This window comes from Mytilus trossulus, chromosome 7 (assembly GCF_036588685.1).
Source record: "Mytilus trossulus isolate FHL-02 chromosome 7, PNRI_Mtr1.1.1.hap1, whole genome shotgun sequence".
Taxonomy (NCBI): Eukaryota; Metazoa; Mollusca; class Bivalvia; order Mytilida; family Mytilidae; genus Mytilus; species Mytilus trossulus.
Genome location: NC_086379.1, coordinates 12659055 through 12803233, shown reverse-complemented (window position 1 = coordinate 12803233; position 144179 = coordinate 12659055).

Sequence of the window (144179 nt, the reverse complement as noted above, 5' to 3'; positions counted from 1 at the left end):
AACGTGTCTGTGTCTCTATACATCTCGCCTCAAAAGATAATATAATTTAGTTATGTTTTAATTTGCTAATGACAAAATCAATATTAGTGCCAATGTGAACTATATTCAGAGATCTAATTACAATATTGGTACGATAACTCTTACTTATAAGTTTGTTTAAAGGTTCGATGAGTTTACAAGGATCATATAGTGATTTCCTCGCTTTAAGTACAATATTACCATAAAATTTAGGATGTGAAATACCATTTTTAATAAGCTTTCTACAGGTTTAGTCAAATTTAATAATCAAATCTTTGTATCTATGAAAGAATTTAGTAAAAGTTGTAAGTAATTTATGGTATCAAAATCCCTGACACAACAATTTACCAGTGATGCATTGATTACGTTCGTTAAAATCTATGACATCAAAACACACACGGGCAAACCGAACGAGTTGCGATATATAAACACCGTATGATGGAGCCAAAGGCACATCGCCGTCTAAAAAAGGAAAATTAACAATAGGAAATGAAAAATCGTCTCTTTTGTCGTAAATTTGTGTGAAGTTTCCCGTTTGAAATTGAAATGTCTAAATCTAGAAAAGGACAACTGCTGCTGTTTATGTTAGATTTAGTTAAAGTAAGTTCGTTTGGGTAAATTTCTGAAGTATATCTAGAGAACTCTGGATTATTCAACGAAAAAATATCATCCAGATAACGGTAGGTATTTTTGAATGTATCAACCAGATGTAACAATGATGGGTCTTTACTGAGTTTTGTCATAAACTGAGATTCATAGCAATATAGAAATAAATCTGCTATTAAAGGGGCACAGTTGGTGCCCATAGGAATACCTTTTAACTGAAGATGCACTGTATCGCCGAAACGTACATAAATGTTATCAAGCAGAAAGTTTATAGCTTCAATCATATCCTCACATTTCCAGTAAGTGTATCTAGCATACTTTCCTTTTTCGTTACAGAAAAAGGCCCTAAACGAGTTACAGCAAATAAAATTACAATGAGATTTTTCGAAAGACCATTTTATCAAATACAAAAACTTTTTCTTTATAAGATTGTGTGGAAGTGTAGTGTACAGAGTAGAAAAATCATAACTGTCAACAGAATTGTAAGGACCATTGCAAGCATGTATTTTATCTAAACCTCTAAACAAATTTTAACACTCCAAAAATAATTAATACCATTATTTTCATAAGCTTTATGACAAAAGTTAATAACCAGTTCTTTGATAGTAGTAAGGGAGGTGGTTAGAAGCACTGATAGATTAGTAGTAGAACACTTACTCGAAGCGGAGATGAAACGGAATTTAAATGTTTTTTTGTGTAATTTCGGTAACCAGTACATGGTAGGGACTTTCAAATGTTCGGAAGATGCTTTAAGCTGGGCAATGGCAATGGTATGCTTGTTAACGATTTGACTCTATGTGGTGCGCACTGACCTGAATGTAGAGGAATTGATAATTTCATTTTGAATAACTTTCGTGTAGTATATGCGTCACACCACCACTACATTATTTGCTGCCTTGTCTGCCGGTACGAACACAAACCGCTCTGCGAGTACCTTGAGTTTGTGTTTTATTCTAGAAATGGGTATATCATGGTTCCTATTATTAATTTCAGAATTGTTTTCTAAATGAGATGTTCGAATATCAACAGTATTCATAATTTTATTCAAATAACTGTCTAAAGATTTTTTATCGGATTTTTCACGTTTGCACCAATTTTTACAATAGGCAGACAGAGCGTCTTTAATGACCTGACGACACTGTTTCCAATCTATTGTTGATGGAGGACGGTATTTCGGTCCTTTCTTTAGAAAAGTTATGACTTCACGGTCATCGACTATGTTGAGGTCTCCTGTGATAACATGACCATAGGGAACATATTTAAAACTAGACGTTTCGCAATCTCAAGTGGAAGGAACATTATTTTCAATATTGACGCCTGTTGTAATTGACGTACATTTATAATCGAAAATCAAATTTCTGCTCGTTTTTTCTTTATAAGAATACGAAATAATGGGTTGTTCTATATTATCAAAATATGGAGGTATTAAGCTATAGACAGAAGAGTCATTGCATATGTTAGACAAATTAATAAAATCAATACCTCTATTTATATATTTTAATTTGAGAAAATGTAGTTTATGATTTTCAGGTATATCAATAATAGGAAAAAGCCTGTGATGACAGAAGGCTGTAATAATACGGGTGTATTCATAAAATGTGCTAAAAAAAGAAATTTTATCACACTCCAGAAAAATAGCATATAATTTACTTATAGGTATCTGACCCAGTTTGCATAATATTTGATGTCTGCCATTATTCTTTAATATAGATAACAGATCAGCAAGTGTATAATTTATACGATGGTTAATACGTTGATTACGATTCTTGCGTTTACCATGAGACCTATTATTTCTAAGTCATATATCAACAATATTTATGACATCGATATGAGTTTTAGATATGTTCCCCTGCCCTAATATTGTATCATTTAGACCGAGAGGATAAGCTGATTGAAGTCCTTTTATCCAAAACAATTCACGAACTTCGCGTGATTTTTCAAATTGCTTGTGCGATTCTCCTGGTTGTTTTTGCACGGTTTCGAGCGGTTGGAATTTTATATATTTCAGATTATGATTATTCTTATCTAAATGCTGATATACTGAACTTTTGAATTTTTGGGGTCTACGAAAGCGGTTCAGATGTTCTTGATTTCTTCTGAAATACTCTCGTCCCGTCTGTCCCACATATTGAATACCACACTTAGGTTGGGTTCATGTTACCACATATATTAGGTTTTGAGTTTTTCAGGTAATATCACAAGAAAAGGAGAGCGAAAAGGTTCTCCCGTTCACTGTTGACCTTATAGTATTTTGAGAAGTTAATCTAAAACAGGTTAGTCATTTTTTGGCATTGCACGGGAAAATTTGTGGATATCCACGTTTATTTATGCACGTAGATAACCTAGAAGTTGTGTTGTTGATATTATTTTTTCCATTCCGTAAAATCATGATTATTTAATATGGGTATAGGATCAATACAAAAGACCGGAGGTTGTAACATTGAATGAGGATCACAGTTACGGAATATGGAGTAATTAGGAGTGCAGTAAAGAACTCTTACAAAAACTGTAATAAAAGGCCGAAGTATGGACTTAAATATAACAAAACTGACATGTATAACAAACACAGGGCAAAAACAGTGGTTGTAAGAAATCTAATAAAAACCATAGCAGGGGGCAATAATAAAAAATAGCAGGCGTGAATGAGTATCAATACATCCCAACATCGTAAACAATAAAGATATAAACATGTGAAAGCTCTCTTACAGGCAAACAACCAATAACTGAAATATATAAGGGCATACACTACAAGCACGGGGACACATTCTACTGCATCCACATAGCACGAGTAACAAACCCTGCAATAAATGGATATAGGAAGATGTGGTGTGAGTGCCAATGAGACAACTCTCCATCCAAATAACAATTTAAAAAGTAAACCATTATAGGTTAAAGTACGGCCTTCAACACAGAGCCTTGGCTCACACCGAACAACAAGCTATAAAGGGTCCCAAAATTACTAGTGTAAAACCATTCAAACGGGAAAACCAACGGTCTAATCTATATAAACAAAACGAGAAACGAGAAACACGTATATATTACATAAACAAACGACAACTACTGTACATCAGATTCCTGACTTAGGACATTGTCTTTTTGAATGAAGTATCAATACTAAAATCTAATCAATATAAATTATTTGTAAAAATTCAACATTGAATTAATTAATCATTTACAAATACAATATCTGGTAACAAAAAGGGAAGATAACTACACATTTAAGTTAAATTGAACTTATATTAAGTTAAATATAAATGTGAACCGTGTGGATCTAGTTAGATCCAGCTAATATACAATAAAAAAGACAAAATACGGAATTATTTTCATGAAATTCAGTTGATTTATTGGCAGATTATGAAACAGATACTCGTTTTACTAGGAATGGGTTAAGCTAGAGAATTGATAAGAAGTAGTGGATTCGAAAACGATAATGAACTCGCGACTAAAGTCGCTAGTTGATTATCGTTTACGAATCCACTACTTCTGATCAATTCTCTTATACAGATAGATGTATGATCCTTGGATACAGCGATCAACTAACTTACAGGTGGGTGCAGACTTAGTATTAGATGTAGACGGGCCGAACTATACTATACTAATATTGGAACAAAATGATTAAACAAATTTATTCGCATTAATTAAGAGTGCCAGCATGTCCTTTTTCTATTCAAAATATTGAATCGTAAACAAATTTCTGTAGTTTACTTACCTCAGACTGACTTGAATAATAAAACTAGTTGTCATCAACAACCAAAACTGACCATATCAAACACTTAATTATGTGAATCTTAATAGCAGCATAGTAAATGAGTTTTATTTTCTTGTAAGAATGGATTGTTTATTGCAAATAAAAGGAATATTGGAACATAATGACTAAAATTTTTATTCAAATATAGATGCCAGCATGGTCCGTGTATATCTGCGTTCATTCGTTTTTCCTTTTGAAATATCAAGTGTTTTTCTTTTTCTATTTTGATTTCTTAATAACTAAAATGAAAAACAAAAGTGTTTTCATTTTTCGTTTTTGATTTCTTAAAAACCAAAATGAAAAACAAAAGTGTTTTCGTTTTTCATTTTTGATTTCACAAAACAAAAAACGAAATACAAAATTATTTTCATGTCTTCTTTATTCAAAATATTGAATCCTAAACAAAATTCAGTAGTTTTCATACTTCAGACTGACTCGCATAACAAAATCATTTGTCAGCATCAACCAAAAAACTGACCATATTTGCACTTTATTATGTAAATCTTATATTCATTATAAATTTAGTTCTTGATAGTTTGTATTTTAACGGCCTCATTCAACACTCACATGACCACTGATAGAATTGAGAATGGGAATGGTAATGTTTAATGAGTAAAAGAGACAACAACCCGACCATAGAACAAACAACAGCAGAATGTCACCAACCGGTCTTCAATGCAGAGAGAAGTTCCTGCACTTAGAGGCGTCCTTTATCTGGCCCCTAAACAAATAAATATATATATTAGTTCAGTGATAATGAACGCCATACTAAACTCAAAATTATACACAAGAAACTAAAATTAAAGATATTTCAGGACTTATAAACTCCAGAAGCTCATGACTTGGAACAGGCGCAACATGCGGCTGGGTTAAACATGTTTATGATATCTCAATCCTCCCCTTTACCTCTAGCCAATGCAGAAAAGTAAACGCATAACAATACGCACAATAAAATTAAGTTCAAAAGAAGTATGAGTCTGTTGTTGGACATGTTGGAAGATGTAACAAAAGAAAATAAACAAAATGACACTAATACATAAATAACAATAGACTACTAGCAGTTAACTGACATGCCAGCTCTAGACTCAAAATGGAACATGTTGAACTGATTGAAAGATGTTGTCTTCATCATATGAATGTCAGGCACACTCCTTTCCATTAGGGGTTTAGTATCATATCATCATAATATATATGAGAATAATATAACCCGTGTCATGCCAACATCTGGTTTTTAAATAAATGTGTTTAGTTCCGATGCAAAGACCCTATAAATGAATCATTATAAACGCCCAAAAAAAAATGCAATCTTTAATGATCTGAAAACAGTATCGTAACTTTATCCCTTCTTAATAAGTCTATTTAAAGGTTTTGTTTGCTTCTGAGGTGAATACTAACTTTTTGTGCTTTAAAAAGAATATTTCCATAAAAAAAAATTGATGTTAAATATCTGAACGTATAAGGAATCTGCATATTGAGCTATATTTACGAATGATGTCCTTATACCGATGATAAAATTTAGTAAATATTTTGACTAGTTTATTTGTGATATCGAAAACCCTGGTGTTATAGTTTTTTAGTAATACATAAAATTCATTTGTTAAAATCTAAAACGTTGTTACATATACGAGCGAATCGTACATGTTGAGCTATATAAACACCGTAAGATGCGACAAGGGAACCATTAAAATTGATAATTAACGATAGGGAATGAAAAATCACCTCTTTTATTATAAATTTTAGTATTAAGCTTTCCGTTAATGATATAAAGATATCAAGATCGAGGAAAGGGTATTGATCACTTTATTTAAAGTTAGTTTAACAGGATAAATTTCTTTAGTATACATACTGAAGTCGTCATTATTGTGAGACAAAATATCATCCAAATATTTCAAAACAGGTCCGCAATAAGTGTGCATAGTTAATCCCCATTGAAATTCCGGTAACCTGGCGATATACGAAATCTCCAAGGCGAACAAAAATGTTATCTAGTAAAAAATCAAGGGCAGATATAATATCAATGAATGTCCAATTGACAAACCTTTTTTGTTTATTGCTACTAAAAAATAACCGAAAAGTGTTTGAACATATATAATCATATTCTGACTTTTTAAATGCCCATTTAATTAGGTGTGTGATTTTTTTCTTAATGAGAATGTGAAGCAATGTGGTATATAGGGTAGAAAAATCAAAATCCCTTATATAAGCATGCAATTTATCAAGTACTTCCAACGAGTTCTTGACACTTCAAAAGTAATTATTCTCACTATTTTCAAGTGACTTATTTGAAAAAATAAATATCAGGTTTATCATGATTGTTTCAAGTGAATTGGTAAGAAGAATAGTAGTGGATCAATGGCTTGAAGACGAAATAAATGTATATTGGAAGATGTTTTGTGTAGCTTAGGAAGCCAATACATAGTTGGGGATTTCATTGTGTTTGGTTCTGCTTGTAAAGCAGTAGCTAAAAATTTATGTTTGTAACAGATGTCTGAAAATGGAGTCAGTTGGAACGTTGGTGAATTGGTGATCTTTTTTTGTAGAACCCTAACGTAAAGTATACCTCAAACAATAATAATATTATTAGCAGCTTTTTCGACTGGGATGACTATTTCATGCACTTTATAATGAAAAGTATGAGAAGTTCTCTTCTTGGAAAAGTGTTATGTTGATTGACTGATTTTGTTTGTAGCATAACGTCTAGTGGCAATATTTAATTCATGTTCAGATGAAGTATATGTTTCGGACGACCAATAATCGTTATGGTTCATCATGACAAACGGACAAATATGGCTGTATTTACATGTCAAAAACTCCTCTAGTACAAACTTGTTGTAAAAGTTTTAATGCCTTGTATCCACTAGATATATAAAAGTTAAATGCATATTGTTTTCAAAAAGACAAAATCTCTTTTAGAATTTGATGGGCATTTTTCTTTCCTTCATCCATAAGGTAAGAAAATGAACTAAGTTTTGGAACAACATTGAGATGCTTCCTTAGTTTGTATTGCATTGATTGAACTTAATTGACATGGACAATAGGCATCATCACATATATAGGTGAGTTAAAGAGTTTATCTGAGTGAACAGTTACAAAGTAATTCAGGTGTTTGTTTTTTTACACCTTCTACTGAAAGAAAAAGAAAAAGTTCATCAAAAACCAAAAAAGATTTTATCTTTCTTTGTCACAAAATACATTTAACCGTTATGTATCAAGTGGATGCTAGGACTTAAAACTTTCCTAACAGCACAGGTAAGTCTGTAAACAGAGTAGTTTTTTTGAGGTGAAAATACGGCGATATTTGTCCATTTGTTATGATCAAGCTTAAGGATAACTCTGCCTAAATTGACGACATGGTACAAATGTACATACTTATACAACACTTTATTAATATCCCTTTCAATATACTGTACAATTTTCGTTTGAACATTTGGCAAAACAGAAGCTTTTGCAAGCAAGGTGAATAAAGATTAAAAATAATGTATTAAATGCATCGAGTTATAGTAAGGAATTCGAACAGACAGTTAAAAATGGGGAACGAAGCAACGTAAACCATGATGTTTATATCCCATCATGTAAAAATATTTTCCCGTTGTGTTGGATAACCTTTCTTTCAGCCTCGGTATTTGTACATGTAAGTTTAGAAAAGAAAATATAGTAAATCTTCTAATCACAGGAATCAGTAAAGTTATTGGAACTAATTTTGTGAAATTTATTAAAATTAATATTTCGAATTAAAATAATTTTGAATTGTTCTCGTTTGAAACACAGTATGCGTAAACTATTAAGATAAAAGTCTTTACCTACCGTCGGTGATTAACGGACAATACAGAGCTCTAATTTATCGTCTATAAACAGCATTTGTCTAAACCTACCGTATATGGTTAATCTGAAATTAAGAATGGAAATGGGTCAAAAAGAAACCAACCCGACCATAGAGCAGACAACAGCTGAAGTCTTCAATGCAATGCAAAAATACCGCACCCGGATGTTTCCTTCAGCTGGCCCCTAAACGAATATGTATAGTAGTTCAGTGATAATAGACGTCATACTAAACTCCGGAAAATACGCAATAAACTAAAATTTAGAATGATATACCGTAGGTGGCTAACGTACGATATGGTACTCCTATACAAAGTCAAACAGCATGTGTCTATACCTACCGTCGGTGGTTAACTATCTTGCTTCTATATACCGTTAATCAACAGTATTTCATTTTTGTCTGTATTTTCCGTCAGTGGTTAACGTACAATAATCCATTACGCAGCATATCGATAGTACCAATCTATACCTACCGTCGGTTGTTACCATACAGTATAGTGCTCCGATAAACCGTATATCAACAGTATTTATCTATACCTACCGTCGGTGGTTAACATACAATATAGTGATCCTATATACCGTATATAAACAGGTGATGTCTATACCTACCATCAGTAGTAAATACCATCAGTAGTAAACGTACAATATAGTGCTCCTATACAAAGTCTACACACAGTATTTGTCTAGACCTTCCATTGGTGGTTTACGTACACTATAGTGCTCTTATATATAGTCCTTTAACAGTATTTGTCTATACCTACCGTCGTTGGTTAACCTGAAATTGAGAATGGAAATGAGGGATGTGTCAAAGAGACAAAAACCCGACTATAGAGCAGACAACAGTTGAAGTCTTCAATGCAGCGGGAAAATCCCGCACACAGAGACGTCATACTAAACTCCAAATTATACACAAGAAACTAAAATTAAAAATAATATACCATCGGTGGCTAACGTACGATATTGTACTCCTATACACAGTCTACACACAATAAACTTATCATAGATACCAGGACTAAATTTTGTATATTAACCAGATATGTATTACAAAAGACTCATTAGTGACCCTCAAATCCGAAAAAAGTTAAAAAGGCCAGATAATGTACGAAGTTGAAGAGCATTGAGGACCAAAGTTCATAAAAGTTTTGTCAAATACAGCTTAGGTAATATATGCCTGAGGTAGAAAAACTTTAGTTTTTTTAAAATTTCAAAATTTTGTAACCACGTAATTTATCAATATAACCATATCAATGATAATTCATGTCAGTATTTACATATTCTTACCGTCGGTGGTTATCATACAATATAGTGTTCCTTTACAAATTCTTCACACAGTATTTGTCTATATCTACCGTCGGTGGTTTACGTACATAATAGGGCTCATATATATCGCCAATTAACACTATTTGTCCATACCTACCGTCGGTGGTTAACATTCAATATAGTACTCCCATACAGTCTCTACCTGTATTGTGCTCCTATATACCGTCTACCAACAGTATGTTTATATATTGGCCTACTGCCGGTGGTCGACATAAAATATAGTGGTCCTACAGTATATACCGTTCGTCAGCTGTATTTTCTATACTTACCGTCGATGGTTCATGTATTGCACTACTTTCTGTCAGAGTAGGGCTACTTTTATTTCTTAGCCATGGCGTTGACAGTTTTTTTTTATCTATGAGTTTGAATGTCTTTGGTATCTCTCGCACCTCTTATACATACGTCTAAATGGTAGGGAGTAAATTGGTGGCAACTGTCTATAGTGGAGTGACAAATCGGAAAATGTCGCTTAGTTAAGGAGTTTAATGGACCGAAATACCTCACGGCTGAAAATTCACATGAAGATAGAGTAAACATTATACTTTCATTTTAGGCCTGTCGTAGAGTTTTTCCACGGTGTAGTTTTATGTAAAATCATGTTAAAGTGAGATTTTCTGATGTTTTTCTTTTTCATTTTCAAACACGAGAACGCTTATAATAAATTCCCGAATGAAGATATCATTAAATAATTTGGTATCATATGAAAGAGTGATGTATCAGTTTTTATTTGACATCAAACTTTAATATCATCTGAACATACATGTATAAATTGAGTGAAATGGACGATTTTCAAATGTATGTAACATTTTTATTATTCTTACCGTCTATCAAAGTCTATTACATTTCTTATATATATCACCAATAGTAAATTTTCACAAAATATAGTGGAACAACCAATACTCATGAATTTTTGATATATAAAAGTTTGATAGAACAAAAAATCTACTTTTACGAGCATTTTTATAAAACTCATCACATAGCAGTATTACTTCTCAATTTTCACCTCAATGATTCATTTAACGTTCCCCTTTTCTATTTACCCCTATCATATGAAATGCAAAAATTGAATATGCATTTTCGTAAGTTTTATAAAAAAAAATATGTATCTGTCAATAATTGGGTGGATGTGCTTGAATAAGTACAGATGCTAAGGTTAAATAACTTTTGAAATGCTTTTATTCTTGTTTTTCGCAAATATTATTTTAAACCATATTGGAACACATCCGAAAAATTCCGGAAAATTATTTTCGGTGCTAATTTCAATCAATAGTGGGTCTCATTGGGGTCTAAGCGTGACGCGAGATTGCCGATTTTGAATAAGGGTGAAACGTGAAAGTCAATTATTGTGCCGTGAAAACGGGAAAGTCTGGCGGGACACGGGAATTTACCAAAAAAAAAAAGAGAATTGCTTAGAATACTTATATTAAGCGGGATACAGGAATCTGACAAAACAGTAAGCGGGATCCGAGATCAGAACCCCGCAATGAGACCCCCTTAATAAGAACGAGTAGAGTAGCTTAGATCATGTTATTAAGCCTTTACATTTCCAAGAAGAAAGCATTATCATGCATTTGAATTAGTGAGAGAGAAAAACATGCGTGTAACGATGAATCAATTTTCGTTAAAACACGCTTCATGGCATTGCAATGACTGGTATAAAATGTCTATTCTGGAGACAAAAGCCATACAACAAGCTAAGCAATTGAGGTATGTTGAGTCATTTGAGCATGCCAATGATTGTTTTAAATCAGTGACGCAGGTTTCCAGGTAGGCCATCTAGTGGTGAGTTTACTCGTAATAAATAACTTCAAGGACAAGCTGCTTCAACACTCAGCGTGCATTGTTAACTTTTTAATGAAATTAAAAATTATTTGCCTCTGATTTTTTAAATTAATCGGGACATGATGTTACTTTTCAAATACTACAGTGCAGCATGTCTTCATTCATTAAGTCTACAGGATGATCTGTTAGCGAAAGAAAGAAAAAACACATGTTTGTTGTCTTATAGTGTGTGCCATTTACATTTATTTACAGATATTACATTATGTGAAAAAATATGTAAAAAGCTATTTATGATCGTTTGAGATTTCAAATCATTTCTATCTTTACAATGAATTAGTAGATGACCATTTTTTTCAAATGGATAATGATTACAATTCACTCTCATTTGATACTGAACGGAAATGTATACTTGGGCTGAGTGTGTGATATTCCTTTATGAAGAACCCCTGATAAAAAATATGGTATTTGTATTGTCCAAAGTCTTTATATAAAATGGTACAACAGTTATTGAAATTTCGCCAATGATTGCTTTAAAACCACAAAAAAGTAATTGTGGTATGATTGCCAATTCGAAAAATCGCCACAAAAGACAAGAAATTACACATACATTTACAACTATAAGTCACCGTACGGCCTTAAACAATACGCAAAGCCCTTACCGCATAGTAAAATAAAGGAAATAAAGGGCCCGAATTGACAAATTTTAAACAATTCAAACGAGAATGTGGCGAGGTTAAACATGTCAGCGGGAGCCCACCCCTCCCCTTACATCGGACATTGGTGTATATGAAGATAATATGTGGTATGATTGCCAATGGAATAACTCTTCACGAGAGACAAAATGACACAAATATTTACAACTATAAGTTACCGTAAGACCTCCAACAATGCGCAAATCCCATACCAAACAGTCAGCTATTAAAGGCGTCAAAGAGTCAATAAGGTTTATTTCAAATGGTGGTAGATCCAAATTGTTCTTCAAGTCATTAAATGCAAATCAAAAAGGGATTGTAAGAAATTTCTTTGTGCACCTGCAAATAAACATGGGTTGATAAGATTTGTAGGTACAATGTACACTGTAACTATTCACTTGGCACTACAATGATTTTGATTTGGAAGAACATGACGTAATATTTCCAGCGGGACATTTTCAAAATCTACAGACTGTGAATTATTCTTCCGCCTCTATTTGCCAATGAACATATATTAAAAAGTAATTCCAGGGGTTGCATCATGTTTAAATCATGACAGTTATGTTTTATTTCTAATAAGGTATTATCCTTTGATGTCACATAAGATGAATTGTGATTTTAGACTTGAGACGTTTCTTCAACCGAAGCCACAAGACTGTTTTTACCTACTCACGACATATGCAACTTTTTAAAAGGATGTCTGGCAAACCAACAGAAACTAGCGGCGCTCTTACAGGATGCGATACGTCTTCTACAATCGAAATTGGCAAAAGAAGACAATAACACAGTGTCGGGAAAAACATGCATGTATCAAAATTTGTCATTCTAGCTGGTTCTTATATTGACACATATTTTGCAGTGAAAATCACCTCACCGCGGATCAAATGATCCCAGAAGCAATGGTCAATCAGTACATGGTGGTCTGAATAAACACATCAGTTTTGTCGGCGCCAAACAATGACATCCTCTTTTTTTTCTCTAGTATCCCGTTACCTTTTCAAATTGATGTGCATATTGATGTCTAGTGATAGTGTTATAATTATACATTGACGCAACTCTTGAAGCGTAATATCCATGTGAATCTTTATTTACATATATATCAGGCTTTCAAGTCTGCTATATATTCCATTGTTTATAGATATAAGAAGATATGGTATGAGTTCCAATGAGACATCAAGGTCATTTAATCATTAAAGGTCAAAGTACGGTCTTGAAAACGTAGCCTCGGCTCGCACCGAACAATGTTATACTGGTATACTGTTATAATCTATATAAAAATTAGAAACGAGAAACATTTATGAACCACATAAAAAAACGACAACCATGTCTGTTGTTGTTTTATATAAAATAAAAAGGGGGACACATCTTCTCAATGTGCAATTGGTCTAGTACCGATTTATTTATTAAAATAAAAACAAACTTCATGTACTATAATTTCATGAACATAAGGACTAATTTTATAGTTCGTAATCAGAAAAAAATGTAATAATCATTTTTTTCCATTACACCGTGGACAGAGTGTAAACTTTACAGTTCTTATTTCGCCTCTGTTCTCTATGGCATTTTAACAAAATGTTCCTAAACAAAATCTTTATATGTGGCCATAAATTATTGCATAGCTGAATCTTCATTATGAATATTTTTTGTCGATAATTTCCGTAAATAAAGATATTTGTTTCATTTTCGTACATGTTGCAAGGGAGGGTACGTATCACTAATATCTGGTCATCAGACAAAAATATGACTAGCTATATTTGTGGAGCATTCTTAGTGCATGCTTCCATCGAAAAACAATCTCAGTTAACATGAGAGACTACCGAGTAATTGTCCAAAATGTCTAAAATTTGCAATTTTTTAAAATCCCCCCTTTTGACCTTTGAACGCTGTTTTCAAAAATCTGCATCTACAAAATAAGACCAAAACTAGCCATGAGGTATTTCGGTCCATTAAATTTTCAAATTTGCCTTATTTGTCACCGTACTACTATGATAACCGTCGAATATGATACAATATAATTTACAATACTCCAGTATACAGTCTAAAAAGAGTACCTAGCAATAACTTCCTCTTGTTTATTCGAAATGTGAGTCATGTAATAGCACAACGAAATTAATGCCGTATGGACTAATTTTATTGTAAACTCACCAATACTTATTTCTTTTGCATCGGAAATACAAATATGATTTTTCGATATTCATAAACAGTTTCATTTGTTTAAATATCTTGATTCATTTCAAATCCGTAAGATATATGATTTTAAGTTGATGTTACCTTACGTTGAAATGCAGGTTTCCATCTGTAAACGGTAAAGTCCAAATTAAAGTTAGAATACCCTTAATTTGCTGGTAAAAATATTTTCAAGTGAATGTCCTTTTTACTGAATGGGATGTGTTCTTATTTGTCCAAAGTTCAAGGACACTGCTCGGCCATTTAAAAAATGAAAATCGAATAAGGAAATGAAAACAGAATAAGGAAATGAAAATCGAATGAGGCAATACAAAGCAAATAAGGAAAAAGAACTAAGTAAGAAAATGAAAATCAAATAAGGAAAGAAAAACCGATAAGGGAAATTAAAATTAAATAAGGAAATAGAAACAGAATAAGGAAATGAAAATCGAATAGGGAAATAGAAACCGAATAAGGAAATAGAAACCGAATAAGGAAATAGAAACCGAATAAGGAAATAGAAACCGAATAAGGAAATGAAAAAAAGAATAAGGGAATAGAAACCGAATAAGGAAATGAAAAACGAATAAGGGAATAGAAACGTTTAACCGAATAAGGAAATGGAAAAACAAATTGCGAAAAATAAATGTAAGGAAAACATTTTGAGGAAAAAAAATCTTTTAGGAAAGAAAAATCTTACAGGAAAGAAAAATTCTGTGGAAAAAAGTTCAGTTGGGATTTTTTGGAATATTTCTTTAAAGTATGAATATCGAAAAAGGAAAATGGAAAAAAGGAAACAACTTGCTTTCTTTTCAAACGGGATGTATATAAGCTCAACAACGCACATTTTTATCTATAAAGATGTTAACTATCCCACTTCCTGTCGATATGTTTTTTGTTTTGCATTGCACATGTCACATATTCTTTGACTGTCCATGATACTAGATCTCTGGTTGATTTAAGTCTCTGAAGCGTATCATTTTGTTATTCATTGTGTTTGGCTTTAACTAGCTACCAGTAACCGCAAGTACTCTCAAATAGTACCTGCTTGTTAATTGGACCTATATCTATATACCTATATGGAGTTATTTTCTTTCAGATCGACAGGTCATTATTTTTTAAATCAACCCGGACGATACCATGTACCAATGAAATATGACCAAAGGCATAAAATAATGACCTGTGTGAGATCATTATTTTCCTTGATAAAAATGCAATCTATAATTTTACTCCAAATTTTATTCGTCTGATAGTTTTTTGTTGCCGATTTGGAAATTGGATATTTTAAAATTCAATCGATGATAGATGTAAAAGAAACCTTCATTGCCCGCATTTTAATTTTAGAAACAAATAAATAAGTTTTGTTAATTTATCGCTACAAAAAAGAAAAACCTTAAAATATGCATTATCTACATGTATAACGTAATGCTTTTTTCGTTATTTAATAATAACTTATTTAGGGTTATATCTAGAATATACCATCTTTGATAAGTTTATCATATTAATATAAATTTTACTTCGTCGTTCTATGAACATCAACATTATTTTTTTTTCTCTATTTAACTGTATACCTTACAACACAATTATTTCCATGTATCAGTATATAAAGAAATTGTAAATGGCGGAATTTTGTGTCAGGTTCTGTTGTTTTGTTAAAATTGTTGAACATTACACAGCGGTATAATACTGTTACTTTAATTATCCGTTTTTTATTTTGTTGATTTTGTGTTTACATTGTTTCAAAGATCAAATTATTTGTTCAGTGTATGTTCAGTTGTGTTAATATGTCTTTTAGTTGAGTTGAGCCATGTCGATTGATATTTTATAAAATTGAGAATGGAAATGGGGAATGTTTCAAAGAGAAAATAACCCGACCGTAGAAAAAATCAACCAACAGCAGAAGGTCACCAACAGGTTTTCAATGTAGCGAGAAATTCCCGCACCCGGAGACGTCCTTCAGCTGGCCCCTCAACAAATATATACTAGTTCAGTGCTAATGAACGCAATACTAATTTTCAAATTGTACACAAGAAACTAAAATTAAAATACTACAAGACTAACAAATGCCGGTGGCTCCTGACAGGCGCAAAAATGCGGCGGGGTTAAACAGGTTTGTGAGATCGCAACCCTCCCCTATACCTCTAGCCAATGTAGAAAAGTAAACAAATAACAATACGCACATTAAAATTCAGTTCAAGAGAAGTCCAAGTCTGATGTCAAAAGATGTAACTTTCTATATTGAGTGTGATGTTACACTTTTGTTTCAGAGGGTGACGATTGGTACCATTAAAACGCTAAACCCGCTGCAATATGTTGCACATGTACAAAGTCAGAAATCTGATGTTCAGTAATTGTCGTTTGTTGATTTGGTTAATCAGAGTATTATATTAGACCGTTAGTTTTCCCGTTTGAATGGTTTTACACTAGTTGTTTTTAGGCCATTCATAGCTTGCTGTTTGGTTTTAGCCAAAGCTCCGTATTCAGGACCGTACTTTGAACTATTGGGGTTTACTTTTATAAATTGTAATTTGGATAGAGAATATTCTAATATATATTAATCATAGAACTACACATGCACACACCAGACTGTAAAAGGTGTTTGTAATGAAATGTAGTGATTTATATGTCACCTAGTCTCATAATTTTATTAGTTTTGTTATTAAGACAGTTTTTTTTTAGACCACATATATAATATATAATATATATAACCTGGTATACTGTTTTTAATTTTTGACTTTAAAAAAAAAATATATACATGAAGCATGCACTGATAACTATGTATGTACGTTCACACTTTAAGACAGATTTAAGACCGATAAAGTGTTATTTTAAGTCAAATTATCTTCATCATATTGTATTTTCCTCTTCTTTTTTTCTTGTCTTTTCCCGTTTCTCAGAAGAAAGGTACCGCAAAGGTTTCAGTTGGATACGACCTGTCTTTAGCTGAGCATTTTTACATATCGTTGGCAGTGGTCGTGGTCCGTTACTTTGCTGGCGAATAGTGGTTGGTCGTATCTTGTCATTGGCATTCGTAGTCGAAATCCCTGTATCTGTAGTATTGTCTGTATCTGAATGTCGAGCATTCGGTTGTCTTGATCTGGATTTGAAAGTTGTAACTGTAATATTTGTGTTCTGAGTACATATTGTAACTGAGACTTAATAAAAAAGGAAATGTAAAATGGAACTCATTTGAATACAAAAGTCAGATTGTTACCCCGAGAAAACATGTTTAACTTTAGCGAAGCCATAGTTGACAATAATTTTCAAGGGGTACCAATTTGCTCTATCAACCTCTCAACTATGTGTTATCTGATTGATTATACTGAATGTCCGGTCATGATTGTTATTTACAGAAGAATTGTATTTAAAAGTATTTTCTATGACGTCATGTACATAAAAACGATACGGGTTTTAGAAAAGTCAACCAAAGTGAAGCAAAATGTGTTTTTTATTTTGACAGTTAAATAATAAAATCTGAGCCAAAAAGTTAAACTGAAGCATTGCCTTTAATAACGTGATGTGAATTCAATTCAATGTTGTTTGAATTGTCGATTTTTGTTTGCTCTGGACAAGAAAGCGGCATTAACGAAAATTGTCACCCGCCCAGCCATGTGATAGAGTTAACTAACACTCTCGAATTAGTCAATCAAAATATAAAGTGAAGTATAATAAAAAGTATTTTGTGTCCGTCCGCCTGTTCTTCCATCGGTTTGCCCGTTCAGTATAGGACTATTCATTGTATAAGTTTACCATTAATTTGAAGACAGTCTAACTTTAAAGTTATAAAAGGTGTTCTTTGGACAAACGATTGAGGAAAACTTCAAATTATATGCCTAATAAAGGTTAATAGAACAAACAATAAAGTGTACACATGTATCTAGTTAATATGTGTGGCTATGTCGTTTTGGTCACGCAGTTTCAATATGTGTGAAATTTAACATTATACATGAACGTGAAAAGGTTTTAAATCCTATTGTGAGTGTTCATGAACCTAAAATAATAATGCGCGCGGTAAATGGTATCAAGTGGCTCCAGGCTATTTGATTTTCTATAATACAGAGTTTTTCGACTGAAGAAAAAAAAAAAAACCAACACCAAATGTTCAGAGAACAGTTGAAGGTAATTCCACCTAAAACCATGTATTTTGAAATGAAAGAAGTAAAATTTGGTATAAAGTGTAATTTCCAGTGTCAAATGGTATCTTATTGTACGTTGATTGTCAAAAAAAAGGGAGTCTATACAATATTTTTTTAAATAAGGGAAATAATTCGTTACTTCCGGTTTAAAAAATGTTACTTCCGTTATCATTTGAATGTTTACTTAACACTGATTCCAAAAATATCTGGTTCCATTTACTTTTATATTATTAAAGTACAAAAACTCTACTTCTTGATGACACAATGTCACTTCCGGCTTTTAAAAAAAAGATTAAATGGCCTAAAACCAAATGAAAAACAAATCCCAAGGCTTTATCATGTATACATATAAAGTTAAATGAAAGGTCAAAATCTAGAAAGCCAAATTTATCTATCACCTTAAGCTTTATTTCTAGGTCATCAACCAAGCACCTCAAATCAAAGTCCCTCAGTCTTAATCATATTTGGTTGATGAGTTATAAATAAATAAAAGATGGAAACAACTAAAATTCAATGTAAGCATATCCTTTCAACCAATATATATGTGTTACGACATGTTGCAACATAGAATTAAGTAAAAATATGTTTTTGATATATTATATCGTGTTTAAAAGTGGTATAGTCAAAATTTAGAATAGACTTTGAGCTTTGACCTAAACCCTTCTTTCTTTTTCTTTTTGGACAAAAAGCCTTACATTAAAAGACCTTAGGTCTCTATCAAATATGGTTAACCAATAACAATTACATTTTACTTATTTATAATATAGAAGGGGAAATAACTCTCATACGAAGATTCCAAACCGCTTTGGTCAACATTATTTTTAAGATCTTAAGGATTTAACGAGCGAATAGGTGAAACAAATTTGTCATAATCTTTCACGGTTGCGTAGGGGTGCGTTCACAAGAAAAATAGGGCTTGGGGAAATATCTCTTACAGTAAAAGTGTTCGGTTAAACAGGGTCTTTTCAATGTCGCAATAACTGTTCGATATCAAATGCAAGAAATTTAAGTGACACCTTATGAAACGAAAAAGCAGTCAGAAAAAAGTGGCGTAAGATTAAAAAAATAATAATCAAAAGAAAACCAAAAGAGAAGAAGAAATACCTAAATATCGGAATTATCAATCGTCACAAATATGTTAAAACTAGATCGTTTCAAGTATAAGTACATCCATCAAGACAAACAATTTCAATGAAGACTTAAGATGAGGCTTTATGTGCAGCATCCGCAAAATATAGTTCGATCTTGGTAAGTTAATTTGCATTTATTTAAAACGATCTAACTAAAATTAAAGACCGAATAGAGATTGGCGTACTGTTTGTCTTTCTCTTTCTTTCGTTTATATCCCCAACAATGCTAACCTATCTCTAGATCTTCCATCACAACAAGCAGCACGACAAACGGCTTCCTTTGAGTTGCTTATTTGAACAAAAATGTCTAGTAAAACCATTAAAATATACAGCTTTCAATTTAACGTACTTTTCATTTATATGCTTATTATATATAAAAAAGAAGATGTGGTATGATTGCCAATGAGACAACTATCCAATATCCACAAAAGACAAAAATGACACAAACAGTAACAATTATAGGTCACCGTACGGCCTTCAACAATGAGCAAAGCCCATACCGCATATTGTCAGCTATAAAAGGCCCCGATAAGACAATATACACAATCAACATCATTCTTCTAACTTTTACCTGTTATGTAAATATCGAAATGCAATTATTACACCAACTAAAAGAATCGTACATACAGCTACACCAACTATAGGTAAACCTACAAAAAAAAAATAATAAAACAAATCAGTTCTTCATGATATTTACCTAAACACAACAATATAATGATAAATAAAAAAGAGATACAAGTAGCTAAGAAGAAGTTATAAGTAATGATAATATCCTTGATATTGGAAAATTGTATCAAAACCTAGAAAGGCGGTAAGCAATTATGTTCATGAAAAAATGATGAAAAAGAAAAATGGTGTATCAATTTACTACAATTCCCACATACACCTTTATAAAACCAAAACATTGAGATCTATTCAACATGTCAGAGTTATGAAAAAAGGACCTTAATTATATTTTAAACAAAGGATTGGCGAACAAAAGTTCAATAATTTTCTTATAAACTTAGACATTTAAAACGAGAAAGTCATACCTAGTCGAAACCAAAAAGGTTTTCTGGAGTTTTGGTCAGTTACAGGAGAACTGCCTGTTGAATACGCAGGTAGGGTTGATGTTTCAGCTATGAAAAATGAAATCAGCAATAATAACAGAAAAAAACCACATTGTTACGTCTACACACTATAATGAATGAATTGGATTGATCCTATCTTGTTGGTGTAATAGAAATCTGTAGAAACAAGAATCTGTCTATAGTACACGAATGCCCTACTCACACTATCAACTTCTAAAAAACTCTAATTTGGCACTGAAAACAGAAAAATCATATAGGGAAATGTGTACAAAATTCTCATTTGATTGATTCCAACTTCTTCAAATATTATCTTAACCAAACATCTTTACCTGAAGCGGGACGGACGGACGGACGAACGGGCAAAAAGACACAGAGATAGAACAGCACAATCATGAACCATGATGGGGCATACTAATATCAACTTCATGATCGGTGTGTCGACTTGTTAGTATTAAAATTAAATACTGTAAACCAACTTATTTTCGCGGATACTTTATTTCGCGTTTAGCCCTATCTAGTCCATTTCGCGGTTATTAAATTTCGCGATTTTCTAAATTACTAGAGTTATTTAAATAAGGTTCGATCCAAGGTTTGCAGATTCGCGACGATTTAAATTCTTGTCATTTTTCTATTCGCGAAAGTCGCAAAAATAAATCGCTCGCGAAATTAAGTTGGTTTACAGTATACATTTTTAATACAATTGTTGTTGAATTCTATATCCATATTAAAATAATCCGACACATAAAAGCTGGAACCTTAGTTTTTAAAATTGAGAATAAAAGTGAGGAACGTGTCAAAGAGACAACAACCCGACCATAGAGAAGGCAACAACAGATGGTCACCAACATCTTCATTGCAGCGAGAAATTCCCGCTCCCGGATGCGTCCTTCAGCTGGCCCCTCAACAAATATATAGAATCGAATTCATAACAGTGTGGCTGTGGACATAGATTGACGCAATATAATATCCCATTGACTGCCTGGGACAGATAAGGTGAACGTTCGACTATAACGCCCATTGCTCACGACGTCCTTAGTACATAAACATTTAAACTGTGTGGTCACCAAAGGTTCTCAATGCCTAAATAAAATAATTCGAAATACTAATTAGGAATTTGAGTTTTGAAAAAAGAATGACTTACTGGCTTTAAAAATTGCAGTGCATGTATTGATTGACTATCTATTTCGGACGTCAAAGCTATTTAACAATTGCGATTGTCGAATAATGTCATCTTTTAACTTTTTTATCTGGTCTAAAAATTTATTTTAGAACGAATGCATAATCCACTTTCACAAGTTGTGCAAATATATAACATATAGACAAAATATACTTCTGTCCTGTCTTTTTCGTACTTGAAAGTTATTGGATAGTAAGAAAGCTATTTGGATTAAACCTTGTGCCGGAAATTTGCATGCATTTACGGTATTGTTTTAGTAAAACTGTTCTGCTATATTGCCTCTACTTTGTGAAAAACACTTGGCAACAGAAACGCATTAATCTTATTTATATTCAAATCGACCCCATGTTCATAGAAATGGACGACTTCGTGCTTTTTGTGATCGCAAATAAAATATGTTCTTGACCATACGCGTATGGTCCAAATACTCATACGGCCCGAACACATACATATATATTCTGTGCGTTATAGGTCGTCTATTCATTTTTTTTCTTTCTTTAGTTGATGTATTTGACGTCTTTCTGTGAGTGGTTATTTGTTTTAATACTTTAAACTTACTTGCCAATACTTTAAAACCAAGACTTAAATTAAATGTCTAAACAGACCCATGATTTTTTTTAAACATACATCACATCCATTGAAAAAGGCTAAAATTCGCCTGGTCTTTAATTTCAGCTTAGTGAGTTGACTAAAGTAATATTGCGGAACATTTTCCAATTTTCATGCGGTATCCTTATTGTTTTTCTCTCGCTCAACTTTCGTGTTTGTTTTTACATGCCAAGACCTCTTGGAGCTTTCCTTTTATAAAGTGTGTATTTTGCTAATGGTTGAAGGCCATTCGAGGGCCTTTAGTTTGCTAACGCCTGTTGGTCCCTGGAAAGAATTTGTATGATTTTCTTTCACACCATACATTCTTTTTTTACATGCAGTTATATCTATGATAAGAATGAGAATTGAATTGTCATAGAGACAAAAACCAACCAAAGAGCAAAACAAGCCCAATACAACATGTATTCGTATCAAGGGAATTGCTATAATTATATTTATTTCAGGTCATACTCAAGTTGTAAATAGATCGTATCGTCAACTTTTGCAACCAGCTTCTATGTTTCTATAATGCACCTTTCATCTTTTTTTGGCCTCGACATTTCCATTGGACAGACAATTTTGTTTTCGACTTTTTTTAAAAGATGCATTTATTTACAAAATCATACAGGACTCATTTATTCCTCCTGTCTCAAATATAAGGAGTCTCTGGCCTTTGGAAGTCTTGTATGTTTATTCATTTTTGTTCATTTATTTGTTTAGGAGTTAAGTACGGCGTACATTTTCACTGAACTAGTACACTTTTTATAATAGTTTTTCGATATCGCTCGATAATCATGATTATAATGCTAACCATGTTAAAACTACAATAAAGTATAGTTTGTATCAATTATTTCTTAAACCTACCATTTGTTTGTCTGTGTTGGATTTGTGTGGCATAAAAAAATACAAGAGTATAAACTATACAGTGCAACTTCCAACAAGAATACTGTGGATTATTTTATTTTCGTGGGTACCAATTTTCGTGGATTAAGAAAAACTTGCATATTCGTGGATATTTAATGTCGTGGTTTTGCTGAAGTCTGCATACAAACCTATAGAAAACTTATCATTCGTTGAATATTTAATTTCGTGGTTTTACTGTGCCCACGAAATCCACGAAAATTGGTATCCAACGAATATAATGAATCCACAGTACAAGATTAATATTGAATTTCAAATACGACCAAAAGTTAAAAAAATTGTTCGCAGCGGAAAAATCGAACAGTTTGATTTTCAATTTGAAATAAAATAATTGTTATAATTTACACACCGTTACTTTTCCAATATAAATTTATGTGACTTCGATCTTTATAAGACTATAAAGGAGGTGTTCATTATCTCTCTTCTGCTGCAAGTTTAATTTTAAATTAGTTATTTTGTCATGAATGCCATCTCGTATGTTTTTGAATAAAGGGGTGTCAGTTTGTCTAATACGTCAATGATACACACACCCAAAAAAACGACAAAAAATAAAATAAGGTGCAACATTCATTATCCATCAAAAGAATACACTACATGAATTTAATATTTGTAAGAAAAATGCCAAGTTGTGTGTTGGACTTAAGAGCCAAAGCAAATTGACATATATCTGAATGAACGGATCGATTTTTGGTTCATAACAACAACAAAAAAATTGATTTTTTTTTGTCATCTGGAACTCTTCACAAACAAAGCCCACATGGTTAGCATTGAATAAATAGAAGGTCACTCTTAAATGATTTTGTTCTCCTTGATATTTTGTGAAAAAACTCGGGTCCCTATTACTTAAAAGTTTGATGTTTTTTTACAATGAATAAACTTTTTTTTATATCATTATTTATTGATATCAGCTCTGAACATTATCATTCTCAAAAGTGAAATTGTAGTAAGTGATGGTAAACACAATTATTTAAAATAAATTCCGTAAATGATTTGTGAAAAGAAAGTTTCATTTTATGTATCAAAATGTGTTAGCAAGTTATTATTTAAATCCCCACTTGAAGGCCTCTGATAGACTGGGTGAGCATAAAATCGTCGCCAACGACAAACAAGTTATAGGTGAATTTTGAAGTATAATTACTAACAAACATTTTACCGTCGACCACACTGTTATGAATTTAAGTCTATACTAATTTAGTTATAATGAACGCCATCCTAAACTCCAAACTGTACACAAGAAACTAAAATAAAAAATAATACAAGACTAACAAAGGCTACTGACTTGTAACTGGCGCAAAACTGCGACAGGGTTAAACATGTTTATGAGATCCCAACCCGCCCCCTATACCTAGCCAATGCAGAAAAGTAAACACATAACAATACGCACATTAACATTCAGTTCAAGAGAAGTCTGAGTATCAACTACAGACTTCAATTAAACTGATTGAAATATTATGGCTTCATCATATGAATATCAGGCACAACCCTTCCCGTAAAGGGTTTAGTATCATACCATCATAACATATACGAGAAGAACATAACCCGTGTCATGCCAACAACTGATTTTTAAATACATGTGTTTAGTTCCGATGCAAAGACCCTATAAGGGATGCAATATTAACTCCAAAATATGCAATCTTTAATGACCTGGCAACAGTATCGTAACTATATCTTTTCTTAATAAGTCTATTTAAAGGTTTTGTTAGCTTCTGAGGTGAATACTGATATGTTTGTGCTTGATAAAGAATATTTTCATGAAATATCGGATGTGAAATACCTGTACATATAATAAGGTCACAAGATTATATGCAGTGGTCACAAGATTACATGCAGTGGTCACATCATGATATTCAGTGATCACACCAGTATATTCAGTGGTCACACCATTATATGCAATGATCACACCTTTATATGAAGTGGTCACACCATTTTATGCAGTGGTCACACCATTATATGCAGTGTTCACACCATTATATGCAGTGGTCACACCATTATTTGCAGTGGTCACACACTATATGCAGTGGTCGCACCATTATATGAAGTGGTCAAAACATTATATGTAGTTGTCACACCATTATATGCAGTGCTCACTACATTATATACAGTGTCCACAACATTATACGCAGTTGTCGGGACATTATACGCAGTAGTCAAAACGTTATATGCATTGGTCACAACATGGTACGTTTTTTGTTGATAAAGGTGATGGTCATTGATATTGATGATGATGATTGATGTATGTGATGGTGGTGGTTCAGATTCGGTAAACTTGCCGAAAAAAGTAATAATTGGTAATGTCTAGCAAACAAATTGAAGCAGTTATTAAAGTCGATTTATAATTAAGGCAATAAACAATATTTAAAACTCAATTTACCACAAAATTATCCACAACCGGGCATTTTTAACTTATTTTAATCTTATTGTGATGATCAGTTTCATCAATTTTATAACTTTATTTGTTTATACTTTAAGTATTCAAAACATGTATATTTATAAACATATATAATTGGACATCACTGATCAGTTAACTCTAAATAAATATATTATGTATGCGGGACTGCAAATTAGATATATCATGACCCAGTATTTTTCAAGGAGAACCAAATATCTGTCAGAAGTAAACAGTTGATTGCACATGAATTTTGTTTTATTTATGTTGGTCAGCGATGTTATTCGAAATAGAATTTTCAATCTTACTTTTAAAAGGCATGGCACAGCAATTTTTAATGAAAAATAACTCTTCTGTGATTTGTAATCCTTTATGAATAAAATTCGGTCAATGCTATACATACAAGTCCAATAAGTTTCGACAATTTTCCAATTTTGACCCCGTGAGTGATCCATACAATACAAAAGTCAAAAAGTCTGAAAAGACCATTTTTTGTCTGAATTTGCATGAATTTCTACTCAACATTTTAATTTGTCTGATTATTTTATAAAAAAAATCATGAAATAGTGTGGATTTGTCTAATAAGAATCTTGAATTTTCTTGAAAAGTTTCTGGACAGTATTGACATTGTCTTAAAATTTCTCGACACTTCCTGTATCATCTGATAAGAGTCTGGATAAGTCTCGACTAATTCTTGACGGTCTTAAATTTGTCTCGATCTGTCTTGACATATTCTTGACATTCTTATTATGTCTGAATATGTCTCGACACATTCTTGACAGTCTTAAATAATTATGTCTTGACAATATCTCAACACTATAAATTTCGCCTGAAATGTGAATAGAAGACTTATGCACTGTTTATTAATTTATATTGCTGTTATTTACTCCTTTTATTATGGCTAAACGAAACTTTGAAAAAATCAAGGATTAATTTGGTATAGTAAGATATCCTTTTGGTGCAACTAAGTTGGAAACATGAAAAATCCCCCATGTAGTTAGATTTTTATTTTTTATTATTAAACATTTAACAAATTGTTTTCATTTGGAATATAAGTCAAAGTTAATGACAGACATCATTTAGATTTCTGCCGTTAGCAAAACTGCCTATCGAATCCGCATTACTAAAATATGTGTCTTATTTGCAGTTTTAAAATCTGACCATTTGTTTGTTTTGGATCCCACAATTCATCTTTCATTTAGGTCAAAAAATTTGTTTCCATTTTGATTCCAACCTTTATTTATTTTTTTAAAACAACACAAAACATATAATAATTGTTTGAGTGTTGAATTTTATAATTTTTTAACAAAAATAAATATTTGTATTAACTCCTTCCTGAAAAGAGTTTTTTTTTAGATTTATATTGTATATGTCTGTTTGAAATCCAGTTCAGTTGAAGACCAATAATTTCTATAGAAATCTTTGATGGGACCCATTGAAAATATATTTTATTCATTATTCCTGGAGAAGATAATAATTTTCTTTTAATCTTTTTAATTATTCAATTTGTTTTTATGTTAAAATAATTAACTTTATATGACGAAAATCCATTTCAATTCATTTGTTTCTCTATGAAATGATGATTTTCATTTTCATCTATCAACAAACTTTATAACTTGTACTGGCACGAATGGCCAACTCATAAGTTGTATGGCTGATTACAGGTTAAACAGTAGTTTCTATTTGACAGTTGCGTGTCATCTGAAGTGTGAAATACCTTACTTGTATGGGGAACATCCTGTCCATGTGTAAAACTTAATATATATTTCAATAAATGACATAACACAATTGTTTCTTCTGTTAAATAAATGATTTGTATGTCATCATAATTTACTGTTCATAATGATAAAATAACTCTTCACAAAACTTTGAATTTTTGAAATACTAAGGCTTTTCTATCCAAGGAATAGAAGACTGTACATTCCTTAGCTGTATTTGGCAAAACTTTTAGGATTTTTTGGTCTTCAATGCTCTTCAACTTTGCACTTTATTTGGCTTTTTGATCATTTTTTTATTCAAGCGTCACTGATAAGTGTTATGTAGACAAAACGCGCGTCTGGCCTTAATATAAAATTTTAATCCCGTTATCTACATGTGTGATATATTTATTTATTGCTATTTATACAAACCACATTTCGGTATAATAATTATTTACCATATCAACATGATCAACATTGAATATTATTAACAATGATTAATGTAGAATGAAATATGTCTACATTATGATTGGTTTCAATTATTTAATTTATAAGATGTAGGAACCACATTTGTAATTATTCAAACATCCATGTTCAATTTGTTGTATATCAACACACCCACATTTGATTTATTTTATAAATTAGATTCCATAGCCATATTAGTATTGTTAAAATATCTATATACCCAAATTTTCAATTATTTTACATGCCCAACTTTTGGATTTGTTGTCAGAAGTGTAACTTGAAACAACAGTATATCATATAAAGTAAAATAAAGATTTAAGTTATATCATGAATATTGATCATGATTTGTAAAACTCAGAACTGTCAAGTTAATTTAAGACACAATTCCAAATGTTCACAATATGCCAAGCCATACTGAGAAAAAATAAGAATGTCGAGAAATTTCAAGACAATATTCAAATGTCAAGAATTTGTCAATAAAGTTTAAGATCATATTTTCAAATTAGCATAAATGAGAATTTGTCAAGAAATTTTAGGATCCTAATCAAGAAAAATTAAGACAAAGGTCATACTTTTGGAGAATGTCTATTTTAAAAATAGTTACCAAAGGCACCAGGATTACAATCCAGTATGCCAAACGGGTGCCGGCCCACACAAGACCCACCAGTGACGCTCAAACCAAATTATCCATAAAGCCAAACAAGTACAAAAGTTCATGCAAATTAAGACAAAAACTGGTCTTTTCAGACTTCAAGACTTTTGTATTGATATACAGAAGAAAGAATCCCCAGAGACAATCATGATTCACCGTCTAACGTAACGATTCCATATAACGAAAAACATTGAGATATGTTTACAACCTCTGACATTGATCCTTACATTGGGTATGAAAACACAAGTTTAAGCAAAAATAGAAGAAATCCTTAAACAATAGCCAAGCTTGTATTTCAGATTAGAACGCAAAAAACAACGACGAGAAGAATTCACATTAAAACAATAGTTCTCCATTAATATAATTATATTACAATTATATATTGAAATTGTCGTTTTTTGTGCTTCTGTTATGGTGACAAAATTTGTGTGCCGACCTTTAAAAAAATCATAGAAGTGCTCAGTAACCAAAAAGCTTTCTTCTTTTATGTGTTGTTGCTATCATCTTAACCTTATTACAAACCAAATTATCCATAAAGCCAAAAAAGTACAAAAGTTCATGCAAATTAAGACAAAAACTGGTCTTTTCAGACTTCAAGACTTTTGTATTGATATACAGAAGAAAGAATCCCCAGAGGCAATCATGATTCACCGTCTAACGTAACGATTCCATATAACGAAAAACATTGAGATATGTTTACAACCTCTGACATTGATCCTTACATTGGGTATGAAAACACAAGTTTAAGCAAAAATAAAAGAAATCCTTAAACAATAGCCAAGCTTGTATTTCAGATTAGAACGCAAAAAACAACGACGAGAAGAATTCACATTAAAACAAAAGTTCTCCATTAATATAATTATATTACAATTATATATTGAAATTGTCGTTTTTTGTGCTTCTGTTATGGTGACAAAATTTGTGTGCCGACCTTTAAAAAAATCATAGAAGTGCTCAGTAACCAAATAGCTTTCTTCTTTTATGTGTTGTTGCTATCATCTTAACCTTATTACACATTTTAATCAGAATCATTCGTGCGTGATATTTTAAGCAGGATCATTCGTACGTAAAATATAGACCGATGTATTTATAGTTGTATCCATCTGATGAAATGAGCCTTTTTCAACTGATTTTTATAGTTCGTTAGGTTAAAGGGAGGAATAAGATCCAGCTAACTTGTCTATACCCCTCTTCATTCTATATGTATGTGTCTGTCACTTGAGTCAGGAGCCTGTATTTTGTGTGGTTGTCGTTTGTTGATATGTTAAATGTTTCTTTTTCGTTCATGTGGTTGTACGTGAATTATGCCGTTAGTTTTCTCGTTTGAAATATTTTTTTCGTTTGTCATTACGGGGCCTTCTACAGCTGACTATGCGATATGGACGTTGCTCATTATTGAAGGTCGGATTGTGACCTATAGTTGTTAATTTCTGTGTCTGTTGGTCTATTGTGGAGATTTGTTTCATTCACAAGCAACCCACTTATATATATATATTAACCTAGTATTTAAACGATGTTAATGTTTTATCCACTCCCACAAACTCCGTTTTACGAAGAGATGATAACTATAAATAAAAATGTTAAACTGGTTCTAGAAACGGTAAATTTTTCTTCCTAACATTTAAATCTTGATATAAAGCTGCTGGTCATATTTAAAAGACAAATTGCTTGAAGTGCTAAAAAGCTTGTAAAACATTTGGAATAATTGCTTTTAAGTTGTGTTAAACACCGACAATAAAATGCTGTAAAGTACATTTTTTTATATCTGTTAGATACTTAATCATGTAAAAATGCAAATTCTTAAAAATCGATGCAAAATAATGACTCTATCATGACATATATAAGTAAGCGAAGTATGGGATTAAGGTCTTATAGAAAGCTGACTATTTTATTGAAAATGTATTTAAGCTTGTTAAAACTGAGTACTGACTTTAAAGTGGCACCTTGTTAAAGTTCTTCAGTAGGAATGAACTCGAGGTATATATCATACAAAATTTCCTTCGATATTTAATGAACTTTTTTTCATTATTTAACTTACATCATTCTATCCGTATTTCTAACGAAGAACAGCACTATTTCATTAATTTGACGCTTATCTTCATCATTCCTCAGATTGAACTTTCCATAAATTAATAAAATTACGTCTGTCCAATTTGCAGACGATCAGCGACATTTTTTTCTGATAAACGTTTCAATCGTGTTGCCTTGATAACACGACTTCAACGACTGTTTCAAGTTATTTGCGAGCGGTATTACCAATTATGATTGAGTTCGATAATTTCCGCTGAAAATATCCGAAGTTTACTGAATCTTAACCACCAACATCTTAAACGTCAATCATCATCATCATCATCACCATCACTGAACAATACCTTTATCAACAAAAATCGTATAATGTTGTAACCACTGCATATAATGTTTAGACCACTGCATATAATGTTGTGAGCACTGCATATAATTTTGTGAGCACTGCAAATAATGTTGTGAGCACTGCATATAACATGTATAATGCTTAACATAAGGCAGTCATGGTGTTCCATAGTTTGGATCAGAAGTAAACTTAATGTGGAGGTTACAGACAAACAATTAATTATTTAAGAGCAGTAACTGTTTTATTGGAGCTGAACAGGTCAAAGTTAACATTTGTAAAGGACTGATACCGACGCTAAATGCAATAGGTGTCTGTCGATTTACACTTTAGAGAGTTTATACTTTTAGATACTTCAATAGTCAAAAAAAAGAGATCCAGGACCATGTCTGCTTTTTATGTAAATGTAACCTTTGTATAAGGACCGATCGAAACAGTAATAATCATCTTCTACAAATTATAAAAATGAAAATTTGTCAAATGTCTCTGAGTATTCATTTCTTGGAATTCTTGTGAAATCTAATTGAAACTTAATGCATAGCTCTGAAGAGCTTTTAAATAAAGTAAGGAAAGTGATGTTTGCCATTAAAACTTATACTACTGGTTCCTTAAATAATCTGTTAAAGCAGTCTTTTTGATACTATAGTTAAACCAATAGCCACTTATAATTCCGAAATTACTGATATGGATACTTATGTTCCAATATTTAGAGCAGAAAAACGTGCAAATATCTCCAAAACAAATATAGACCCCTTTCATTTTACTGATAAATCAAGTTTAAAAAAAAAAACATTTGTCTTTCTGTAAATATATCATCGGAACAAGCAAATCTTCATCAAACATAGCTGGGGAGATACCCACTAGAGATGCATATGAAAACTGGAAGTATATTTTACTAATCAAGATTACTAAATTATAAAATTAATACATTATTATAAGAATTCTTTTTTGCTTTCTAAACGTTTTGATATTTTAGGTTGCTATACCTGGTTTACATAAGTTGAAAATATTTTGAAAGAGGTAAACATGGACGTATCTATTCTTGATGGAAACAAACAAAAGTTGAAAATATTTTGAAAGAGGTAAACATGGACGTATCTATTCTTGATGGAAACAAAACAAAAACTCAAAGTTGGTTAAAAAACCCTGTAAACATCAATTTTGAAACTTTTACACAAATATATTTGAACAAAAATTTGAAACAATCTATTAAAAAAGTAAATTGTATTTATATAAAAGTTAAAAGCAAAATTTGGAAATGGAAAACTACTTTTAAAACTGTAAATCCTTTGAAAAGAGAAGTCACATAACAAAAATGAATATTCGCTATCATAATTTAATGATAGAAAAAGGAAAACATTTAAAAATACCTAGAGAAAAAAGACTATGCTCATCCTGCAATGCATTTAAGGATGAAGCCCATTTATATTTTATACTATGCTAAACTAAGAGATAACTTTTTAGTAAATGTAATTAAACATATGCCAGATTTTATTTGCTGGCAAGAAAATAAAAAAAAAAATTTACTTTGTCCATCAAAATTTAAAAGAAGTAGAAAGCTCAGGGTCCTATTTTATCTTGAAATATTTATTAACAGTATCTATGTATCATATAGATAGATTGTTCTGATTTTATGCTTTTGTTTGTTTACATGGTTTTGTTTGTTAAATGTATTTTGTGTATGTTTATAATAATAGTCACAAACTTATTGTTCATAGTTTATATGACAATACATATTTGAATTGAATTGAATTGAAATAAAACAAGTCGTAAGTTTTTTTTGATTTGTCGAAATGTAATGTTATCAATTCATATTGCGTCAAAATCTCATCCGTTGCAGCGTTTCTATGTTTTCTTACAAATTAACGGATATTTTAAGAAGCAAAGAATTAAAAACAAAAATTGGTACATGTTCGTTTATCAATCGTTGCCTTTGAAAGATAAACAACATATACAAATGATAAAATCTTATATATATCCTATATAAGGTACAGACCTTCTAAAATTCAAACTGACCATTATTCCGTGCGTTCATCGTGTATCGTGCGTGTTGCGTGCGTGCATCGTGCGTGTATCGTGCGTGTGCCAATCGTGCGTTCATCATTCATCGTTCCGTGTATTTTCCGTGTAACGTGCGTGCATCGTGTATTCTTAATCGTGTATCGTGCGTGTATCGTGCGTGTATCGTGCGCTCATCAATCATTCATTCTAATCGTTATCGTGTGTGTATCGTGCGTTCATCAATCATTTATTCTTAACCGTGTATCGTGCGTTCGGTAATCGTGTATACTTGTGTATATCAATTAACGTGCATTTGTCAAACGTTCATCTCTAATTTTGTAACGTTCATACATTGCGTTTTTTATATGATAGTCGGTAATAGAGCTCACCAAAGCTTATCTTTTTTCTCACGGTTAAAGTATATATATTTGTTCCGACTTAAAATAAAACTTACAGTCATACTTACTTTCTTGTGAACACTTAATTAACATCATCGTACATAACGTTCATACTACGGGGCGCCGAATGGGACTCTTGTGGTTTTGTACAAAATTCAATTCTGTCATAACAAAATCATTTTTGTCTTACAAAACTATGTGCTACAGACTTGTTTTGTGAGAACTTCAATTTTGTGATGACAAAATTCATTTGTGTAGACAAAATTCATTTTTGTCATGACAAAATTCATTTTTGTAGACAAAATTTATATTTGTCATGAAAAAAGTCAATTTTGTCTTAAAGGTATGCAAATATTAACCAAAATTGACTTTTGTTACCTGATATGGAAATTAAATCACAAAAGTCAATTGTGTACGGTAAGATTCAATTTTGTGAGACAAAATTGACTTTTGTGAAACAAAATTAACTTTTGTGAGACAAAATTGACTTTTGTGAGACAAAATTGACTTTTGTGAGACAACATTGACTTTTGTGAGACAAAATTGACTTTTGTGAGACAAAATTGACTTTTGTCATTTTTGTTGAGACAAAATTCAATTTTGTCATTTTTGTTGAGACAAAATTCAATTTTGTCATTTTTGTTGAGACAAAATTCAATTTTGTCGTTTTTGTTGAGACAAAAGTCAATTTTGTTAATTTTGTTGAGACAAAAGTCAATTTTGTTAATTTTGTTGAGACAAAAGTCAATTTTGTAAATTTTGTTGAGACAAAAGTCAATTTTGTTAATTTTGTTGAGACAAAAGTCAATTTTGTCAATTTTGTGACGACAAAATTCATTTTTGTGATGACAAAATTCAATTTTGTAACAACAAAATTGACTTTCATGAGACAAAATTGACTTTCGTGAGACAAAATTGACTTCCGTGAGACAAAATTGACTTTCGTGAGACAAAAATCAATTTTGTTCAGACAAAATTCAAATTTTGTTAATTTTGTTGAGACAAAATTCAATTTTGTCAATTTTGTTGAGACAAAATTCAATTTTGTTGAGACAAAATTCAATTTTGTCAATTTTGTTGAGATAAAATTCAATTTTGTTAATTTTGTTGAGACAAAATTCAATTTTGTCAATTTTGTTGAGACAAAATTCAATTTTGTCAATTTTGTTGAGACAAAAGTCAATTTTGTCAATTTTGTCTCATAAAAGTCAATTTTGTCTCACAAAAGTCAATTTTGTGTAACAAAAGTCAATTTTGTGTAACAAAAGTCAATTTTGTGTAACAAAAGTCAATTTTGTGTAACAAAAGTCAATTTTGTGTAACAAAAGTCAATTTTGTGTAACAAAAGTCAATTTTTGTGTAACAAAAGTCAATTTTGTGTAACAAAAGTCAATTTTGCGTAACAAAAGTCAATTTTGTGTAACAAAAGTCAATTTTGTGTAACAAAAGTCGATTTTGTGTAACAAAAGTCGATTTTGTATGCAAATTAGTTCACAAAAACCAAACTAAACTAATTTAAATACAAAATTGACTTTTGTCGCTCAATTTTCAAAATAGGTAACAAAAGTCAAGTCTGTGTAACAAAAAAGAATTTTGTCATGACAAAAGTGACTTTTGTCCGCTGATAGATAATTTTGTATGACAAAATTTCAAATTTGTAGTATGATACAAATTTTGTTAAACTGAACTCATTTTTGTTGAACAAAAGTCACTTTTGTCCGTACAAAATTGAATTTTGAGTACAAAACCACAAGAGTCCCATTCGGCGCCCCGTAGGGACTACACTTAGAGTTAAAATTGTAATTTCTATTCCACTGAGCGAAATGGACTTAAGAATATACTGTTGGCCAACTGTTATTTGTTAAAAATATTCTGGCAATCAAAAACAAAAGTGCTTTTGCAAAATTTAGATGTGGGGTAGCTCCACTAAAAAAATGACACTGGAAAGTATGAAAGAAAAGAAGTCCACGAAATGACATGTGTTGTCGCTCTACTATTGAAGATGAACTTCATGTCATTCTAAAATGCCCATTATATGTAGTTTTGAGACAAATATTATACATTTTAATGAACATTTTAACCTATCATTATCAGATGGCGAAAGTATTATATTTTTGTTTAATAACGGCAATGTTGCTGGTTTAGTCGCCAAAACACCAACAATATTTTATTTAAAAGAAACTATACAAATCCTTGGTTGAACTATGCTAGATTATAATTCTTCGCTTATTTGGCCAATTCATATGCTACTTAGATATTTTCAAATATTTAAGTTTTGATAAATACCATTATAAATATTTTGTCTTAGTTTCTGATGGTCACATGTACGTAATGTTATTTCATTGAGAAAATACAATATACAAGATTGTCGGGTAAATGTGGATTGCGGATTAAAATGTTAAATGTCAAACTTGAATTAACAAATTAAACTGAGGTGAATTAACACGAATGTTCTTCAACAGTGTTTGAAATCTCTATTCTGAATTTCATTTAAGCTAAGCTAAATATGTTTTGTGGAAAATTGAATATAAATAAACATTATATGAAGACATTATTTAATTTTTAATTAAACAAATATAAGATCAGGCAAATATATCATGTATCATCATAATTTTAAATTTGAGGAACTTTCAAAACTTGAAATTGAATTTACAAGTTAAGATATATAATCTTGTTTTTATTATTATTATTTTTTATATAAAATAGTTTAAAATATGGTAATATCATAAGAAGACTTTATTCAAATGGAATAAACATGGAACACTTTCACGGATTCATTTTTCATTGTGTTCATGGTTGCCTATCAACAGAGACATATATATACATGTATATATGTCTCTGCTATCAATGACACCGTTTTTAATGTATGTCTAAAAGATTATTATCCGAAAAAATAATTCACAATAGTATGTTGTTAACTAGGTTGGTCCCCTCCGTACAACATTCAGTATGCCTTCGGAATATAAAAAAATTAGAATGTAGGAAAAAAAGTCACAGGAAAAAAAGTCACGGAAAAAAAGTCACGGAAAAAAGTCACAGGTTAAAAGTCACAGGAAAAAAAGTCACAGGAAAAGAAGTCACAATTAATATTTTGTATGAAAACTGTCATATGATCTACACTTAAGGTATTGTCAAGAATTTCAATAACGACCGGGAAACAGACTAGTTGTTAACCTTCTATGATTATTAAAGAATGACGGATGGTTTTTTTCTCAGTACGTCTAAACACTGCTAAGGAGTCCTTAGTGCACAAAGGCCTTGACTATGCTACTAAGGACTAGAAGGAGTGTTGTTATATGTATTATTTTGATTATGTCATGTTAGAGAATGATATTTAATGCATAAATTTCAAATTTTACAAAAAAATAATCGTAAATAAACGAAATATTCAACATTATTTAGACACGTGCCGGTTTTTCTTAAATATGCCGAAAATCAATGAACTGATTGACACGTGCCAAATAAAACAATCACGATCTTTTTATTTTAAGTAATTTAAAACAATTGTATCGAAAATATTTATAATTAAATGTGTTGTTCTTATTTAAAATGATATAAAGGACAAATAATTTTGCTGTTCTTTTATTTCTTTCCCAACAAAATTGTTTGTCATATAAGTACGACTTTGATGTGCGCTAACTTATAAGTAAGAGTGTGGTCAGCTTGTTAAAATGTTTATGTAAGATATACGAAGACAAAAGGAATATATATATATATTTATAAGTGTTTTGTTTTTATTTTAATTCCGAGAAAGATGCGTGCATATACAAATGGTTTCAATAAAAACCGTAAATTCCGAAACAGCTATATATGTTAAGTTTCATGAAATGGATAAGCGGTTCTCAAGTTACAGTGCGACATGTGGACGCCCGGCGGACGGACGTACGCCGTACATTTGCATACTATAATACTTCCCGTCAAAATGTTGACGGGCGTATAAAAAAAAACGCAGTGCGCCCGTATGTCAGAAGGAAATCTGATTTGTATAATTTTTGTCGAGTCTTCAACTTTAGTTGAAAAAAGCGTTATTGAATACCAAGAAAGAAAATAAATCCCGTGAAGACGAATGTCTTCCTTTGTTCGAGAACAATCTTATTGAAATAAAAATCTGTGATTTTAATATGTCCATAACTTCGATGAACCAAAGCAATTTAAATATCGACCTGTATTTAATTCAAAATGGTTCTCTTTTTCTTCTTTTGGTTTACAATAGTCCATCGATATCCCATGATAACATACTGTTGTCATGCGAGGACTAGTCTATTTACAAAACTTTTAACCCAAATTAAACATTATGTATGTTTCATTCTTATATGTTCAATGTAAAAATGCCGGTATATTATTTTAAATTGCAACTATCTATAGTTCCGTAACTTTCTATCCAGGCGTATAAAGAATGGTCGACAAGTGCGTATATTTTTGTTTAATCAATATTTCTTGTGTGTTTCAAACTGTCCTTCACTTTTAACAACGATACTAGTACTTAAATTTTCCCATATTTACCCTTGGAAAAAAATGTGTAAACAGATTTTTATTTTATCAAATCTTTTTTTTTTTTTTTTTTAATTATTTAGATTTTCATTTAGTAATATTGATTTGTATATTACTATCGGACACGCAAGACAGAGATGTATATTATACACCCGACAGGAAATCGCTGGAATACCTGGACGTGTCACCTCACAATACCTTTGGGAGTAATACCTTTAGCCAGGCAGGTGATCTGACAAGGGAAGGTCCGACTTTATTGAAATAAGTTTATTACATAAAAGAATTATGAACAAATTAGATTTTTGAAAACAATTTTCATGGAACACTTAATTATGATCATTTGTGACTTTAAACTATGACTTTTTAACCAATTCCCATATAAACAGTTAAAAACGACATTCAGATGTTGGTTACTTAAAAAACATTTTCCGTATCAAATTAGTAAGTCGGATAATACAACCGTTCGATTGACAAGATATCCACTCGCAATTACGACTACATAATGTTACTGTTTTGGTCTTTAGTTGTTCATAGACATATCGTGGCTAAAAACGGAAAAGATAGTCAAAGATGGTCAAATTGGCGGCACGCAGAGAATTGATACTCTAATTTCAAAATTGATGGTGATCTCTTGTCTAGCAGAATAAAATTTAATATCAATGAATTTGAGCATTTTTATACAGAAGGAACATATTAGTATCAATTATTTTTTTTGCGGAGTTTCCCTTTAAGCTAATGGTTAAATCTCGAAAAAATGCATCTTTTCCCGATATTTCACAGTTTGACGTCGCGCAAAATAACATGTACGGCAGCAATTTTAAATGTGTCAAAAAGAACGAATTCTTCAATTATTAAGTAAGAAAATTTCTGTCAAAAATCATTATATAGGAAATTTTTATTAAGGTCATATAATATGTGATAAGACTGATATTAAAATACTAATTCAATGTCATGTAATTAGGTTTTTAGAAGAAAGAGTTTAATGTCTGCTTTTTTTATTTTAATTCTGCGAATTGTTTTTGTCTGTTTAAACACCAAACAGAGAGATAAAGAAAAACACAACTAATTGAATAAAATGGAGGATTGAAATGGAGAATGTGTCAAAGAGACAACAATCCGACCAAAGAGCAGAACATGGTGCGTCTAAACACGACTAAGGACTCCTAAGTGCACTAATGAGTTATAATATGGTACTGAGGACCAAAAGGGGTGCTGTACAATGTAAACACATTTCTTATCTGGATAGATATTGTTATTTAATGCATATATATTCAAATTTAATCAATAAAAGATCACAAAGGATAATAGAACAATGACTGAGCCGGTTTTCGTTAATTTTTCCGAAAATCACTGAACTATAAGACACATGTCAAATTACATATAACTGATAACACTATTACCTTAAAATATGAAAAAAATAATTATTTGGATAAGAAAATTACCCTGACATTTAGACATATTTACCATAAAATATATTTTAAATTTTTAAAATATCATTTAATATGCATCGGTTTATGATTAAATGAAAAAATATAGAAAATTGTTAAGCTGTTTTTTATTTCAGGAAGGAAAATTAGGTTTGCATCGAAATAATTAGCCCCTCCCCTATAAATGATCATTAACCCCAAGTGGGGGCTTAAATTTGGACACCGATCGCGAGGCCTGACTGCCACAAACAACAGATTACGAACAGCAAACAGTGGATACACCAATTGATATGTATGAAATACAACGACGGACACAAAATATTGCACTGAAAAATTTCAACTGCCATTAAGATCGATTTTTCAAATCTCCTTATCAAATTAGTCCTGCATTTAAAAAAAAACATGGGATATCTATTACCGTTTGGTTTCAAATTTGAATTGAAAATTGCATTTTCCCAAAGAGTTTTAGGTAAAACCCTGAGAATCTCACCTCCTAGAAATTGAATTTTCTTACATACTTGAAATTGTATATGGAATAAATACAAATTCAATAAGTTTACTGTACAAACAAACAACAGACACCAATTGTGTCAGTTATATTGTTTAATTCATTTAACTGAGAGAAACATTTGATTATTCAGTGGTTGTTTAAACGTCCAGTGGCAAACGTTTCATGCATATTCAGGACGAAAAGTCGTTACAGAAGTATATAATGTAGTAATTGGTATAACAAATGTTTAAATTTTCTATTTATTTGGTAAATGTCATTTTCTTAGCTAGTTCTAATTAATTTGTACGAATAAAATTTTCGGACAAAAAAATATCTTTTGCTCTAAATTAACATATACGATTCTGAAAACAATGGATAATATAAGGAACATTGTAACTTACATACCAAAAAAGAGATTATGATTGTTTAATCAGTTGTTTCGTCAACTTCGCTCGTGCCATTCGGATCACTGATTTTCGGCAATATCAAGGAAAAACCGACACGTTTTAAATAATCTTCAACTACTCATTTATTGGTGAAATTAACCTGATACATGGCCTGTTGATAAGCATATATGTACAGAACTACAAAAACTTGCAGTGCATGTTAACATAAAAGAATCAAATAAGTTCTGCTATGCTTGTAGTGAATACGAAAACAGCTTACTATTTTTTTTTTAGATATATACGTATAAACCGTCAAAGTGAAAAATTATATATAAAAAAAATAAAAATACATAGATCATTCATTTATTGACATCAATTATATCAAACATGTAGTTGAAATAATTTCTAGAACCAGTCAATGTCTATAGAAATAATTCGTCGGACATTGTATGAATAAAAATAAAATTTAGATTTTTAACTGTATGAAATAAAATTAGTTTAGGGTTTCGCGGAACACAATGTCTCGCCTTCGTTTGCCGTAAACTTGAACTCTATGGCTGAACTTTAATCAAGACACTATATTTTGATTGTTAGGAGCTTCTGTCAAAGTTCAGAAATATTTCTGGTGCCTATAAAATAGCCGACTTTAATTTAGTTATTTGAATCTGAGCTGGCAAAATAGAATATTATCTATTATCCTGGTATCGGCAAAACAGCCACAAGTATTGCCTTTAATTATAATGCATATCAATTTTAGATACGATTCTAAATATCATAGCTTTGAGAATCGTGTAAAAAGCGTTCGTTGTTCATTCCTCAATGAATCATTCAAAGTGCGTGTATCGTGCGTGTATCGTGCGTGTATCGTGCGTGTATCGTGTATTTATCATTCATCGTGCATCGTGCGTGTATCGTGCGTTCAACATTCATCATTCATTTTGCGTTAATTCTTCGTGTAACGCTCATCGCTCATCGTGCGTGTATCGTGTATCGTGCGTGTACCGTGCGTGTATCGTGCATTCACCATGCGTGTATCGTGCGTGCGTGTATCGTGCGTGTGGTCAGTTTGAATTTCAGAAGGTCTGTAGCACAGATATACTGAGACAGTATGAAAGCAATAAAGGACAAACCTTTGAAAAAAATATATGTATTGAAAGAAAACCTCAATGCAGGAAAATCAGTCTCTGGATAATTCAGTGATGCTGAAACCATAATACAGACTTTGTCTACAAATCTGGCCATTTCTTTAACTTTTAGCGAACTTGTGTATTTACGTTGTGGTGATAAACATTCCAAACTTGGATATGGTTGAACTACAGGATTTCTTTCAACATGTATTTCTCTTTCACTATCATTGCATTTCTAAAAGATCAATAAAAAATTTAAAAGAAAGTACATAGAAAATGAATATATTTGAACTTCAAATAATTGATTAATATAGACAAACATCTAATACAACATTGTACAAGTAGTAAATGCAAACTTAAAAAGCAATGAAACTTCAAAGTACGTATATTAAAGAATGAGCTACCTTATTTGTGATTATGGAAGATAAAAACCGACTCAATAGTTTTAGTTGTTTGGTATTTAAAAGTTGTAATTCCTAACTATTATAAGAACCGTAGAAGAAGTCCAATTTATATAAATCCTTTAAGCTATGAAACAAGCGTGTTATTGTACACTTGGGTTATACAAAATAGGCGAAGTATTTTTTTAGGGAAAACAAATGACATATGAGTTGTTAAACTAAGCGGTTGTAAAAAGAAGACGGAAATGTCGACAATTTTAAAAATGTAGTTTCATAATTTAATGACTTTCTGATTTTCTCTCATAAAATATCGTGACGAGTATTTATCGGTTAATAGTTATTTTATGTGAAATCAATTAAAAGTTAAAAAAGGAGATTAAACGGAAAATAAGAAGTAAATCTGAGTTTCATACTGAAAATAGTGTACACAAAATTAGGACTAAAATGACAATGCAGTTATTGTTCCCTTTTTATGTTAAAAAAAGTCCTTTTATATAATCTTGCAAGGAAGTCATGAACTTTGTGAAACGACATTTCTTAAATTTGAACCAAAAGTAGTCTACCAAGGCTTAAATTTCTTTAAAACATAAAGACATTAATTTATAGATAAAATTAAGAATGGAAATGGAAAACTGTTTTGTTTTAAGTTTGTCTGATCCTGTCAAAATATTATTTCAAAAAGGATATCATAACTGAAAAGTTATTGTAATGATGTTTATAAAGCCTTAATTAGAAACGATACATGAACACTATGTGTTATGAATCCTATAAAACAAGCCTTTGAATATCGTTTTAATAACTACAAATGTACGTGAGTGTATAGTGATTTTGTAATAAATTGATCAAAGCATTATTTTACGTGTATTGCCAGACAGTTATGAACACTTACGTTGGTGCACTTTGTCGTTCCTTATACATTGATATTGTACATTACCTTGCTTTTTAACTCTAACACTAAATTTGTGTTTATATACACTGATTGCTATTTCTATCAAGGAAACATGATTTAGTCAATAGTTGTAATTACTTGTTAACTTATCTGCTTGTACTCTAAAATCCTTAGTGTGTGGTTTTTGTTAGTTTTTGTTTAACCCATTTCAAATAATTTTTATATATTTTATTTTTATATAAAACACTTTTGTCTCCTTTGTCAGAATAAGTGGTAGGGTTGTTTTTCATAAACATGTTGAACCCAACACATTCTGTATAAAATAGATCCTAGTCAGATGGGTACCTCTAATTCAGTAACTGTTCGGTGTTGGTTGTCGTATTTAAGTTATTTTATCTCTTGGTTTTAACATTTATCAGTTGTTTGGTTCCTCAATAGAATGGGCGTTCATATGTTTGCCAGAACATTTTATAGTTTTACCTATGATAAGTGTTGATAGCCGAACGATGAATTTCCGCTACAAACATCTACGTAGTTTTGGTATATGTTAAGCATTGATTGATCTTCATACCACATCGTATTTCTATTTTTTCAAATCTTAATCTAGCAATGCCTGTATTTTGATGATTTGTATCGTGATTTGAAATTTATTCAAATGATAATTGTGAATGAACATGATAGCTCCCGAAAACTACCGAGTGTTTAACATGTTTAATATGTCGAACAACAAATATGCGATTTTTTTTATTCTAATAAAAAATAAAGAAGTACATGAAGTAAGAATGATAGAACAACAATTCACACGAAAGAAACAAAATCGCGGAAAGTGTTTAGTTTTTAGATATAAACATTAAACATGAAGGTCAGCCTGACATGCTTGTTGGACGCAGTAAGATCAGTAAAGTTTTATGCACATTTTGAAAATTTCTATCTGAAATTTTTGAGCTGAAATCAGAAAGTGGAACTACGTCTGGAGTGATTTGTGAAACTCTGCATTTTGAAAAAAAGTATGTTCTTATTATTGTGAATGCTGACTCAGATCCGTTTTTGCAACTCTGCAAGTGATACAGCCTCATGAATATAGATTTGTTTCGGCTTCAAGTCATTGTTCCATTACTAAACTGTCTATTCTATTAACTGGTACACTTGGTATTTTTAAAAACCTGGTAGAAATTTGTTCTTTGAAAATAGTGGAAATACTTACTTCTTAAGTGTAAAAAGTCATTGGATGTACATGATAAATTTCATGTGATTTTGAATCTGTTTAAAGTTTTGATTTGCCTACCCTATATACTACTTTGCCGCTTCTTATAAAGAAAATCAAATACCTAATTAAGACAGCATTTGTAAATTCAGAATCCAAAGAAATATGTTCAAACTCTTTTAGGTCATTTGCTTGTAACAAAAACAAAAGAACTATGTCAATTGACCTGATTTGATATTATAAACGCCCTTGAAGTTTTACTAGTTAAATTGTTTGATCGCTTTGGAGATTCCGTTCATCGTGTGAAGTCATTTGAATTCCAATGGGGACTAACTGTGCACTACCTATTGTGAACCTGTCTATATTGTTATGAGTAACAAATTATGACTAAAATATTTAACGGGAAGCTTAGTGTAATTACAAAAAGTTATGATATATGAGATGATTTTATTACTATTGTTAATTATCCCTTTTTAGATGGTGATGTTCCTTTGTCATAATCTTATGATGTTTATATACCTCAATTTGTTTGATTCGCTCATGTATGTAACATCGTATTTAGTACGAAATAAAAAACTCTGTTAAACTGAAAAAAATATTACACCAGAGTTTTAGATATCACAAGCTAGTCAAAACATTGACTAAATATTATCATCCTTACAAGGACAGTATTCGTAAATGTAATTCAACATGCAGACATTTCATACGTTCAGATATTTCACATCCATTGTTTTTAATGGCAACATTCTTTACACTGCATAAAAATGTCGGCATTCATCTTAAAAGCTAAACTAAACCTTTAAACAGACTTATGCAGAAGGGATATAGTTACGATACTCATTAAAGATCGCGGGTAGGTTAACGCGTTTTCAAATTGACTTTTGTTGATTGCATCGAAATCTCATCTATTACGTCCTTTTCGAAACTATGCACATTCTGATTGGCTAAATCGGACGTTGGGAGAATTTGTTATGGAGTGGTGATATTTGGCTACACTGTTTTTCGACAACGGCATTGCGACGTTAAAAACATCTTCAACCCTTGAACACTTACAGTTTTAGGTAAGCAAATCGCCAAAAACTAAGATTCATCAACGTCAATTTTTAGCTTGTCACGTCACACTCATAATCATCAGCTGTTGAGCACCTTGTCACAAAAGTCGGAAAATGGAAATCACAATGGCAAGATGGACTTTGCACACATTTTGAGGTGAAAACATGGCAAATTGTAACTCTTTTCTACCGTAAACCATTGCTTCTTATTGAATTTGTTGAAAACGAATCAAAACATTTATATTTCTTCATTTTTTTTTTCGATAAACGACAACGAAAACCGTTGATCTTAAGAATCATTCAATAAATTTAGTTAAATTAAAACAATGCTAGGAGAAAGAATGTTATAATAATAGCCTTAATATTTTCCAAGCTAACTGTTAGAAAATAAGACCCCCCTTAATTCCCCCTTGGTGTAGTGTATGCAATAAACTTAAACTCAGACTTGGGGTCAATTACATTGGAATGTAATTAATTAAATCACACATTACATTGCAAAAATGATCAATTACACTCATTACACATTAAACATTTTGATACTAAAGTAATTAATTAAATTACACATAACCATGATAACATTTCATCATAATACTTTTTTACCAATGTTATACATGTATGTATAATGCATGTGTAAAATATTCATGTAAACATAGTTCAAGCGTTGCATTTGATAATCATGAGTAATTTTAATGTTTTATCATTTAGTCTGCATCTCTCTGGTCTGAACTCTTTGACAGCAATTCTCAGAAGTTATTTCTATAGGAGCTAATGTGGCATATATTGATTGATCAGAAGATGGAGGTAGTTATACTTCCATAATCAGAAGATTTGTTGATAGAAGAGGAAATGTGTTCCTATTTGTTCCTATAAACTTGCCAATACATTAAGGGGTATTTTGACATCTCAGAAAGGAAGTTATTTAAATAAAACATAACAGAAATAAAAAAAAAAAATTAAAAAAAAAATCACTTAATAATTATAAAAAGGTATAAGTTTAGTACAAACAATGTATATCTTGTCTAAATCTGAGCAATATTTTGCTAATTAGATAAAATACATACAGTGGCATTGCCCCTGGACATTTTAATCTGATTATTTGCTGTTTGTTTTTACAACTGTTAATTTTTATCTCTATAATCCTTTTGTGTATACTAATTTGACAAACTGATTGTGAGCAGTAAATTTAAATTCTTAAAGTCATAAGAAACCTCAAATCAAAAAATATAATGCATATGATTTTTATAACTCAATGGATAGTTTTCATTATAAAACTTATGTACATATACTTTTTTCTGAAGAAAATTCTTTAATTTATTCATATTTAGAAGAAGTTTACTTTATTTAAATAGCTTCCTTCCAGCAAGCAATTCCCCCGACATATTTTCCGTATGCAAGGTGACCTCAGTGTGACCAATCTCGTAAAAATCCGGTGACCACAATACGCATGAAGGTCCTTAAAATAAACTATTATCTGAATTTACATGTTAAACGCGTGCTCAATTTCCATGCTTTTTTGTTTACTTTTCGTCAATTGTTGACAAACAGGTAACAATCGTTAAACTTCGGCACCAAAACACGAACTTTAATTACCTGCCATATTTTCACAACAACACTGACCGATTGAAAAAAAAATGACAATTATACGAAATTTACACGAAAAAAATGATAAATTCGAGCACAGAAGACTAAGTTTATGATGTTTGTATGCATTGGTTTAAGAATTGGAAGAACATTATTTTTCACCGGTCACTCGTTTCTTATGACTTTAATAAACTTTCATAAAGATTTTTCACACATTTTTTTGTTATTGTTTTAACAAGGTGATTAACTACTTTTCAATCTATTTAGTTAAATATCTTTATTAAAAACAAATTTATTTTTTCAAGTTATAGGACTATTAAAAAAAAATCTGTTGGTCAAATAAGTAATATAAAAACTTCAGAATAAAATATCAGAAAGAATTTAAAAGATAAATATAATTTTACAATTTATATTATTTGGATACTTATTAATACCATAAAAGTGCATGTAGTTGAAATGTAATTTAAAAGTAATTAAGCATTACATGCTTTTTTCATTGTAATAAATCAAATTACCATTACATGTAATTAAAAAAAATGCTCAATTACACATAACATTCAATTACATGAAAAATTGTAATGCATTACACTTAATTACCATTACATTTTCAATTATCCCATCCCTGCTTAAACTATCCATTAATGTATTGCTCCATAACTTGGGTAGTAGGGGGTGTTCTCCTAATATCCATTCTAGTCTGCCTCTCCTTAGGCTTAGTCAGTTTTCACTACCCACACAAATGAACCGTGTTGGTGTTTTTTAAACAGAAAAAAGACATGGTTTCAACTCAGAATTTTTTTTATTTTTATTTTGTTTTGAGCATGATTTTAATGAATATAAAACTTGGATTTGTTACACACATTGTATTATATTTCCATAGTTATTTTCTAAGTTTATGAGAAAATACCAGTCACTCAAAGACAATGAAATTTATAAATTCATTTTCAAACAAATTAAATATACTAAGTCATATGTCAATTAACAGGCTACTAAGATTTTAAATGAATGAGAGAATTTTCTCATCTAATAAGTTAATATACTATCTATTTTAGATTTGAACATTTTAAATTGATCACCATGTTCATTCAAATGACATAAAGACTATTGATTATTTTTAGGATTTGCTTGATACCTATTAAAATGTTAAATCCAAATATCTAATTATTCAATTTACAGAAAAAATTGTAAATCTACATTGATGTAAATATTTCAATATCATACAGATTAAATACCTAATAGTCTTTGTTTTGTTTTTAAACAGTATTTTCTTCATTGCCTATTTCATTGTATTTCATGTATTTCTTATATGCTTTAAAAACTATTGATGTGTTTAAAATTTTTATTATGCATTTATATTTGTCTTTTGCATAATTTTTATTCACTGGATTTTTCTGCTGCTTCCCAGTGACTGACTTGACATGTAGAAAGTCTGCATAATGTAAGCATTCAAAAATTGTAATATTGTTGAACACTTACTTTACATTCACAATGACATGTAGTGATATTATGCTAATTAAAGGTTAGTTGCTACTGTCTTTAGATGACACTATTTTTAAAAGTAAACAAACATGACGTTAAAATACTAAATCCCTGGGATGTGTTTTAGTTGATTTTAGTCTCTGATGCATGATTTTTTATTATTAATTGTTTTTGGCTTTTAACTAGCTGTCAGTAACTGCAAGTACTCTCAAATCGTATGTTCTTGTTAATTCGACCTGTTAATACTGTTTTCAATGCTTTTTTTGTAATTTTATATTTATATGGAACTTGTATATATACCAGCTTTGATTATTTGGAATATCTTCTAATTTTCACTTACTATATTTGTATAAACTTCAAGATATACCTGTATTATTAAAACCGTTTTTTTTTTCAAATTTGATAATTCTCGTAGATTTAAATATTTCGCAGTGGTGTCTTGTCATGGCTTTCTTTGGACTTGTTTGTTTGTTTTTCTTTGTTGTGATGTTATGCTATTGTTTTAGAAAAAGGGAGAAGGTTTGGTACCATTCAAATGTTTAAGAAGGCTCCTGGGTATAATTTTTTTTTTCTAGTATAGGGTTTCGCTATATTTTTTTATAAATGAACTTTATCATATTCTTTAAAGAAAAATGAAATAAAAAAAATGGGGTCACCGTTCATTTAAGCTCACAATCTGTCTCTGGAAGAAGCATACATGTTTGTTGATGTCCTTTTTTTCTGTTGAACTAATCATTGCTTATAGAAAAAAAAGCGGTAATATCGAAATAAAAAAAAACATAATTACAAAAATCGCTTAAATTTTACAATTATTTAGTTTATGTACAGTTTATTTGATAACAATGATAAAAATATAGGTCACCGATGAGTTCAAAAAGATAATTCAAATTTAATGCCAAAAATTGCCTTTTTGCACTAAAGGGAGATAATTTGAAGCTTTATCAATGATTTAAACATTTTAAAAGTCATCTGGGGCCAAACCGAATCAAGAAATTTGTTGGGTTGATTTTCGTACCATATCATAAATTAATAATTAATAGTGCAACAAATAAAATTTGTAATAAAAAAAGGTTTAATTTTATCACATCTTCTTATATCTATGGCAATTATTTTCATACAAACATGTAAGTTTACTATTGGTTATACTAATCCCTGCTAACAGCCTAGGCTATTAAGCTTGCTCAAGTCTGATTATATTGCAGTTCTTTTTTTGTATCAGGAAATAATAAGAATATTTTATTTTACAAATATTAATAACAGGGCCCATAATAGAGCATATAGTTCAAGTACAATGATTGAAGTGATAGATATTATGCAAATATAAAGCAATGGAGCTTATAACTATAATGTATACCATAATATTATTTTTTGGCAGGATTATAAGATGAATGAGAAACAATGGCTACTTCAAATACAATCGCACATTTAATTAAATGAATAAGACAGAAGGACTGCACTTATCTTTCTTAAGAAGATCAACAAAGGAAACCCACACTATTAGAAAATTGTCATATCAGATTCCTGTACATGAGATATAAAAGAAAAGTAATATTCCTGAAAAGACAACTGTTTAGGAATTTTGGATCTCAATGCTCTTCAACTTCGTACTTTATTTGGCCTTTTTAACTTGTTTGGATTCGAGCGTCACTGATGAGTCTTTTGTAGACGAAACGCGCGTCTGCTGTATATACTAAATTTAGTCCTAGTTTCTATGATGAGTTTATTTAATTATACATATGTGTGACAATGAATGGAATCAAGACTGTTTTAACTGTGCTAAATGGAATACAAATTAGAAGCTAATTAAAAATAGTAAGAAACCAAATTTACTGTACGAACAATTAGATTCAACAAAGACATGTTTTTGTGATAGTTCATGATCAAACAAAGGATTTGTGTTAAGAAATTGGAATATATATATATATATATATGATATGTAATATTTTTTCCTAATTGTGATCACTGAAAAGAAGATGTTTCACTGGCCGTTTACATGTTTTACTTCATAAATGTGGGTACAACTTGTGATTTTATCAACCTGATAAAGTGTAGTCACTATAAAGCTGTGCTCCATGGAATATAAAATCAAAATTATTTATATTGTTTATAAATATAATGTGAAACAAAAGCAAAAGTGTCAAGAAAGATGAAATGTTTTCACATGAAAATTAGAAAATAGATTCACCCTTTCTTTAATTTCAATGATTGTGAAACATGTTTTTGTAACAAAAACAAACATTATTAAAAAATATGTTATTTGGTTATGATTGACAGTTGTGACTCGTTGGAAATCATACCACACGAAGGAAAGGAATTCAGTTTTGATGCATTCAATACACAATTTTAAATCAATCAATCAGTGAATGTATACTTTTAATTACTTGATTTTCAGGTAGTTTATCTGTCAGACAATGATCATAACTTCCCTTAAAAACATTCACTCCCCCCTTTTCATAAAGTACCAAGTAATGCTCATTGAAATGCAATTATTAATAGTTTTATTATCAAATTCTATGAAGCTTACAAAGATGAGAAATATTTTCACTTTTCTTATTCATTTCAATATGTGGTTAAACTGATGTCTGCTAATGTTATGTTAATCCTTAAAAATAAATAATTCATTGGGGTTTATTAAATTGAAATTATAAAAGATAATATATCATTGATATAAATAAAATATAGATAATCAAAACAGTGGCCCAATTCATGATTTTTCTAATTTATATAAATTTGGGCTACAGATAATTGAGGGTCTGAACTAGGGAGGGGTCAATTAATTGTTAAGAGAATTTTTCTCTATTCTTTTTATTTTAGTTAATTCTTTACCCTTTAATCTGCAAAATTATTATAATATATATTCGTTAAAAAAACTACTCCACACCCTATATATGCATGTCTCCTGTACCTTAAAAAGCTTGAAGAAGACACAGATTAAAACCAATAGTCTGGACTTTAAGTGTCAGGGTGCTTTAAGGTGAAACAGAATGTTCATTGAATGTTTACTGGGTGTAAGGGTATGTGTGTAAAAATATTAAGGTTGCAGGATTTGAAATATTATTTTCATTTTCATTTGCTCTTGGACTATCTGTCTATCATATTTGGTATAAATAAAGGCAACAGTAGTATACCGCTGTTCAAAACTCATAAATCCATGGACAAAAAACAAAATCGAGGTAACAAACTAAAACCGAGGGAAACGCAATGAATATAAGAGGAGAACAACGACACAACACTGAAATGTAACACACACAGAAACAGACCAAGCATCAGACAAAATCCCACGAGAATAACAAATATAACATCAAAACCAAATACATGAATTTGAGATAGACAAGTACCGTGACACGGTTTATCGCAATGTGAATTTACACACAATAATAAGAGAAAACAAACGACGCAACATTAAAATGTAACACACACATAAACGAACAATAATATAACAATGGCCATCTGTCTGACTTGGTACAGGACATTTTTAAAGGAAAGGATAGTGGGTTGAACCTGGTTTTGTGGCATGCCAAACCTCGCACTTTGAATTGATTTAATAGAATTTAATTAAATGAAAATTAAATTCATTTATTGAATTAACATATATACATGTATTGAGAATCGACAAATCAAGTCGTCCTTTACTCTTAGTTTGCTAATTTGAGCATGTGACAGCCGAGTAGTAAAAGTCCGTGCAATTTAACGGTCTATTTTACCTTGAAAACCGAACGGAGAGGACGTTACAAAATTAAAAGAAAGATTTTACATAAACTATCAAGATAAGTATTGTTTTAATAAGTTTATTTAAGAATTCATATTTTAAATCTAAATCGGATTTAAAGATTTTATTTTGGTGGTGTTTTTTTTGTAATATTTAAATTAACTTATTACTTCGTCGAATTAAATATGCGGTTGAGCTTCGTGGCATGGAAATTTTAAATGAATATTTTTTATTAGTATATGCATTGCCTAGACATGTTTAATTTCACAGTTTATTCATCCTTGATGCAGAATGTTAAAGTACACCTGTTATAATGCATAGAGACAAGTAGGTGGGTAGGTGCTTGTTTACAGGTTAAGTTAATCATGAATAATTTATATATTTTACATATCACAATTCGTGATATACATGTAACGGTAAAAAAAAAATAAAAAAAAAAATATATGTTTAGCATGTTTAGATAAGAGACAATCTAAGGAATTAATTTATTAAGCTCAAATGATAGAGTTGATATATACGAATAAAATGAATATTGAAGTCGATGCATTGAAACTGAAACAAAAATAAATCAAATTAAAAGACAGAATACTAGCTATGTGATGTTAGTTAGTACTTCAATTTTTAACCTATTTTGTTTATACAAATGCCTAGAATTGGTCGACGAAGAAATGAGAAAGGGCGCGCACGAGTTAACTTTATGACAGGACTGGTTCCGAAGTTAACTTATGTCAATAGCGGACCTGTTTCCAAGTTAACTTTTTGGCAAACATAAAAACAGTTCTAGGACCAAGTCCGCTTTTCAAGTTAACTAAATTTTGGTCCTAGGACTGGTCAGAGCAGTCCTAGGTTCGGTCACAGGTTAACTTTGACCAGTCCAAATGACTGGTAATCAAGTTAACTTGCTGTACAGGTTAGGACTGCACCCATCTGTACCCAAATCAACATGATGCAATGATATCATGCAAGGGGTTTTCTGAAGGTTTTAGGTTAAATTATGTTGGACCCCGATGTAGGATTGAATCAAAATATTTACATTCAGTAATCCAAAATCCTGGGGTGGCATGGGAAAAAGTCATGAGTGAAGTAAAAAAATGGTCGCATAGCTGGTCCTTTTTTGACTAGACCTATATCTAATCTAAGGTGTTCGCCTATAGGTGTAATTCCTAAAAAAACGGGTGGATTTAGATTGATTACGCACTTATCTTTTCCGCCAAATTTGAGTGAAAACGACTTTATTGATGAAAAATTTACTACAGTAAAGTATTCGTCTTTTGACAATACTATTGATATGATTAAAAGATTGGGTTCAAATGTTGAAATTGGAAAAAAAGGACATTAAATCCGCCTTCAGATTGTTAAAAATTTATCCAGGGGACTTTGATCTATTAGGGTTTAAACTTAATGAATATTATTTCATAGATAAATCATTGGCTATGGGGTATTCAGAATCAAATTGCTTATTCGAAAAAATTTCAACTTTTATTCAATGGGCTGTCATGACTGAGTCCAATTCAGATAATTTTGATCATTATTTGGATGATTTTTTATTTGCGGGTAAAAGCAATACTGGGGATTGTAAAAAAATGATGAATAGTTTTGATAGAGTATGTTGTCGTCTTGGAGTTCCAATTGCTCATGAAGAAACAGAAGGCCCAACAACCAAACTTAGTTGTTTAGGTTTCTTTATAGACACAGAAAAAATGCTAATACAAATTCCGGAGGACAAAGTATTGGAGTTAAAGTCAAAAATTAAATGGGTATTAGGTATGAAAAAGATAACTTTAAGGGACCTACAAACTTTGTATGGGTCATTAGCTTTTTGTGCAAAAGCTCTACCTGCAGGCAGATCATTTAGCAGCCGAATTTATTTGGCAAGTAGTCATGCAAAGAAAGCACATCATTATGTCAGAATCACAGAAGGCATGTATCAAGACTTATTGGTATGGGAATTGTTTTTAGACAAATTTAACGGTATTAGTTACATGCTCGACATTGATTGGACTTCAAATTCAGTTTTACAACTATTTACTAACAGCGCTGGTGGTTAAACAAAATGATGTGGCTGCTATTTCGAAGGTAAATGGGCTTTTCTAAAATGGCCTGTAGAGTGGTCTGGTATTGAAGTTGTCAGAGATATATCATATTTAGAAATGATACCTATTGTACTATCTGTTTAAATTTTATTTAATTCGGATAATAATGCCGTGGTTGAAATTTTAAATAAGAAGACGTCAAAATCTATACGAATTATGTACCGTGTTATATTGGTCATTATTAGGCAATTTTCACATTAAGGCACAGTTCATTCCTGGTTATACAAATATAATTGCAGATTGTATTTCTCGTAAAAAATTTCAGAAATTCAAAAGTCTGGCTCTAACAGCAGATACACGTCCAGCTACAATTCCGGAGGAATTTTGGAACATTTTAGACCAGAAATAGCAAAGTTATTGGACGCCTAGAATTCTCAGAAAACATGGAAAACGTATAATAATGGACTGACTTCATTTGTTTCATTTACATTAAAAGAAGGTTTAGGAAATACACGGCCGCCCAGTATTTCGCATTTAGTTAATTATGTTGCTTATTTATCAAAATAAGGATATGCCCCCGCAACGGTTAAGGTTTAAGCTATTATTTACGAATAGATGAGCTGACTGATTTGACTTCATCGTTCATTATACAAAAAATGTTGAATGGAATGGAGAAATTATATGGCGTAGTGGAAAGTCGCAAACCTATAACTTTAGAAATGTTAGCTCGATTAATAAATTCGTTGCAATTTGTGTGTTCTTCAGTATATGAATGTACGTTATTTAGATCCATGTTTTCATTAGCATTTTTTGCATATTTGAGAATCGGTGAAATTCCAATTAATAGAAATACGCAACATGTCATTAACAATGATGATGTCAATGCTTCACATCATGCACAATCTGCATATATCACAATTCTATTTTCGAAAACAGACCAAAAAGGTTTATCTACAACATTTGATAGTTGAAACAGTTGAAAGGTTTAATCAAGTAGATATTTGCCCGGTGAGATTGTTATTAAACTTTATTTCATTCAGACACCAAAACAATGGACCACTTTTTTTGTCATTTTAACAAAACCGGTGTAACACGATATCAATTTTCTAGTGTACTATGCAAGACCATGAAATTTATTGATTGTAATCCAAATGAGTACAACACGCATTCATTTCGAATAGGAGCAGTTTCACATTTTGCTATGAACGGTCATACTGATGAAGAAATTATGACTTTAGGTCGTCGGAAATCTGCATCCTTTAAACATTATATAAGAATTGAGCTAACCAAATAACTTATAATTTCAGCTTGTCTTAGTAATGAAATATGGATTATTGGTTCTTCAATAATTTGCAGTGCTCGTGAACACTCGGAGAACAGACCTTCAGGTAGTAATTTAGGTCTTTTTAAAATAATAATTGTCTTTTGCGATGGTCAGGCAAATCTGGTTTGAAATGGGACGATGTTGTTGGCACAGTTAACAGCATCATTAATTTATGCAACAAAATTCCACATGCGTTGATTTTGCATTGTGGTGGGAATGACATAGGAAATGTACCACGTGGTGCTCTGCTATATCATGTTAAATTCACAATAGCAATTCTGTCTCGCATGCTCCCAAATTGTTCTCTTATATGGTCATGCATTCTTCCCAGGCGATCATAGCGTTACTCAAGTGATGACCATGCCATGGAAGTTACAAGAAAGATGATAAATAGGAGAGTGAGATCTTATATACTCAAACATGGAGGATACGTTATCAAATATCCAGATTTTGACGATCGTCATCCAGCGCTATATTCTGACGATCGAGTACATCTTTCGTTTATTGGAAATGATATTTTCTTGAATCAAATTCAGTCAGCACTAGAAACATTCAAAAAGTATCCACACTGTGTTGTATTTCCCCACGATCATGTTTAATTTAGAATAAACAGTTCATAATGTAATGGATGAAAATACATGTATTCTATGAAATTTGGTTGTTATATAAATGTTGAATTCGTAATATCTTTTATTATTTTGATTGTTTAAATGTTGTTGATAAGTTGATCGTAGAATAAGAGATAACTGAATTGTCACGGGTAAATTTTGTGGCGGATTATCATTCTGTACTAAAGTCCGAATGAGAATTTTGGCGAAATTTACTTCATTTTATGCAGACTATGGATAGCCCAGCTGCTAATTCTGAAATATTGCTCAATGGACCGCCCTTCAGTACACCAGCTTTGGATCGCCCAGCTGTGATACAAGGATTAGTGCAATCGTCATCAACATTTTATTGATTTACAAATATTCTGGTTGTGTACTGTTGTTGTAACAGTTGTTGTTGTTTTATGAATGCATTTTGATTAAATGTTGCCATGACAATTCAACATCTAAACAAAATCAGTGTTTGTGATTTGTTGTACTGAAATACAAATCAAGGCATCAATGGCGTCTGTTCGTCAATTCTGTTAATTGGTAATTTACACCAAGTGGTATGTTTGATCAAATGATATATTCAATAATAGTCCCATACTTACTGTCCATCATACGTTCCATTTATGCGATCAGCATCTATTTTTCTTATACATGTTAAAAACATGGTGGTTTTTTTTATTTTTATTTTTATCACAATGTGGTAAATCTAAGACTGTTATAGTAGTCTCAGGGTAAATGTATTGAGAAAAAGATAAGCAGGGAATTGAATATTCCAAACTGGCATTATATATGGTATGATTGCCACTGTGACCCCCGACCGAATGATGTAGAATTGTTGGCTCTGTATGATTAAACAATGAGCAAGACCTAAACATGAGTGACCCGCCATCTGACAAAATAGAAAACACTATTCAAAGAATTGATTGATTGATTGGTGTTTAATTCCGCTTTCGGCACTGGTGTGCGATTACATGGTGGTCATGTTTTATTGGTGGATAAAGCAACAGTGTCTGTAGTCGTAGACAAAATAAATTATGTTATTGTAAAAAAATCAACACCAAGCAGAAAGTAAAGGGGGCTTCACTCGCCAAGCCGATGTGTAATAATCATTCTGATCAATTCTTCGAGTAAAATATTTAAACAGTTTGTTTCTTTAAATGAATCAATTGGTTATGGAGGAGATGCAAAAAAAAAGAACATTTAAATAAAGATCAGCAACAATTTCCCGATGTGTGAAATTGATATTTTTATTCACAGAATTACTTCCCTATGAAAGTCGCTTGTGCGTTTGTAGACAATGTCAGACCCGAAAATTTGTGAAACATGTCAAAAGTGCTTGAGTGTAGAAATGATGAATTTTCGAGTCGAATAATCGTACAGAAAGCTAATATTTAAGTATCAGACGTTATAATATGTGAAGGTCATAGTATTGTTGGCGCAGTTCAGTCAAAAATCCCAGTTTATTTATTTAATCTTTTCATTCAAAGAGGCGAGCATCACTTTTCTATTACTTTGATACATAAGCTATCCATCCACAGATAACAAAACTGAGAAGAACAACACGGTCTATACGCTAGCACTTTTGAGTTTTTGTTTTCACGGTTATACATAGATTTTGAGTGTCACGTGATAACTACATAGTTATTTCAGAATGTTAGTTTTGAAAACGAAAATTCATATTGTTAGCATACTAGCAAAACTAAAAAATATAGCAAATTGTACTATAAATGAGGTTTTTTTTATAAAAAGTTGAAATTTTAGAATAATTTTTTCATTTGTTTGAAAATACAGCATTAACCTACCCGCAATTGCATATTTTGGTATTACTATTGATTCACTCAAAGGGTCTTCGGATCGGAAATTTATTCTATAATCAGTTTTATGATTGATGTTATGATACTAAAGTCCTAACTGGATGGATTGTGCTTATTTTCATATGATAATGACATAACTTTTAAATCGGTTTAATTGAGATTAAGAGCTGCCATGTCAGTAACTGCTATACTTAGTAGTCGGTTGTATTTTTATGTATACAATAGTAGTGTATTTGATTTACTTGACATATGAACGATATCAGGATGAGGCTCCGAAACGGGTAAATGCGAGGCTCTGTCGAGCTTTTCCCCCGTTTCGGGCCGCATCCTTATATCGTTGATATGTCAAGTGAATACACTATATAAAAAAGAAGATGTGGTATGATTGCCAATGAGACAACTATCCACAAAAGACCAAAAAACATTAACAACTATAGGTCACAGTACGGTCTTCAACAATGAGCAAAGCCCATACCGCATAGTCAGCTATAAAAGGTCCCATAAGACAATGTAAAACAATTTAAACGAGAGAACTACGATTGTCTTATTCTGTAATTTAGAAAGAAACTTTTTCACGTGTTGTTTATTGTGCTATTATAATTTATTTTATTTAAATATTGGGGAAAATCCCACTTCAAAAAGGCTTCACATATTGCGGAGAAATATACAACGCAATGAAATGTATATTAGCTGTTGAAACCAATCGATTGCGAACGAATTCATTTGAGTTTGGACTAAGATATCAACAATAAACATAATACATTGCCAGCTAATTAAAGTTTGTCCCCTTTTGAGAGATTTTCATACCGTGTTGAATGTCATTGGTGGCCTTTGGCTGTTTTATATGCTCTTTGGTCGAGTTGCTGTCTCTTTTACACATTCCCATCTTTAAAGAAAACAGACTTGTATAATATGATTGTTTTACAATTGAAGTCTCAATGTATTTACATTTCCAAAAAAATTTATGTTTATAAAAGGAATATTTACAATATACTCTTATTCATGAACATTCAGACTTTAACAGCTTAAGCAAGTCTTCCGGGAATGCTGTTTTCAAAATAGTTATTTCTACTATCCAATTATTCCTTCTTTCTAAACTGTTGAGATATCTCATCTGTGACATCTATTATTTCATTGACAAATATCAAGTTACTCTTTATCAAATTTTCAAACCTCATGGCCCTCATGGTTTCATTTTCTAAATTAATAAGTTTGTTCACAAAATTACATGTTTTCGTTTTTCTGTGAAATTGGTATTGTGTTTGTCTGTCCACCATTCGATTTTACCTATCATTTAAATACTTATCTATAACATTCAGGGATGTGTTTGATATTATCTAGAATTGTCTTCTCTAAAAAAAAAAATCCTCTTAAAAAAGGAGCCATTTTATACCAACCACACTGAGATATTTAAAAAAACTAAATTTCTAGTTTGAAATACCGTTACTTATGAGTTAACTTACCTAAGATGCTTATAGAGACATACAATAACTTTGCATATCAATCATTTGTAACCCTGATTCTCCGCACGACTGAATCAAGATATTTTTTTTACCCTAATCTATTTAACCTTCCCAGATGTACTCATGGCATATACTTTCTATATCGTTTAAATATTTCTGTGGAATTGTACAGGCATTTTCCAAAAATGTAAAATGTGGTAAAACTTATGTTTTCGCGATTAAAGTTAAAGTCATATGAAATGAGTGACTGGTGAAAAGTAATGGTTATCAAATAATTGAATCAATGCATGTATATATTAATAATTAAGTCATCTGTACTCGGTTTTTCTTTTCATTTTTCAAAAACAATTGACGATTGTACGATATTTTTGCGTGAGAAATGATAAAATCGTGCACAAAAGACCAAGTTTATGATATATACATGCATGAGTTTGATAATTGGATAAACATTATCTTTCCTCAGTCAGTCGTTTCATTTGACTTTAAGCCATGATCTCCAAAGATTACAAGGGATACCCTTGCATTATTCCTCTTACATGTATGTTTTGAAATCCATATTAATAACACAAGTTTGTAACTCGGTAAAGTATTCTTTTCCAAATTCTTACCTTGTCCATGATTTACTTATGCGTGCACGTTATAATTTTTTTTGTATACTTTTGATTTATTTATAATATTTCAGATTTTGACTCAGACAATGCTGACCATAGGTGTTTTTTTTTGTCGCAACTATTTAGAATATTATATACTTATACTTCATAATTCATTTGCTAAATTTGAAAAAATAAATAAACAGAAATTGTTACTCCACTTACCCAGTCTATGGAAGAAGCGTATCGATAAAAACTTTTCTTATATCACAAAGCGATATTGTCTAATATCAATTGTATATATGCAGACATTCCATGCGAAAAACGTTGTTTTCGGCAACGAAAAATTAAGAAAATACTAACTTTAAAACTTATTGTTCAAATATAAACAACAATTGAGTCTAAATATACATTCAGAAGTTAGTTAGAAGCTATATTTTATGTACGTGTAAAATTTGAACTGCTGTGTTATTTATACATAAATGAACAATGCGATACTTTTAAAATATCATAGCGGTGTTTTTGTTATATCAATATTAGTACTTATTATTATTGATATTTGATTGCTGTACCCATATTTTGACAATTTTACCAATTATGTCTGTTTTGTTTACGCATCGTTGTAAATATGACAGAATTGGATGAGACTGTCATACACTTGAGAGGTTTAGCGCTATAAAACCAGATTCAATCCATCCTTTTCAAAATTAAAAATGCCAGTACCGATAGGGGTTAAATAAACAATGTCGTAATCAAATAGCTTAGTATATATCAAAATCATTGTTCAAATCATTGTTCACATATATAACATTAATTTTTAGCACATTTTACAATGAACGCACCGAAATGATATATATCTGATATGCTCGCAATGCATGCATGGAAGATTTTCTTTATCATGATAACAATGAAACTATTTAAACTTGTGACAAAGATAAATCATACTGCCCTCGTTCAGATTGATACGACAAAATCTGATCTGTACTTTTGAATCTCCCTTTTTCAATCAAATTGGACCGTTGGTTTTCCTGTTTGAATGGTTTAACACTAGTATTTTTTTTCCTATATAGCATGGTGTTCGCTGTGAGCCAAGGCGACGTGTTTAAGGCCCTACTTTGATCTATAATGGTTTACTTGAAACAAATTATTATACTAAGTTGGAAAGTTGTCTCATTCGAACTCATGCACCTTCTTCTTATATCTATAAATCTTTAAAATTTCCCCTTATACATAACTGCTTTCCAGTCCAAAAACGTCATTTGGGTGCTGAATCTGTTGTACAGTGCAAAATGAACTAGCACACTTCTAAAGCTTTAACGATAACGACAGTTAAGATGGTACAAGAACGATTACGTCAATAAAAATATCAAATAAACAACACTGAAAGATCTAAATTTATAATTCTAGAATGACGTGCTTCTTTCGCTTTGTAAACAACAATTTGACAAAATTCTCTATATATCTATAATTAGCGCATGTTACAATATACTTCCCACATAAATCTACATGTATTGGAACCTATTTGCAGACCCTTTGCCGATTTTATTGTTTTAAAAAGTGCCATTAAAAAAAGACAAAATATTATTATTCGAAGAAGTAATGCAAAGGAGCTCGGAGAAATCAACAGGATAAAATTCGAATATCACGGCCTAATCCATGTGTAAATTTCCAACAATCTATGGCTTCACTGAATTATTTCTTAAATATAGAAAAGATGTATACACATTTGGATTCGAGCGTCAGTGATGAGTCTTTTGTAGACGAAACGGCGCGTTTGGCGTGTATACAAAATTTTGTTCGTATTTACAAGCTGGTAATACTCTCGGGAACTAACAGTCCACCAGCAGAGGCATCGACCCAGTGGAATTAATAACATTAACGGTATAAATTTTCCTGCACCAGATGCACATTTCAACAATACATGTCTCTTTAGTGATAAAGCCAAAATATTTGAAATCCAAAGCTTATTTAAGATGGAGAGCTATAATCCAAAAGGTCCAAAAAGTATAGCTAAATCCGTAAAAGAGCGTCCACGCGTAGAGCTGATTATGTTCATAGAGATATCGACTCGCCAACGGGGAATGTCTTTGATATACAAAAAGAACTGGTTTTTTTTCTCAATATGTTTTTCTATGTTGATAATAAATACATTTTCTGTTTCACAAGATTTTTGATTTTCGTTCTATCTGAAGTTGTTCAATTTATAGTCTGAGGCTACTCAGTTGGTATCTTCAAAGTTCGGGACATCAGCATTTGCACATTTTAATGTGTTTGAAATATTTATTTTACCATTTGAATGTTCATTGTTTTTTGGAGCTGTATTGGATTGTATTGTTTAAATGAATGTTTTTTTTTCTTTTAAGTAATGACATTTTTTGCTTATTTCGACATTACCCATGTGGATAGGCTATAGCAGTGTGACCTCAAGGGCGAATCCAGCCATTTTTTAAAGGGGGTTCCAAACCCAGGATAAACATGAGAAAGTTGGTTCAACCATGTGTCCCAATTCACATGCATTAATCGGCAAAAAGGAATGTTCAACCCCCCCCCCCCCCCCCCCCCCCCCGGATCCGCCACTGGACCCTTATTAGAATCTAATAGGTCGGTAGACTATTTACAACCGCATTAAAATTCCGCCATTGCACCATCACATCAAATAGAATTAGCCGGTTTAAGTATCTGATTGCAAAACAATAGACTGAGCAGGTTGTTTTCACTTTCAACTATTAATGATTTCAAGTCGTAGGCGTTAATTTTGTTACAGATATGAAATTTTAGTGATATTGATCTAATATTGATTTAATTTGATATTTGATACCGGATTGATTATGTTTTTCATATGGAAGATTACCGGACAATTTACGCTTTGTTTTAGATGATCAAGAAATAGAAATCGTTCAAGAGTTTAGTTATTTGGGTATATTGTTGACAAAAACGGGAAATTATAAAAAGGTGATTAAATCACAAGTTGAAAAAGGGACAAAAGCGATGTATGAGATACTAAAAAGGGGGAAATTTCATAGCCTATCAGTTTCTTGTCAGTTAGATCTTTTTGATAGAGTTGTAAAACCTGTTCTTTTATATGGATCAGAAATATGGGGATTTAGCAACTGTGATATTGTCGAAAAGGTTTATCTAAAATTTTGTAAGTTGCTCCTAAATCTGAAATCTTCCACTCCAAACTGTATGATATACGGTGAGCTAGGACGTGTTCCACTCTCTATTGATGTCAAATTAAGGATGATATCCTACTGGTCTAGATTAATTATGGGAAAGCAGTCAAAGTATTCATGTATTATTTATAAGCTACTGTATCACATAGATTTTAAATGGTTAATATGTGTTAAAAATATATTCGATGAATGTGGATTTTCTTATATCTGGAACACACAGCTCTTTTTAAATGATGTATGGTTGAAATATAATATCAAAGTAAGATTGTGTGATCAGTTCAAACAAACATGGAACGAGACTCTTCAAAAATGTTCCAAAGCCTTGAATTATCGTATTTATAAGAATTTATTGTGTTTTGAAGAATATTTTAATATTTTAGACGAAAAAGATTTTTTGACATTATGTAAATTTAGAATATGTAACCATAAACTTCCAGTAGAACTTGGAAGATGGTACAATATAGAAAGGGAAAATAGAAAGTGTAATTTATGTAAGCTAGATATTGGAGATGAATTTCATTACATTATTAATTGTTCACATTTTAGAGAAGAGAGAAATAAATTTATAAATCGAAATTTTAGTATAAGGCCAAACATTATAGTATTTACTGAAATTTTGTCGTCTACAAATAGGACAGATCTCATTAATTTATGTAAGTTTATACGAATTATAAACAAGCGAGTGTGTCCTCCTGAATAAGTTCTTTTTGTCTTTGCTGTTTTTGTATATAATGTATATTTATGTTTATGTAGTTAATATAGTGTATTATACATGCATGTCTTCTCTGTACCTATGTATTTGGTGATGAGAATAAAGATATATAGGTTATAGATTCTAAAACATTAAGCCGGTCATGAACTAAGACTGTGAATTATGTTTGCGTTTTACTTGACGTGCATTGTGACGTTTCATCGTATTCATTTTATATTAGAAAACTATAGCAGTTATATTATAAAAGTATCGCATTCATAAATTTTTGATATTAAAAAAGTACCGCTATGATATATGACAAACATCGCATTGATATAAGACAATATAGCAGTATCTTTGACTTATAGGTGATTTTGGCTTAGTAAACAATTGAATTCATCTCAATTGCATTCCACTGAATTTGCTACATGATATTTATTGAATGTGTATACCTACAAATGATAAATCGTGCATTTATTTTACATTTATTCAAGAATTCAATTTTCTCGTTTAAATACACCTTGGTTGTTATGACATAAAATAATTCATGGACATTATACAGCAGACGTATGTCGTATTAAATGTCATCCTGTTTTAAGAAAAGAGTAATTACCTAATACCGAGAAATCGCCTTTCTTCGTACAATTGCTAACATTCGTCTGAAATTTCTCACAATGCAACTCGTTGATATAAGACAATATCGCTTGTTGATATAAGAAAAGTTTTTATCGAATCGCTTCTTCCATAGACTGTTACCCTTCATACCCTTCATACCGCCTTGATTTAACGATTGGGATTTACAATTATTATAATTAAACTGTTATTGTTTAGAAATCAACAAAAGTGTGTGAAGATGTTTTTATGTTCTTTTTACCGTTAAGTTTCATATATTTGAAATCATTGATTCAAACATTGGATGGACTTGTAATTCAAGAGAGTGATTCTGGATATAAGTTATACTTACCCTTAAAAACCAGTTAATATTAGGTTCTGGATTTACACATTCAAATACGTTGACACGAAACTCTGTGTCACCTGCATCTAAGGAATCAATCGACTCATTGATGTTTTGTTGATTACTTGATAAAGTTGTGGGAAACACTATTAAAAAAACAGTCCATAAAACTATTTCAGAAATATGCATAAAATAATTTAAAAAAAAACCCAATTTTTTATAACACGCAAAGTGATGCCGGAAACCTATTAACGGCAATCATTATCAGTACCCTTATTCATTGTATCTTTTTATTGTTGTTCTCATATGAATTATGTTTTATAATCTGCTCTTTAATTGATTTCTGTTTATTTCTTTCAAAATTGGTTTTTCAATCGATGAAAAGGAAAATAACAAAAATATCGAAATCGGAGAAAATACGAAAAGGAAAGTCACTAATCAAATGGCAAAACAAAAAGCTCAAATACATCAATCGAATGGATAATAACTGTCATATCCCTGACATGGTACATGCAGGAAATGGTTAATTAATCATGGTTTTATAATGAGACAGAGGTAAAATATCTATGAATATCCAGAGCGACCATTAATTCACACATGTCACAATTATCGCGTATTTATAAAAAAAAATGAGATAAACATGATAAGCTGCTCTCATGATCGTGTTTTTAAACTGTTATAGTTCAAAATCTTCCGGTCTAACTACTCTGAAGAACTTTTAGACGTATGTTCAACAACAGCGTATTAAATACAATGTAAAATGCAAGCACGTTTCAAATATATTATTCGTTGCCCAAAAGTTGCTGATTTGTGGATTGTGTTGATCACACAAAGATATTCTGATTACTGTTTTATCTACTGTTGATTGTCTTCTTGTGGTGTGTTTGATGAAATCCTTCCTTTTAAAAAAATTTATTGTATGTGACTTTGAATATATTTAGTGATTTGAATCTAATAATAACTAAAAGCGTCGAATATTCAACCTGCGCAAAAACAGCGCTTTCAAAATGATTAATGTGATCACATACTGAAATGTAATCGGGAGAATTGTTTTTGTAGTAAGATATATGAATTTTAGTTACCATATATTGTTATAAACTTTTCTGTCTCTTGTAAAACATGACTACATTTCCATACCCCGTGATGTGCAACTGGATTTGCTGATTCGATTGTAAAAATGGTGTCATTAGATACAATACTTTGTTTGAGATTATTTGGAAAACATTCTCCGTTGATTATTCCTGGAATCGGTGGTGAACATGATCCTATCACTATCCCGTCTTTAGATATATTCACAATACCTGCTAATAACGGTATATTGCAACGAACTTCAAATGAGGTCGATAATTCTAACTGAGATGGAACTACTGTTATTGAAATTCCAACTGAAATTAAAGTAAAGTAAATATGCGTAAGTATTTCTCAATTTTAGAGTTTTTTTTATAATTGATCGAATTTATTAAGTATTTACCATGGGAAACCACAACAACTTCACTTATAAAGGCCGAAGTCCATATTTCACCATAATGGATATTAAAATAAGCATGAATGGAGTTCACAAATTGTTAAAAAATCTTAATTATAATCAATCGTACAGATGTAATACCTTTTGTTTTTTCTGAAAGTAGTAGATCTTTAACTTGTTCCCCTTGTTACCTAATAGTATCATACATCACTGAACACTAGCGACGTCCCGCAAGATTAATGAGATGCACGTGTGGTTCCACTTTTCAAAAAAAACAAAGACTCTTATCATTTGAGGAGGCTCGAGGGTTCAAAATATTTCAGAAATTGTTTTTTTTCATTACAAATTTTATTTATTACACTATATAATAATTGTTTGTTATATATGGAAAAAAAAACTTGTTTAGTTGAAAGGCCATTCCTTGAATCCCTAATCCAGACTCAAAGCATCATCATTGCCAAACACATAATTCATTCCAGTATCTTCCCGAATTGATTGACGTACACTGAAATAATTGCCACTGGTCAATCAACGATTCACTCATAAATGTATTACTTAAACACCCTAAACATTTCAATCCTTTTTCTTCGTTTGTAGCCTACGTGATGAATTGCGTAATTAGTGGCGGATTTATAAGGGGGGGGGGGGTCCGATGGCTGGAACACTTCGTTTTTGGCTAATCATCAACATTGCTTTCATCACTGCTAGAAAAGTTGTTCAAAATTTTTTAATTCGATTCTATGTAATGAACATGTAAATGACATAAAGTTTATAAGTGTGAACAAAACTTATTCAAAGGTAATTAAACCAGGTGTATAGGTGTGAACAAATTTAATGTGAAACCAGTGTACATTACATTAAACTAATCATAAACATGTTTTCTGTACATGGCGTTTGGTGTGAACACGACCAGAGTCTGTAGTTTTATGTTTACATCGTTGTTTCTGTTGGCATATGATGAGGTTCTCAAACAAAATTCATAACCAATCCAATTAAAACCATTAAAGCCACTACCACCATTCAGAATGGTTGTAGACAAAACAATGTAGACAAACGGTATTAAGGTGAAATTAATCCATATGAACCATACATAGATAAGCAATTAAAAAAATCAGCAGAGAAGCTTGTGAACAGACATTATAATGCATTGCAAATATGAATATTCAACCAAAAAAATATGTCACATGGAAAACCATATTTTTTTCTGTCTGATATGTTTAATTGGGATCGACTGGATGAAACATAACACAATATAGGTTTATGTTCCCTTGCTCAACTTATGTTAATGACAATACTATCAATTGTGTTTAATGAAAAGGTTTAGATTAAAGATAATTTCGTTTAATATGTAGTACGTATGCAATACTTATGAATTTGATTGTGTTCATTTGCTATACATACATGTATGTAACTTTGCGTGCATAAAATAAGCACCTACTTAAATATTAGTATACCTGATCTGGATATCATAGTTGTTCCCTTAACTTCTACTGGGCTGGTAGTAATTTGGAAAGATGTACTTCCTGGTATATATGCCCCTTTGCAAATGGAAAACAAATATAAATAAATTATTAACAGACTTCCAACATTACAAATTTCTTATCTATTTTATTTATGGAAACAAATTTATATGCAGTACTATATTGTGATATGCTTTTCGGAAGGAACGCATCTTTTAGTTTTAATGCATGTTCATATTTAAAAGTTTTTTTCAGAGCATTGTATTAAATAGGCTAATGCTCTTGAAACAAATTTTCGTTGATAGCATTGACATCTTAACTTGACGTAATTTCCAAATTAAAAAGAGTACGATTGGCTCTATTGTTTCAGATTTAGCTTGTCATATACTTCGTGATTCACGGCGGATAAGTCTCTTTTACATAATGTTCCGTATGAATAATCAAAAACACTATGAAAACAGATCAATATTGCCTGTATTTGGAAGTAAGTAAATGTAAAGAAATAGTCTGAAATGGAGGTGGTCCATCTATTTTTAATATCATAAAAGATAATAAGTATTTACCTAAAATGAAGGAATTATTTGTTACTCCTCTTACTGGCTAGCTTAAACAACACGGACTACATTTAGTGAAAGCATTTTAGACAGGTCAACTTTCTCCCTCATTCTAAATTTATTTCTCGTTCAGCATTACGTTTTATGAAGAAAAAAAAGTGTCTGACTGACTTGCCATTATAATTTCATACTGGAGAAAAACGCCATGATACTTGTTTTAGCTAGCATATATACGTGAACATAAAATTTGTCAAATAGTATTAATATATATACTTTGATGTTTTAATGCCCCACCTACGATAGTAGAGGAGCATAATGTTTTCTGGTCTGTGCGTCCGTCCGTCCGTTCGTTCGTCAGTTCGATCGCCCGTGCGTCCTTCCTTGTGTCTGTTCGTCCGCCTGTCCCACTTCATGTTACTGGTTTTGGTCGTAGTTTTTGATGAAGCTGAATTTAATTCAACTTGAAACTTAGTACACTTGTTGCGCACGATACGATCTTTCTAGTTTTAAAGCAAAATTATACTTTTGACACCAATTTCACAGTCCACTGAACATAGCAAATGAAAGTGGGAGTTTCAGGTTTAAGTTTTTGGTCAAGGTAGTTTTTGATTATGTCGAAGTCCAATCAACTTGAAACTTAGTACACATGTGTCTCGTGTCAAATTATTTTTTTTCCCAATTTCACCGTGCATTGAACATGGAAAATGATAGGGCGAGTGGGACATCCGTATTCTTTGGACACATTCTGGTTTCATTTACTTTGACGTGTGCTAATGTTGCATTTATGTTTGCATAATTCAATATGGATGATTCAAACCAAGCATTAGAATGACATCCCAAGTGCAGATTGAGTCAAAAAGTTCCCAAAAAAGGCCAATAAAATGGTCAACACAAATCTTTAATAATTGATACTTTGGTTGTACTTTGACATGTTGGAGAACATAAATTTTTTAACTCACTGTGTTTGGAGAGAACCGTATTGTATTTTAGGCTCCAACAATTGGTGATTTGATGGTTGCAAATTAAGTTTACTGTAAGCGAACCTTTATCGGAGCCAGTAAACGAGTATTTGTGACAATCAAATCACAAATTGGTATCGTTGGAGCTTAACATACAATAGTGTTATCTCTATTCTAATGAAACGGACAGAAAACGACGGTAACACATTTATTTGAAATCTGTTATATATCATCTGCACTTGCGCACACGTTCCATAGCATCGATTGTCAATTGATGCCATAAAATTAGTGATGTTATCCAATTAAAATGAACATTACAAACGTTGTTGTAGTAAAATTTAACATATATCTGTTGTTAATCACGATAAGAAAAGTATCATTTAGTTTATACTGTAGTGTTCTTTTACCAAAAAATACCCCAAACTATCGAATTCAAAAGTTAATCACAATTTACAATAATACCATTTGAGAAGACAATATCGAATCGGTATCAAAACAAGAAATACAAAAACTTAAGAAAATGAAATGTAATTGATTATTAATTGTTTTAACATTGTTTGGTGCATTAAAATGACTAGGAGTCAGTGGTACGTTTTACACACAAATCAAAACAAATACTGCGCACTTGTATTTTTTAATAGAAACATACCATTCTAACAGGATAATATATCAGGTTTGAACGTAGTTTTCAATTTAGACTCGTTTATATATATATATATATATATATATATAATTTAAAAGTAAAAAACACAAAAAATCACATCATAAATCGAACATTGTTTCTGTTAGCGCTTTCACCGCATCTCCAGCGGTTCATCAGACAGAATTGTTATCGTTAATAGTAACGACTTGTGACGTTACGTTATAGTAACGAATTGTGACGTTACGTTATAGTAACGTCATGCGGTAATTGTATATATCTTACGGAATTTTATTAACGGACCGAATTTCACTTCCTATTTAGTGTGGGCTTATAAAGTTCAATAAAATATTGTTCCTTGGCTTCACGCGGAATTGTATCTTCGGTCCACATCTTAAAAAAGGGATATATTTTAAATTTTCCCTTTCCACATCGGTCAAAGTGTTCAGAACAGGGAGAATTTCGAATTGACGGGTCTTTTATCTGCTGTTTATGAACTCTCACTCTATCAATTAGTCTATTTGTTTGACCTATGTAGTTTTTATTACAAGTGGGACAGGTTGCACAATAAATGACATTTTCCGATTTGCAGTTCATGCTTTTATTCGGTGAAAGCGCTAACAGAAACAATGTTCGATTTATGATGTGATTTTTTGTGTTTTTTACTTTTAAATTATATTTTCTGTACCAAGGACTTTTTATTTATCAAAATATATATATATATATATATATAAAATGACTGAATAAATAGTCAACGATCAATTTAACAGGGCGATGGATCATGTTATATGATTCTGTACACTTCAAAATATAATATATAAGTCAAAAAGGGTACAACATCACCATTAAATAACTATAAAATATACAAATATTAGATATTTCGGATAACAGATATCCTTCTTCAATAATAGCACATCTTATTTTTTCAATCATTATTAGACTGCTTTTCGTTTGGGAGGCTTAAATATTGTAGTTTCTGTTGTAATTGCCCTACCGTTGTCTAATTTATACCATCCTGGATCGGTTGGGACATTTTTGATCTTTTTGTTTGAGGACTTTCACAACCTTTGGGAATCTAGAGTTGTGCCAGTTCACAACGAAAATAACTATTTTCATTTGGCATATCTTTGTAATCTTTTCGCCGTGTTTAGAAATTTTAAAATTGTATCAGCGTCTGTGGTGTTCGCTTAAATTGTATAAATTAAAGATTTAGAAAAAGTGTCTCAGTTTGAATATATTGACATGATTCATTTGACATCATGCTATTATTGAAGAAGGATATATGTTATCCGAAATATCTAATATTTGTATATTTTATAGTTATTTAATGGTGATGTTGTACCCTTTTTCACTTGTTTTATATATATATACAACTCGTCTAAACATCAACCCAACAATGTTAGATCTGTAAATTTGCTTTCGCAAATTTTTGGTTCTTCCCTCGCCGGGATTCAAACCCATGCTTTTTAAGAAATTTTAAGAAAAAAAAATCAGTTTGGACTTGTAATATTTTTCAAAATTTGAATATCGAAAAAGGAAATGGAAACCGAATAAGGAAATGAAAATCGAAAAAGGAAATAGAAACCAAAAATGGAAATGAATATTGGAAAAGGAAAAAGAAACCGAATAAGGAAATGAAAATCCAATAAGGAAATAGAAACTGAATAAGGAAATAGAAACAGAATAAGGAAATGGAAACCGAAAGAGGAAATGAATATTGAAAAAGGAAAAAGAAACCGAATTAGGAAATGGAAATCGAATAAGGAAATGGAAATCGAATAAGGAAACGAAATTACAATTAGGAAATACAAACCGAATAAGGAAATATAAACTGAAAAGGAAATGAATATTGACAAAGGAAAAAGAAACCGAATAAGGAAAAGGAAATTGAATAAGGAAATGGAAATTGAATAAGGAAATAGAAATTGAATAAGGAAATGAAAATCGAATAAGGAAAAAAAACGAATAAGGAAAGAGAAACCCCAAAAAAGTAATGAAAATTGAAAAAGGAAAAAGAAACTGAAAAAGGAAAAGAAAATCGAATAAGGAAATGGAAATCGAATAAGGAAATCAAAATCCAATAAGGAAATAGAAACTGAATAAGGAAAAAGAAACCGAATAAGGAAATGAAAATCGAATAAGGAAAAAGAAACCGAATAAGGAATGATAATCGAAAAGGAAAAAGAAAACGGATAAGGAAACGATAAAAAATTTCGAAGAAAAACTTTTTGAGAAAAAAAAAAATGAGGAAAAAAAATTTGAGGAAAAAAAAATTTGAGGAAAAAAATAAATTTGAGGAAAAAAAAATTTTGAGGAAAAAAAAATTTTGAGGAAAAAAATTTTGCGGAAAAAAAATTTGAGGGAAAACAATTTTGAAGGAAAAAAAAAAATCAGTTTGGACTTGCAAAATTTGAATATCGAATAAGGAAATGGAAACCGAATAATTTAAGGAAATGAAAATCAGAAGAAATAGAAACCGAAAAAGGAAATGAATATTGGAAAAGGAAAAAGAAACTGAATAAGGAAATGAAAATCCAATAAGGAAATAGAAACTGAATAAGAAATAGAAACCGAATAAGGAAATGGAAACCGAAAAAGGAAATCTATATTGAAAAAGGAAAACGAAACTGAATTAGGAAGGGAAATCGAATAAGGAAAGGAAAATCCAATAAGGAAATGGAAAACGAATAAGGAAATAGAAACCGAATAAGGAAATGGAAACCGAATAAGAAAATAGAAACCGATAAAGGAAATTAATATTGAAAAAGGAAAAAGAAAGCAAATTAGAAAATGGAAATCGAAATAATGAAATGGAAATCGAATAAGGAAACGAAAACTGAATAAGGAAATAGAAACCGAAAAAGGAAATGAATATTGAAAAAGGAAAAAGAAATCGAATAAGGAAATGGAGATTGAATAAGGAAATGAAAATCCAATAAAGAAATAGAAACCGAATAAGGAAATAGAAACCGAAGAAGGAAATGAATATTGAAAAAGGAAAAAGAAAGCAAATTAGGAAATAAAAATCGAATAAGGAAATAGAAATCGAATAAGGAAACGAAAATCCAATTAGAAAAAAGAAATGATAAGAAAATAGAAACCGGAAAAGGAAATGAATATTGAAAAAGGAAAAAGAAACCGAATAAGGAAATGGAAATCGAATAAGGAAATGGAAATCGAATAAGATAATGAAAATCCAATAAGGAAGTAGAAACTAAATAAGGAAATAGAAACCGAATAAGGAAATGAATATTGAAAAAGGAAAAAGAAACCGAATTAGGAAATGAAAATTGAAAAAGGAAATGGAAACCGAATAAGAAAACAAAAATCCAATTAGGAAATAGAAACCGAATAAGGAAATAGAAACCGAATAAGGAAATAGAAACCGAAAAAGGAAATGAATATTGACAAAGGAAAAAAAAACCGAATAAGGAAATGAAAATTGAATAAGGAAATGGAAATCGAATAAGGAAATAGAAACCGAATAAGGAAATAGAAACCAAAAAAAGAAATGAATATTGAAAAAGGAAGAAGAAACCGAATAATGAAATGGAAATCCAATAAGGAAATGGAAATCGAATAAGGAAATGAAAATCCAATAAGGAAATAGAAACTGAATAAGGAAAAAGAAACCGAATAAGGAAATGAATATTGAAAAAGGAAAAAGAAACCGAATTAGGAAATGAAAATTGAATAAGGAAATGGAAACCGAATAAGAAAACGAAAATCCAATTAGGAAATAGAAACCGAATAAGGAAATAGAAACCGAATAAGGAAATAGAAACCGAAAAAGGAAATGAATATTGAAAAAGGAAAAAAAGAAACCGAATTAGGAAATGAAAATTGAATAAGGAAATGGAAACCGAATAAGAAAACGAAAATCCAATTAGGAAATAGAAACCGAATAAGGAAATAGAAACCGAATAAGGAAATAGAAACCGAATAAGGAAATAGAAACCGAAAAAGGAAATGAATATTGAAAAAGGAAAAAGAAACCGAATAAGGAAATGAAAATCGAATAAGGAAATGGAAATCGAGTAAGGAATGAAAATCCAATAAGGAAATAGAAACCGAATAAGGAAATAGAAACCGAAAAAGGAAATGGATATTGAAAAAGGAAATGGATATTGAAAAAGGAAATGGATATTGAAAAAGGAAGAAGAAACCGAATAAGGAAATGAAAATCGAATAAGGAAATGGAAATCGAATAAGGATTATAATCGTTAAAGGAAAAAGAAAACGAATAAGGAAATGAAAAAAAAAATATAAAGAAAAACTTTTTGAGGAAAAATATTTTGAGGAAAAAAAATTTTAGGAAAAAAAATCTGTTTGGACTTGTTATATTTTTCAAAATTTGAATATCGAAAAAGGAAAAAGGAAAAAGGAACCAACTTGTGTGTGGTCGTTAAAATTTTAATACAAATTGAGAGCGATACGACGAAAATTTGAAGAAACTTGAATGTGTCCCTAGTACACGGATGCCTCTTCTACGCTATCATTTTCTATGTTTAGTGGACCGTGAAAATGGGATAAAACTGTAATTTTGCATTAGAAATAGAAAGATCATACCATAGGAAAAATGTGTACTATGTTTCAAGTTGATTAAACCTTGAGCTGGACAAATGGACAAACGAACAGACAAACGAACGAACGCACGCACAGACCGGAAATAATGTTGATAATTGGAGCATAAAAAAACATTAATAATACATATGAATATTCGGTAATCGAGCCCATGTGTATAGTTCTAGAGGAAGCAGATTAAAATCTTAATTTGTCTTGATATATGCAGGCGGAAACCCAGTTGAAATAGCACAAAAGAATCGTAGCTCTTTGTTAGAGAAGGCGGTAAATGTTTACTGTAATGTTTACCATAGTAACACAATTTTAAAAGTTATTAGAAACAAATAAAACGACAATTTTCTTCTCAATTACGAAATGTTTAATTTTAGAAACACCATTTGCATAAGTTTTCAATTTATATATTACATAGTAATGCAGAACAATTAGATATCAAGTCGACAACATGGGTACTTACAGTAATGCAGAACAATAAGATATCAAGTCGACGACATGGGTACTATAAGTTGAATGTAGAAAATGCATAACCTCCGATTTTATTTTTTTACCACGGACGGAGAACATATCAACCTATTAGCTCAGAAATGTTCGTGTCTGCCCTTTCATTATGTGAATCAAGAAAAAATTCCCCAAATTAGGTAACGATTGTACCGAAAAGAGAAAATTATGTAAGTGTGTGTTTGAGGTGTATATTTTGTCTTTAAAACGTAGAGAGCAAGAGTATTTGATATAGCATCTCGCTTCAGATTCTATATTTCTATATTACCAAAGGTACTGGTTGACTTTATAACGTAAAAAAATGACAGTACGAGAGGATGAAATATATGGGTAAAGTGAAATACCTATCTAATGATTCAGAAAAACAGAGAAGATGACTTGTATTCGAATAGCTATTTTTTTTCTAAAAGTACTCGACGACAGTCTTTTAATTTGGATGATGAAAATGCATATCTTCGAAAAAACATTTTTGTGTGTGCGATAACTAGGATTCATAATCTTCATCCACTGACAATTTTAAGTCTGCCCTTCCACGAAATTATTTAATCAAATTTTTTTTAAGTGTTTAAGAATTTTCGAAAATTTCACCTGCCATCCGATTAGACAATAGTTTTAAGTTGAATCAATGCAGACAAGATCATTAACTGATGCTCATTAGCTAGTAGATACATTTTGTCTTTTAAAATGCAACTGACATATAAGGATCGTAATAGTGCTATGTGGATAAATTTATCGGTTTTCAAGAGCAAAATTGGCAGCGCGTCATCCCTACAATGGCTTCCATTTCTACGATTGTGAAAATGAACTGCCTGGCGTAATATAATGGGGAAATAATTTTGACAAAGTAGAATCCTGACTGTATAAATAACATTTCTGTATATATACAAATTGACAACGTTCCCACTTGTGATACGCTATTCGTACAAGACGATTTTAAGGATCTACTTTGCTGGAGCTCACCATCACTAGTTTAGTCGTATGATATTTTCAAAATATTTTCTGTTATTTTATTTGCACGACAAAATGGAACACGATATTACATCAATGGGTGTACATGCCTTGGCATTTTTAAAATTGATTATATACGTCATTAAAAAGAATCCCAGAAATAAAAAAAAAAATCTTTAGTCTTGTAGTTGGAGGCTGTGCACCGCATTTTTTCCATTATACTTGTAAGGTGTCATTTTATCGAGCTTGTGTTGCATGGTTTCCCCACTTGTTCATGTGCATGTCTTGTTGCAAATTCATTTTAAAAATTCAACCCTCTACTGTAAACAAACATATGGTGAACTATTCATTTGAAGCACGCCTTATTTTCTTCTACTTATAGGATAAATTATACTCTCATATCAATGTGCTTAAACGGCCGTGGGTAACTTAAGTTACCTAAAGCCTAAGATGGAGCCGCCTGATTTCGGTTAGGAAGTTTGCTCCTATATAATTACAATACCATGCATACAAAAGAAATGTTCAGTAATTAAAAAGTTATATAAATCTTTTAGGGAAACTTTGCAATGTAAAACGTGGTTTGTTACTACAAAATAAACGATTACAGCACGATTTTCCAAAACACTTATGATGTCCGTAACTTCAAAACAACTTGTCCGTAACTTTTTTCCTTGTACCAATAGGGATGTCCGTAACTTTAGCATGATGTCGGTAACTTTCAAAGAATCTTTATTCGTAGATGAAATTATAAAAAAAGATCGAACTCCTAGGAATATTCAAACGGGAAGTCCTTTATAGAATGGCAAAGCCAAAAGCTCAAGTTAACACATCAAACGAATGGAAAACAACGGTCATTTTTCTTCCTTGGTACAGGCATTAAAATGTAAAATGTAAAATTACAAAAATACTGAACTCTGAAGAAAATTCAAAATGGAAAGTCCCTTATAAAATGGAAAAATCCAAAGCTCAACCGAATGAATAACAACTGCCATTTTCCTGACTTGGTACAGGCATTTTCTTATGTAGAAAATTGTACCACAAAATTAATGCACCTTACATTCTACTGGCTTTATAGATTGTTAACTGCTTAAGTTTTAGATGATAAATCATGACATGCAGGTTATAAATCTCACCATTTCCAATTGCAGAAATTACATTAATAGTGAACATATGAAAATGACCTTAGGAGAACAAGTTCGGAGGTCAATCCTTAGCAGAAATACATAGATGAATCAGTCCAAACCTCTCAAGAAGATGTGTACGATTTGATACCTGATCTTATTAAATCCCTGAGGTCAATGAATCTTTTAGAATATTTTAAATCTACTTGTATTGCTATAATAAACTGAATCCTGTTCAACAATATAGCTTTCCATCTATTCCTAGCTGTAGATATTAGCACTTTTTTTCCTCACAATCAACAACACATCACACTAGATATATCAGTTAAGAGACCATACTTGTTTGGCTAACAATTCAGAAATTATTTATAAAGGAAAGGATATCAATTTTTCCGCGGCTATACCGACCAAGGACTCATCAGTGAACAATCTATAAAGCTAGAAGAATGTTAGATAAATTTCGCCGTACCGTAAGATCCCGTTTTATCCCGGGAATAATTTTTTAAAAGTTTAACGGAAAATTCGTGACACTCTGGTTTGCTTTTTCTCTTGTTTAGTTTGAAGCATGTTGTTATTGTATAAATCTATGTAATAATATAAGGGGTTTGATAGTGTTTATTGTCCTTTAAGTGTTGAAATTGTTAATTTTTATAATTTTGAAAAAAAGTTACCCACATCCGAAAATAAAGTTACGGACAGTCTGATTATTTTTGACTTATAAGTTACGGACATCTTATGCATTTTTCAAAAGTTGGCCTTGCGCTAAAATGAAGTCAAAATTAACAAATTTGAAGTGATGGTAAGTGATTTCTGTATTCAAAAGTCTTATCAATATTTACATAGATCATGAAAAACGTTGCAAAAAGTAGATTTCGTATCAACTATCATCTCAACAAGTTTAGAGTCCGCCATCTTGGGCTGTGGGTAACTGAAGTTACCCACATCCGTTTAAGCACAGTGCATAAAAAATACGTTAATACCAACACTATTAACTTCATTGGATACAAAAAGGTAGTTATATAAATACGGATATTTCTTAGAAATGACGGTCATCCTTTATAAGTTACGGTCGTTATTTACAAATTACGGTCATCTGAAAACCAATTACGGTCACCCTTGTTATGAATGGCTGATTCTGTTACGGTCATCTCGATTGTAATTTACGGTCATCTTAGCGATTTTTTCAAATCGAAATTCTTGTTTCATGCACATTTCTCGGTAGTAATTAATGATTTCCGTGTGAATATTTTATAAATTTACATCGTATCATTGTATGTTTTGTAAAGAAATCATATAGAAACACTTTAACAGACAATACAAATACTGACTAGTTATTCATCCGACATCTTGGGATTACCGTGAATGCAGTTACGGTCATCAGCTTAACCCTAGTGAACATAAGGTTCATTTGATAAATTGAAGGACAACATATATTATTAACCAGTTTTTTTTAGCATTCACGTTACCATAATAATGAGGTCAAGGATAATGTTTATATGACAGTTAAAGTACAAATATCAATCTCGGACCATATTCGGCAACATAAATATCAAATTAGTCCTAATTAACGAAACTATAGTTACTGTGATAATCCTCTAAATTATCTGAATTTATTTTGCCATCAACGCAATTATGTAGTAAAAATAGTACGGTCGTGCATGTATATTAATCAGTCGATACCTATAGTTTGGCATTGTACAAGGTTGTGTTTTTCCAATACTGTTTCTTACTCTTTTTCATTTATTCCATTATACGTGAACCGATTAGTACTTTGTCCTACATTTACCTACATGAATGTGTGATTAGCTGTTGGCTTAGAACGTACATCTTTTCAATATTTTCGATTACTCTCTGATATGTACTTTGTTTTCTTAATATATTGATTAGTTGTTTTTATGTTCCTTTTACCTATCGAATGAGTGAAGCAATTTCAGCTGATTTTAGACGTGTATTTTCATGTTGTGATGTTACACTACTGTCCATGATTTGGGAGGATTTGCTTTTTGCATAAAAAACGTCTTGGTTTTTATCTCATTTGAATTCGAACTGTTTATAACATGGTGTCAATATTAGAAAATTTAAAGCTTGCACTGGAAAATTAATTTTGCTCGTTGTTGATGGGCTATCCATTAGAAAAAAGAGAGAATACGAATGTAAGATGGAGGCGTACAAATTTTCGCTCCTCAGATAAGTCAATTATTTGCTATATATGATGTGTAATTATGGATAATTCATAGATGCTTCAATTTATGCTTAGTTGTGGGACCTTTCGCCCGGATAATTTATCTGATTTAATAATAGAAAATGACATTTTCAGATTTACTTTTTTAAACTTGTGTGATATATTCTTTCATTCATAACATACGTAAAATCCAGAGACCATAAGAATATTCCTGTAACCCGGGGGTATTGAACATTAAACTGAACTGTAGTCTAGTGTCGTACAGCAATTTGAGGCTCTATACGAGTGGGTAAAAACGGACGATGAAAATGTCAATACCCCCCAAATGTTAAATACCAGCAGAGATGTTCTATATTGGCAACCCGAACAAAGTGTTACTTTAGATAATGTCTATCAATTAATGCTAGGTATGAATGAGAGACTTACAACTATCGAAAAGGGAATGTCACAAGTTAATCAAATGAACAGAACTTTGACAAATTCGGTAACAAAATTCACAGAGACGAACTCAAAAGTTGCAGAAGCTGAAGGCCAAATTAAAAATTTAAAAAGTAGATGTGATAGCAACGATGGAAAAATGTCCCAGTAAAACATGATCACACTGAACTAAATAAAGAAGTTAAAAATATGAAAAAAAATCAAACTGATGCTAATAATAACTTACAGGGAATTAGCGACTTTATGGACGATTTCAAGGTAAACCACGAAAACAACGAAAAAGATGTAAAATCGGCTAAATCATCAATTAGTAAAGTAGCAAATGACCTGGCAGATAACACGTTGGAGCTGAGAAATGAAATTAAAGCAGTCGTCAATAACGCAAAACAAGAAAATGAAATTCTACAGAGTACTGTTATTGACCTTCAATGCAGATCAATGAAGAATAATTTGGTGTTTACTGGTTTAACGGAAACTGAAGGAAAAAAACACTGAAGACGTTATCAGAACATTTATACAACAGTTCCTACATATAACACACAGAATAGAATTCGGCATTGTTAACAGATTTGGATATGGTGCCAAACCAGGTAGACGCGGACGCCCTAGACCGATTCTGGCCCGATTTTTATATTACAAAGATTTGGCACGATCGCTCTCAAATACATACAGGCTTAAAGGGAAACCGTTTGGGGTAAATCAACAGTTCCCTGACATAATTGAACAAGCACACAAAAGCCTATACACAGTTATGAAACAGAAACGCGAAGAAGGACACAGAGTTAAGCTAGTTAGAGACATTTTGTATGTGGATGGTGAAATGTATAACGAACAAATTTCGGACATTTAACCTACTGACAGTCTCGCATCTCAAATGCGCACACCGGACCACCATCAAAACCGGAAACGACGTCGACGCATATCTTCGACTCCTAACCCAGACAGCTAGGATTCCAATGGAGATTTTAATATGTTGAAGAAACAAGGATATGCAAATAACAGAAAAACAAGTTATGACAACAATATCTGTAAAAATGTCAACAGTTCATTAGACTTAAATATATTGTCGCTCAATTGTTGTGGGATAATGACCAGAATTCAATATCCTGAATTTATAGAACTCATTAAATGTTATGACTTTATCTGCTTGACAGAAACAAAAACTGATGATTTTGATAATGTTGATACACCAGGTTATACTTTTAAATTGAAAAATAGAAAATCTAAAACAAAAGTCAAATCAGGTGGTATTGCATTTGGATATAAAAGATAATTAGAAAATTATATGCAAACAGTAGAAACAGAGAGCAATTTAGTATTTTGGGTTAAAATTTCAGCCAACTAATTAAAAATAGAACAAGATGTTATGATTGGTACAGTGTACATACCACCCGTAATTTCTACCTATAAGGTACCAGATTCAATAAATATACTTGAACAAGAATTTCTAAAATTTTCAGCTAACCATGAGTCTATTTAGCTTACTGGTGATTTTAACAGCAGAACTGCTGCCAATCTAGACTTCTATGAAATAACAAATACCAATCATGATACATCAGATAATTTTAATATTGATTTTCCAAACAATTTACACAGGTTTCATATGTCACGTTTTAGAAATAGTCGCGACAAGACAAACTAGAGGCTCTAAAGAGCCTGTGTCGCTCACCTTGGTCTATGTGAATATTAAACAAAGGACACAGATGGATTCATGACAAAATTGTGTTTTGGAGATAGTGATGTGTTTGTAGATCTTACTTTACTAAACATTCTTGTTGCTTACAATTATCTGTATCTATAATGAACTACGTCCAGTTAGTTTCAGTGGAAAATGAAAGTGGAAGTTTTCAAATTTCATGAAAACTGTTAAAAATTGACTATAAAGGGCAATAACTCCTTAGAAGGTCAATTGACCATTTTGGTCATATTGACTTATTTGTAAATCTTACTCAGCTGAACAATATTGCTATTTACAGTTTATCTCTATCTATAATAAAATTCAAGATATTAACCAAAAACAGCAAAATTGCCTTAAAATTACCAATTCAAGGGCAGCAACCTAACAACGGGTTGGCCGATTCATCAGAAAAATTGAAACCAGATGAATCTTGACCTGAATAACAATTTCAACCCGTCAGATTTGCTCTAAATGCTTTGATTTTTGAGTTATAGGCCAAAAACTGTATTTTACCCCTATGTTCTATTTTAAGCATGGATGGTTGGCTGGGTCATCAGACACATCTTTTGAACTAAATACCCCAATGATGATTGTGGCCAAGTTTGGTTAAATTTGGCCCAGTAGTTTCAGAGGATAAGAATTTTCTAGAAGATTACTAAGATCTACGAAAAATGGTTAAAAATGGACTATAAAGGGCAATAACTCCTTAGAAGGTCAATTGACCATTTTGGTCATATTGACTTATTTGTAAATCTTACTCAGCTGAACAATATTGCTGTTTACAATTTATCTCTATCTATAATAATATTCAAGATATTAACCAAAAACAGCAAAATTTCCTTAAAATAACCAATTCAAGGGCAGCAACCTAACAACGGGTTGTCTGATTCATCTGACAAATTTAGAGCAGATAGATCTTGACCTGAATAACAATTTTACCCCGTCAGATTTGGGTTTTGAGTTATAAGCCAAAAACTGTATTTTGGCCCTATGTTCTATTTTTAGCCATGGCGGCCATCTTGGATGGTTGGCCGGGTCGTCGGACACATTTTTTAAACTAGATACCCCAATGATGATTGTGGCCAAGTTTGGTTCAATTTAGCCCAGTAGTTTCAGAGAAGAAGATTTTTGTAAAAGTTAACGACGACAGACGACGGACGACGGACGACGGACGACGGACGACGGACGCCAAGTGATGAGAAAAGCTCACTTGGCCCTTCGGGCCAGATGAGCTAAAAACCACTTTGGGAGTCTACTTCTAGAAATGTGTAGAAATAACAATCTGTTTATTTTAAACGGTAGGGTTGGTGGTGACAAAGAAGGCTTATTTACTTGTCGCCAGTCTAGTGTGGTTGACTATTTTATTTGTACATATAATTTGTTATCATGTGTTGTAAATATGCCTGTACTTGATTTTGCTGCTCTTTTTTCCGATGTTCATTCGCCTCTGAACTGTAAGTTAGTCTTTAACTCGATTGATAACATCGTCGAATGCGATGACATTTTAATAAACGATTTGACATGCCATGAAAGAAAGGGCTTCAAAAAATGGGATTGTGAAAAAGAAGCCGATTTTTTTATAAATATCGATAGAAATAAAATCGATCAATTAAATAATGATTTAACTATGTTGAATACCAGTATACTGGCTCAAGAAAATATTAATAAAATAGTTGAATCTGTAAATGGTTTAATGCTGGATTCAGCCGAAAAGGTGTTTGGATCTTTTACATATAAAAGAGGGACGAAAGATACCAAAGGGACAGTCAAACTCATAAATCTAAAACAAACTGACAACGCCAAGGCTAAAAATGAAAAAGAAAAACAGAAAAACAATAGCACACACGACACAACATAGAAACTAAAGAATAAACAACACAAATCCCATCAAAAACTAGGGGTGATCTCAGGTGTTCCGGAAGGGTAAGCAGATCCTGCTCCACATGTGGCACCCGTCGTGTTGCTTATGTGATTACAAATCCGGTAAATAGTCTAATTCGGTAGGTCACATTCATGAAAGGGAAGGGGATTGTAGTTACGACGTAACGAACATATCCGATATCATTTGTGAAACGGTTATTCCATAACGGTCAACCAACTCGTGATGGCGTCCGTAAAATTTACGAAGGGATGATTTCAACTTCACCATTTGGAACTCTTGGTTTAATAGCTTCCTTGTGAGCAGTAACCCTCTATCAAGAAAATCATGATAGGAAATGCAAGCACGGGAATATCGTATCAATTGGGAGATATATACCCCGTATGCAGGTGCTGCTGGAATGTTGCTACTTAGAAATGGAAAGTTCACAATTGGAAAGCTGAAATCATCTCTTTTGTCGTAAAGTTTTGTTTTCAACTGACCCTCATTGTCAATTTCTAGATGTAACTCGAGATATGAAGCCGACTTAACTGTATCTGTATTATCCTTTATCTCCAATTCGATGGGATAGATGCGTTCCACATAGTCACCAAATTTTGAATTGTTTAGTAAAAGAACGTCATCTAAATAGCGGAAAGTAGAGTTAAAGGATATTGCTAACTTCTTATCTTTCTTCCTAAGAAGTTCCTGCATGAATTCAGCCTCATAATAATAAAGAAACAAGTCAGCAAGTAGAGGGGCACAGTTTGTTCCCATTGGGATGCCGACAGTCTGTTGAAAAACATGTCCTCCGAACGTAACAAATATGTTGTCAATCAAGAAATCTAGCATCTTGATAATATCGGTTTCAGAGAATTTTTTGTTTGAATCAGAGTGATTCTTTACAAAGTAGGATTTATCCCTCCCTAAGACAAGATACTTGTATCTACGTTGGCCATTCTTTTTTATGAAGCAAAGTAATACCAACTCTTTCAATTTGTCTTTTAGTTTGGAATGTGGAATACTTTTGTAAAGAGTAGAAAAGTCAAATGTTTTAATACTGTTACAAGATGAAAGAGAGTTAGATTGTATGTACTGAAAGATCTTTGGAATTTTTAAGTATCCACATCTGATTCACGCCGCCTCTAGAATAGGCAGTTTCACAATAATTTTGAAGCCCGTCTTACATATAAACGACATGAAAAGAAATGTCGAAAACAAGTTATTAAACCTTGGTTTGACCAAACATGTTGGGGGAAAAGGCGGTGCTTTCGAATATCAAAAAGAAGATATAAATACAATAAAACATGTTTTAAAAGAGAGGAGATGAAGAATACAGAACGTGAATATAAGAGGCAAATGAACATTTATATTAATAAGCATAAAAAAGCCATGAGAAAAAAGATGAAGAATTTAAAAAATAGTAATTCTAAAGAATTTTGGAAGATATTGAACTCGTATAAAGAGAAAAAAAGGAATAAGATTCCTGTTGATATACTTTTTGAATTTTTCAAAAATTTAAATTCGCCAGATTCTGACGCTGATGAAGAAACTATTATAGATGAAAATAACGAACTTAAATCGTAATTAAACAGTCCTATAACGGAAAATGAAATTTTTAAATGCATCAAAAATCTTTAAAATGGCAAAGCTTGTGACGATGACTTCATCATAAATGAATATATTAAGAGCACCTCTCAGATTTTCATGCCAATCTATGTTAAACTGTTCAATATTGTATTTGATACTGGAAAAGTGCCTGAACTTTGGCTTGTTAGTAATGTTATACCTTTTTATAAAAACAAAGGTAACCAGTCAGATCCCCAAAACTACAGACCAATAACTATATTAAGCTGTATGGGTAAACTTTTTACATCAATTTTGAATTAAAGACTGAGTAACTTTTTGGAAGAATATTTGTTGTTGAATGAAAACCAGTGAATGGGAAGATGTATAACACTATATTTAATATGTATAAAAATGTGAAATCACGAATTTTCAGTGATGGAGAATATTCAGACTACTTTAAATGTAATGTAGGTGTAAGACAAGGAGAAACATTATCTCCCATACTTTTTTCTATTTATCTAAATGATTTAGAAAGCTTTTTTCAGAGCAAAAATATAAACGGTTTGAAATCTTTATCAGATCAGATAGAGAATGAGCTAAATGTGTATTTGAAACTGTTTGTTGTATTGTACGCAGACGACACTGTTCTTATGTCAGAAACACAACCAGATCTACAAAAACAATTAGACGCTTTGCAGGAATATTGTGATACATGGAAATTAAAAGTCAATATCCCTAAAAGCAAAATAGTATTTTTTTTCTAAAGGGTGACCACTACAAAATGTTAGTTTTAAATATGCTGATATTGAGTTCGATATTGTTGAAGAATTCACATATCTTGATGTATTATTTTCTAGAACAGGAAGTTTCACAAAAGCAAAAAAGGCACAAGCTGATAAAGCAACAAGGGCTATGTACGATATTCTAAAAAAGGGGAGATTACATAATTTAGATCAAAAGTCAGCTAGAATTATTTGATAAAGTAGTTAAGTCTATATCATTATACGGGTGTGAAGTCTTGGGAATGGGTAACACCTCTGTTATAGAACGTGTTCATCTAAAATTTTGTAAATTACTGCTTAATCTTAAAAAGTCCACGCCTGATTTTATGATATATGGGGAACTTGGCCGATTCCCATTGGATATTTTTATTAATTTACGTACTATTAATTATTGGAAAAAGCTTGTAACTGGAGAAGGTAAGAAACTTCCTGTTATTCTATACAATCTTGTTACTGGTAGTTATAATGGAAATTTTGCTTGGTTCAATAAAGTAAAATCTGTGCTTGATAATTGTGGACTATCAAATATATGGAACACTAAATATTTTATAAGTAAAAACTGGTTGCATGATACTGTTAAATTAAGATTAACTGACCAGTTCAGACAGACATGGTATGCTACTGTACAGAATTCTCCAAAAGCTCTAAATTATAAGTCATTCAAAAATAGTTTAAATTTCGAAACTTACTTTGATATTTTAGATGACAAAAACATTGCTTCTTTTTGTAGATTTAGAACTTTGAACACAATAATTCCTATCGAAATTGGTAGATGGCAAAACATTCAGAGAGAAAATCGTATTTGTACTTTCTGCAATAACGGTGATCCATTACATTTTAAAATGCTCGTCTATTGACGATAGTAGACAATTGCTACTAAAGAATCATTTTATAAACAGTCAGACCAAATATTTTCAAATTTCAAGATCTCATGAATAGTAGCAACCCGTCTGAACTAAACAATTTGTGCAAGTTTATAAGAATTATTATAAAATACCTAGAATCTCCTGGGTAATTACTTTATGTCTCTATTTTTACATTTGTATTTAAAATTTATACTGTGTTAATTTATTTGTATATGTCTCTGTTCCATTGTACTTTGCTTTACGAGAATAAAGATATATATATATTACCTTTTAAAAATATACGTCATTTAGTCTCTCCGTTTCTGATTTATATACGTACAATAGCCAGAAATATTCAATTGCACAGTATTGTCCCGTTTTCAAATTGGTCTACATTAAGATCCAAAGGGTCAAAAATTGAACTTTGTTTCATTTCAACAAAAATTGAATTCTTAGGGTTCAAACGCATTGATCTCAGCAATTTCTTCACTGTCGTTCCCTCAATAACTGCATTAAACAGTTTCTTTGACATGCTTTGATACTATATATGCCCTTGATTTTTTACTAGATAACATTTTTGTTCGCTTTGGGGATTCCGTATATCGTCAGATTATCGGAATTCCAATGGGGACTAACTGTGCACCACTTATCGCGGACCTCTTTTTGTATTGTTATGAGTTACAATTTATGACAAAAATAAGCAAAGACCCATCAAAACAACATCTGATAAACAAATTTAATAATACTTTTAGATATTTGGATGATATTTTGGCTCTCAATAATGACGACTTCAGTATGTATATTAATGAAATTTATCCTGGTGAACTTACTTTAAATAAAGCTAATACTAACATGACCACTGCCCTCTTTCCTCGATCTTGATATCTATATCACTAACGGAAAGCTGAATACTAAAATTTATGATAAAAGGGATGATTTTTCATTTCCTATCGTTAATTATCCGTTTTTAGATGGTGACGTTCCCTTGTCACCATCTTACGGTGTTTATATATCTCAACTTGTACGATTCGCTCGTGTATGTAATAATGTTTTAGATTTTAACGAGAGAAATTTATGTATTACTGAAAAATTATTACACCAGGGTTTTCGATCTCACAAACTAGTCAAAACATTTACTAAATTTTATCATCGGTATAAAGACATCATTCGTAAATATAGCTCAACATGCATACTTCTTCTACGTTCAGGTATTTCACATCCATTTTTTTTTGGAAATATTCTTTATAAAGCACAAAAGTGTCAGTATTCACCTCATAAACTTACAAAACCTTTGAATAGACTTATTAAGAAGGGACATAATTACGATACTGTTGTCAAGTCATTAAAGATTGCATATTTTGGCGTTAATATTGAGTCACTGATAAGGTCTTTGCGTCGGAACTAAACACATTTATTCTAAAAACAGTTGTTGGCATGACACGGGTTATGTTCTTCTCATATATGTTATGATGGTATGATACTAAACCCCTAACGGGAAGGATTGTGCCTGATGTTCATATGATGAAATCATTATCTTTCAGTCAGTTTAATTGAAGTCTGGAGCTGGCATGTCAGTTAACTGCTAGTAGTCTGTTGTTATTTATGTATTATTGTCATTTTGTTTATTTTCTTTGGTTACATCTTCTGACATCAGACTCGGACTTCTCTTGAACTGAATTTTAATGTGCGTATTGTTATGCGTTTACTTTTCTACATTGGTTAGAGGTATCCCCTATACCTCTAACCAATGTAGAAAAGTAAACGCATAACAATACGCACATGATGGTTGAGATCTCACAAACATGTTTAACCCCGCCGCATTTTTGCGCCTGTCCCAAGTCAGGAGCCTCTGACCTTTGTTAGTCTTGTATTATTTTAATTTTAGTTTCTTGTGTACAATTTGAAAATTAGTATGGCGTTTATTATCACTGAATTAGTATATATTTGTTTAGGGGCCAGCTGAAGGACGCCTCCGGGTGCGGGAATTTCTCGCTACATTGAAGACCTGTTGGTGACCTTCTGCTGTTGTTTTTTTATTTGGTCGGGTTGTTGTCTCTTTGACACATTCCCCAATTCCATTCTCAATTTTATTATCTAATCATTATTCATTCAAAACCATTTTATTATACCAATGTCTCACACACAACATATTATAGTATACCGTTGTCTATCAGTCCATCATCCACACTTCAGACAATAACTTGAAAACACTTCCCCCTAATTTCAAGAAACTTTGTTGAAATGTTTATATCTATTGACATTAGCTCCACATCGATTTTATAAATTTCAGAATGTTCATTTCCATGTTATGAAGAGAGATTATAATTATCCTTAAAAAAGAGAGAATTTTCCAATTTTGGACAATAACACAAAAATGCATCAATCACATTTAATTAAACTTTGGTGAATTGTTTACACTATTGACCTAAGGTCCCTTTTGATTGTAAAGAATTTCAGATTATACATTTCTGTGTTATGAATTTTTATATATGCTAAAAAAAAAGAATGGATTTTATAGTTTTGGACACCTATAAGTGCAGGAGTTTCTGGCTACATTGAAAACCCACTGGAGGCCTTCAGCTGTTGACTTCTCTATGGTTGGGTTGTTGTCACTTTGACACTTTCCTCATTTCCCATCTCAATTATTTACATAAACACTTCCACATCATTTAATAAAACTTTGGTGAATAGTCTATGTCTGTTGACTTCAGCTACATTTCAAAATTTAAAATAAGATTAACAACTACAGGTCCCCAAATAGCCTTCAACAATGACAAAAGCTCATACAGCACAGTCAGCTATAAAAGACCTTAAAATGACAAATATAAAACAAATGACATGAGAAAACAAATAGACTAATAATTGTACAAAACAAAATAGTTCAACCTTTAAGCAAGCTTAAAAGGAATCAAGACATATCATGCGCTTACAGTGCAGCTATTTATTAACAAACTCCATATTCAAACACTCAAACAACTAATTCATAGAGAGGGATGGAAGTTAAAGCCCCCTTTTTTAACAGTCAATGCATTTGAATGAAGACATGTACACATCAACTCAATTTGTTAATACCCATTTCCAGTCTAGCTTTCAATGCATTTGTAACGACCTTTAACCCCACTGACAATTTGCGTCTGTGTCCATACTTGTTTATATACGTAAAAGATAACAAACCTTTAAAGATAACATAAGATCTGAAACTTGACAGGATTGCAGGAAAATTTGTTCCTGGGTAACTCAGTGACGCTGAAACCATAAAACAGATTTCCTCGACCGGTTGTGCCATATCTTTAACTTTGATAGTGCTTGTGTATTTTCGTTGTGGTGGTAAACAATCCATACTAGCATATTGTTGCACATACGGATTTTTTTTAACATTGATCATGTTGATTGCGTTTTTACTATCATTGCAATTCTGGAAATTATTTAGAAAACAATAGAGTATTATGATGATTACAAACTGACATTGCCGTTTCTATGTTCATGTTATTTATTAGGAAATCAAACAATCAATACAAGTAGCTTTGAGAACAATACCGGTGTTTATGGGGTACATGTTGCTCAATCTGAATGTAATGTTTCTTTTATGTTCTAGTGTTTCAATTATATTGTTTGTGTTTCTCTTCGAATCTCATGTTCTGTGTCACTTTTCTCTTATTTCCTTTTTGAATGGTAAATTGTCGTTAGTGTATCAAACTCATCAGAAATAAGGGCTTTTCAAATCATACAAAAGCTAGAAAGCAATCACTTGAGATTGGTTAGTTAGTTATACTCTTCATTAGTTTAGATTTTTGAATGATTTTAATTGTGCGAATTCGGACATATCATTTTTAAATTTGACTGACTTGTTGAAGGTTTAAAAATTTAGAAATAAAACATTTGTAAAATTGAAAACTAAATTATCTAACATCTAAATAATCTTATTTATGGCTTGTCAGAAACTCGTTTGAATAAAATTCTAGAAATTTGAAATCCACGAGTCAATTTTTTTCCGTATTCCGTTTTCCGCTTTGATAATGCAATAATGCACAAACTACATCATTGATATATTTTGTCTGCATGTCAAAATTCACTAAAACCATAGTCTACTCAATTTACATACAAATAGGAAATTTAATATATTTGTCATGATTAATAATTGTTAATATGTAATTTTTTATTGAGGAAGCATTCGGTCAAAGGGCAGCCCAACGACACTTAAATCAGACTGATATCTCGGATAAGCAAACTTAGCATATTTTAGCAATAATATAAAATGGTATTGGCTAGTTACCTTTAAAAACCACTTGATTTCTGGTTTTGGATTCACACATTCAGATACCTGGACGCGAAACCCTGTTTCACTTGCATGTTGGGCATCAATTGTTTTATTGATTTCGTCTCTATTGCTTGATAAAATTGTTGGAAAAACTAAAAATAAAATGACCGATGACAACATGTATGGATATGTAATGGATAGAAATATGGTATCATATATAGGCTAAACAAGTAAACAGAAAACGGATTAAGAACGATTCTATTTCTATCCGCGTCATTTTAACGAAAAAAAGTATAATGTATAAACGTTCACGTGGCTGCTGGTCTTTTTTGCTAGCCGTGCGGTGACTTGTTATTGTTTTTATGTTTTTTATCCTTTAGGCTACATGGTATATTGTTTGGTGTCTCCTTTTCAATGATATACTTTCACCTTATATGTTACTTCTTTTGATAGATGCACACCATCTTTCAAGAGCTATATAAATTTAAAAATGATTAGAAACTTCTATATATAATTGGTCTAAAGGGCTATCCAACTTGTTTTTTTGATTTGGTCCTTCAAGTTTTTTTTATATTCAATTTACTATTATGTTTAAAGATTACTTCAAAGTTTAACAGCACATCTGAATAGTTTGTGTACCAACTCAAATAAAAACATCAACTGTAATATGAATTTATAATGCAAGAGTTTAAAAGTATTTTTAAATTATTTTGTTACCATATATTGTTATAAATTTAACCGCCTCCTGTATAACATGATGACATTTCCATAGTCCATTATGTGAAGGTGGATGTGCTGAGTCAAACGTAAATACTGTGTCATTAGTCTTTATATTTTGCTGAAGGTTGCTAGGTACACATGCTCCATTGGCTATCCCAGGAATAGGTGGTGTGCAGGATCCTATTTCAACACCATCTTTAAAGATTTTGACAATACTTGCTAAAAGAGGTACATTGCACCGAAGTTCAAATGAAGTTGATGCTTTTATTTGCGATGGAACTACTGTAATTGACATGCCAACTGTAATAAACACAAAAAGGATTGAGGCGTCATTTTTATTATTGTTATCAATGAGTTTCAAATTGATGGATCTATAGAATGAATGAACTCTTTCTAAAACGCTCAACCCTCCACCTAACTTTTCGACAGTAGCATATGATTTAGATTTTTGTTACAATCTTCATATGTTATATGACATTAAAGATTGTTATATCAAAACAATGCCAATGTTTATGATAAATAAAAAAAAATCCAGTTATGATTAAAAAAGAGAAGTAAATCAGACATTGTGTTGTGTTATTTATAAAACTTTGCCACACATATCAACATATGAAAGCTTTAATGGGAACATGTTGTAAGTAATAGCAAATGCGTTTTTATACATATTGATATTGTTAAATATCAGCCTCGAACCAAAATGTGAATCTCTGATATCGAGTGCGTATTTTTTCTACTCAGAATGACAGTCACAATCAAAATCAAGGAATACACAAAAACTCATGAAACCAAAGGACATTTACAATAATTTCAATTAAAAAAATACATAAAAAAACAACATGAACTCCGCTATATTCAGATAATTCAGGTGCTACTATAGGGTAGGCAATTCCCTCGAGATAATCCGATAAACTGCTTACCTTGCGTTATTTCTGATGTTTCCCCTTCACTTTTATAGTTTTTCGATTGACGAAAGTTGGTTTTCCCGTTTGAATGATTTTAAAATTGTAATTTTTGGTGCCTTTAATAGCTTGATGTTCGGTGTAAGCCAAGGCTCCGTGTTGAAGGCCATCTTGACCTTTAATGGTTTACGTTTATAAATTGTTACTGGGATGGAGTGTTGTCTCAATGGCACTCATATCACATCTTAAATCTGCACACTAAATCACATAAAACAGCTATATATAAATAATATAAATAAACACCAATTTTTGATGTGGATAAAAAATTAAAAAAAACACTAAAAGTAAGTATTTACTAAAAACAGTAGATGAAAAAATCAGTACACAAACAGTACTTATAGAATCCATACACTAAACATAAGGAAACATTACTGTTAAATCAGTACTAAAACAATTACGACACAATCAGTACTGAAACAGAATCGACAAAACTCAGTGCTACAACCGTACTAACAAAAAAGGTACCGAAACAGTGCTGACAAAACCGTACTGAAACAGTACTGACAAAAACAGTACTGAAACAGTACTGACAAAATCAGTACTGAAACAGTACTGACGAAATCAGTACTGAAACAGTTCTGACGAAATCATTACTGAATTCATAGAAAGTATAACATTAAATGTTTTAGGCCTTGTTCACATTGTCCTAAACTCGGTGTTGAGTTAGTGTAACTCACACATAAACTAACCATACTAACGTTCCCATTGATAAAACTCAATGTTTACATGTAGTGTAAATCATGTTTTGTCTACATGCAGTCGATAGAGGATGTAGGCCTTGTGTAGGTTAAGTGTACACAAAACTATGCATTCTGAACTTTAATTTTCCCATGTAAATGTTTAAAAAATAAACGATTTTTATATAAAATTGATACTTATAGATTATTACATGGCATTTTCCATATGGCCCTGGTATCAGCCCTAGACTCCCATATCAAGCCAGAGGGCTTTAGCCCGAGGGCTTGATATGGGTCGTGGGCTGATACCATGGACCATATGGAAAATGACATGTAATAATCTATTTATCACATATTTTCAAGCAGGAGAAAACAAATAGCTTACACCAAATTCTGTTTGACATTTCATTAAAAATTTAAAAGATATTTAACGAATAAAATAAATAAATGTATCACTGTGAGTTTAAAAAAGGTCGTATCACAGTAGGTTCAACGTTTTGTGAAAAGTTTCAGAAATAATTAACAATAAATATATTTACTCTAAGAATTGCAAATATTAAAAGACTTTAAAGTGTTATATTACAAATGTTAAAAAAAGCTTAGGAAGAATCCTATATCGCTACTGATCCAGTGGCGTCATATATTTTTTAAAATTCTTCATGACGTCAAATTTTACGGGAACTTATGTGATTTTCACTGTTGATTTCAACTTTTTTCTTCTACAGCACATTTGGAACTTTCTAAATTTCTTTTCATTGTGTTCAACTTGTTAACAAATCGCCTTTGATTGACAGGTTACCGGAAGTTAAACTCGGGGACTTGATATGGATTTAGAGGGCTGATATCGATATCGGCCCCGAGGGCTGATAGCCAACATTGACTTCCGGCTATTATTGGCCATGCAAAAACGTACATATCAGTTCAAAATATGTGATAATTATATATAACACTTATTTATAAAGTTCTTTACAGAAATATTTGTCTAAATCCGTACGGTGACCTATAATTGTTAATGTTTTTGGTCTTTTGTGGATAGTTGTCTCATTGGCAATGATACCACATCTTCTTTTTTATATTGATATATTTATTTGTTATAAAAACACTTTACGTAGCCTTATTAACCTCTAGATTCCGGTATCCCGCTTACACTATGTACTTATATATTGGCGAATTTTGGATGTGTCTATGGGCCACTCGATATCTCTCGGTCGGAAGTCAGAATAAATTTCTCGGAATGTCTCGAAAGTTTTCGGTCATTTATACAGGTCATTATCAAGTCATTGATATGGTCCCTTGATGGCCCTTAACGATGCAATTAGCTTTGTTTTAAAACTACCACTGTACACTGTGTGTATCTAGGTCAATTATAACGTGGTAGTGTCTGTTGTCTCGATAACACGTAAACTAATTATGTTTGAAGATTGAACCACGGGATACTGTGTATTTCATAGACTTACGAGAGAGAACATTCTGGTAAAAATATTAATATTAGATCGGAAAACAGAAAGATAATATTCTTATCAAATTTATTTAATTCAATTCGAATTAAAGAAATATATATAAAATATATACTGTATTTATGTTTCTGAAGAAACTAACAATGATTTAAAATTAGAATGTTTTCTGAGTTGCAATATAGAAATAAGTATTCTATATGATAAGATACTCTGCTTTGGTATTTTTAAATATTCATTTGTACCGGAAACATAAAAATTAAATCTCAATAAATTCTTGCATTCTACAAAAATAATGTTTATAAACAATAATCCTTATATTTCTAGTACGTTAATTATTTCATACCATTTTGTTATTTGGTTTTTATGAGTAAGTATTATTTTTGTTGTATTATAATATATCCATTAAACGGAAAGTAACTTAAATAAGATAAATGTATTAAATATTCAAATTGTAAACAGTCATGAATAAAAATATACTTTCAACTCATAAAGCATGATTTTAAATCCTTGCAGCTCACAACAACCGTAAAAATAATTTAAAATTATCACAATGAAATTTAACTACGACCATAATGTTGATTATTTTATAATGTTTTAGTATGGATTTAGAAGCCTTTGCTTATATTTTGCCTAGTAATATATTCACATAGTAGAATGTTTGAATTTAAAAACAGATTCATTTGATAAATAAAATGTCCATCCGTAAATATTTGACGTTCGTGTTTATTGATATTATATATATTCAAAGGATTTGAAAAAAATACTAACAGGAACGTCAATCTAATGCAAATCGGAGATCTATATTTTTTAAATTAGATTGCAGGAACTTTAGTTTATTTTAAAATTTCAATTCAAATTTTGTTTGTTTGTTTTAATAGTTTAACCTTATAGCATCTAAATATTTGTAGTATGGTACGGTTTCAAAAATTGGTGTTGACCAACTATCCTACACGTCTTGATTCATTCACATTTATAGATCACATTTCAAAAGCACACTATTGGTTTGCGTTCTAAAAAATTCTGGATGTAATGTCAATGAATCTGGAGTCAAAACATCTAATGTAGGCCGTTTGACATTCGAATTCACCTATTAGATTTTCCTGAGTATAAGTGAGATGCTTTCTATTCACTATTTCGTTCGCTAAAATACTACTTGCATGTAATACTATTAAATTCACTCGTGAAAGCTTATGTTCGTTTTTGTTATCTAAATACAGGACACGGCAGAGAGAGCTTTACATGTGACTTTCAAGCACGGTCATCATTACTAACGGTATTCTGACCTCGAGTTGTTTTTATTTTGTTTCTTTTTTGAGTCTCTGTCCTATTATAATCTTTGACCTGTTCGAAAAGCTAAGGATTGTCTACCCAAAGAATAGATTCCTTAACTTTGTAATGTATTTAGCTTTTTAACTTTTTTTCATTCGAGTGTCACTGATGCTTTTCTTGTAGAGTAAACTCGTGTCTGGCGAACATCATTTTAATTCTGGTATCTTTTTATATCTACATACCTTTTTATATATATTTATAACTTTTTTGAAAGTGTGTAAAGATATTCATAAACTTCTGAATTAAGAAATTTTTCGGCAAAACTAAGTTTCCCTGTATGATGTTTGAATTGATTTAAGTAAAATCAGGAAATCCTTAAAATTTTAGATGTTTTATGAGACCAGAATAAGTCTCTTCATAAGAGGTCCTAATCAATTGCATGCCACAGGTTTCATCGCAAACAACATCTACCATGTGAACAAAATATAAAGATATGATAGATAAAATAAGTGCATCCAGAATTCTAGATTATAAAGCAAACTGAATGCATCAATTTAAATTGCGATAGGTTTGTGCAATTTGCATAAATCATCCGGTTAGTAGAAATTAAGATTTGCCAAAGTGTTATAATCGGAAACATTATGTACATTCCCAAGTAATAAATAAAATAGTCGAGCTTTAAAATATTTATTCAAATAGAAGCTGTAAATATATACCTTCAACTGGCTTCTTATATTCACAGTCAATTATTTCAATTCAAAAGCAAACACAAATTCAGCAACAATCTTTTGGTGACCCGGCAGTCAGCAGTCTTAGGTTCATGTATTGTTTTTGTTTGTTTTAAAGGCAGCAACTTGTATTATCATTTCCCGGGTCCCGCAAGACATCATTTCCCGTTTTCACGACACAATAATTTGACTGTCACGTTTCACGCTTACGAAAAATCGGCAATCCAACGTTTAGACCCCAATGAGACCCACATCATAGATGAACACATAATTCATTTCTGGACGTACACGCTGACAGAAATATTTGCCACTGGTCTTTACTCAAACAACGATTCACTCATAAATGCATTACTGAAAAAGGGTGAGGTTAATTGTTTATTTGTGTAGTATCTCAGATCTGTTAAAATACAATAAGAAATAAAATTAACTTTACTCCTTTGAGAAAAAATATCATTTGAAACAAACAGAAAGATAGAAATGGAGGGATTCTTAACAACTCAATCGTTTGTCTTCGTCTGTAAGTGTAACACAAACTTTGTTCCGGCGTGACATTTGTTCCGTTCGGAACAAATTTCATAGAAAATATGTTCCATCTGAACTTATATTACAGAAAATTTGTTCCAGCACTATAACATTTGTTCCGGAACTAATTTTTTAAACTAAATGTAAAATAAGTTCTGGAACAAAAATCACAGCTCCATCAGTTTTGTTCCAATATTAAAGTTCCTGTGATATAAGTTTTGAACGAATTATTTTTCATGAATATTTAAAAATGTTCTGCTCGGACCTAATTCACAGAAAATAAGTACTTTTAACCAATTGCACAGCGAAATATTTTCTTGTTACACTAAAAAAGTATAATGCAAGCTGGATGCTGTACTATGCCTGCATGGGATACATTTGCAATTAAGACATGACTGTTGGGTGAAGAAAATAAATAAAAGCGATTATAAGGTATCATTATTTGTATCTTCAATGTAGTATTCAACCTCCTTGTTTCCTGTTGATCTGTCATGAGTGTTCTAATCATACATGTACCTAGCTATGGTCATTGCACAGTTTAAAAAGAGTGTGTCTTTTGTTTCTTTATGCCTTTAAAATAATTGATCAGTTACATTGTCCTTTTCAAATTAGTACAAATGTTCAACTTCAACTACAATACTTTTTTTTTTTAAATTACTTTTATTATTTTTTTATTATTCTACTCTTTCCAGGTTCATAAGTGTCATTTTTAGTCTTATTAATTTAGAATGTTATTAGATAAAATTAAGAATGGAAATGGGGAATGTTTCAAAGAGACAACCACCCGACCAAATAAAAAAACAACAGTAGAGGGTCACCAACAGGTCTTCAATGTAGCGAGAAATTCCCGCACCCAGAGGCGTCCTTCAGCTGGCCCCTAAAAAAATATTTACTAGTCCAGTGATAATGAACGCCATACTAATTTCCAAATTGTACACAAGATACTAAATTTAAAATAATACAAGACTAACAAAAGCCAGAGGCTCCTGACTTGGGACAGGCGCAAAAATGCGGCGGGGTTAAACATGTTTGAGAGATCTCAACCATCCCCCTATACCTCTAACCAATGTAGAAAGTAAACGCATAACAATACGCACATTAAGATTCAGTTCAAGAGAAGTCCGGGTCTGATGTCAGAAGATGTAACCAAAGAAAATAAACAAAATGACAATAATGCATAAATAACAACAGACTACTAGCAATTAACTGACATGCCAGCTCCAGACTTCAATTAAACTGACTGAAAGATTATGATTTCATCATATGAACATCAGGCACAATCCGTCCCGTTAGGGGTTTAGTATCATACCATCATAACATATATGAGAAGAACATAACCCGTGTCATGCCAACAACTGTTTTTAGAATAAATGTGTTTAGTTCCGATGCAAAGACCTTATCAGTGACTCAATATTAACGCCAACATATGCAATCTTTAATGACTTGAAAACAGTATCGTAATTATATCCCTTCTTACATAAGTCTATTCAAAGATTTTGTAAGTTTCCGAGGTGAATACTGACACATTTGTACTTTATAAAGAATATTTCCATAAAAAAATGGATGTGAAATACCTGAACGTATTAGTCTGCATGTTGAGCTATATTTACGAATGATGTCTTTATACCGATGATAAAATTTAGTAAATGTTTTGACTAGTTTGTGATATAGAAAACCCTGGTGTAATACTTTTTCAGTACTACATAAATTTCTCTCGTTAAAATCTAAAACATTGTTACATACACGAGCGAATCGTACAAGTTGAGATATATAAATGTTCCGGACCATATGAGTATTTGGACCATACGCGTATGGTCATGACCATATGGGTATATACTCATATGGTCCGACCATATGCGTATGGTCGGACCGTACGCGTATGGTGGGGGTAATTAACAGGTACATTTTTATGCCTAACTCTTCATGTAACCCTTCTAGATGTCACGTCATTAAAAAGACACTACCAAAAGTTATTTTATCATAGATCTATTAAAAATTAATAATAACAAGATTAACAAAATAAAATGAGCAGTTTTACACAGTAAATTTCATCACTAGTCAAAACTATAATAAACACATTTTTTGTCATTACCGATAATAAATTATGTTTAATATTACGAGTGAATGGCAAAATGTCGACCTGGGAAGATAACTTCCAAAAATATTTTAACGAACTGTTACACAAGAAGTCAACTGTTTTACTATAACCTGACGTAAAAGTCGACAGGATAAAGAGTCTAATAAATTGCTCACTTTTGAAACTTAATATAATAAGCATTAGAAGTGCAATATTCAGAATTTTTATACTTATACGTGTTTTGTTTAAAATAAAATGAATGACGTCAACGGTAAGGACACTAGTTTATTTTTTTTAAGTTGTCTGGTGATATGATGTACTTCAGTCATGTTACGATATTGGAGATCTAAAGGTTTTTAAAATCACCGTAGACACATCGAAATGACCCAGGCCCCAAGAAAAGCTATGGTACATGTACCGTGTGGAAGTTAATGTCACCCTACGCATACATGCAAGAAGACAACTTAGCCATGGAAACTAACTTTAGCATCGATATTTAATGTTATCTGAATTGTAAATAATACAATTGCATGTAGTAATCATTGTTTTTTTATAAAGTTTTCTAATGCATATTATTGAAAAAAATACCTGTATGGTCCAAATACTCATATGGTCCCGCCCGTTTATAACCAAACAAGTATATACTCATATGGTCCGACCATACGCGTACGGTCGGACCATACGCGTATGGTCGGACCATATGAGTATACGCATATGGTCATGACCATACGCGTATGGTCCAGATACGCATATGGTCCGGAACATAAACACCGTAAGATGGTGACAAGGGAACGTCACCATCTTAAAACGGATAATTAACGATAGGAAATGAAAAATCAATCATCCCTTTTATCATAAATTTTAGTATTCAGCTTTCCGTTAGTGATATAGATATCAAGATCGAGAAAAGGACAGTGGTCATTGTTAGTATTAGCTTTATTCAAAGTAAGTTCAACAGGATAAATTTCATTAAAATACATACTGAAGTCGTCATTATTGAGAGCCAAAATATCATCCAAATATCTAAAAGTATTATCAAATTTGTTTATCAGATGTTGTTTCGATGGTTCTTTGCTTATTTTTGTCATAAATTGTAACTCATAACAATACAAAAACAGATCCGCAATAAGTGGTGCACAGTTAGTCCCCATTGGAATTCCAATAATCTGACGATATATGAAATCCCCAAAGCGAACAAAAATGTTATCTAGTAAAAATTCAAGAGCATCGATAGTATCAAAGCATGTCCAATTAACAAAGTTTTTTTGTTTATTGCTTCTAAAAAATGACCTTAAAGAGTTTGAACATATATATATTCACATTCTGATTTTTTGAATGACCATTTAATTAGGTGTGTGATTTTTTTCTTAATGAGAATGTGAGGCAATGTGGTATACAGGGTAGAAAAATCAAAACTTTGAACAGATTCAAAATCACCAATATACATGTAAGCATGCAATTTATGAAGTACTTCCAATGTGTTCTTGACACTCCAAAAGTAATTTATTCCACTATTTTCGAAGGCCTTATTTGAACAATTTATTATCAGGTTTTAATTGTACCAAGTGTGCTGGTAAGAAGAATAGATAATTTAGTAGTGGAACAATGGCTTGAAGACGAAATAAATCTATATTTGAAAGCGGTTTTGTGTAGCTTCGGAAGCCAATACATAGTTGGGACTTTCATTGTATTTGGCTCTGCTTGTAAAGCGGTGGCTAAAAGTTTATGTTTGTTACAGATTTCGTTTTCTGAAAATGGAGTCAATTGGAATGTTGGTGAATTGGTGATTTCCTTTTTCAGAACCTCAATGTAAAATTTACGTCAAACAATAATAATATTATTAGCAGCTTTATCGGCCGGTGTCCTATAGTCATTCTTCCCCCATGCCAATTTTTCCGGGGGGAAAAATTGGATCGGTCCAATTTTTCCCCCCGGAAAAATTGGCATGATCCAAATTTTCCCCCTCAGCGTAATGGGGGGAAAATTTGGATCAGTCCTATTTTCCCCCCTTAGAAGCATGATAAGCTACTTTTTCCCCCCAAGTAATATTACGTCGGCGACGTCAGTAAGAATTCTTATCGATTTCAAAATAGTAACTTGTTTGATTAGTTTACCAGTACCAAACCTTCATCATACTAATATAAAAAAGAAGATTTGGTATGATTGCCAATGAGACAACTGTCCACAAGAGACCAAAATAAAATGTCACAGATACATTTGATATCAGATGATTCACATATACAAATACACTCAGTCAAAAGCCACTTACGGCCATTGAGTAGAATTTCCAATGAACAAAGTCATGTTAAATAGTATTTGATATGTGATCTAAATGCGAAACAACTAGTATAGCGATAATGAGCCTAAAACAACTCTCTTGTTATAGTTTCTGCATGTCAGATTGTGTTCTAGAATTTATTTTGATATCCCATTTGAAAGCTTTGGACACCTTTGTCTGTTGATTCTAAATTCCGAAACGATTTGATTGCATTTTCACTTCATTTTTATTTATTGAATTGATCTTTTTCATGCTCAAATCATCCCTCGGTTAAACCCTTACTGACTGGTCTGATTCTGATCTATATTTTGAAAACAAAGTACTCGTTCTATCTGCTTTTAAGATTGGTTTATAATTTTCCATCTTTATCCTTTTCTGGTTTTGACTAAAATGTTTTATGTCTACTAAGAGTTTTGGTGATATCATACCAGTTTTTGATGTCGCCTTTATGTGCAGAAAATACTTCTTCACTTGCAAGGTAATTTGCATATTTTCTTATCTACAGCATTGTTTTATTTCTTCTTTGATGTTCAAATGTTTGTTTTGTTTCTTCTGTTTTAGGCCATTCTGCATTGTTTATTGTTCGATATATAGTAATAATTAAGATGAATTTAATTCTAGCAATACAAATTAAGCGCTTGAGACAACGTCATGTAGATTACGTTTGGGGAAAACTTATAGACCAGGTTGTTGGTAATAGGAGGGTTATAAGGGATTATCGTTTTCAGTGCGGACACATTTAATAAAAACTCTTAAATTTAGCCAGGAAATGATGTATTCGTCGACCATTGGTATATAAGTGAATGAGAAAAGCCCATCTAATCAACCGTGTATGGGCTGTAACTATAGCCAGTCAATGTCGACCTTTTGCATCTTTAAAAAATTGCACCATGCACTTTTGTCAAATTTTTTGTGTGTGTAATGTATAGTCCTAGTCCAAATATATATCCAAACTTCAGAAAGATTGAAGCAATCACTTTTACAAATTTAGCCAATACACATCCATACCCCTATTGACAAGTCAAGAGATGTTCCGAAAACTGTAAATATCACCTTTTTGCACTTGGCCTAATCACTCATTCCATATCAAAATCAGTTAAAATACAACATCCAAACATTTATTTGACCTCTTTTCTTTCATTTCCACCCAAAAAGATGTAAGAAATGAGTGAGGAAAGGAAAGAAAATAAATTAAGGAAAAATACACTCCAATTAAAAGGAACTATAACGAAAAGCGGGGTCATTAATTGTGGTCTTGGGCATTGTAACACAGTACACGAAATACATATTGAAGATAAAGATTTAATTGATTGCAGATAAGTTAAAATATATATCAGTCTTAAAATTTGCACAGCGGTATTGATATAAGATATATATATTTTATACAATCGTGTTTATATTTTATATAGCGAATGTGGTAAAGTGCTCTAGAGCGCTAAACAGTACATACCCCGCATAAAAATCTAATTCTAACACTGTAGGGTTTGATTTTCAGACTTATATATATATAGTTAACTGTGGGGGAAAAACTGGCATGGGGGAAAAATGGCTATATGTATACGTATTGCCAAATTTCCGCGGGGGAAGAATGGCAATGATCCAAAATTTCCCCGGGGGAAAATTTGGCATATGCCAGTTTTTCCCCCGGGGGAAAAACTGGCATGGGGGAAGAATGACTATATAACACCGGGACAAAAACAAATTCCTTGGCTAGTTCTTTTAGTTTATGTTTGATACGAGAAATAGGTTTATTGTGGTTATTGTTAATAATAAAATATTCTTTAAAATGTTGAATACAAATATCAACTATCTTCATTACTGAATTAAAAAAAGAGTCCAAAGATTTTTTTGTCAGCTTTTTCCCGTTTCATCCATTTCATACAGTAAGTATGGAGTGAGTCGTGGATGATATTACGACACTCATTCCAATTAATAATTGACGGGGGACGATATTTAGGTCCTTTACTGAGGAATGATTTTAACTCTCGGTCTTGAACGATTTTAAGATCTCCTGTTATAACATGGGAAATGGGTCCATAAATATATTCGGAATTACAGCAATTACATGAAATAGGTGTATTTTCACTGATATTAACATCTTTACACAATTGACTATAATTAAGCACAAATTTCCGGGTAGATTTCTTGTAAATATAACAAATAAGAGGTAGCTCAGTATTGTCAAAATATCAAGAAATTTGTTCTTTAAAAGAATGGTCGTTAATTATACCGGCAATATTTACAAAATCAAAGCCTTTATTGACATACTTAATTTTAATAAAATGTTTTTTATGATCTTCAGGGCGATCAATTTTGGGAAATAATTTAGAATAAAAATATGCTATAATAATTTGAACATTTCATACTTCGGACTGCTATATGAAATTGTGTTGCAATCCTCCAAAATTTTATTTAACTTGTTAACCGGTAACGAACAGAGTTTTGTTAACAGATAATGTCTGCCGTTGTTTTTTGAAATAGAAATTAGGTCCGAAATATTGGTGTGATTGGCCAGAAATTTTCTTTGATTGCGATTTGTTCTACGACCGTGAGAACGTTTTTTACGAACAGGTTTAGAAACTATATCCAAAATGTTAACGGAATTGGTTCTAGATATATAACCAATTCCAATGATATTATCATTTAGACCGAGAGGGTAAATTGTCTGTAATTTGTTAACTTAAAAGCAATTTAATTCATATATTTTCCGTGATCGTACAAACTTTGAATGCGATTCACCAGGTTGCTTATTTACTACTTCTAAATGTTTGAACTGCTAAATATTTAAAAGGATGGTTGTGCTTCTTAAGGTGTTGGTAAATGATACTTTTGAATTTATTGGGTCTTTTAAAACGATACAGATGTTCTTGAGTGCGTTTAGATAAATATCGTCCAGTTTCTCCTACGTACTGAATACCACATCCCGGTTGGTTTCATGTGAGTAAATACATAATACTGTTTGTTTTTCAAGTTATATCAGTTTCAAAATTTCAAGAAAATGTGCGACCATTAAACGTGGACCTTACCGTATTGTTGGTGAAAAGACGGGGACATGTAAGTCATTTTTTGGAATGACACTTATCGATAGAAGTGTAACCACGATTTGTATTGTTAAAAATGTTAGCGATGGTAGTTTTTTTAGATAACCGATTTTGAAGATTGAGACGTGTAGATACCATTTGAACAAGTTTAGTATTTAATAATTTTCCATTTCTAAGCTTCATAATTGTTTTGTTAGTGAATTATAGAATAAAGGAGCAAAGATTGGCGTCCAGAATATGAACCAGCATACAATAATTTAAGTTATGTAAAATGGATAATTTGGTTCGGCTAAAAATGTCAAACGCTATCAATAATAATTACCCGAAAAAGATAGGGTACACTCTATATCAGGGTAGGACTGATGGCTGACTAAATGGTAGAATGGGGCTGAATATTGAAATACTACTTTTTGATTAATATTCCTAAAGTAATGAACTAGAGCAGTTCTGGCAGACTTTAGATTTACTCAACTGGATCCAAATTGAATGTTTACAGTTATTATTTATTACATTATCAGTTCAATACATGTTTTTATAATGACTTTAAACTCACTGATAACAAGTGCTCAGGATATAATATAACTTGTTTTTAAAAAAAGTGAAACATATTGCATAAACGAGGAACTAATTTCACCAGGTGAGGAACAAATCTTACAAATCCAGAACTTATTTCACCAGTTAAGGAACAAATCCCACAAACATGGAACTTATTTCATAGAGATGGAACAAATTATATAGAAATTGTCTGTGAAAAAAGTTGTCCCAGAGCATATTTCATGTGAAATTAGTTCCGCTGGAACTTTTTTCACAGGAACACATTTTGGCTCACACAAGCACGCTGATGCAGTTACGTTTTTAATGTTTAAATGAGACATCTTAAATCTACTGCAAATCATACAAAATACTTCATTAAAAGAGCAACAACTTTACTTCAAAAAGATGGAGTTAGGGAGGAAGGGGGAGGGTGCTGGTTCTGAGTTAGATTTTTTTCTCGAGCGAAAGTTTAATTTTAGTTGTTTTTTTCGATTAACAATTCAATATTTAACACTATAATGTATGGGGAAACTTTGGATTTTGAATATGTGTTCAATCTAATCATCTGTATGACTCGATTTTTTATTTAATCAAATTATGGAAAAATCCAGAACCCTTTTTTTTAAAGTCAAATGGTCGTTCCCTAACTGCTAGAAAAGTTGATCGAACATTTGAATTCAGTTCTACGTAATGAACATTAAATGACATAAAGTTTGCAAGTGTGAACAAATCTTATGTACATGTAACTAAACAAGGTTTATAGATGTGAACAAATGTAAACATGTTTACTGTACACGGCGTTTGGTGTGAACACTGCCTTAGTCTTTCATAACAGTACTGATATAAATGATGGTAAAAATGTTCCCAAAAACGTGGGTGAATTCTTGGTAGTGAAGAGAATAATTGAGTATACTTAATTATGAAGAATCGTATAGAGCAGACATTACTTCTCACAAAAAAACTAAATAAAAAATATATAATCACCATCATCATCAATGGCGGATTTAGGGAAAAGGGGGTGTTGGGGGGGGGGGGGGGGGGGGTGCAGGGCCAACAGTTTCATGGGGGGGGGGGTACATGAATGATTATAGAGGGAATCACACTACCCACTTTTACAAAAAGATCTGGATCCGCCACTGATCATTTATCTTTTATTTATAACCCATTCACATTTTGTTCCATTCAGAATTAAATAACTCTGCTGGAATGGGGAGACATACCGGGAAAGTATGGTAAATTGACAAACGAGAATTACTATAATCAGAGAAGATTACTGTGATTAACAATTAGACAATTAAAGTGTTATAAATAAAATATTAACATTTATTTTTCAAAAAGTAGTCACAGAAAACACCGATTATTGTTAATTACTAAATTCAAATAAGATTCTGCAATTTGAGTATCACTGTGTCCAACAAACGTTCAGTTAAGAATCTGTGACAAGTTCTTTTATTATACTTCACGTTAAAATGCCATATTTTGATTGGCTAAGACGAGGGTTTCATTTTACTCTATCACATGGCTGAGCGGGTGACAATTTTTTTTAATGTTACCCTCTCGTCTACACCAATCAGAAATCAATAATTCAAAGAACATTGAATTGAATTTTTATCAAGGAATTACAAACAATGCTTAAATTCTACGTTTTGGCTCAGAATTTATCATCATGATCATTGACTGTCAAAATAAATAAAATGAAATATCTTGATTGACTTTTTTTTTCTAATGCCCGTTACGTTGTTATGAACGTGACGTCATAGACAATACTTTTAAAATAAAAGTACATTGTAATCTGTAAAAGCCAATAATGATAGAACATTCAGTGTAATAAATTAAATAACACATAGCTGAAAGGGTGATAGAGCAGATGGGAACCACTCGAAAAGGCATTGTCAACCTTGGCTTCGACGCGGTTGACAATGTTTTCTCGGGGTACCAATCTGCTCTATCACCTTCTCAGCTATGTGTTATTTATATAATGTTATATCATTTAAGGAATGACTGTAATATTTGTTATGTCTATGAAGTAATAAGATAACAAATGTGTTTAACATGTCAAACTACCGGGGTATTTTAAACTATGCACTACATTATGTCATGTGGCCGTTACGTCATCAACCTTTTGTCATGATTTACTCCGGTTTAAATGGAATTTAGAATTAAATGACAAAAAAATACTTTAATATTTTCCTGTCTATGAGGGAATAACAGAAAAATGTGTTGAACACTAAATAACCCGCGTAGATGACCTCAAGGCCACATGACACAATTACGTCTATGAGATGATAAATAGAACATCGTCAGCCAATCAGAAGACGTATAACATCCAAAATAAAATTACAAAAAATGTCTTAGAAGAATTCCTACTGCCTCCTTCTTTTTAAATTGCATAATATACAAGGCTCTATACATATAATAGCCAGTGCTTCATTATCAGCAGGATCCAGTCTTGAAATGGGTAAATGTTGGACTTGATCTCATTGTCCAAGGTTAAACAATATATTTTGTTTGATAATTTTGAACTCCTGAACTATGAAATTATTTTTTAAAATCATATCTCTGTTATAATCGACGCCAGAAAATCTCACCAGATCTTATCTTCACATTTTGTCAGTATGACGAATCTAACCAAATCTTTACTATCTTAATTTGTCGTGAAATATACTAAAACCTAGGATGCAACATCTTCTTAACTGTTTATCATTTATAGTAGCTGACCATGTATTTTGAGGTTCATATTGCACATAGAGGCGGATGTAGAGCACTCTGCCCCTCCAATAATTGTTGGCAAAACTTGATTGATTATATAGAGATCACTAAAGCATGACTAGAGATACCCCTTCGTTAGCAGTCAGTGGGCCCCCATATGACAATTTCAGGATTTTCAATGAAATTGAAAAATGCTGAAGAAAGATTTTTTTCTTCCGCCTAATTTTTTCTTGAGTAGTATTGTTGTTTTAGAAGATTTCGGTTATATTTTTGAACTATAATATCGTAAAATTTATATGCTTTTGAAACTGACTACGTTGTAAGAGAGTTGTCTCACCATACACAGTTTTTGTTGTGGCGACTACTCCTTCGCAACCGTAACAGAATATGATAAATTTATGTAATACATGTAGTAAAAGATCAAACGGATGTCAAGTTGGTTCAATATTCAACATTCAACATTCAACATTCAATTTTTTTTAATTTTTTTCTCGTATCCATTTTCAACATTCAACATTCAAATTTTTTTTTTTTTTTTTCTCGAATCCATTTTCAACATTTAACATTCGATTTAAACATTTAACATTCGATTTCAATATTCAACATTCAACATTCAATTTTTTTTTCTCGTATCCATTCTCAACATTCAACATTTGATTTCTATATTCAACATTCAACAATCAAATTTTTTTTTCAAGTATCCATTTTCAACATTCAACATTCAACATTCGATTTCAATATTCAACATTCAACATTCGATTTCAATATCCAATTTTTTTTTTTTTTTTTTTTTTTTTTTTATTTTTTTCTCATATCCATTTTCAACATTCAACATTCAATTTCAACATTCAACATTCGATTTCAACATTCAACATTCGATATCAAGATTGGATTTTCAACTTTCAACATTCGTTTTCAACATTCAATATTCGTTTTCAACATTCGATTTTCAACTTTCAACATTCGTTTTCAACATTAAACATTCGTTCTCAACATTCGATTTTCAACTTTCAACATTCGTTTTCAACATTCAACATTCGTTTTCAATATTCAACATTCGTTTTCAACATTCAACATTCGATTTCAACATTCGATTTTCAACTTTCAACATTCGATTTCAACATTCAACATTCTGTTTCAACATTCAACATTTGTTTTCAACATTCGATTTTCAACTTTCAACATTCGATTTCAACATTCATCAATTCGTTTTCAACATTCAACATTCGATTTTCAACTTTCAACATTCGATTTCAACTTTCAACATTCGTTTTCAACATTCAACATTCGTATTCAACATTCAAAATTCGTTTTCAACATTCAACATTCGTTTTCAACATTCAACATTCGGTTTTCAACTTTCAACATACGATTTTTAACATTCAACATTCGTTTTCAACATTCGATTTTCAACTTTCAACGTTTGTTTTCAACATTCAATATTCGTTTTCAACATTCGTTTTCAACATTCAACATTCGTTTTCAACAATCAACATTCGGTTTTCAACTTTCAACATACGATTTTTAACATTTAACATTCGTTTTCAACATTCGATTTTCAACTTTCAACGTTTGTTTTCAACATTCAACATTCGTTTTCAACATTCGTTTTCAACATTCAACATTCGTTTTCAACATTCAACATTCGTTTTCAACATTTGATTTTCAACTTTCAACATTCGTTTTCAACATTCAACATTCATTTTCAACATTCAAAATTCGTTTTCAACATTCGATTTTCAACATTCAACATTCGATTTTCAACTTTCAACATTCAACATTCGTTTTCAGCATTCAACATTCGTTTTCAGCATTCATCATTCGTTTTCAACATTCAACATTCGTTTTCAACATTCAGCATTCGTTTTCAACATTCAGTTTTCAAATATCAACATACGATTTTTTACTTTCAACATACGATTTTTTACTTTCAACATTCGTTTTCAACATTCAATTTTCAACTTTCAACATTCGATTTCAACATTCAACATCCGTTATAAATTTTCAACATTCGTTTTCAACATTCGATTTTCAACTTTCAACATTCGTTTTCAACATTCAATTTTCAACTTTCAACTTTCGATTTCAACATTCAACATTCTTTTTCAATATCCAACATTCGTTTTCAACGTTCGATTTTCAACTTTCAACCTTTGATTTTCAACTTTCAACATTCGATTTCAACATTCAACATTCGTTTTCAACATTCAACATTCGCTTTCAACATTCGATTTTCAACTTTAAACATTCGATTTTCAATTTTCAACATTCGTTTTCAACATTCAACATTCGTTTTCAACATTCGATTTTTAACTTTCAACATTCAATTTCAACATTCAACATTCGTTTTCAACATTCAACATTCGTATTCAACATTCTACATTCGTTTTCAATATTCGATTTTCAACTTTAAACATTCGATTTCAACATTCAACATTCGTTTTCAACATACAACATTTGTTTTTAACATTCAACATTCGATTTCAACATTTAACGTTCGTTTTCAACATTCAACATTCGTTTTCAACATTCAACATTCGTTTTCAACATCCGATTTTCAACTTTCAACATTCGATTTCACTATTCAATATTCGTTTTCAAAATTCGTTTTCAAAATTCGGTTTTCAACTTTCAACATTCGTTTTCAACATTCAACATTCGTTTTCAATATTCAACATTCGTTTTCAATATTCAACATTCGTTTTCAACATTCAACATTCGTTTTCAACATTTAACATTCGTTTTCAATATTCGATTTTCAACTTTCAACATTCGATTTCAACATTCAACATTCGTTTTCAACATTCAACATTCGTTTTCAACATTTAATATTCGTTTTCAACATTCAACATTCGTTTTCAACATTCGATTTTCAATTTTCAACATTCGATTTTCAATTTTCAACATTCGATTTCACCATTCAATATTCGTTTTCAACATTCAACATTTGTTTTCAAAATTCGATTTTCAACTTTCAACATTAGTTTTCAACATTCAACATTCATTTTCATCATTCAACATTCGTTTTCAACATTCAACATTCGTATTCAACATTCAATATCCGTTTTCAACATTAAACATTCGTTTTCAGCATTCGATTTTCAACTTTCAACATTCGATTTTAACATTCAACATTCGGTTTCAACATTCAACATTTGTTTTCAACATTCGATTTTCAGCTTTCAACATTGGTTTTCAACATTCGATTTTTAACTTTCAACATTCGATTTCAACATTCGAATTTTAGCTTTCAACATTTGTTTTCAACATTCATTTTCAACATTCAACATTCGTTTTCAACATTCAACATTCAACATTCGTTTTCAACATTCGTTTTCAACATTTGTTTTCAACATTCGTTTTCAACATTCGTTTTCAACATTCGATTTTCAACATTCAACATTCGGTTTCAACATTCAACATTCGTTTTCAACATTCGATTTTCAGCTTTCAACATTGGTTTTCAACATTCTATTTTCAACTTTCAACATTCGTTTACAACATTCAACATTCATTTTCATCATTCAACATTCGTTTTCAACATTCAACATTCGTATTCAACATTCAATATCCGTTTTCAACATTAAACATTCGTTTTCAGCATTCGAATTTCAACTTTCAACATTCGATTTCAACATTCAACATTCGGTTTCAACATTCAACATTTGTTTTCAACATTCGATTTTCAGCTTTCAACATTGGTTTTCAACATTCGATTTTTAACTTTCAACATTCGATTTCAACATTCGAATTTTAGCTTTCAACATTTGTTTTCAACAATCATTTTCAACATTCAACATTCGTTTTCAACATTCAACATTCAACATTCGTTTTCAACATTCGTTTTCAACATTTGTTTTCAACATTCGTTTTCAACATTCGTTTTCAACATTCGATTTTCAACATTCAACATTCGGTTTCAACATTCAACATTCGTTTTCAACATTCGATTTTCAGCTTTCAACATTGGTTTTCAACATTCGATTTTCAACTTTCAACATTCGATTTGAACATTCAACATTCGTTTTCAACATTCAACATTCGTATTCAACATTCAAAATTCGTTTTCAACATTCAACATCCGTTGATAACATTCAAAATTCGTTTTCAACATTCAACATTCGTTTCCAACATTCAACATTCGTTTTCAAAATTCAATATTCGTCTTCAACATTCGATTTTCAACTTTCAACATTCGATTTTCAACTTTCAACATTCGTTTTCAACTTTCAACATTCGATTTCACCATTCAATTATCGTTTTCAACATTCAACATTCGTTTTCAACATTCGATTTTCAACTTTCAACATTCGTTTTCAACATTCAACATTCGTTGTCAATATTCAACATTCGTTTTCAACATTCAACATTCGTTTTCAACATTCAACATTCGTTTTCAACATTTAACATTCGTTTTCAACATTCGATTTTCAACTTTCAACATTCGATTTTCAACTTTCAACATTCGTTTTCAACATTCAAAATCCGTTTTCAAAATTCAACATTCGTTTTCAACATTCGATTTGCAACTTTCAACATTTGATTTCAACATTTAACATTTGGTTTCAACATTCAACATTCGTTTTCAACATTCGATTTTCAGCTTTTAACAATGGTTTTCAACATTCGATTTTCAACTTTTAACATTCGATTTCAACATTCAACATTACTTTCAACATTCGATTTTCAGCTTTCAACATTTTGTTTTAACATTCGATTTCAACATTCAACCTTCGTTTTCAACATTTAACATCCGTTTTCAACATTCGATTTTCAACTTTCAACATTCGATTTCAACATTCAACATTCTGATTCAACATTCAACATTTGTTTTCAACATTCGATTTTCAACTTTCAACATTCGATTTCAACATTCATCAATTCGTTTTCAACATTCAACATTCGATTTTCAACTTTCAACATTCGATTTCAACATTCAACATTCGTTTTCAACATTCAACATTCGTATTCAACATTCAAAATTCGTTTTCAACATTCAACATCCGTTTATAACATTCAACATTCGTTTTCAACATTCAACATTCGTTTTTAACATTCAACATTCATTTTCAACATTCGATTTTTAACTTTCAACATTCGTTTTCAACATTCAACATTCATTTTCAACATTCAACATTCGTTTTCAACATTTGATTTTCAACTTTCAATATTCGTTTTCAACATTCAACATTCGATTTTCAACATTCAAAATTCGTTTTCAACATTCAACATTCGTTTTCAGCATTCAACATTCGTTTTCAACATTCAACTTTCGATTTTCAACATTCAAAATTCGTTTTCAACATTCAACATTCGTTTTCAGCATTCAACATTCGTTTTCAAAATTCAACATTCGTTTTCAACATTCAACATTCGTTTTCAACATTTGGTTTTCAACTTTCAACATACGATTTTTAACATTCAACATTCGTTTTCAACATTCGATTTTCAACTTTCAACGTTTGTTTTCAACATTCAACATTCGTTTTCAACATTCGATTTTCAACTTTCAACATTCGTTTTCAGCATTCATCATTCATTTTCAACATTCAACATCCGATATCTGTGTATATTTGAGTCAATTCGTTTTTCATGTTTCCATTGTTCATTTTTGATTTCTCGAAAACCAAAATGAAAAACAAGTGTTTTCGTTTTTTGTGTTTTATTTTTCTAAAACCAAAACGGAAAACGAAAGTGTTTTTTCTTTTTTTTTCACTAAAACCAATTAAAAATGAAAATAAATTTAAAGTGCAAGTTTCCATTTTTCGTTTTTGAATTTACAGGAAGAGATTAGTATTTAATTTTAATTACTAGTTGATTTATAATGAAAACATTTTTTCTTTCTAGTTTTACATTCTTTATAAATTCTGCCACATGAGGGCATTGTAAACACTCCCACGTTGGTACAACATAATGTAGACAATATAAACCGCATGACTTCTGAATTGACATACGGGGATAAAATAATCAAAGACTTTCAAATTACCTTGTTTGTTATTACCTTTGATAAATAATAAATTATCATATTTAAATATTAAACGAATCACAAATTTAAATTGTACAATATAATATTAAGATTCATAAAGATGGTACAAATAAATAGATTTGTTACAACATGACACGTAAAAGGAAGGTAATTACTTTTTAAAACTGACAGGAAAACTAGCCTAGTCGTTAAAGTATACATGCACAGCGGTAGTCAGATCAAAAGTCTTTAATAACAATCAGGAACCAGGTGCGTGAACTTTACTTTTAAGTTTAGAAAGGTCAATATAAGATTATTAGAATTGATGACCAACGTCCATCTGCCAATATTGTCAGTACCGTGAACATCGAGGACGATAATATGGTTTGCTTGATAGATTAATTAAAAAACAAATTTCCGCAATTTCACAATTCAAACCTGGACAAGCGGCACTCTATGGTCGGGTGGTTGTCGCTTTGACATATTCACCATTTCCTTTCTCAATTTTATTAGTTTTTCTGCCAGAAAAAATTGCATTCACCCTTTGGTTTTAGTTTTTGAAATTTTAATAAATTTCTTAAACTATACTATACCAAACTTGGACAGATGTTTGTTTATGATCATAAGATAGTATCCAGAAGTAAATTTTGGGAAAACAAAATTCCTTTTTTTCATATTTTACTTTTAAAAGAATGGACTTAGTCTTTCTGCCAGGAAACATTACATTCACTCTGTGGTTAAAGTTTTTGAAATTTTAATAACTTTCTTAAACTATCCTGGGTGTGTACCAAACTATGACAGAAGTAAATTTTGTTGACAAATAAATCCATTTTTTGTGCATTTTACTTTTAAAAGGACTTAGATTTTATGCCAGGAAAGAACACATTCACTCTGTGGTTAAAGTATTTAAAATTTTAATATCTTTCTTATACAATTTTGGACCTGTACCAAACTTGGACAGAAGCTTTTTTATGATCAAAAGCTATAACAAAATGTATCTAAAAGAAAATGTTGTTAAAATTTTGTACCTGTGTATCTGTATTTTACTTATAAATGGACTTACATTATTTACGTATGTGCCTGTCCCAAGTCAGGAGCCTGTAATTCAGTGGTTGTCGTTTGTTTATGTGTTAAATATTTGTTTTTCGTTCATTTTTTTTTACATAAATAAGGCCGTTAGTTTTCTCGTTTGAATTGTTTTACTCTGTCTTTTCGGCTTTTATAGCTGACTACGTGGTATGGTCTTTGCTCATTGTTGAAGGCCGTACGGTGACCTATAGTTGTTAATGTTTGTGTCATTTTGGTCTTTTGTGGATAGTTGTCTCATTGGCAATCATACTACATCTTCTTTTTTTATATATTAGTATTTCTTCCAGTCTATATTACAGACAGTCTGCAGTTAAGGTTTTTAAAACATTCTGTATTTTTACCAAACGTGGACAGAAGCCTCTTAGAATCATAAGATAGTATTTAGAGGAATATTTTTATTGATTTTATTCCTCTTTTGTTGAGCCTGTGATTAACAGCATAAGTAGGCTAGACACTGGGTTCCGCGAAACCCTTAAGAATTTTTCTCAATATACTCTTTAAATTATGTTGTGAGCCATTTTTCTCTATTCTTCATACTTTTTGCCAGTTAACTTATTCTCTTTATATTTGAACACCTCATAATTCTATTTTATTTATTTTTCTTCCATCGTCTCTAATATTCGGTCCCCGCTATTCTCTATTCCTTAAACGCCATCCACACCTTCTAGTGTAAGTGACCATATAGCCTTCACAAATAAGCAATATTCACTGAATAGGCTCCGAATGGCAAAAAAATTGAAATCTACTCGCGGTTTTAAATGTGAACTTGCAGAACGTTTTGCGACAATACCGGCAAGGAACCGGTAGCCCTGTATTTGTTTTTGCGGGAAAATAAATAAGCGGAACCGGACCATTTATACCCATTTTACAATAGCCACAATAGTAATAGAGAATAGTCACAGTTATGTCTTATCATCTTAGATCATCTCCAAACTTAAGACTAAAGATCACGCACCCTTATTGTTTGGATTGAAAAAGACTTTTGCAAATAGTCCGTCGACATAATCTCCGATTAAAAAATGTTTGATCTGACAATCTCTGACCTGTGAATCTATACTCTAAGTTTAACGTGCTAGTTTTCTTGTCAGTTTAAAAAAGTAATTACCTCCCTTGTAAGTGTCATGTTGTAATCAATCTGGTTTTTTTTGTACCATCTTTATGTAATATTATATTGTACAATTTAAATTTGTGATCTGTTTAATATCTAAATGTAACAAATTAATCTTTATCAAAGATATATACAATTTAATTTGAAAGTCTAAGATTACTTTATCACCGTAGTTCAAAACAAATGTTGAATCTTAAAACCAAACGTTGAATGATGCAATTACAAGAATGTCAAAATCCAATACTGTGAATTGAAATTATTGAAAACAAATTGTTGGAATGTTGAATATTGAAATGGAACGATGAAAACGAATGTTGAATGTTGAAAACGAATGTTGATTATTGAAAACGAATGTTGAATGTTGAAATCGAATGTTGAAAGTTGAAAATCCAATGTTGAATGTTGAAAACGAATGTTGAAAACGAATGTTGAAAACGAATAATAACAGTTAAAAATCAAATGTTGAAACGAATGTTGAATGTTGATAACGAATGTTGAAAGTTGAAAATCGAATGTTGATAACGAATATTGAATGTTGAAATCAAATGTTGAAAGATGAAAATCGAAAGTTGAAAGTTGAAAATCGAATGATGAAAGTTGAACATCGAATGTAAAAAACGAATGTTGAATTTGAAAATGAATGTTGAAAACGAATGTTGAAAGTTAAAAATCGAATGTTGAAAACGAATGTTGAATATTGAACACGAGTGTTGAATGTTGAAATCAAATGTTGAAAGTTGAAAATCGAATGTTGAAAACGAATGTTGAATGTTGAAAACGAATGTTGAAAACGAATGTTGAAAACGAATGTTAACAGTTAAAAATCAAATGTTGAAACGAATGTTGAATGTTGATAACGAATGTTGAAAGTTGAAAATCGAATGTTGATAACGTATATTGAAAGTTGAAAATCGAATGTCGATAACGAATGTTGAAAGTTGAAAACCGAATGTTGAAAACGAATGTTGAATGTTGAAATCAAATGTTGAAAGATGAAAATCGAAAGTTGAAAGTTGAAAATCGAATGATGAAAGTTGAAAATCGAATGTCAAAAACGAATGTTGAATGTTGAAGAACGAATGTTGAATGTTGAAGAACGAATGTTGAATGTTGAAAAATGAAAATTGAATGTTGAAAACGAATGTTGAACTTGAAAATGAATGTTGAAAACGAATGTTGAAAGTTAAAAATCGAATGTTGAAAACGAATGTTGAATATTGAACACGAGTGTTGAATGTTGAAATCAAATGTTGAAAGTTGAAAATTGAATGTTGAAAACGAATGTTGAATGTTGAAAACGAATGTTGAAAACGAATGTTGAAAACGAATGTTGAAAGTTGAAAATCGAATGTTGAAAAACGAATGTTGAATGTTGAAAACGAATTTTGAAAGTTGAAAATAGAATGTTGAAAGTTGAAAACCGAATGTTGAAAACGAATGTTGAATGTTGAAATCGAATGTTGAAAGTTGAAAATCGAATGTTTGAAGTTGAAAATCGAATGTTAAAAACGAATGTTGAATGTTGAAAACGAATGTTGAATGTGAAATCGAATGTTAAATATTGAAAACGAATGTTGAATGTTGAAAACGAATGTTGAAAGTTGACAATCGAATGTTGAAAACGAATGTTGAATGTTGAAAACGAATGTTGAATGTGAAATCGAATGTTAAATATTGAAAACGAATGTTGAATGTTGAAAACGAATGTTGAAAGTTGACAATCGAATGTCAAAGCTTGATAAAATAGAAGAACGATTGGAGTTAATCGATAATAGGTTTAAATCTGTTGATACAGAATTAAGCAGTTGTAAACAACGGTTAAATCATCTTGAACAAAACGCCCAATTTCTATCAGATGTACACGACGAGCAAGCTTCGCTGAAAAAAAAACTAGATACAATGACAAGTACTATTGAAAAAACAAAAAACTTCAGTAGTAAACTTTTAGATATTGAGACACAAAACCTTGAAAAAAACCTGCTGTTTTTTTCATTCGATGAGGAACCAGTTAAAATTAATAATGATAATAACACCGATAAAAAGGGGGAAGGTGACCAAAGTGGTGAAAATGAGCGTTGTAAGGAACAAATACTTGAATTCTTAGAAAACACTATGAAGTTAGAAGGTGCGACCAACATACATGTGGAAAAGGTGTTCCGTTTAGGGAAACGAAAACCCGACGCGATTAGACCAAGGCCAATAGTTGTGAAATTTAGTCAGCTGTCGGATAGAGCAAAAGTTAAGAATTCATCAGGTCGTTTAAAAGACACAAAGTTCGGAATTAGTCCGCAGTATCCCCGTGAAATCGTTGAACGGCGGAAAAAAATGGTTCCGATAATGCTGAAAGAAAGAAAACAGAATAAAACAGCGTATATTATAGGTGATAAACTTTATGTGAACGGAGAAATATGGGAAGGCTAGGAGTCAGCGGAGAGTGTAAATAAAATATCTGAGACCCAACAAAGTGCTATTAATATATGTGCTTGGAATATTTCAAAAGGTCTAGTGCGAAAGCTTCGTGATAAGGAATTTGTTCAAATTGTATCTGAATACGACGTTTTATGTCTAAGTGAATGTTGGGTCAAATGTCCAGATGAGTTTGAATTAGATGGCTATGAAAAGAAATATTTGGCTAGATCAAAATGTGGTGGTGGTGGAGTAGAATTATTTTATAAAAAATGGCTATGTCAATTTATTGAAGTAATTAAATATGAAGTTGATTGTATGATCTGGTTAAAATTTGACAAACAAATTATGCCAAACAATAAAAATTTATATATGTGTGTTATTTACATGCCACCTGATCGAAATGACACGAGTGTTGAATGTTGAAATCAAATGTTGAAAGTTGAAAATTGAATGTTGAAAACGAATGTTGAATGTTGAAAACGAATGTTGAAAACGAATGTTGAAAACGAATGTTGAAAGTTGAAAATCGAATGTTGAAAAACGAATGTTGAATGTTGAAAACGAATTTTGAAAGTTGAAAATCGAATGTTGAAAGTTGAAAACCGAATGTTGAAAACGAATGTTGAATGTTGAAATCGAATGTTGAAAGTTGAAAATCGAATGTTTGAAGTTGAAAATCGGATGTTAAAAACGAATGTTGAATGTTGAAAACGAATGTTGAATGTGAAATCGAATGTTAAATATTGAAAACGAATGTTGAATGTTGAAAACGAATGTTGAAAGTTGACAATCGAATGTTGAAAACGAATGTTGAATGTTGAAAACGAATGTTGAATGTGAAATCGAATGTTAAATATTGAAAACGAATGTTGAATGTTGAAAACGAATGTTGAAAGTTGACAATCGAATGTTGAAAACGAATGTTGAACATTGAAAACGAATGTTGAAAGTAGAAATCGAATGTTGAAATTGAAAATCGAATGTTGAAAGTTGAAAATCGAATGTTGAAAACGAATGTTGAAAACGAATGTTGAAAACGAATACTGAAAACGAATGTTGAAAACGAATGTTGAAAACGAATGTTGAAAACGAATACTGAAAACGAATGTTGAAAACGAATGTTGAAAACGAATGTTGAAAACGAAAGTTGAAAGTGAAAAATCGAATGTTGAAAACGAATGTTGAATGTTGAAAACGAATGTTGAATGTTGAAAACGAATGTTGAAAGTTGAAAATCGAATTTTGAAAACGAATGTTAAATAAAGAAAATACGAATGTTGAATAAAGAAAACGAATGTTGAATGTTGAAATCGAATGTTGAATGTTGAAATCGATTGTTAAAAGTTAAAAATCGAATGTTGAAAACGAATGTTGAATGTTGAAAACAAATGTTGAATGTTGAAAACGAATGTTGAAAGTTGAAAATCGAATTTTGAAAACGAATGTTGAATAAAGAAAATACGAATGTTGAATAAAGAAAACGAATGTTGAATAAAGAAAACGAATGTTGAATGTTGAAATCGAATGTTGAATTTCGAAATCGATTGTTGAAAGTTAAAAATCGAATGTTGAAAACGAATGTTGAATGTTGAAAACGAATGTTGAAAGTTGAAAATCGAATGTTGAAAGTTGAAAACCGAATGTTGAAAGTTGAAATCGAATGTTGAAAGTTGAAAATCGAAGGTTGAAAGTTGAAAATCGAATGTTGAAAACGAATGTTGAATGTTGAAAACGATTGTTGAATGTTGAAATCGAATGTTGAATATTAAAAACGAATGTTGAATGTTGAAAGCGAATGTTGAAAGTTGAAAATCGAATGTTGAAAACGAATGTTGAATATTGCTTATTATTCTGTATATACGCATCTTTCTATAAAAAAAAGACCGAATGTTGGCTCTAAATATTTGTATTTATCTTTGTCTTTAGGTTGCTGTCTCATAAATGTATATCTTTATCTTATTTTATTTAAAACCAAATGATTCGCTCGGGTATAGAAATATTGACATCTCTGGACCTCTACCGTCCCACAGTATACCCTTGCTAAATGTGTGCATTCGTTTGGCTTATTGATTATATAAATGCGCAGTTTTGTCCGATCAAAATATAATATATCGGAATGTATATATACGATGCCTGGTGCGGTGAAAATTTCACGCTAACATGTTTGAGCACACGCCGGAATGAATGGCTGTGAAAATTTTAGTAGCAAAATATTTAATGTTTTGGATTATAACATGAGTTAAAGTTATGACACGAAGAAGAAGAAACAATCAAAATAAGCAATACACTTTTGATTCCTCGTCGTCAGATCAAAACAGTTTTGCAGATAAACGACAGTGTATAAAACAGTCTACGGAAAAGAAACAGAAAGACAAGGTACATGTAAACACTAGTGAGCAGAAATCAAATGACACCTATAACGTTGTAAAAGATATGAATAATTCCTTTCAATACACACCTTTAACAAGCACACCTGGAATGACATATCAACAGAATTATTCACCTGTTTACCCCCCGCCATCCGTTCCCCCATTTATGACTTATCCCATGTCACCGGGAATCGAAAATACATTGAGAGAACTATGTCAAAAGGTAACGTGCATCGATCTCAAAATGTCAAAGCTTGATAAAATAGAAGAACGATTGGAGTTAATCGATAATAGGTTTAAATCTGTTGATACAGAATTAAGCAGTTGTAAACAACGGTTAAATCATCTTGAACAAAACGCCCAATTTCTATCAGATGTACACGACGAGCAAGCTTCGCTCAAAAAAAAACTAGATACAATGACAAGTACTATTGAAAAAACAAAAAACTTCAGTAGTAAACTTTTAGATATTGAGACACAAAACCTTGAAAAAAACCTGCTGTTTTTTTCATTCGATGAGGAACCAGTTAAAATTAATAATGATAATAACACCGATAAAAAGGGGGAAGGTGACCAAAGTGGTGAAAATGAGCGTTGTAAGGAACAAATACTTGAATTCTTAGAAAACACTATGAAGTTAGAAGGTGCGACCAACATACATGTGGAAAAGGTGTTCCGTTTAGGGAAACGAAAACCCGACGCGATTAGACCAAGGCCAATAGTTGTGAAATTTAGTCAGCTGTCGGATAGAGCAAAAGTTAAGAATTCATCAGGTCGTTTAAAAGACACAAAGTTCGGAATTAGTCCGCAGTATCCCCGTGAAATCGTTGAACGGCGGAAAAAAATGGTTCCGATAATGCTGAAAGAAAGAAAACAGAATAAAACAGCGTATATTATAGGTGATACACTTTATGTGAACGGAGAAATATGGGAAGGCTAGGAGTCAGCGGAGAGTGTAAATAAAATATCTGAGACCCAACAAAGTGCTATTAATATATGTGCTTGGAATATTTCAAAAGGCCTAGTGCGAAAGCTTCGTGATAAGGAATTTGTTCAAATTGTATCTGAATACGACGTTTTATGTCTAAGTGAATGTTGGGTCAAATGTCCAGATGAGTTTGAATTAGATGGCTATGAAAAGAAATATTTGGCTAGATCAAAATGTGGTGGTGGTGGAGTAGTATTATTCTATAAAAAATGGCTATGTCAATTTATTGAAGTAATTAAATATGAAGTTGATTGTATGATCTGGTTAAAATTTGACAAACAAATTATGCCAAACAATAAAAATTTATATATGTGTGTTATTTACATGCCACCTGATCGAAATGTGTATTATAAAAAGTATAATATAGATGTATTTGATGTTTTACAAGAACAAATTGAATTATTTGCAACTTTAGGAACTGTGTCTGTCATAGGTGATTTGAATGGAAGAGTTGGTATAGAACCGGATTTTATTGTAGAAGACACGCTAGATAAACATTTACTTGACACTATTGACTTTATAAATTATGTTTCTGATGTTAAAATTACAGATAGATTGTCCGAAGACTTAAAAGCCCCAAATGGTTTTGGGCGTCGTATACTTGATATATGTAAATCTACAGGTTTACGAATATGTAATGGCAGATTTGGTACTGATAGTAGTAAATTTACTTTTCAAAATAAAAACGGTTGTAGTCTAATTGATTATATGTTGATATCACAAGACAGTATTTTTACTTCAATTAAGGCATTAACTGTTAAAGATTTTAATATGTTTTCATGTCATGCTCCATTAAGTGTTGAATTGTATTTAAATTTTGATAGAAAGATTAATGATCAATGTACTTGTGTAAAATCTGTTTACAATAGAGTGAAATGGAATGAAGGGTTTAAAGACGGTCTTGTAAATGACATGCTGGCGAATGTTCAAAAGTTTGATGATCTAATGTTAAATTTAACGGAACATGAGAACGATATTGACAAATGTGTTGGCGATTTGAATAACCTGCTTACGGAAATTTGTGAACAATACACGAAAACAGAAGTTGAATTTACAGATTATTGTGAACATTGTATAGATAGTAATGCTAATAAAAGTCGAAAATCGTTTGTTAAAATAGATAAACCATGGATTTCAGAAGATTGCAAGAATCTTTATAGACAATACAAATTAGCTTTGAATATTTTTAATGCAAACCATTCTAACGACAATAGAATAAGACTAAACTTAGCTAAACAGAAATATAAATGTACGGAGACTAAACTAAAAAGACTGTACAAAAACCAACAAGGTAATATGTTGAAACATTTGCGAAGAAAAAACCCAAAGAAATTCTTCCAGAAATTCAAAAGACCAAAGACCGAAAACGGACATAAAATAACTTTGGAACAATTTCAGAAACATTTTAAAAACTTAATGTCAAATACCTCAGAGACTGACAAGGCAACGAATACAGAAACTTTACCAAACGTACACGAGGAACTAGACATTCCATTTACAGATATCGAATTCGAAAAATGCTTGAAGAAATTGAAATATGATAAAGCTACTGGGTTCGACAACATCATGAACGAATATCTTATTGCTGGAAAAACTGTACTTATTCCAATATTGTGCAAACTTTTTAATAATATTCTTAATTCCGGAAATTTCCCTGAAATATGGGTTAACAGTATTATTGTACCTGTTTTTAAAAAAGGAGACGTGAATGACCCTAAAAATTACCGTGGAATATCTTTAGTATCGCATGTTGGGAAATTCTTCACCTCGCTGCTGAATACAAGGTTGCTACAATGGAGTGAAAAGAACAATGTGTTGACAGACGCACAATTTGGTTTCCGTCCTGGATTTGGAACAGTCGATGCCGTCTTTGCCCTTTATTCCCTTATCACTAATTCTTTGAGTAAAGGTAAACGTTTATACTGTTGCTTTGTAGATTACACTAGAGCTTTTGATAGTGTCACACATTACAAATTGTGGCAAAGATTAGTCAGATGTGGAGTAACTGGTAGACTTTTAAATGTCATTAAATCTATGTATAGCAAATTAAAAACCTGTGTAAAACTTAATGGAAAATTTTCTGAATTTTTTGAATGTACAGTTGGTCTAATGCAAGGGGAATCCTTATCTCCTCTGTTGTACTCATTATATGTCAATGATATGGAGATAGAACTTATTACACAAAATTGTAAATCAAATGAACTTAAAATGTTAAATTTGAATTTGTTAATGTACGCTGACGATATGGTTTTATTTAGTGAAAGCATTACTGATCTACAAAAGATGATCGATGCTGTAAATGTTTATTCAAATAAGTATGATTTGTACATAAATTTTTCAAAAACCAAAATTGTAATTTTTAGAAACAGAGGGAAAATTAGACCAGAAGAGCAATGGTATATTAATGGAAAGGCTATTGATGTATGTAACGAGTTCATGTATTTGGATATTTTATTTTATTATACTGGTAACTTTGCAAATACTCAAAAGAAACTATCAGAACAGGGTAAAAAGGCTGTGTTTAGTATATTCAATAAAATGCATGATGATTATTATAATCCTGAAACTTTGTTGTCATTATTTGATACTTATGTAGCAAGTATCCTGAATTATTGCTCGGAAATATGGGGATTTCATATGGCACCAGATATTGAAAAAGTTCATTTGTATTTTTTAAAACGTATTCTTAAAGTCAAAATGAGTGCTGTAACTAATATGGTTTATTGTGAATTAGGTAGATTGCCAATGTACATTGAAAGGCAGTATAGAATGGTCAAATATTGGATTAAGATTTTGAGTACAGAAAATTGTATATTAAAGAATAGCTATGATGAGATGTATGACAGAAGTTTTATTAAAAAGAACGATAAACACAACTGGTGTTGTAAAATTAGAGATATTTTGTTAAGATATGGATTTAATTATGTTTGGTTGAACCAAAGTGTAGATTGTAAAGACATTTTTCTATCGCAATTAAAAGAAAGAATGCTTGGTGCATTCATTAGTGAAGCAACTATGTTTTTTGAGAATTCAAATAAATGTCATTTGTATAGATACATGTATTGTACACACACATTGCAATTTTATTTAGATAGACATGTAAATTATATATACAAACCATACATTTGTAAATATCGTATATCAGCTCATATATTAAGTATAGAAACAGGTAGATATTATAATGTTGATAAAAATAATAGACTATGTAAAAATTGTAATACTAGCTCTATTGAAGATGAATACCATTTTATACTTGAATGTAAAAAATATAGTCAGATTCGAGAAAAGTATATAAAAAAGTATTATTGGAGAAATCCTTCTACATTCAAACTTATCCAGTTGTTATCTGTCAGAAATATTAAAGAATTGAATAACTTAGGTATATTTCTAAAATCTGCTGAAAAACTAAGAATTTAATTGCAGTAAATAATATTTTTGTTCTCACTTTATTTAAGTATCATATCATTCTCCGCTCGTATTTTGTATTTTGTATTATGTATTATGTATTATATGTTCTTTCATGCACACTTTATATTTATATTTACTATATATCTCTTGTGAAATTCTTATATTGGTGTAAAATTGTGTATATGTATCCTATAAGCTGTATTGCTTTCGGAATAAAGTATTATTATGTCTTGTAAAATCTGTACCTTAAAAAAACATTATAGGGAAAGACGATCTACGCACGAGTTGAATGATCGAAATGTGTAAACAACAAGAAAGGTCAGCTAAATCTTTTCAAATAAGTCGCATGGCTGACTTTAACAACATTTTTTGTGACTTTTGCTAGAACAATAGTAGATGGATTTTTTTTAACAAAACCGATAAGCAAGACATTATAAAAAAAAATGAAACGCCCAAAGTAAGTTGAATCTTTTTATAAATTGTTGTCAACGTTTTTTTTTATCAAAACTGTTTGAGACAATAATCAACTGAGGACACATGATTATACATTACTTATTGAAGCGGATTAATTTATTGCTCCTTTATGTCTAGTGGCAAATATGTCATGCATATTCACGACTAGATTCAAAGTTGATCAATCTGTAGCAATTCAAATGCTTGCAAATTTAAAGTGGCACTTTTTTACAATAAGACAGAGCGTTCGCTAAAGGTAAAACGTTTATGCCGTAATAGAATAGATTTGAACCATAATGATCGAACTCGTAAGTTATCTCCCCTTGACCACTGATTCTTTCCTTATGCATTTGAATTATGAAGTCTTTCCACTTTTCTGTGGAATGACCTATTGTTTTTCTTCTGATCATTTTTTTTTCTTTTTTTTTTCTTCCGCCTAATTTTGTTCTTGCGATAAATACTTGTTTCGCAATATGTCGCTTAGATATTTGATATATGATATCGAATAGTTTATGCGCTTTTCAAATTTACCCTGCGTAACGGAATACTTTTCTATGTATGAGTTATCTCGCTAAATACTGTTGTCCATGTGTCCACTACTCCTTCGTAACCGTAAAAGATTACGACAAATTCATTTTATAAAATTGCTTGTTATATCCTTTGCATAATTTGTCCAATTTTGACCGAAGTAATATGAACGCTCCATATGAGAGTGAATTCCCCTAGCGCATTTGATATAAGTGATTTGCATTTCTATCTTATAAACCATAAGTGACAGAGAACTAGAGTCTTGAGGTCCTTGGTAAAAAAAATGAAAATTAGGTCAAGGTCAAAGGTCAAGGTCATATTCGAATTTTTGAATTTGTCTTATTTTCACTTATTTCCATTAACTGAATAAGATACCAACAAATTATTTTTTATAAATTGTTAGTTGGAACATGTCATAACACGTAAGTTTTTATTGAAAGAGTACGTTGAACGTAAAAGGGAGTTTTCTCCCCTTTTGTTTTTGAAATACGAGTATGGTGAAATAATTCATAAATCAAATATAATTAAGACCTATAGTCTTTTGGTTTGAGGTCCTTGGTTTGTGACCTTGAAATTGAACTTAAGGTCATAGCTTAATTTGATTTTCTAGATTTTGACCTTTTCTTTTACCTCATATGTATACACATCTTTGCTAGCCAAGTATTACGATCCACTCTCGCTCTTCACCCTTCAAGTTGGCGGATTGAGCCAACATTTGTGACAACATTATTGCGCCATCTATCGGAAGATAAAAATCACGCCCTTTCCGAATACATTATTCCTGACCAATGGTAGCACTTTTTAATTTGGAGGTGAAAACACGGGATCGTCTAAATTCTACAAACTTGGTAAAGCCGGAAATGAAAAAATACGGCAACATTCGTGCATTTGTGCATGAAACATACACATGAACTTCCATTGGTTGATTAAAAACATTCAAGTTGTCATTAAATATAGTCGTATGTTTACTATTTAGCTAGCTATAAAACCAGGTTCAATCCACCATTTTCTACATTAGAAAATTTCTGTACCAAGTCAGGAATATGACAGTTGTTATCCATTCGTTTGATGTGTTTGGACTTTCGATTTTTGCCTTTTGATTTCGGACTTTCCTTTTTGAATTTTCCCCGGAGTTCGGTATTTTTGTGTTTTTACTTTTTACGGTTGTAAAGACTTGTTGCACAATAAACACGTGGTAATTGTTTACAAACACTTTCTACATTTACACATGATCATGTTATAAGCGCTTTTTGATCGGATGCAGCGAGTTTTGACTGCAACCAATACAAATCCTTACCTTGTGTCTCCGAAATGTTAACTCAATCCGCCAAGGATGAAGAGAGCGGGAGTGGATCGTAACCATTGGCTAGCGAAGATGATGTATACATGATAAAGCCATGACACTTTTGGCAATAGATATCAAACCATTTAACCTTGAAATAAACAACCGGAAGTGACCTTGTGGAAAAACCGAAAGTAGCAATGTTTTGTATATAGAACCAGATATTTTTGGAAACAGTGTTAAATAAATATTCAAATATTATCGGAAGTAACATGTTTCAAACCGGAAGTAACAAATTATCTCCCTTTTTAAAAAAAATATTGTATAAAAAACATATATTTTTGGAATCAGCGTACAATAAGCTTTTATTTGACGATTAAAATGACATTTTAAACTTAATTTTACAACTTTCATATTAAAATACATTGTTTTTGGTGGAAAAACCATCAATTGTTCTCTGAACAATTGCTTTTTAATTATTTTATGTTTCTTTAATCACTCTGTAATGTTTGTGTCATGTTGAAATTAACATGATTAATGTTATGCTCATTATGGGCCCTTTAATTAATTTGGAAAATAATAATATTGTATTGTATTGTAAGTTAGTTAAGCTATTAGCCCTCCTTCCCTCTTTTTTCTCCACGATAGACGAATGCCATAAACAAATCAATAACGGCCACTATAAGTAAATGAGATATGGACTTTTTTATATAAATAAATTCTAATTGCAGCCAACATTTCTCAGTTCGGGACAGATTATTATTTCCACAAAATACCGTCTAATTATTGATCGGAGATATTTAAGCAATCAAAAGCACTTTGAATCAAACAAATTCTTAAACTGTAAATTGAAATATTTTGTTTGGTGTTTTTTCCCGACCCTTTTTCGGATTCCTCTGATTTTACGAGGGCGTATCTAATTAGTCATACTCGATTAACTTTAAGTAAATTGAACCTCAACTTAAAGACCTACATCGGGTAATTAAGTTCGAGGTATAATAAGTAGACAATAGAAATCCTTTGTGAAATGAGATCGTCCCAGGTTTCTTAGATAATTATTTTGCGTTGAATAACAATACAAAATGCACGAGCAGGTTTGTAAGTAACCAAATTGCTAGTTTTATCTTCAGGATTAGGTTAGCCATTTAGTCCGATGTTATCCGGAGACTCCATATGATATTTATTTCCCCTTATGAAGAAGTATGCATGTCTAACTGGTAAACCATAAGTAAACCATAAGTGATAGAGAACTAGGGTCATTAGATTTGAGATCCTTATGGTCAAGATCAAAGGTCAAGTTCATATTCTAAATTTTGAATTTAGCTTATTTTCACTTATTTTCAAGAGCCGTATAAGATATCGACAAATTATATTTAATAAATTGTTAGTTGCGACATGTCTTCACACATAAATTTGGATAACAAGGGTAAGTTGACCGCAAAGGGAAGTTTTCTCCCTTTTTATATTAAAAATTACATGTACGGTGGTATAACTCATTGACCAAGTATAAGGAAGTCTTAGGGTAATTTGAGATAAGGTAATTTGTAATGACCTTTAAATAGAGCTCAAGGTGAAAATCAAATTTGACGTTCTATATTTTGACCTTTGCTTTTATTTCATATCTAAACAAGATAAAGCCATGAACTTTTTTCATTATGTTGCAATTTACATGCCCTGACAATCCATCAGGAAATGACTTTTTGTTAACCGGAAGTAGCTTTGTTTTGTACTTATTTGATGTAAAAGTATATAGAAACATATATGTTTTGAATGTGTGTCAAATAAACTTTCAAATAATACCAGAAATGACATTTTTTCAGACAGGAAGTAACATATTATTTCCCTTTTTTTTAAATATTGTTCGGGAATAGTATATTTTGGGAATCAGCATACATCAAGGTATCATTTGACACTGTATGTGACATTTTAATATTTTTTTGTATCTGAATGAATCGTAAGAAGCGGAAAGACCTTCAATTGGTCTATGAACAATTGTTTTTCAAACATTATTATTATTATTATTATTATTATTATTATTATTATTATTATTATTATTATTATTATTATTATTATTATTATTATTATTATTATTATTATTATTATTATTATTATTTCTAATAATATTATTATTTTTAATAATATTATTATTTTTAATAATATTATTATTATTTGTATTGTTTTTATTTTTATTATTATTAGTCTTTCCACTTTTCTGTGGGAAAACCTATTGATTTTGTTCTGATTATTAACAATTGTTTTTTCTTCCGCCTGTGTTATTGTTTTTTTTTGTGGCTGGTATATTTGAAATATATGATATAGTACAGTTTATATGCTTTTAAAATAAAGACTGCTTAACTGAACACTTTACTTGGTAAGAGTTCTCTTCCCAAACACTACCTTTCTTTTGATTACTCCTCCTTGCAACCATAAAAGATTACGACACATTTATTTTACCGAATTGCTCGTTACATCTTCAGGATAAGGATGACGGTCCATTGAACGGAAATTCCATATGAGAGTTATTCCCCTTTATGCATTTAATATAAGGGATATGGATTTATAACTTGTAGGCGATTAGTGATAGAGACCTACGGTCTTTAGACTTGAGGTCCTCGGTCGAAGGCCAAATTCATATTCTAAATCTTCACTTTGGATATTTTACACTTCTTTTCATAAACCGTATGATTTATCGACAACAAATTATTACTTAATTGTTAGTCACAACATGTCATAATTCATTTATTTTGGATGAAAGGGTACGCTGATAATTTAATAAATGTTTTTGTCCCCTCTTATAATAAGAATTATAGATAAAGGGATTTAACTCATTTACCATACAAAATAGAAACCTAGTGTCTTTTGATTTCATATCTTTAGTTTATGACCTTGAAATTGAGGTCAAATTCATAGGTAAATATGACATTCTAGATTATTACCTTTCCTCTCAATTCATATTGATACATCATCAAGCCATAGGACTTTGTGCATTATGTTAAAAGCCATGTAACTTTAAAAAAACAAACAGAAAGTGACCTTGTCTAAACCGGAAGTGGATATTTGTTTGTACCTGTTTCATGTAAAACTTCATTAAACAATATATTTTTGAAAGAAGTGACAAGTAAACTATCAAATAGTACCGGCAATGACATATTTCAAATCGGAAGTAACAAATTACCACCCTAATTTTAAACCAAATTGTATAGAAACCATATATTTTTTTAAGGCAGCAAGCCATGAGCTTTCTTTCAACACGAAATTTAATATTTTGATATCAAATTATATTGCAAATGTTGGAAAAACCTTCAATTGTTCTCTAAAAAAATGTTTTTTAATTATAATTAATGTTATTATCATTGTTATTGTTTTATTGTTATTATAATTATTATCATTATTATTATTACTATTATTATTATCATGATTATGATTAATATTCTAATTAATATTTTATTATTATCAACAATGACTAGCTTATTATAACACCATACCTTCTTTCCCTCAATTATGGGATTGATAACCACTTGTTTTTTTTTCTTGCAATGAGTAACATGACGACTCTAACGAAACACTAAAGCAAAATAACTACATGTCAATCAACTCAGAAAAAAAGATATTCTATCCGCACGAGATTCAACTTACAGGGTTTCAGACTTTGAACATACAACGAAAAATGCCCAAGCAGTATATTCAAATCATTTCTCCATCTGTAAACAGACACAGATTGAGAAATTATTTGTAAAGGTTGAAACTTGATTTAAACCTGTTTCATTGTATGTTAGTACTCTTAGATTGGTACTTTAATTTGTGTTTCAAATAATTGTCTATTTTCTTATGAACTTTGTTTCGATCTTTTAAGTCAAGTCTTTTTCAAATTGATTTTTTTACAGTTTTTGTCTTGCATGTGTATGATACACAATGTTCCCATAGTATCGATAAAATAATCGTCTTGAAATAAACTCTTACAAACTAGTCAAAACATTTACTAAATGTTATCATCGGTATAAGGACATCATTCGTAAATATAGCTCAACATGCAGACTTCTTTTACGTTCAGGTATTTCACATCCAATTTTTTATGGAAATATTCTTTATAAAGCACAAAGGTGTCAGTAATAACCTCAGAAACTAACAAAACCTTTGAATAGACTTAATAGACATGTTACGAAAAGGTATATTCTCGACGCTGAGGTTGACAAATTACACTTTAAATTTGGGGACGGTGTCAAAACATTGATTATAGATAAAAATTAGATCATGTGCGTCTTGATGATTCTCAAATCACAGTTATATAGAACATCATTATGTAACATCCTAATATTATGACAATTGCTTTTGTGATATTGATGGCTATCATACGACATGAAAGGTGTCCGCGTGCAAGAGTGGATGGGCTAGAAATAAGGGGGTTGAGAGTTATACATTTTCATTCGATTCTAGATTGATAATATATACTAGTACATAGTAAGCCAGTTAGATAATAGTTTTATTGTTGTATTACAGTTCCTGAAAAAAATCAATCTATCGCTGTACTAATCCCGCACAAAGGTCTTCAGTCTGATTGATTTATTCTCTCGGGTGTCTCCATCAACTTCTAATGACTCTGAAAGTTTTGAAGCGCCTTTATAGTGTTCGACATATACCCGTCACTCTGATATACGCAAATTATTTTTTTTACATTTTCTTCTTTCTGCTAGTGGTTTAGCTCTTAATTGATGCCTTTTTAGCTCACCTGGCCCGAAGGGCCAAGTGAACTTTTCTCATCACTTGGCGTCCGGCGTCCGTCGTCGTCCGTCGTCCGTCGTCGTCCGTCGTCGTTAACTTTTAGAAAAATCTCCTCCTCTGAAACTACTGGGCCAAATAAAACCAAACCTGGCTACAATCATCATTGGGGTATCTTGTTTAAAAAATGTGTGGCGTGACCCGCCAAACAAAACAAGATGGCCGCCATGGCTAAAAATAGAACATAGGGGAAAAAATGCAGTTTTTGGTTTATAACTCAAAAACCAAAGCATTTAAAGCAAGTCTGACATGGGGTAAAATTGTTTATCAGGTCATGATCTATCTGCCCTGAATTTTTTAGATGAATTAGACAACCAGTTGTTGGGTTGCTGCCCATGAATTGGTAATTTTAGGGAAATTTTGCTGTTTTTGGTTATTGTCTTGAATATATTAATAGATAGAGTTAATCTGTAAACAGCAAAAATGTTAAGCAAAGTAAGATATACAAATAAGTCAACATGATCAAAATGGTCAATTGACCCCCTAAGGAGTTATTGTCCTTTATAGTAAATTTTTAACAATTTTCATAAAATTTGTAAACTTTTACTACCAGTTACATTTTCCACAGAAACTACTGGGCCAAGTTCATTATAGAAAGTGATAATTGTAAGCAGCAAGAATGTTCAGTAAAGTAAGATGTACAAACGTATCACCATCACCAAAACACAATTTTGTTATGAATCCATCTGCTTCCTTTGTTTAATATTCACATAGACCAAGGTGAGCGACACAGGCTCTTTAGAGCCTCTAGTTTAAATCTAACCCTAGCCCCCTCCCTCTCCCTGAAAAAAAATTCTGGTACCTCCGTAGAGTTGTAATAGGTACACATCTATTAAGGTGGCTCGGGTGTCTTCCTCCATCTTGGATTTTAAATAAGCAGATATCTTTGGTCTATATATTTGATGAAATGTGGAAATTTTGAGAGTTGTATGTAAATTATGTAAAAGACTTTTGATATAAATATAGAAAATTGTGTGTTTTAACATAACTTCAGTTGTAATTTTGTAAAAACACCTTGTTTGTGTTTGATTAGATTTTTTCAAACTTTGCCAAATAAGGGGAGATAACTCCGATAAAGTAAATTTTACAATAGAAAGTGTTATGAATTTACCTATTTTGATATGTAACAAGAAAACAAGTTCGGTGACCCCATTTTTTCTTTTGCTTATTTGAAAACATGTTATAAGAGCAATATTCTCACATTTTATCTTAAAGTTCTTATAGTACGTTTTTGTTTTATCACACAAAAATTAATTTTCCATGAATAATCTATACAAAATCTGACAATTTTGCGCAACCTGTAGCGTGAAAAAAAGTCCGGTGACCCATACTTTTTAATACAGTTTTGAAAAAAGCATGATAAAAGCTTTATCTTGACAAGTTATCAAAAAATTCTGTCAGTTTTAATTAAGACGCCCCAGCCACCTTAAAACACCATTATAATTTTGTTAGGAAACCCCTTGCATCGTTAGCTTAAATAGAGGAAAGACCCATCGGTCATCGGTGTTATTTTTTTTTATTGTCATTTTCTTATGAAACGGTTGGCGAATTTCAACAACACTTTCCAGGAATTTATAAAATACAAAATATCTGCATAAGATGGTGTTAAGGTGTAAATGCAAAGTCAATATGTAATGCTTTTAAAACTCTGCAGGAATGTTCAACTGATGAGTAGTGAGTCAAATTTTACACAAACCTCTTATCGTTCTGAACAGGCATTAAATATTTGCCACTGGACTTTATGCAACCAATAGTCAATCAGTCACATACACCTTATAAAGAAAATACAAATTGAGCAGAAACTGTTTAAATTAGGACAAAGTTGGAAAGATATAAAGGAAGAAAATACATGCCCTCGAAGCTATGTGACCGGGAGTACAAAATTTCTAAACTAGAATGCTTCATTTTTCAAGTTAAAATTGTAAAATAATTATGTTTATGTGTTTTAAAACAGACTACGTTAGATAAAAATTTAGGTGGCAAATAACTGGATCAAAATACATACACTTCTTTGTGTGCTCGTCTTCACTATATGAAAATGACCGGTACATAAATTGTTTACGAGCAGGTATAAAGCAGATTGTAATACTTAAGATTATGTGCAAGGTCTATCATATTTGCAAGGGCTCGCCGAAATATTTACACAGGTAATATTTTTTGTGTTTTGACACAGTCCCCACAGTTAAAGTATAATTTGTCAACTTCAGCGTCGTGAATATACCTTTTCGTAACATGTCTAATAAGAAGGAATATAGTTACGACACTGTTGTCAGATCATTAAAGATTGCATATTTTGGCGTTAATATTGATTCACTTATAGGGTCTTTGCATCGGAACTAAACACATTTATTAAAAAAACAGTTGTTGGCATGACACGGGTTATGTTCTTCTCATATATGTTATGATGGTATGATACTAAACCCCTAACGGGAAGGATTGTGCCTGATGTACATATGATGAGGACATAATCTGTCAGTCAGTTTTATTAAAGTCTGGAGCTGGCATGTTCGTTAACTGCTAGTAGTCTGTTGTTATTTATGCATTATTGACATTTTGTTTATTGTCTTTGGTTACATCTTCTGACATCAGACTCGGAATTCTCTTGAACTGAATTTTAATGTATGTATTGTAATGCGTTTACTTTTCAACATTGGCTAGAGGTATAGGGGGAGGGTTGAGATCTCACAAACATGTTTAACTCCGCCGCATTTTTGCGCCTGTCCCAAGTCAGGAGCCTCTGGTCTTTGTTAGTCTTGTATTATTTTAATTTTAGTTTCTTGTGTACAATTTGGAAATAAGTATAGCGTTCATTATCACTGAACTAGTATAATTATATTTGTTTACGGGCCAGCTGAAGGACGCCTCCGGGTGCGGGAATTTCTCGCTACACTGAAGACCTGTTGGTGACTTTCTGCTGGTTTTTTTTCTATGGTCGATTTGTTGTCTCTTTGACACATTCCACATTTCCATTCTCAATTTCATCTTGATTTAACCTGATATTAACATGTAATATTTTTAACATACATCAGCTGTACAATTTCTACTATAATTGTTTTCAAATAAACAAAGTCTACGATTCGTTAACAGTCATATAACTGGTTTTTTTTCAAAAACATGCGCAATGTGCAAAAATGGTATTGGTTTATAAGCTGAGCAGAGTCAGTCCTCTGTTGCTTATATTAAAGGAACGAAGCACTTTGATTTAAAGCAAATATGAACTAGAATTGAACAGCATTTACAAAACATACAAAAAAAACCTATTACAAAAACCAAAAATAAAAAACCAACCAAGAAATAACAGTTGTTGTCTTATCAATGAATACTTGTGACATACTGAATTTGGAGTACTATATATACATTTGATAACAGTCAATATTAGAAAGGTTAATTATCAATTACAAACACTTACCCAGAACATCGATACAGTATACTAAATATATAAGCACTAATTTTACTTTCATGTCAACCATTTTATACTATCATTGTACATAATTATGTTATCTCTCATGTCTGCCTTAATCTCGTTTTTTCTTAATATCTTACTTTAATCGATATCACTTTGCAAATTTTTCGTTGTTAATGTGATAACCAGATCGTATTGATTAAATGTGTATTCACTCACATGTTCAAAGTACTGCAATATGTGGATACAACTTTTAGTGATATTTTGCGGTAAGTCGGAGCATTTTTAACTTACTAAAATACTAACTTAAATTTGTGGAACTGAAATCAGAAATAATCCCAACGACGTTACATATCAACTGTTTTTTTTTTTTTTTAAACAACAATGAAGTTTATCTTTAAAGATTTCACATAAAAAAACAAGATGAGCACCGTGTTTAATAATTTTGAACGTTCTCTACCCGAATAATTTCCCGAACTATAAACTCCATTTAACCGCTGTATTCGTATCCATCGAAAAACATAACACTCTGTCAAAAATGGATAGTTCTGGATTAATAAAGCTTATCACGATATTAAGCAGCATGCTATCTCAAGGATGAAATGTTTATGAGCGTAAACACTAGCTTTATATCTTAATTTTGCTGAATTTATCCGCTCTTTGCCTCTGTTGATGGCTACACGAAAGTCATTCATTCAGTTGATGCACTGTCATTATACAATGCAAATGAAAGTAAAATAACTAACATACCGAACTCAACTGTCATATTCCTAATTTGGTACAGACATTTTCCTAGGTAGACAACATGGTGTATTAAACCCAGTTTGATAGCTAGTTTAACGTCTAACTTGTATTGACAACATATTTGTTACGTTCGGAGGACGTGTTTTTCAACAGACTGTCGGCATCCCAATGGGAACAAACTGTGCCCCTCTACTTGCTGACATGTTTCTTTATTATTATGAGGCTGACTTCATGCAGGAACTTCTTAGGAAGAAAGATAAGAAGTTAGCAATATCCTTTAACTCTACTTTCCGCTATATAGATGACGTTCTTTCACTAAACAATTCAAAATTTGGTGACTATGTGGATCGCATCTATCCCATCGAATTGGAGATAAAGGATACTACAGATACAGTTAAGTCGGCTTCATATCTTGACTTACATCTAGAAATTGACAATGAGGGTCGGTTGAAGACAAAACGTTACGACAAAAGAGATGATTTCAGCTTTCCAATTGTGAACTTTCCATTTCTAAGTAGCAACATTCCAGCAGCACCTGCATACGGGGTATATATCTCCCAAATTGATACGATATTCCCGTGCTTGCATTTCCTATCATGAATTTCTTGATAAAGGGTTACTGCTCACAAGGAAGCTATTAAACCAAGAGTTCCAAATGGTGAAGTTGAAATCATCCCTTCGTAAATTTTACGGACGCCATCACGAGTTGGTTGACCGTTATGGAATAACCGTTTCACAAATGATATCGGATATGTTCCTTACGTCGTAACTACAATCCCCTTCCCTTTCATGAACTTGACCTACCGAATTAGACTTTTTACCGGATTTGTAATCACATAAGCAACACGACGGGTGCCGCATGTGGAGCAGGATCTGCTTACCCTTCCGGAGCACCTGAGATCACCCCTAGTTTTTGGTGGGGTTCGTGTTGTTTATTCTTTAGTTTTCTATGTTGTGTCATGTGTCCTATTGTTTTTCTGTTTGTCTTTTTCATTTTTAGCCATGGCGTTGTCAGTTGGTTTTAGATTTACGAGTTTGACTGTCCCTTAGGTATCTTTCGTCCCTCTTTTGTATGACAGTCGCAAACAAAATCATCGTATGAACAAATAAACTTGAAATAATTGTTAAACGTTAATAGGGGACATGTGAGAATTTACAATTACCTTTTTTTGTATACATAACAACAGACAAAAACTTATAAACTTATAAACTCGTTATCAGTCCCTTGATGCTAGCACGCAACGAAGTTTCTCATTGAATATCTTTCTCTCGTCCCTTCGTTTTGAACAGTTGAATAAAGGCCATGGAATTGCAGATACACCCCACCATCACAAGGCTTAATGGTACTACTCCTGTCACGAAAATTTTTCAGATCTCCAAATATTTCGTCCGTAAGAATGAAAGCATATTTCTGAAATCGAAAATGAGTCATCGATTAAAAATACCAGTAACGTAATAAGACACAGTTTTATTGAATCAACAAGAAGAATGACTGCAGGGATTTTTTTGTGGTGATGCATCTGACGATCTTCACGAAGCATCGACATTTATGATTTATAAAGAGTGCGTGTATAACTTTGCACTGGAACTACAAACCATTATCATCTTAGCATAAAGGTTGTTAAGGGGGTAAAGAACACCTAAGAAAAGATAACTCTTACTCATAGTCTGATTCATTGCTGCGTTTTAATATTATGTGCAATATGCAAGCTTTTAAAAGATCATGATCAGAATGTTTACATTATTGCTAAGACCAGCTGTACACCCTTTGTTATTCATTTAATCCTTAAAAATCATTTAAAGTTAATCATTTTCAATAAATGAACCTTCAATGAGACATAATAGGGAAATTTTAAAGTGAAATAAATTTACCAAAAGAAAACAAGAACGTTTAAAAAGGAGGGAAACAGAAAGAGAAGGGACCATAACTGTTTTCGTTTTTTACTTGGCAATGCCTACATGTATGTCTTAAATAAAATGAAATAAAGTGCAAAATGTCTAAGGATGCTTGCATTTGATATTAGGGGGGGGGAGGGGGGGGGAGGGCTAAGGTTTATAAAACTTTGTCCTGCATTTTGTTTTATAGTTGAACTCATCATTATATTGTCCTGCATTTTTTACTTTTCATTCTTTGCGGACCTGTAATTTTCATTAGTTTACTGAAATTGTTTTCATAAATTGTCATCCTGTTATGCTAAATTACTTATCCTGCCTTTGTTTGTTCCAAAGCCTGTCTTGCCTTTTTCAAATTTCATCCAAGCCCTCCTCCTCAAATGAGGGTGGATATGACCTTTATCGGGACTCCGGGATCGAGTGTTTCTAATGTTAAGATTTAGGGATTGACCCTTTCGAGATCATATCGGGATGTCGGGATTTTAATTTATCTAAATTCGGGACCTCAGGATTTCAGGTTTTTAAGCCGGGATTTCGGGATCAGGACCCCTCCTACCCTCCTCTAAAATGGTAGCTCCCTCCGATAATAAAATTTTATCCAAATAAATAAGAATCCCTGGACAATTTCACTATGCTTATGTTCGTAGATCTTCTTATCAACTTGATTAAATCAAAACTGAATTGACTTCTCATACTTTTTTTTTGTTAAACGAAACTAGTATTTTTAAATAAAATACACCATGGCCTTAGTAATACATGTAGTACAGTAATATAAAAAAATATTATGAATACTTCATGATTTTATAATTGCTGTCATAATATTTAAAGTGCAATTGAATATTTTATTGAATGATTTATATTCATGTAAAAAGTTTGAAGACACCCAGAGGGATACTCAACCACCAGTGCATCATTAAAATCGCGGAACAAGGCAAAAAGAAGAAAAAAACATATCATTCAGTCCAAAAAACACTACACATATTTTTGCTTTCTTAATTCATCTAAAAGAACTTTATCTTTCTAGTATCTTTTTCCAACCTTTATCTTGACATGTGTAGAAAATTAACGGGTGTTTTCTATTCCGTCCGCAATTTTAGGGAAAGTAAAGTCTATATTTAGAATCATAGTTGAAACTGAAACTACACATGTATGATATAAATAGAACATGTTATTTTCGCTTTATCAAACTTCAATTTCGAACGGATAGCAAAATTTGCTATTTTCTTTTGTTGTTCCATTGTCATGTTTGTGTATCTTTCCGATTTTTTTTTTTATCAAATGCAATTTTGAAATAAATATAAAAAAGAAAGTGTGATGTTATTGCAAGTGACAAGTGAAAATGTTTAGTTTCAAGTCTCAATTCAAGATTATTACCGAATAGAGTAATCATTCTCTATCATAATAAGGGGCCCAAAAATAATGTGAAACTTGTAACTGCCGTGCTTTTAACTAAAAATCAGTTGTATCTTATTGTCATATTTATAAACCTCTGCAGAAATACTAAAAAATGGTCTATGTTTAACGAACTTGATTTAACAATATAAGGATTTTGCACAGTCAGCTCTGTTTCATCTTTCATAAGCCGTAATTCTTTGCACCAATGGTTTTGACGTTATGTTTTTAATCGTATATTTTTTAATCTGGCCATACGACCAATAAATTTAAATCTTGATCATGTAAGGCATCTGCCTATGTATCATGTGTACTTTTGGTGTGTCATGCTTTTAATTTCAACAGCTCGTATCTCAAATCAAATATCAATTAAATCCTTTTGTTCCCCCTGCAACTGATTGTCGGTTTGGGGGGAGGGGATTTTGTTTACCCCTGTCCGTCCGTCCCTTTATTGGTGTATATATATATATAGTTATTTGGCATAACTCCTCCTATTGTTTGATTCCTAGAAAGTTTTCTCTTCGCTGTCTGTTGAGTATTTAAGTACGTACACTGCGCTTCAATAGAAACGATTCCCTTTTCAATCAATTCTATGTGACTACATGTCCATTATGTATTCCGTGTGCATTGAATGGCTTGAAATGTCATAAAATGTGTCTATATTATTGTATGGTCGATTAAAGCTTTTGTTATATGATTTTTTTTGAAAATAAATATGAATTCATAGCTACATGAAAGTCATGGCCTGTACAAGTGTTTCTTACCAAAAAAAACCACATATATCGTTCTTGAGGTCAAAGTTCAAGGTCATATGAAGGTCAAAATTTTAAGAAGGCACACCACCCCATGGTGATACATCCACATGCCAAAGATGTAAGGCGTAGGTCAAAAGGCAAAGAAGTTATGGCATACATGGTTGTGTTTTTCACGGAAAAACACCCATAAATTTGACCTTGAGGTCACATTTGAAGGTCACACAAAGGTCATCATGATGCCAGACACTTAACCCTGTGATGATACATCCACATGCAAAATAGCTAAGGCCTAGTTCAAAAGACAAACTAAATTATGGCCATTATTTACTTTTTGAATAGATTTTGCTCTTATTTAATGAACCAATTGGAGGGTGGGGCCTAATTTAAACTTAAATTCCAAAAATTCTAACGGTTAAATTTAAAAAAAAAATTGCAAGAACAACCGACTAGTATAGCACTTAAAATGCTTCATTTTATGAAAAAATTAAACGACACATTTTTTTTCAAAAAAAAAATTCTTCTTCAAATACTAGAAGCACAGCCTTCACTTTTCGGGGCTAATTCTGATACCCCCTATTAAAGTTCTGACAATTTTTTTTAACTGGAATAAAAAACTTACAAGAAGGGGGTACCAGTGAACTAATGTTCTCCTCAGCTATCATTATTGGCTATGCTATTGTCAATTTAGGATTAAATTTTTTTTTTTTTTTACAAATTCAACCCTATACCCATATTTCAGAAACTTCCAATTTTGGCCGATACTAGTATGTAAAAGATGCCATATTTGAATTGCCAAATCTTTTAAACCTATGGTTCAAATCTTTTAAAATTTTTACAAGATGTCAAAATTGGCCTAGTTTATCAATGAAAAAAAATTAAGAAAAATTAAACGACAGGAATTTTTTGGGGTATAGTGTTGGGTACCCCCTTCAAACTGCACAAGGCAATAGGACAGAATCAAGCAGAAAGAAAGTCAGGAATCTGGAATTAATTAAATTGTACTTGCCGAATTAGTAGAATAAAACAATCGTTCTCAGTCTGAAACAGTTATTGTGGCAATGTTCGATCTTGCTGGTATCGTTAAATTGTACAGTAAACGCCTCTAGCAACTTTAAGTTGTCATGAAAGAAATTATTGATTCAACAGTTCTGTAAAATGAGATACAAGCTGTCATAGAAAATATGCAAGCACACATGAAATGTAGCGTCGTTCATCTGATTTTCAACGAATATATTAGGGACGTCCTGAAACAGGCCGTCTTATGGTCGTGACAATGATTGCCTAGTCATAGCCAAAGTAGCTAGTTTGATTATATATAATAACATTCTAAATTTTTAAAATGCCCATTTAATTAGGTTTGTGATTTTTTTCTTAATGAGAATGTGAGGCAATGTGGTATATAGGGTAGAAAAATCAAAACTTTGAACAGATTCAAAATCACCAATATAAGCGTGCAATTTATGAAGTCTTTTAAGTCAGTTTTTAGTAGCAATAAACAAAAAAAAAACTATGTCAGTTGGACATGCTTTGATACTATATCTGTCCTTGATTTTTTACTAGATTACATTTTTGTTCGCTTTGGAGATTCCGTATATCGCCAGGTTATTGGAATTGCAATGGGGACTAACTGCGCAATACTTATTGCGGACCTGTTTTTGTATTGCTATGAGTTACAGTTTATGACAAAAATCAGCAAAGACCAATAGAAACAACATCTGATACACAAATTTAATAATACTTTTAAATATTTGGATGATATTTTTGCTCTCAATAATGACGACTTCAGTATGTATACTAAAGAAATTTATCCCCTTGAACTTACTTTAAATAAAGCTAATACATACAAAGACATCTGCCCTTTCATTGATCTTGATATCTATAACATTAACATTAGCTTAATACTAAAATTTATGTCATATCGTTACTATCCATGTTTAGATGGTGACGTTCCCTTGTCACCATCTTACGGTGTTTATGTATCTCAACTTGTAAGATTCGCTCGTGTATGTAACATATGTAAGAATGTTTTAGATGTTAACGAGAGAAATTTATGTATTACTGAATAATTATAACACCAGGGTTTTCGATATCACAAACTAGTCAAAACATTTACTAAATTTTATCATCGGTATATGGACATCATTCGTAAATATAGCTCAACCTGCAGACTTCTTATACGTTAAGGTATTTCACATCAAATATTTTATGGATATATAAGGCACAAACATGTCAGTATTCACCTCAGAAGCTAACAAAACCTTTAAATATACTTATTAAGAAGGGATATAGTTACGATACTGTTGTCAGGTCATTAAAGATTGCATATTGGCGTTAATATTGATTCACTTATAGGGTCTTTGCATCGGAACTAAACACATTTATCAAAAAACCAGTTGTTGGCTTGGCGTGGTGGGTTATGTTCTTCTCATATATGTTATGATGGTATGACACTAAACCCCTTACGGGGAGGAGAGTGCCTGATATTCTTGTGATGAAGACATAATTTTTCAATCAGTTTAATTAAAGTCTGGAGCTGGCATGTCCGTTAACTGCTTGTAGTCTGTTGTTATTTATGTATTATTGTCATTTTGTTTATTTTCTTTGGTTACAATTTCTGACATCAGACTCGGGCTTCTTCTGAACTGAATTTTAATGTGCGAATTGTTATGTGTTTACTTTTCTGCATTGGCTAGAGGTATAGGGGGTTGCGATCTCACACACATGTTTAATCCTGCCAAATTTTTGCGCCTGTGCCATGTCAGGAGCCTCTGGTCTTTGTTATTCTTGTATTATTTTAACTTTTAGTTTCTTTTGTATAATTTGGAGTTTAGTATGGCGTTTATTATCACTGAACTAGTATATATTTGTTTAGGGACCAGCTGAAGGACGTCTCCGGGTGCGAGAATTTCTCGTTGCATTGAAGACCTGTTGGTGACCTTCTGCTGTTGTCTGCTCTTTGGTCGGGTTGTTGTCTCTTTTGAACATTCCCCATTTTCATTCTCAATTTTAAATTAGTTCGAAAATATATTGTTGATACTCAGAAAAGTTTTACAAGGACACTTAATAAAGGCTTTCAACATGCATCAGTTCCACAAACACCGAGACACGTGGCTCACTATCTGATGAGTGGTAGGTTGTAGTTGTATCCTTCAGACCACGGGTTGAACTTTATATAAATGTCTGCGATTAAACGATATAACTTGACTGTTGATGTTTGGCCAACCTAGAATCATTCTTACTTAGAAAACTTTGTGTCCGTGGGCCTGATTCATGTTGACAGCTGTTATTGAATGTCCATGTATAGCTGTTCGTAGTATCACTCATATATCTTCAAACTATTTCAACTGCTTTGACTATGAAGGTGTCTAAATGTTTTACGCTTTTTGAGATGTAAGCTACTTCAGAGCTTCACCAACACCGTCGTTCATTATCACGAGAACGAATATACCTTGATTGTGTGCTTGTAGATTTGCATTGGGAGCTAGTTTCAGATTTAATTAGATGCAATGTGTCAAACCTTCTTTCCATGACAAACCCAAGTTGTTAAAGGCCTTTACTGTACAATTTCGCGCTATCGGCAAGCTTTAAGATTAGCAAAACATATGTTCAAGACCGTGTGCCGTCAATGTACTGTGAATTCATTAATATTCGTTGGATACCAATTTTCGTGGATTTCGTGGGTACAGGAGAACCACAAATTCAAATGTTTAACGAAATACAAATTTTCTAAAGGAATGAGTTTAGACTTTGCAATTCAAAAACCACGAAATAAAATATCCACGAATATGTAAGTTTTCCTCAAACCACGAAAATTGGTACCCACGAAAATAAATGAATCCACAGTATTCTATTTTTCGACAAGCACAATTCTATTGATAACAGACTTCTTTCTGTGTCTTTGGATTCGGCCTACTTGCAGTGTTGTTAAGTTTTAAAATAAAAATAAGCATGATTCTTTGTCTACTGTGACTTGTTATGTCACTATTTATTTCAATCGATGACTGATCAATCTTCAAATTCAAAAGTATGTTTTCGATTTTTTCTGACGTAAAATTTTAAGACCTGAAAATGAGTTTTCGACAGGATTTGTGCTATTTTGCCTTGTAACTATGGAGTGTTTTTTTCAGTTTTATAGCCTTCATTCAACTGTTTCAAAATTGAGCTACTAGAGGAACCATATCATTATCCAACATCTTTGTATTCTGATCTATTATAGCATCAAGGACTCAACTTTTTTTTATGTATGTTCTTCCTGTATCTGATTGGCTTGCACATTCTCACTTTTCCTCTCTTGTCGTTTTACAAATTCCTTCCAGTCTATTTGTTAATTGGGTAATTCAGCACCGGTGTTTTCTATATTTACATTTTTTCTCATTTTCTAGGAAGTGTAGTCATATATCATATATACGTAATTTCTTTGGTAAAAAGTTACTTAGACATACCTGTAAATATCACTATGAATCAGATTCCGCTATTTCGTAAACATGTGCCACTTTTTGAGTACGTATCTAGCACAAAGTGTAACAGTCATATACATGTAACAATGATTTTTTCTAAACTAGCTGTAAATGCATAAAAAACGTAATGATATATATGGGAAATTCTTGGTTCCAAAATGACACCCATTCAAGATGGCTAACAGTACTTTCATGTATTAAGTCCTTTCCTGAAAGTCTTTGACTATGCGGTATGGGCTTTGCTAATTGTTGAATGCCTTACGGTACCTATAGTTGTTTATTTCTGACTCATTATGGTCTCATAGGCCATCATACCACATCTTATTTTTTTCATT